Source organism: Capricornis sumatraensis, chromosome X (genome assembly GCF_032405125.1).
Source record: "Capricornis sumatraensis isolate serow.1 chromosome X, serow.2, whole genome shotgun sequence".
In the NCBI taxonomy this organism is placed as follows: domain Eukaryota; kingdom Metazoa; phylum Chordata; class Mammalia; order Artiodactyla; family Bovidae; genus Capricornis; species Capricornis sumatraensis.
In genome coordinates this window covers 149,079,372-149,184,623 of record NC_091092.1, presented here as the reverse complement: position 1 = coordinate 149,184,623, position 105,252 = coordinate 149,079,372, and the positions used below count along the sequence as shown (strand labels likewise).

The window sequence follows — 105,252 nt, the reverse complement described above, 5'->3', positions numbered from 1 at the left end:
CTCGCCCCTTGCCAAGCCCCCGTTCTGCAGCCCCAGACCTGTAGGGGTCTCTCCCCTCTGTCTACTTGATTTTCAACTGCAGACGGAGCTCAAGTCCTTGAGGCTGAGGAACCCGGGACCCTACACGGTGAAGGTCAAGGCCATGGACTCCCTGTTCTTCGGGAGAAGACCGCCGGGCCAGTGGAGCGCCCCGCAGCACCTCGGTGAGGGGGACGCCCCTCGCGCCTCTCCAGGGGTGGGCAGGGGGTGGGCGGGTGTGTGTGTGTTGGGGCAGGGATCACAGAGGCATGGATCCCTGGCGGGCAGCAGCCTGCTGGACATGCTGACCATCACTGCCCCTTCATGCGCCTGCTCCAGGGAGAGGGGACCATCCACCCGCCTTGACCCAGTCCCCCAGAGAGGGCTCCGGGGACCAAGGCAGAACTGCGGAGGGCGGGAGACAGCAGGTGGTCCCGGGAGAGCACCCCTGCCCCCCCCACATCCCACTCAGCCCCACACCCCAGCCCAGCCCATCATACGGGAGGTGTGGGCTGGTATCAGGGGTCTGTTTCCCACCCGAAGTCCCCCTGGGGGTGGGCTGGTATCAGGGTCTGTCTCCCACCCAAAGTCCCCCTGGGGGTGGGCTGGTATCAGGGTCTGTGTCTCCCACCCAAAGTCCCCCTGGGGACGGGTTTTCCTCCCCAGTTAGAAGGCTTTCCCCAGGTAAGAGCTGCTGGGTGTCCCTGAGCTCTGCTCCAAAGCCGCACCTCCTATCTGGCCCCAGGCCGCACAGCGTTCCTGACCTGACCCAGCAGCAAACCTGGGGCTCCAGGTCGAGGCCGTGGGCGTTGAGTGTCCTGGCGTGAGGGGGAGGGCTGAGGCTGTAACACATGACCACAGACAGGGGCTTAAGCAACAGACACACCCTCCTCGAGCCTTGGACATCTAACATCTGAGGTCAAGGGGTCCCAGGGCTGAGCTCCATCCAGAGGCTCCAGGGGAGGGTCCTTCCTGCCTCTTCCAGCTTCTGGGGCCTCCGGGCGTGCATCCCTGGGCTGGGGGCTCCCATCCTTGGTAGACTTTGCACCCAAGTTTTTCCATGGAGATACAAAAGGTGTGCGTGGAGACGGCCATTGCCGAAACTCTCAGAAGATAAACTTTTTAATGCATTAAAAAAAAATCCAAAGGGATGTGAAAAATCCCTGATGACCATATATCAAATTCAAAGGCCAAAGCAGGGGCACACCCAGGACACCACAGGCAAGGCGGTGGGGATGTTTCACATGGGAAGCACCAGCCCAAGGGATCCCAGTGGCACCTGCTGCGTCCTGTGTCCACGGGATTCTCCAGGCCACAATACTGGAGTGGGTTGCCATTCCTTTCTCCAGGGGAATCTTCCCGACCCAGGGACCCAACCCGGTCTCCCGCATGGCAGGCACATTTTGTGCGCCAGACTCCATCTGGTGGTCAGTGGCGGGGGCAGCGGTTGGGTAGTGGTATTCTGGCGACTCGGGAAGGATTCCCGCGTGGCCTGGGCAGCGGGCGCAGGTGGCTGATGTCCGCGAGGTGCATCGCGCTCCTGGGCGCACCCCTGAGTCCCCAGACCCGCAGGGAGGCCGCGTCCCGGGCCCCGCCCGACGTTTCCAGCCCGCCCCTTCTTCCGTAGACTGTGGCAGCAAGAACGCGTCCTTCCCGTTCTGGCTGGTGTACCTGCTGGCCCCGCTCGGGGCGCTGCTCCTGGTGGGGCTCGTGTTCCTCTGTCGCAGGTGAGCCCCGCGCACCCGCCCTCCCGGGTTTGCGCTCCGGAAATTTTTTTCTGGAGGGGGGCACGGGCAACCCACTCCAGTATCCGCTGTCTGGAGAGTCCCCACGGACAGAGGAGCCCCCCCTGAGCGGCTGACACTTTGTGGAGCGCGACCCGCAGGCCCGGCGGCGCGCGCTCCCGCCCGGACCCGTGCGCCCTGCGTCGTGGCCGCGGGACGCGCACCCCGGGGTCTCCGGCCGCCGCTCCCAGTGTCCCCAGCGGTCTTTTATCGACAGGACCCCGGTTTCCGCCGGCTCTTCTCTGCCTCCTGCAGAAGCCAAGGAGCCCTAAGTCCACAGTGCGCCATCCGGGGGGCGCGGGGGTGTCCCTGCCTCCCCGGGCCCCCAGTGCGCGTGGGGCGCGCTGTCTGCGGCCAGGCTCCGCGGCTGGTCCCCGCACGCCCCCCGCACTGCTCCTCACTCCTCGCCGCGACGCTCTGGGCCCCCACCCCGCCGCCCCCAGCAACCTCCGCACTGGCCTCAGGGAGCCTTCCTGAGCCCAGAGACAGGCAGCAGGCGGACGGCGCGCCCCCGCGGGGCCTTCCAAACGCCTGCGCCCTCGGCCTCATCCGTGCGCCCCTGGGGCTTGGTGCAGCTCCTGCCTCGTGAAGCTGCTGGTTTCACAGGGACAGACACACACGCACACACACACACACGGACAGAGACACACAGAGATACCCACACAGACACACACACATAGACACAGACACACACGGACAGGCATACAGAAACACACAGACATACCCAGAAACACGCAGACACATACAGACACAGAGACACACAGACACACAGAGACAGACACACACACACACATGACCCCATACATATACACATAGAGACACACACTTGGACACACACACAGACACACACAGACACACAGACACACAGACATAGAACCACACGGACAGACAGACACACAGACACACATATACAGACATACCCAGAAACACACACACACACACACGACCCCATACCTATACACATAGAGACACACACATATACACAGACACAAACGTAGACACACACGGACAGACATACCCAGAAACACATAGACACACACAGATACACACGACCTCCTACATAGAGACGGACACACACATACACGGACATACACACAGACACACATATACAGACATACCCAGAAACACACAGACACACATGACCCCATATATAGACACACATACACACACAGCCCAGCCAGGGTCTAGGATTGGGAGTGGATAGGCCGCAGCCCCAAAGAGAGGGGACCACCTGCTCCCCGTAGACGCCACTGGGAGTGAGGAGGTTGCCATGGTGATGGGATGGGGCGGCCTCCATCCTTACAGGATCTCGGGGGAGGTGCCCAGGGGGAGCTGGTTGAGCCGCCGGGGCTCTGCTAAGGCTCTGATTTCTGTCTCCGGATGGTGGGGGGCGGGGCTTGGGAACGAAGACCCCCCCCTCCCAACGGAGGGCGGAGTCCGAATGCTTGCAGGCTTCGCCGGGGCCCTTTGGGGGGCGCCGCGGCAGCGCCGTGCCGCGCGGGTTTCATACCCGCCGCGCGGCTCTTCTCCTCCGAGGTGGCCGGTGGTGCAGAAGCTCTTCCCGCGTGTCCCTCACGTGAAAGACCCGGTCGGCGACAGCTTTCAGAACGAGAGGATGGTAGGCGGTAGGCGCTGCGCGGGGCTGCCGCGGGGTGGGGGAGGTCTGGGGCCGTGCGCCCCGCCCAGGGATCGGGGGCGGAGGGGGGCGCGCTTCCCGCTGGCCGCCGGCGGTGGCCGAGCAACGTGATGGGCAGGGGAGCTCGCCCCAGAGGAGCGGGTCTGGGAGCCCCTCTCCCGAGGCGGGATGGGCAGGGGAGCTCGCCCCAGAGGAGCGGGTCTGGGAGCCCCCCTCCCGAGGCGGGGGTGCCCTGTCCGGGCCCCTGCGCTATCCGAGGCTTTCCGGGACGCACTTGCGGCCCCGCACCCTGCGCCTCCACTTACCCCCAGCCCCTGCGCCCTGCAGATGGCCTGGGACCCCGAGCAGGAGAGCCAGGAGGAGTGTCCGGTGGTCCAGGTGCAGGTGTTGGGGGAAGCATGAATCTGATGCAACCGGGGGCTTCGTGTTTCCGCCCGGGAGGAGGACGCCCAGCCGGGCCCGGTTGGGCGCGGTCGTTTGCTGCACAGTTGAGGATGGCAAGGCCTGGCGCACCTGACTGGAGGGTTGCCTCTGTTGTGCTTATTTCTCAAATAAAGGACTTTTCGACCTGTCACGGGCCCCCTGGAGGCGGGGGGACACCCCGCAGTGCCGCACAGCCTCCTGGACACTCCCAGATGTCCACTGTGTTGGCTGGCCGAGTTTGTCTTTCAACGGCTGCATTCCCATTTTGTGGTAGTCGTTCATGTCCCCTTTTAAGCCCTTTAAATAACTTGAGATGCGCGCACACACACACCCCTCCCCCTCCCCCGAGCTATAAGGCTGAATGTGTGAGACGGGGCAGGTAGGCTTGGGGTGCAGACCTGCCTCCAGAGACAGCGGGTGGTGGCCCCGGGCGGGGGAAAACACCAACCCGCTTGAAAGCTAAGAAGGTAGGGATTCCGCCTGCAAAGCGGGAGACCCAGGGTCGGGAAGGGTGCCCTGGAGGAGGGCATAGCAACCCACTCCAGTGTTCTTGCCTGGAGAACCCCATTGACAGAGGAGCCACGTGGTCCATGGGGTCGCACAGACATGACTGAAGTAACATATACACACACACAGACAACCCAGGGGAAAGGACTCAGCCCGCACGCACACACACACACAGAAAACCCAGGGGAAAGGACTCAGCCCGCGCGCACACACACACACACACACACACACACACACACACACACACACACACACACAGAGAAAACCCAGGGGAAAGGACTCAGCCCCCCCACACACATACACATACACACACACACACACACACAGAAAACCCAGGGGAATGGACTCAGCCTGCACACACACAGACACACACACACAGAAAACCCAGGGGAAAGGACTCAGCCCGCACACACACACACACACACACACACAGAAAACCCAGGGGAAAGGACTCAGCCCGTGCACACACACACACACACACACAGAAAACCCAGGGGAAAGGACTCAGCCCGTGCACACACACACACACACACACACACACACACACATCCCCCCCAGGGGAAAGGACTCAGCCCCCACACACACACACACACACACACACACACACAGAAAACCCAGGGGAAAGGACTCAGCCCGTGCATACACACACACACACACACACACACACAGAAAACCCAGGGGAAAGGACTCAGCCCGTGCACACACACACACACACACACACACACACAGAGAAAACCCAGGGGAAAGGACTCAGCCCGTGCACACACACACACACACAGAAAACCCAGGGGAAAGGACTCAGCCCGCACACACACACACACACACACACACACAGAAAACCCAGGGGAAAGGACTCAGCCCGCACACACACACACACACACACACACACACAGAAAACCCAGGGGAAAGGACTCAGACCTCTTTACTCTTGTTTACACGCTTCAATTTCTGGCTGCAAAGAACTCACCCCAAACCGCAGAGGCGGGGTTGCCACGCCTGAGGGAGGGAAGCCAGCCGAGCGAGCACCTGTGGTTATTCCACTGGAGGTGCTTAAGGCACCCGGTAACACGTGCCCCCAGTCTGCCCCTGCCATCAGCGGAGGTCTGGGCTGACAGGTTCCTGACTCAGGACACTTCTGCCTGGTGGGCGCCGGACTCAACCCCCCTGGGTGAGTGCGGGGCAGTCTCATCCTGGTCAGGCAGTGTGGGCTGGGCGACCTTGGGGACAGCTGGCTCCAACTTCCTGTTCCCTGAGCGACCTCACCCTGATCTGCAGATTATCCAAGCCCTGCCTTCTAAGCCAGCCTGGCGGTGGGGCGCTGTGACCCGCAGACCACCCCCACCCGACCTCTCCAGCCGCTGGGTCCTGACAGCTACAAGGGGAGCCGAGGGACGCGTGTGTGTGCACCTGCTGAGGGCTGAGGCTGGTGATGACCCCACAGACATGCTCCCCGACCCCTAAAGAGACCCCCAGGGGGCCTCAGATCCCATCCCACGCACCACCACACCCCCCACCCTGACATCGGCCGGGGAGGCCTGGTGGGTCCCCAGCAGTTTTGTCCCTGCAGTATTAGGGCTCAGGTTTCTGCAGAAATGCTGAGCTGCACAGGGCTGGGGGGAGGGGGTGTGTGTGTTCAGTCTGCCAGTCATGTCTGCCACCCCGTGGGCTGTGGCCCGCCAGGCTCTTCTGTCCATGGGATTCTCCAAGCAGGAAGACTGGAGTGGGTTGCTGTTTCCACAGCCAGAGGATCTTCACCACCCAGGGATGGAACCCAGTTCTGTGACACTGCAAGGGTGACAGCTGAGAGCCTAAAAGCTGGTGAAGAATCCGCCTGCAATGCAGGAGACCTGGGTAGAGGAGGTCCCTTGGAGAAGGGATTGGCAACCCACTCCAGTGTTCTCCCCTGGAGAATCTCACGCACAGAGGAGCTTGTTGGGCTTCAACCCATGTGGTCACACAACTTAGCAACTACACCACCAGGGAAGCCCCAGGGTGCCCACCTTAGAGGGGATCCCACAGTGAACCCTGGGCACGAGTGGATCACACAGCTGCCCGCACATTGGGGGTCCTGTGTGGTTAAATCCCAGCTACAGTTGAGAAGGCTGAGCGCCCAAGGATTGATGCTTCTGGACTGTGGTGCTGGAGAAGCCTCTTGAGAGTCCCTTGGACTGCAAGGAGATCCAACCAGTCCATCCTGAAGGAAATCAATCCTAAATATTCACTGGAAGGACTGATGCCCAAGCTGAAGCTCCAATCCTTTGGCCACCTGATGCGAAGAACTGACTCTTTGGAAAAGACCCTGATGCTGGGAAAGACTGAAGGCAGGAGAAGGGGACGACAGAGATGGCTGGATGGCATCACTGACTGGATGGACCTGAGCTTGAGCAAATTCCGGGAGTTGGTGATGGACAGGGAGGCCTGGTCTCCCACCTGGAAACCCTGTGGTCGGCTCGCGGACTGCCCCTCAAAGCCTCTCTGCTCAGAAAGGAGACCAGCGCCTCTGTGTCCTGATTTTATTGTTCCGCAGCGGAAATGCCCGACGGAGAAACATAATCGCGAGTATTCGGCTGTGCAAAAGAGAAGATAGTGCTTAAGTACAAATGGAGACATGATTTTCTTAAATAAATACTTAAACACGGGTCGGTCCTACAAGCACCTGGAGTCTAGGTCTGGTGTGCGGAGCTGCCTCGACTGTGGACCCATGGAGACCCCCCCGATTGCCCGCTCCCCCCACCCCAATCAACACGTGGACCCAGGGCCGATGGTCTGCCAGTGAGGAGGCCCCGGCGCGGGGCGGCCCGGCCCCGGCAGGGACGCTGGAATTTCTCGAAGTCGGTTGTCCGTCACAGTGCGGGATGATGCTAGGCGGTCGCGGCGGGCGGCCCGGCTTTTAGATGACCTTCTTGAGCTCGTCGTAGAGGACCAGCACAAAGGCGCCGCCCATGCCGCGCAGCACGTTGGACCAGGCGCCCTTGAAGAAGGCCTTGCCGCCCTCATCCTTGAGGATCTTCCGCCAGCAGTCCACGGTGCCCTTGTACATGATGTCGGCTGTGGGGAGACGGCGGGGTCACGGCGCGCTCGGACACGGCCCCCGGGGGACCCGGCAGAGCTGCTGAGGCCGGGGCCGCCGCGTGCGCGCCAGGAGCTGAGCGGAGAGGCGGCGGCCCTGGGATGCGCTCTCGGGAGGGGATCAAGCCCAGGACGCCAGCCCCCACGAGGCTCGGGGACGCCAGGGCAAAGACCGAGGGAGCTGCGGGCGCCCGCGGGGGGCGCCCTTATCAGATCACAGGGCGCCAGCGGGCCCTGTGCCCGCCCCGCCCCATCCGCCCCCACGAGGCCCGGCTGCTGCTCTGCGGGCGCAGACGCTGGCCCCCGCGCCGCCCCGCGCCCGCCAGCGCCGCCCCGAGCGCGTGCTCCGCGCAGCGCCCCCCGCCTTCGCCTCCCGCGGCCGGTACCTCCTTTGCGCCCCGACTGCATCATCATGCGGCGCCGCACGGTGTCGAAGGGGTAGGAGACCACGCCCGCCACGGCCGTCACGGTCTGCGCGATCATCCAGCTCACCACGATGTGCGTGTTCTTGGGGTCGGGGAGCATGCCTGCGGGGGCGGGGGGGCACGGGGTGAGGCCCCAGGGCCGCCCACACCTCCACGTGGAGTTCCCAGCTCCTCCGGGGCCACGAGCCGCGGCGGACTGGGGTCAGCACACGCCCTGCCAGCCGGCGGGACGGGCCCCGCTGGCAAGGAGGGGACGCTCTGACGCCTGCTGCACTGTAAACGGTGCCAGCCGGCCCGGCCCCGCCTCCGGGGCGTCTCACCTACAGGGACTGAGGGGTGCCGTCCCCCAGGTCGTGGTGGAGCCCCTAACCCCGGGACTAGAGGATGGAGTGCACGTATAGGAACGCTACCGTCTCTAACTGTACGTGTGTACGGGAAATCAAACATTCCACAGACAAAACCAAGATCACACAGAAAGACGCTAACTCACTACAACTGGGGGCCCTTAACAGGTCAGGGCAGACAGACACGCAGGGAGGGGCAGTGAGGAGGGAAGGCTCCGGAGGGACCGGCCCCGCCCCCACCTGGGTCTGACTCCAGCCTCCAGGACTGGGAGCAATAAAGCTGTGCTGCCCAAGCCGCCCTTTCTGTGCTATCTGCCCAGGCCAACCAGGAATCCCTCTTGTCAATGGTGATGAATTTACATGTATTCCCAACCCTCAGGAACCTAGAAGGTAGCTGTCTTTGGAAATGAGGGTGGTGGCTCAGATGCTAAAGGGTCTGCCTGCAATGCCGGAGACCCGGGTTCTTTTCCTGGGTCGGGAGGATGCCCTGGAGAAGGAAACGGCACTCCCCTCCAGCACTCTTGCCTGGAAAATCCCAGGGATGGAGGAGCCTGATAGGCTACAGTCCATGGGCTCACAGAGAGTCGGACGCGACTGAGTGACTTCACTTCACTTTCAAGAGAGAATGAAGGTGAAATGAGGTCACCGGGCGGCTTTGGGGTCAGACAGACACACCCAGAGGGAGGAGCGCACGAGGACTCAGGGAGTCCACTCGCCAGGAGAGAGCCCCGCCCACACCTGGGTCTCAGCCTCCAGCTGCCAGGGCTGGGAGCCCTCAGCTATCAGCAGCTGAGGTGCCTCCGCCCTCCCCCCAGGACTAGGCCCCTGACCCAGGGAAGAGAAGGCCCCGGCCTTCCCGGTGCCGCCCCCACCGTCGCCTCCGGCAGGGAGCTCACCCTTGGCGGTGTCGTAGATGCCGAAGTAGGCGGCGCGGTAGATGATGATGCCCTGTACCGACACGTTGAAGCCCTGGTACAGCCCGCGGATGCCGTCGGACTTGGTGATCTTCACCAGACAGTCTCCCAGGCCCCTGAACTCGCGCTCACTGCCCGACTTGCCCACGTCGGCCGCCAGGCGGGTTCGGGCGAAATCCAGCGGGTAGACGAAGCACAGGGAGGTGGCCCCGGCCGCCCCGCCCGAGGCCAGGTTGCCTGCGAAGTACCTCCAGAACTGCGTGTGCTTGTCCACGCCCCCCAGGAAGATCTGCTTGTACTTGTCCTTGAAAGCGAAGTTGAGGGCTTGCGTGGGGAAGTAGCGGATGACGTTGGCCAGGTTGCCCCGCCAGAAGGACAGCACGCCCTGCTCCTTGGGGATACGCACAATGCAGTCCACGATGCCCTTGTACTGCTTGTCGGCCGCGATCTGCTTGCTCGCGTGCTGCACCTGGGGGCGGCGGGGGGAGACACAGGGCTCTACCGGGGGCCTGGGCACACCGCCGTGACTTAGAGGAGATTCTGGTGAAGCTCAGACAGCTCTGAGTGACTGCTCCGAAGAGGTGAGGGAAAGGTCGGTATGGATGGGATTCTGGTCAACAGAAGTTCATACGAGCTAGGACATATTTTCGCAGAGCGTTTCTTACAGTCTCAAGGTGCATTTGCCACCGTGAAGGTTTTTAATGCTTTTTCACACACGACAGACAGGGAAGCTTGGCGTGCTGCACCCTGGGGCGGGAGTGAGGGGGAACAGGGCTTCACCCAGGGCCTAGGGCAGACCTCCATGGCCCCTTGGAGCACTCGTCACAGTAAAAGTTTTTAGTGCTTTTCTAAACCATGGACAGGGAAGCCTAGCGTGCTGCAGCCCATGGGGTCGGCAATGATCGGACACGTCTGAGCGACTGAACTGAAACATGAGGTGGGCAAGCAAGAAGCGGGGGTCACAATCAGCCACTGGAAACATCGGTCTGATGACCTGGCCTGTCACTTTTTCCCAGAACCCGCATGCCTCATTCCTGCTCTCCACCCTGAGGTCCTTTCACGGGGTTTGAAGGTCAGCAGCACCTGATTCAATACTCATAGAGACGGCTCAGACGGTCGAGAATCACCCTGCAATGCAGGAGACCCGGGTTTCACCCGAGTCAGGAAGATCCGCTGGAGGAGGGCATGGCAACCCATTCCAGTATCCTTGCCTGGAGAATCCCATGGACAGAGGAGCCTGGCAGGGCTACAGTCCATGGGGTCGCAAGAGTCGGACACGACTGACCTACTACCGCTTTCAGAGGTAAACAGCAGGTGCCCACAAGCGCCAATGTGCGGTTGACACCTGCAGAGGTCACCAACGACAGACCTGTCGTTAATAAGACATTTACACGGGGCCTTTAAGCTCTCCTAGCATCCTTCCTGGGGAATCCTATTTTCTTTAGGGGTTGCAATCCCATCGCAACGCTAATTCCACTGGCTCCCCATTTGTGACGTTCCAAACAGACCAACGCAGTTTATTCCACCTCAGACCCGAGCAAACAAGTGCGAACAGTGGGCAAGACCAGTACAACTGCGGGGACTAAAGATCTTCCCCCGTCCACGGCCCAAGGGGACGGGACCCCACCCACAGCCTCGCAGGGTCCGTCCACGCGGCTCTCCCCGCGCGCATGCGCACCACAACTCTGCAGCCCCCAGTGCGCACGCGCGGAGGGCGCCACCACCGGCGGCCCGACGCGCATGCGGCCCCCCGCGCCCCAATGCAGACATCGCCGCCGGGCGCCCCCGCGCATGCGCTCCCTCGCGGCGGTGCCCACGTGACGCGACCCCCCGGAAGCCAGCCGGGCCGGCCGCGCGCGGACAAAGCGGCGCGACCTCCCCGCTTCCGGTCCCGGGGTCGCGCGCGCCCCCGAGCTCCCCGGGGCCCGGCGCCGGCGGCCGCGCGCCAGCAGCCTGACACGCACCTGCAGCAGCAGCTTGACGCGCTCGATCGGGGCCACGGCCGTCTTGGAGATGGCGGCGGCGATGCCCCCGGCCAGGAAATCCTTGGCGAAGGAGATGGCCTGTTCCGTCATGGCGGCGGGCGGAGAGCGGAGCGGAGGCGCAGAGAAGCAGAGAGAGAGCCGGAAGGTGAGCGCCGCTGGCTCAGCGCTGCCGCTGCCGGGACCGAAAGGACAGGGCGGCCACCGCGCAGCCGCTAAGGGGCTCGCGCCCCGCCCCGCGGCCCCCGCGCGCCGCGCCCATTGGCTACGCCGCCGCCCGGGCACCGCCCCCTGGGTGCGCGCACCGCCCCCGCGCGGGCTGCCGGGAGCGGCGCCTCGTCCCGCCCCGTGGGTCCATACGGCCTCGCCCATTGGCTGCGCCGCCGCCCCGGCCCCGCCCACTGGGCGCGCGCCGCGCCTCCCGCGGGCTGCCGGGAGCTGCGCCTCGTCCCGCCCCGCGGGCCCCCGTGCGCCGCGCCTATTGGCTGCGCCACCACCCAGGCCCCGCCTCTGCGCCGAGCGTGCCCGGGGCGGGTCGCGCTGGGGTGCGTGGCGGCCACTCTGACCTTTTCAAGGTCATGCTTGGCCTGGCGGCGGCGACGAACGACACTGGCGTAGGGGACAGGCCGGGCTTTGCGAAGCCCCGCGCGCTCTCTTCTCCCAATCGTAGCACCGGACGCTCGGGTCCGCAGGCTCGTCCAGTCTGGCTGGTCCGATCACTGGGGCCCCGGCTCCGCGCCGCAGACCCCCGAGTCCCGCCCGCGACCCCCACCCCCCAGCCCAGCCGCCCGGAAAGGCCCTGATGACCCCTGGCGCCCTCCAGGCCCCTGCTCGCCCCGCGGGACGAGCGATGCAGTCTGTGGGTTCTGACCCAGCGTACGAGACGGCCCGGAACCCCGGCCGGCCCGGCTTCGGAGTAGGGTTTGCCTGTGCGCAGCCCGGGAGGCCAGGGTACGCCCAGGAGAGCGCCTCCGGAGGACTCAGCACCCGCAGCCCTGACCCTGATGACTCTGGGTGCATTTGGGGGTCCCGGGATGGAGGAGGTCCCGCTGCCTTTCCAGGACCGAGTGGGGCTCAGACTCGGAGTGTCCCTGTCAAGCCGGGCACTGCGACTTGGGTGGCGGGGGTGTCTCCTAGAAGAACAGGGGAACGTGTGTTGGTTTCACAGGCTCACTGACACGCTCACGTGTGTGTATACGTGTGTCTACTGACACGCTCACGTGTGTATACGTGTATTTACAGACATGCACACTTATGCAGCCGTTGCACAGACCCACGCACCGACAGGTGTGCACACACGTCACACGCCGCGGTATAGGCCCCCTGCCTCCAAGGGCGTGTCCGGAGACCTTGATGTTTGGAAGGCCTTACGCATGCAGTGTTCGCTCAGTCGTGTCTGATCATTTGTGACTGGAAGGAAAAAAAAAAAGTGCAACTTGAGGGTTGTGAGTTAAGTTTTATTGGGGGCAAAATGAGGACTGCAGCCCTGGGAGGCAGCATCTCAGAGAGCTCTGAGAGACTGCTCCAAAGCGGCAGTGGGGGAAAGTCAATGTATGAGGTTTTGGTGAAGGGGGAGTTCAGTGCCGTGAAGCAGTTTACAAAAGGTTTCTGTTAGTCTTGAGGATCTGATGTCACCCTGAAGGGATTTAGTGCTTCTGTAGGTATGAAGGACTGATGTTGAAGCTGAAAGTCCAACCCTTTGGCCATCTGATGCAAAGAGCTGACTTCATTTGAAAAGACCCTGATGCTGGGAAAGATTGAAGGCGGGAGGAGAAGGGGACGACAGAGGATGAGATGGATGGCATCACTGACTCAATGGGCATGAGTTTGAGTGAACTCCAGGACTTGGTGATGGAAGGGAGGCCGGGCATGCTGCAGCCATGGGGTCGCAAAGAGTCGGACACAACTGAGTAAGTGAACTGAGCTGAACTGGACTAGATATGAGGAGTTGCAAGGATTGAGATCATAAAGTCTGTTCCTAAAAACAGAGAGCTGTCCCACCATATTCCCCGGAGCACAGAGTGCCTCACTCCGCCCAGAACTCCCTCAGGGATTGTTGAAGGCCAACAGCGATAGCAGCATGGGGTTCAATCTCCGTGGAGGCAGATGGCAAATTGCCTTTGTTGTCCAGTCATCTGGACAACGCTTTGTTGTCCAGTGCTCTTTAAGTGCCGATTTGTAGTTGACACGACCCAGTAGACCGTAGCCCTCCAGGCTCCTCTGTCCGTGGGATCCTCCAGGCAAGATTACTGGAGTGGGTTGCCATTTCCCTCTCCAGGGGATCTTGCCCACCCAGGGAGTGAACCCAGATCTCCCTCATTGCAGGCAGGTTCTTTTCCCATCTGAGCCACCAAAGGAAGACCCTGTGAGCTCTTTATTGAAACAAGTATTAAGTGTATCGTCCTGTGAATTTTCACAAAGCGAAAGCCGAGGTGCGTCAGTAGCCAGGTCCAGAAAACAAATTCTTTGTAGCGACGCAGGTGCAAGAATTCTTTCTTAATTTGCCTGTCTCTGCCCTGTTGCTTTTTCCTCTTTCTGTCCCCCTTCCTCTTTTTGCTTTATGCCCCACAATGGCTCTGATGGTCAAGAACCTGCCTGCAGCCAGGTTTCCATGGCAGGGTCTGGAAGATCCCCTGGAGGAGGGCATGGCAACCCAAGTCCGGTATTGTTGCCCAGGAAACCCATGGACAGAGGAGCCTGGTGGGCTACAGTCCATGGGGTCGCAAAGAGTCGGACACGACTGAGTGACAGACACTTCGCTGTTTCTGTTGCTTCTTTCTTTCTCATCCCTGCCCCTCTGTCCTTTCTGCCGCCCCGCCCTCCTCATGAGGGGGTCTCCTCCAAGTGACGCTGGATGGAGGGATGGATGCTAGGGGCTGCTGACCCACGAGAGCCGAGGCACCCCCCCACCCCAGCTCCTGGTGTCCTGGCAGGAGGGCCTTCCTGAGTCCTCTTCCTGGGGAGAGGCAGGTAAGAGGTGAGGCCTGAGAATGGCTGGGCCCCAGGGGGGTGGGGACAGATCAGGTCGCTGACAGCAGATGACGATCGCAGCGGGGTTAAGTGCCTTGGTGTTCTGGCATCTTCTGAGGCTTCACTGAAGCTGGTCTGGGGCCTGGACGATGGAGCTGGCTGGTGGCCCAGCCCGGTTCCGGCCGGTCGCGACCACACGGCGCTGGAAGAGAGGGCGAGGCCGCCCCAGGTTCTGGGCGGGGATGCGTTGCTGGCTCCGGGGCACGCCCGGGTGAGGGAGGCGTCCCTCCTGTCATCTCCGGTTTCTATACATTGGGTACCCGCCCGTGTGGGCGGGGCGGGACCCTGCGATGCTTATCTCTGCCCGCTGGGCCAAGGAGGATTTTCCAGCTGGAGCTGGTCCTTCAGGCTGCGAGGCCCTGGCACTCTGAACTTTGCTTTAAGAGCCGGCGTTGGGCACCCCAGGACGGCTCTCTGCAGCCTTGGTGGTGGAGGCGGTTAACCTCTGCGCCACCCTGTCCCCTCCCCTGTGTGACGGACCCCCCCAACTCCCTGGGGTCCTGCATGCATCCCAGGGGTCCCCCCTCCCCCCGGCCCCGACTCCTCAGGCGCTTGCTCTCTGCGGGAAGGGCTAGATCAGTGTGACGTCTGTCCTCGTTGCTAACTAGGCCGCAGAACGTGTTTCTCCTTTAAAAGCACTTCACGTGGGCCTTAGGTGGGTGTCTGCTCCCTGTGTGTTCTGGGAGGACGGCTAGGGGGCATCGGTGGCCCAGGCCTTGCGCTCCCCTAACGGCTGACCCGGGAGGGCGGCAGGACCACAGACACCCCGGGTGTTGGGGGAAAGACTGCACCCGTGGGAACTGGGATGGGGGTGGTTAAGGGAGGTGGGATGGTCGGTGGGGATGGGGGAAGGAAGGGGTTCTGTTCCAGGACTCCGGGGGGCAGGGGCGCAGAGACCAAAGGCTGGTCCCTGTTCCTCAGCACCGGCCCCAGCTTTAATTCCGACGTGCACCGCGTTAGAGGCTGCGTATCCGAGAGATGGTTTTTGTCCTGTCATGTCCGACTCCCCGACCCCACAGACTGTAGCCAGACTGCTGGAGAGGGTTGCCATTTCCTCCTCCAGGGGGTCTTCCCGACCCCCGGGATCGAAGCCAGGTCTCCTGCACTGCAGGCAGATGCTTTACTGTCTGAGCCACAGGGAAGCTCCAGCACTCTTGGCTGAGAAATCCCACGGACAGAGGAGCCTGGTGGGCTGCAGTCCGTGTGGGTTGCAAAAAAAAAAAAGCCAGACAGGACTCTCAACGACTCAGCGACATCTGAAAGATGGCTGGGTTAACTAAAACAGGTGGTTAAAGACGATTGGCTGAGTAACGCAAGAGCTGAGGGGCGCATTTCGGGGGTGGGGGGGAATGGGGTGCACGAGCCAAGCTCTCTGTGAGTCCCCCCTCGGTGTCAGCCAGAGACAGCATTGCCGTCTGCTCAGTCGCTCAGGTGTGTCTGACTCTCTGCGACCCCATGGACTGCAGCCCACCAGGCTCCTCTGTCCATGGGCTTCTCCAGGCAAGAATCCTGGAGTGGGTCGCCATGCCCTCCTCCAGGGGGTCTTCCCAGCGCAGGGATGAAACCGACGTCTCCTCCATCGGCAAGTGGCCTTTTTGTTTGTTTCTTTTTTACCACTAGCGCCGCCAGGATCAGACCCTGCCTTTAAGGGGCCTGGTCTGGTGACTGATGGGTGGCCCGCTCGGTGACCGTGCCTGCTGGAGACCCCCAGGGATCCTACAAGGGAATGTTGGTGAGGTGGGCAGGCCGGACACACTGGTGGTCAAGTTACATCCTTTTGGCCTATGGTCGTGCCCACCCCCGCACCCCAGAGGTGTGAAGAGGGCAGATGTGAGCCCGTGATGCGTGCAGACAGTCCTGCTGGGCAGTGGGCAGGCCGCCATCTGCTGAGTGAGTAAATGAATGAATTGCGCCTGGAGGGTGGGGCCAGGCCCTGGCAAATTCTAGCCCAGAAATCCTTGTGCACGCTCAGTTGCTTTGGTCGTCTCCGACTCTCTGCGACCCCGTGGACAGCAGCCCCCCAGCCTCCCCTGTCCGTGGGATTCTCGAGGCAAGGATACTGCCGTGGGTCACCATTTCCTCCTCCAGGGGATCTTCCCCACCCGGGGCTCGAAGCTGCGGCTCTTAGGTCTCCGGCACTAGCAGGCGGGCTCTTTGCCCCTAGCGCGCCTGCTTGTTCGCGTTCGAAGCGATGAAGAGACGGGTTGCGTGTCCGTCAGTCGTATTCCACCTCTCGCGTTTTAATGTGTGTTGTTTTTTTTAACTGCAGAGTCCCAACAGGAAAAGGAGAGTGAGGCGGATAAGGCCCCCACGGGCCGGCGCGCCTGGCTTCCGCAGACGGTAGCTGCCGTCAGCCTCCAGCTGGGGGTCTCGCTCGGGCGTGTCCTTGGCTCGCGGGCCTGGTCGTGGGTGTGGGACCCCTGAGTCCCACCTGCATCAGGCGGACTGCAGCAAGGGCTCTTGGGGTGGGGTGGGGGGCTCGGGTACCCCCCTCCCCGCGGGCAGGTGTTCAGACCCCTCTGGTTAGAAGGGAAAGTTTCTTCTAGGGAACCTGTTGTCCCGAGGGACTGCGCCCTCGGGGCTGGCTTTGCACGTCACTTGTCACTGGGGGCCCGGCCCGGCTGCGACCAGGTGCCCTCGGGGGGGGACCGCGCCCCTGGCTTTCCTGGGGGTCCCCTCTTGTCGGTCGCCTCCAGCCCCGGGGCGCCCCAGGCCCCTCTCCGAGTCCCCGCGATGCCCCCCCACCGGGCACTGCCAGTCCGCGCAGCCTTCCGCTCCCGGGTTGGGGGTGCGCACGTCCTGGCTCCAGGGCGCCGCCTACAGACGCGCGCGGAGACTGCCTGCTTTCCACCGCCTTTAATCATCGTTGCCCCGCGAGACGCCTCTTCTCTGGGAATCACCCCGGCCCGGCTCGCGCTGTGACCCTCGCGGCGGGGCGACCCTCAGGGTGGGGCCCGGGTCCCCAGGACCACGTGCAGCAGGCCTCCCGCGCGCGCCGCCTGCACGTCCTGGAAGCCGAGCCGCTGCAGGAGGCGCCGGTACTGCCCGGGGCTCCGGGGGCGCCGTCCCACCCCCAGGGTCCGCAGCCCGGGGGGCCTCCGCGCCGCCCCGCTGGCCTCCACCTCCTCCGCGGGCGCCAGTTCGGCCAGCAGGAGGCCAGCGCCTGGGGAGACAGACACGGAGATAAGGGGAAGGGACCGGCAGGCGTCCCAGGACCCAGCCTGCGGTGCCCCCGGGGCTCCCCGCGGGAGGACTTCCCTGTGGGGAAGGTGGGAGGAATTCTGTCTGCAGGCCCAGAGCCGCCGCCTCTGCGATGCCCGGAGCTGCGCTGTGCTCAGTCCCCCAGTCGTGTCCGACTCTGCGGCCCCGTGGACTGTAGCCCGCCAGGCTCCTCTGTCCATGGGATTCTCCAGGCAGGAATACTGGAGTGGGTAGCCTTTCCCTTCTCCAGGGGATCTTCCCAACTCAGGGATCGAACCTACATCTCCCGCATTGCGGGCAGATTCTTTAGCCACCAGGGGGAGCCCATGAGACCCCCATTCGCATACTGCTGCTGGAAAGCTCAGAAATGAATGAGGACAACTGGGAATCAGCTATGTCCCGGGCAGACGGTAAACTGGGCCCCGGACCCCGAGCTGGATGGGTGGGGAGGCTGACTGTGAAACATTCATTCCGTTTCTTTCTTTCTTTTTTGGATGGGAAATTGTCTTTAAGTGTGAAGAAAGGCAAGTGCACGGAGAAAAGGCAAGTCCAGGATCTCACCTGGTTTGCAGCTGCCGGAGATCCGGCTCAAGAGCCCGTGGAGTCGGTCGTCCGGCCAGTCGTGCAGGAGGCTGCAGAGAATGTATAGGTCTGCGGGCGGGAGGCTGTCGCTCGAAAGGTCACCTGGTTTAAACACAGACGGGGTGGAGGCGTGGAGGCCACAGGGACCCCTGCGGCCAGCGTCCTACACACAGATATAACACACAGACACAGCGACACACAGACACACAGCGACACACACAATTATATACAGACACACAGCGACACAGACACACAACTACACACAGACACAACTACACACAGCTATAGACACAGCTACACACAGACACAGCGACACACAATTATATACAGACACACATAGTGACACACAGACACATACAGCTATATACACAATTATACACAGACACAGCGACACATGGATGTAACACACACACACAACTACACACAGAAACACAGCGACACACAGACACACAGACCGACACACAGACACACAGCTACACACAGACACAGGTATACACACAATTATACACAGAGACACAGTGACACACAGACACACAGCTATACACACAATTATATACAGACATACACCGACACACAGATGTAACACAGACACAGCAACACAGACACACAGACACACAGCTACATAAAGACACACAGCTACACACAGACACAGCGACACAGACACACCTACACACAGAGACACACAGACACACAACTACACACAGACACACAGACACACAGCTACACACAGACACAGGTATACACACAATTATACACAGAGACACACAGTGACACACAGACACACAGCGACACACACAATTATATACAGACACACAGCGACACAGACACACAACTACACACAGACACAACTACACACAGCTATAGACACAGCTACACACAGACACAGCGACACACAATTATATACAGACACACATAGTGACACACAGACACATACAGCTATATACACAATTATACACAGACACAGCGACACATGGATGTAACACACACACACAACTACACACAGAAACACAGCGACACACAGACACACAGCTATAGACACACAGCTACACACAGACCGACACACAGACACACAGCTACACACAGACACAGGTATACACACAATTATACACAGAGACACAGTGACACACAGACACAGCTATACACACAATTATATACAGACATACAGCGACACACAGATGTAACACACACACACAGTGACACACAGACAAACAGACACACAGACACACAGCGCCACACAGACACAGCTATACACACAATTATATAAAGACACACAGCGACACACAGATGCAACACAGACACAGCTACACACAGACACAGCTACACACAGTGACACACAGACACACAGCTATACACACAATTATATACAGACACACAGCGACACAGATGTAACAGACACAGCGACACACAGAGACACACAGCGACACACAGACACAACTACATAGACACACAGCTATAGACACAGCTACACACAGACACAGCTACACACAGTGACACACAGACACAGCTATACAGACACAGCTACACACAGGCACAATTATACACAGACACAGCTATACACAGACACATACAGCTGTACACACAATTATACAGACACACACAGTGACACAGACACACACAGCTATGCACACAATTATACATAGACACACACAGCTACACACAGCTGTACACACAATTATGCACAGACACACACAGTGACGCACAGACACACGCAGCTACACACACATACAGACGCACAGACACAGGCAGAAACGTAGATGTACACAGGCCACAGAGAGACAGATACGCACCCTGACGCACACTCACGCGGAAGCATGCATGTGTACACACACATGTGCACACACAACACCCCGGTGGCCCAGACAGTAAGGACTCCACCCCCAGTGCAGGAGACGCGGGTTCAATCCCTGGGTCGGGAAGGTCGCCTGGAGGAGGGCCTGGCAACCGCCTCCACCGTTCCTGCCTGGAGAATCCCCATGGACAGAGGAGCCTGGGGGGCTAGTCCACAGGGTCTCAGAGAGTGAACAGCTAACACTTTTTCACTTTACACACACAGACACAAAGACACACAGGAAAATGCACATCTAGACACACAGACCCACGGGCACATACATGTTTAGACACACACACAGAGCACACATGCATGCATGCATACACACACCGGCACACATGCACACACTCACAGGCACACACACTCAGATACAGAGACAGAGATGGAGACACACAGAGCACACATGCATGCATGCATACACACACCGGCACACATGCACACACTCACAGGCACGCACACTCAGATACACACTCAGATGCAGAGACAGAGATGGAGACACAAAGACACACTCACAAACCACACATGCACACAGTCACAGGCACACACACTCAGATACAGAGACAGATGGAGACACAAAGACACACACAGACCACACATGCATGTATAGATACAGAGACACACATGCACACACTCACAGGCATGCACACACTCAGATACACACTCAGATACAGAGACAGAGATGGAGACACACAGAGCACACATGCATGCATGCATACACACACAGACACACATGCACACACTCACAGGCACGCACACTCAGATACACACTCAGGTACAGAGAGAGAGATGGAGACACACAGACCACATACGTGTGCGCGCTCAGTCGTGTCCAGCTCTCTGACACCCCATGGACTGTGGCCCGCCAAACTCCTCTGTCGGCTGGATTTCCCAGGAAAGAATACCGGAGTGGGTGCCACTTCCTCCTCCAGGGGATCTTCCCGACCCAGGGACTGACCCACATCTCCGGCTTCGGCACACAGGCTGGCTCCTTACCACTGCGCCACCAGGGAAGCCCCACTCACCCCATACAGGAGACAGACAAGGCCACCCAAAGACGGACAGCAGGCAGGCAATGACGCCGCACTAACCTGGCACAAAGTGGACCCGCTCTGACGGCTGTGCGTCGGTCTGGAAGTCCCTGGCAAGCCTGATGACCTCTGGAAGGTCAAACATGGTCACCTGCAGACGCAGGTACTCCTGGACAAGCTTGTGGGCCAGGGCGCCCGTGCAGCCTATGGGAAGACACGTGGACTCTGGGCCATCCTGGCCTGTCTCCAGAGCTGCAGCTCTGGCAGGGCCAAATCAGCGCGCTCGGACGTGACCTGAGCCTGTGCCCTCAAAGGAGGTCAGCCAGTGGGCAGACCTCTGCTGTCTCAAGCTCAGGGCCTTGGGGAGTGGTGCTGGAGCAAGCGCTGGCCCGAGCCAGGTGAGCAGGGTGGACAGAGATCTACGGGGAACCCTTAGAGCAGAGTTCTAGGGAGTTATACTCTTTCCTTCTCTGTTCTGTTGCAGGAATGCAGATGTGATGGCTGGTGCCACAGCAGCCACTCTGGGCCAGTCTGGAGGAAAGCTCTGAAGAGGCTGGGAAAATGCAAGCTGGCAGCTCAGGAGCCCTCCTAGGACCCCAATCCCACCACGCCCCTTGGGAAGGCATCTGCTCCTCCTCCGTCCCATGTCCTGGGGGAAGCCCTGGCTGGGAGGGGTGGAGGATGTGTGTGTGTGTGTGTGGCATAATTAGACCTCGTGAGATGGCAGCAGACAGGTTCCACGGTCCCCTCCTCTGCTTGGCAGCCCCCAGGAAGGGTCTGATAAACTCTACGAGGGTCCAGAGCCATCCCTGGGACCTCCTAGCACTTGGGAGTATCACCCCAAGCCCCGCATCCACCCAGGATACATGTAGATGCTTGTGTGGTTTGTAGAGAGAAACCCATTTGCCAAGTCTTCTTAGTAGGTGGTGCATATTAGTTGCTCAGTCGCGTCCGATTCCGCAGCCCTGTGGACTTGTAGCCCCGCCAGGCTCCTCTGTCCCTGGGGATTCTCCAGGCAAGAACACTGGAGCGGGTTGCCATTCCCTTCTCCAGGAGATCTTCCCGACCTAGGGATTGAACTTGGGTCTCCTGCCTTGCAGGCGGATTCTTTCCCATCTGAACCACTGGGTTAGCCTATCTGCAGGTACGGCAGCTGCAGCTTCCGACAAGAGAAGGAACGCTCGCACCCGTTTGCCTGACTCCTGTCGGGCGAAGGGACGTACCTCCCAGGTGGCAGGCGGAGGTGAATGGGGACAGGTCAAAGGCCGTGGCCACGTGCTGGGCGGTCAGCTTGCTGAGGCCGTGAGAGGCCCTCATGAACTCCAGGGTCGCCTCTGTGCTCCGCTTGTGGGGGCCCTGAAACGGAACAGGATCTCAGGAGAGACCCACCGGGGGCCCAGGCGGTCCTGCACCCAGGATGACGTTCTGCGTGGCATCTCTTGAGGGCAGGGGGCATTGAGGGCTTCCCTGGTGGATCAGACGGTAAAGAGTCCGTGTGCCGTGCAGGAGGCCTGGGCTCCACCTCTGGGTTGGGAAGATCCCCTGGAGGAGGGCATGGCAACCCACTCCAGTATCCTTGCCTGGAGCATCCCATGCACAGAGGAGCCTGGCGGGCGACAGTCCATGGGGTCGCAAACAGTCAGACACGACCGAGGGACTAAACATGGGGGGCTTGGTAGGCAGGTGGGGAGGGGCCCGGGGGACGCAGCAAGGGAGGGAGGGGAGGACAAGAAGACGTCCATCGAGGAGCCAGGAACTGCGTCCTCACCGGACACTAAACCCAGCCTCGCCGGGATCTCAGACGTCCAGCTTCTACAGCCATAGGAAATAAATGTCTTCCGTTTCTAAGTGAAAAGAAGCTGAGAGTCGCTGAGTCTTGTCCAACTCTTTGTGACTCGTGGACTATACAGTCCATGGGATTCTCCAGGCCAGAGTACTGGACTGGGTTGCCATGCTCTCCTCCAGGGGATCGTCTTCAGCCAGGGATCGAACCCCGGTTTCCCACATTGCAGGCAGATTCTTTACCATCTGAGGCACCAGGGAAGCAAGTTGCTCAGTTGTGTCCGACTCTTTGCAACCCTGTGGACAGTCCATGGGATTCTCCAGGCCAGAATACTGGAGTGGGTTGCCATTTCCTCCTCCAGGGGATCTCCGCAACCCAGGGATCAAACTCAGGTCTCTCGCATTGCAGGCGGCTTCTTCACCAGCTGAGCCACCAGGGAAGCCCCACCCGCACCCCCGCCCAGACCCACTGAACACCCCCCCAAGGCTCTCTCTGGAGGGTCGGGAGCCAGGAGGCAGGGCAGGGAGGGATTTGCAGACTCCGAGCTCACAAGGCACACTCTGCACAATCTAACCTCACGAAGGAAACGGGGGGCATTGGCTTGCGGCAGCCCCTTCATGGAAACACCCTCTTCGGCAGCTGTGGGCGGCTGGGTGCCCCCCACGCCATCCCTAAGAGCCCGCATCCACAGCCTCCCACTGGGATAACGGGTTCTGATGGTCCCTGGGTCTGGGATGCTTTCGGCGCCCGTGGCCAGTCCCTCAGCGGCAGAGACGGCACATGAGAGGCAGCGTCAGGTTCTGGGGTACCTGCAGCAGCGGCTCTGGGGTCCACGCTGCCCCCTCCCGCACGGCCCGGCCCAGGTGCGTGAAGGCGTCCCAGACGGGCCCGTCGTGGTAGGCGGCCAGGCCGTGGAGAGACTGCTCGCCGTCCGACGCCAGGTGCAGGCTGGCCGTCTCCGTGTTGCTGTAACCTGAAAGGACAGGGCGTCGTGGGACCCCCATAAGGGCTGCCCTGAACATCAGAGGGACGGGGAGGGGAGCGGGGGCAGCCGCCGCTCGGGTTCCCGGCGGGGTTAGCGCAAGCATAGTCCGGCCGACAGCGTGACGCCCTCGCACGCGCCCGACTCTCTGCAACCCCATGGACTGCAGCCCGCCGGGCTCCTCTATCCATGGGACTCTCCAAGCCAGAATACTGGAGTGGGTTGCCACTTCCTCCTCCAGGGGATCTTCCCGACTCAGGGGCCGAACCCGCGTCTCTTGCACTGGCAGGCAGGTTCTTCTCCACGGAGCCCCCTGGGAAGCCCGTCTATGTATCAGCCTGTCTGTTTAGTATCTGTCCATCACCTCCATCTCTCTCGCGTCTGTTAACCATCTATCTGTCCGTGTATATACGTATCATCTCCCTGTCTGTTCAGCAGCTGTCATCTGTGTGTGAATAAATCTATGTACCTATCATCTGTCATCTCAGCTCATCTATTGTTTATCCATCAATCCCTCCATGTATCACCCATTTATCCATCATCTATCTCTCTACCCTGGAGAAGGAAACGGCGACCCGCTCCAGCACTCTTGCCTGGGAAATCCCATGGACGGAGGAGCCTGGTGGGCTACAGGCCATGGGGTCGCACAGAGTCGGACACGACTGAGCGACTTCACTTTCCCTTTTCACTTTATCGGTCTTCCTATCTGGCTATCATCTCTGTTATCAGTTTATATCTCTTAATCTATCAGTGTGTGTACTATCTGTTTATCCGCCTGTCTGTCCGTCAGCCTGTATTTGTCATCTGTCTGTCTTCCTGTCACCCACCCATCCCCTTATCCTATTTTCTGTTTATCTGTCTATCTGCCCTCTGTTTCTTCATCAGCTGTCTGTCTGGGGACCTTTCTGCCAACTGTCAATTCATCCATCTACTTACCATTTACATGCCTATCCATTCACCTATGAATCAGTCACGCTGCCTATCATTTATCCATCCACCCATCTATCTACTGGGCTCCCGGGGGCCTCAGCAGTAAACAATCTTGTGGCCACTGCAGGAGACACAGAAGACGCAAGTTTGATCCCTGGGTGGGGAAGATCCCCTGGAGGAGGGCATGGCAACCCACTCCAGTCTTGCCTGGAGAATCCCGGGGACAGAGGAGCCTGGCGGGCTACAGTCCGTGGGGTCTCAAAAAAGCTGGCCACGCCTGCAGCGCCTGAGCAAGCGGCATGCATCTGTTACGTGTTTGCCCACCCGTGAGTCCATCCATCCATCCGTCTAAGCATCATTCCACCGTCAGGCAGCCTCTAGGCATGCACCTCGCCTGTCTGCCTACCTGATCAGATGAGTAAGGATACGCAGGTATCCATGCTGCGCACACACACACACCCTATGCGTTGTTTCCTTGGAGAACCTTGGCTGATACAACCCCTCTGAGTCCATACGGAAGTCTCTCTCTTGAACATCACACACACACACACACACACACACACACACCCCTAGTTCCTCCTAAACATCACACACACACACACCTGTTTCCTCCTAGACATCACACATACACACACACACACACACATTTCCTCCTAAACATCTCTTTCTCTCACACACACGTTTCCTCCTAAACAACACACAGACACACACACCTATTTCCTAACATCAAACACACAGACCTGTTTCCTCCTAAACACCACACACACACACACCTGTTTCCTCCTAAACACCACAAACACACATACACCTGTCTCCTCCTAGACATCACACACACACACACCCCTAGTTCCTCCTAAACATCACACACACACATATACACCTGTTTCCTCCTAACATCACACACACACAACCTATTTCCTCCTAAACATCACACACACACACACACAGAGCTGTATCCTCCCAAACATCTCTCACACACCTGTTTCCTCCAAACATCACACACACACACACCTGTTTCCTTCTAAACATCACACACACACACACCTTTCCAACATCACACACACACACAGCTGTTTCCTCCTAAACAGCACACACACCTGTTTCCTTCTAAACATCACACACACACACACACCTTTCCTCCTAAACATCACGTACACACACACACACCTGCTCCCTCCTAACATCACACACACACACCCCCGTTTCCTCCTAAACATCATGCACACACACATCCCTCTTTCCTCTTTGCCCCACCCCCCTCCCCACCTCTGGGAACCGCCCCGCGCCCGGGACACAGGGCTGACAGGTCTGCCCATCTCTGCTCAGGAGCCACCGTCACTTGGCGGCCAGGTCCTGCCTGCGGAGCTGCCGCGACGACACCCGGGAAGCCCCCTCACCTCTGTCCGACTTGTCCAGCAACCCCAGGGCTGCACAGACGTCAAGCAGGCGCACGGTGCCTCCCACCGAGGCGTCAATTTCGCGGGCGACGTCCGCGGCCGACAGGGGTTCTCGGTCTTTCAGTACATCGAACACTTGGAGCTTGCAGGCCGTGAGCAGGACCTGACCGTGAAGGAGGGCCACAGTCAGGCTACGACGTGTCTGACCGATCGCTTGTGACCCCCATGGACGGCGGCGAGGCGGGGGGAGGGGGCCCGGGACTGTCAGAAACGCCCCGGCCATCAGGGAGGCTTCTTCTGCAGGGGAGAGTTGGCTTCAGGCTCCAGCTTGCACAAGGCTTGCTTCAGGGAAGAACAAGTCGGTGAGGGTTAAGCAGAAAAGCTCTCTCGGCAGAGAAAACCCAGCGTGCCACAGTCAAGGGGCGCATGGTAGCTCCCCACGGTGCCCACGTCAAGGCCACAAGCCCTGGGACCTTGAGGTGAGGCTGTGTGTGGACTTGGGCGCTCTCTGCAAGACACACACTGTCCATGCCGCTCACCACACACCTCACGGGACAGCCTGACCTCCCCGCGGCTCTTGCGCACACAAGGGGCCTTCCTCGGACACATGGGGCACAGGGTGGTGTGAGCCCTGTCAGCCTAAAACACTCACATGGACCCCGCCCCAGCCCTGCCAGCCGTGCTCAAACACGCTGACACTCACGTCCTGACCCCCAGAATGTGCGAACAAGGCCTTCTGTGGAAATAAAATGTTTTCATAGACGTGATGGAGTGAAGGGTCTGAGATGAGGTTCCTCCTGGATGGGGGTGGCACTAAACCCCGTGACAGGGTCCTTATAAGACCCACAGAGGAGAGACACGGACGCAGCGGAGAAGCCACGTGGAGACGGAGGCGGAGACGGGAGGGAGGCGGCCACCAGCCCAGGGACGCACGCCTGGAGCCCCCGGAAGCCGGAAGGGGCGGGGAGGACCCTCGCCTGGAACCTCTGCAGGAAGCTCAGCCCTGGGACCCCTTGACCTCAGACGTCTGGTCTCCAGGGCTGGGGTGGTGGGTGTGTGATGGATGCCTGTGGTTTGAAGCGCTCCCCATGCTGGGGGTCAGCTGACTGCGAATGCACACAGGTACCTTGGATGCTTTGAAGCCATCCATCAGCTCCAGGAGGCCCGCGGGGAGCCGGGGCTGGCTGTCCGTCACCCTGTTCAGGTCCGCCTCCTGGGTGCGGGGAGCCTGCAGCCGCGCCCCGCCAGCCTGCAGGCCCCCGCTGGCCCGAGCTGGGTCAGAGCTGCCTCCCTTGGCGTCGCTGAGGTCCTCGAACGTGTCGCCAGCCGGGATGGAGTCGTGCTGGACCCGCCGCGGGGCGCCGGGGGCCCGGGGTGCGTGGTACAGGCGCGCCAGCTCCTTGCAGAAGCGGTTCAGTGGGAAGCCCACCACGTTGAGGAAGTCGCCGCGGACGTACTCCACCAACATCCCACCCAGCGCCTGGATCCCATAGCCGCCGGCCTTGTCCCTGCACGGCGGGAAGCAGAGAAGAGATGGACACGGTGATGCTGAGCTTTGCTGGGTGCGCACACCCGGCCGGCCCTGGGCAGCCGTGTGCCGGGAGTGGCCGGCTCCAGGACCAGCCCCCAGGAGCATCCGTCGGTCCCGCCCCCAGGACGGGATGAAGGCTCCATGGCGGCTTCTGGGGGTGCGCGAGGGGGCACCTGCCCCCACACCAGGCCTGGGCCTCCTGAGGGGGTGAGCTTTGCCCACAAGAGACTGGGGCCCCCCAGTGGGGTTTTCCCGCATGTCTCTGACCGGAGCCTCAATAGGACGACTCCTCGCGGGGGTCCACAGCCCAGGTCTTCCCAGAAACCTCTGCTGAGACCTCCTTACAGGGGAAAAGGGGTCCATCTTTTTCTGTCCATCCTGACTGAGCCCCCAGCCCTTCTCAACTCTAACCACCACCCCCCCACAGACCAGGGTGCACAGAACGGCAGGAGCTGGGATTTGGGGTGGGGGGGGGTTTCCTTGAAGTGCCAAAGGGTTTCCCAGGTGGCACCAGTCGTAAAGAATCTGCCTGCAATGCAGGGGACACGGGTTCGATCCCCAGGTTGGGAAGATCCCCTGGAGAAGGGTCTGGCAACCCACTCCAGTGTTCCTGCCTGGAGAATCCCATGGACAGAGGAGCCTGGTGGGCTACAGTCCGTGGGGTCGCAGAGAGTCGGACACGGCTAAGTGACTATCACGGACACTGGGTGGGGAGACCAGCCCCACGGCAGCATCTGCCCTGACCCGCCCGACCCACAGCGGTGCCCTTTGCTGGGGGAGACGGCAGTGCTGTCGCGACGGGAGGGCGGGGTAAGACATCCTTCCATCCTTCCTAAGCACGCTGCCCGGCCCTGGGCCCCTGGGCCCGTGGCGGGCACAGGCCCCCAGCGCGGGCTCAGCCCTGGCCTGTCTCCTGCCCACAGCGGGCATTCAGCACCGCGGTTCCGGACAGAGACTGGGTTCAGCACCGCGGTTGCGGACACTCACATGGGCTCCCCGCTGTCGATGTATTCCCACAGCAGCTCCTCCGACAGCTCCGAGAACTTCACCGTGGTCTCCTCGTAGAACTCGGACACCTCAGTGTCCAGCTGACCATCTGCAAGGAAGTGTGCGCTGTGGTGAGGGGACGCAACCGCTGCCCCTGGGGGCCCGTGGGTCTAACCCTTTGAGCCCAGGAGGAGGCAAGCCTGATGCTGAAGCTGAAGCTCCAGTGCTTTGTCCACCTCATGAGATGAACTGACTCACTGGAAAAGACCCTGATGCTGGGAAAAGATTGAAGGCGGGAGGAGAAGGGGACGACAGAGGATGAGATGGGTGGATGGCATCACTGACTCAATGGACGTGGGTTTGAGTAAACTCCAGGAGTTGGTGATGGACAGGGAGGCCTGGCGTGCTGCAGTCCACGGGGTTGCAGAGAGTCAGACATGACTGAGCGAGTGGACAGCAACAAAGCCTGAGCTTTGCATGCGATTCACACACACACACAGAGGATCATTAATATGGGATAAAGGATTGTCCACTGTAGACAGGGAAACAGAGACAGAATAAAACAGAAACTGAAGTGAAAGTGTTGGTTGCTCAGTCGTGTCCGACTCTTTCCGACCCCGTGGACCGTAGCTCTCCAGGCTCCTCTGTCCGTGGGAGTCTCCAGGCAAGAATGCTGGAGTGGGGTGCCATTTCCTCCTCCAGGGGATCCTCCCCACCCAGTGACTGAACCTGGGTCTCCTGCACTGCAGGCATATCCTTTATCGTCTGAGCCGCCAGGGAAGCTGATAAAACATTTATGGACTGGAGTTATCATTATGACAGGGTAATTCTGGGATCTTCATGAGGCTTTCGGCTGTAGGGTTGGAAATGCCCCATGCACGTAGCATGCTGGGCACACAGAGGGGCCACTTGTGAGAAATCTCCACACCAGGCGTCCCGGGGTCAACGAGTGTGTGCTTGCAAGGTCGGTGTCTCAGTCGTGTCCGACCCTTTCTGATCCCAGGCTCCTCCGTCCCTGAGATTCTCCAGGCAAGAACACTGGAGTGGGCTGCCATTCCCTTCTCCAGGGGATCTTCCTGACCCAGGGATCGAACTCCCGTCTCTTGTGTCTCCTGCATTGCCAGGTGGGTTCTTTACCGCTGAGCCATCTGGGAAACCCCCAGCAGGCTCCATGGTGCTCCTTGAACTTCACGCCCACCTAGAACCTCAGAACAGGACTTTATATGGAAACAGGGTCTCTGCAGGCGTGACGAAGTGGAGGATCCGAGATAAGGTTCCCCCTGGATGAGGATGGCCCTAAACCCCATGACAGGGTCCTTCCTGGGGCTAAAATCCCTCTTAAGCAGCTTTAAAAGTTATTCCTCAGGCTTTTTGTGCTTTAAAAAAAAAATTAAAAAACTTTTTATCATGGTATGGCGTAATGCCTGCCAATGGGAGCCAAACTTCTCCACCGTTCAGACCAGAGAACTCAAAGGCAGGCTCTGGGTGGGTCGTGTTGGACGAGGTGGAATGTCCCCCGCACCCTACTTGGGGTCCACTGGGTGCTCACGGTGAACCCCCATACTTCCACGTGGGACCCCAACGTTCCCAGGCTAGGTGGGAGGGCGGGCCCACGTGGTAGCGAAGACAGGGACGCCCCAGGGCGCGCGGGTCCTCCCCCCAGGAGCCCCGGCTGCTCCGACGGTGGCCCCGACTCCCAGGGGAGCTGGGGGACGCGCGCCGCCCAGGTACCTTTGGTGCAGCAGTGGGCAATGGCCACGCCCGTGAACACGCTGTGCTCCTTCCCGCTGAGCCTGCAACACACGGCCGGGCCGGACGCGTGAGCATCCAGAGTGTCTCTGGGAAGCAGGGCGACCCCTGCCCCGCAGCACGAGGCCCCTGTCCACCCACCGGCCCCACCCTCCCCATCACCCCAGCTGCATGATCGCCAAGGAAACCGTCCCAGGGGGACCGTGAAGCTTCCCCGCGAGACTGTGGTCACTGCACTGAGGGGCTGGGGGGGTGGTCAGGCCATCTCACGGGACCACGTGGACCCTGATGGGAGCGGCCGGCAGGGCACAGAGGACCCAGATCCTGGCCACTCTGGGCCGCCCCTTTCCTGGGTCCCTGTGCAGTCCTGGGCCTGGACACTCAGCATGACCGAGCCAGGAGGAGACCCTGAGTGTGGGGGGGTGGTATGGGGAGTCAGAGCCGGGTGAAGAGTCGAGGTTGGTTCAAGGGCATGGCCTGGTCCTCTGACCTGAACAACGAGGGGCTGTCTACGGGAGACAGCGGATGTGATGCCCGTGGCAGACGCGGGGACGTGATGGGTAATGGGTGGGTGGAGAGACGGCTGATGAGCGGATGCTGATGGTGAGTGGGCAGATGGCAAGCGGCCCAGCCTCTGTCCCACGCGTCCCCGGAGGACCGCCGGGACCCACCCACCTCGAGAGCATGCGGTAGGCGTCCTGCTTGTCCACCGGCTTCTCCAGGATCAGCCCCTCGACCGCCTGGAGAGAAACGCCACGGAGACTTGCTTCTGATCCCCGAGCTGCTCTGCGCCAGCTGCACCGTCCACCGGTTTAGACTCATGTATTTTTTTTTCTTTAATTTAGGTGAGATTCGTATAATGTGGCACTCACCGTGTTAAATGAAACCACGTGGTACATTTCCACTGTTGGGTGAGGGTCGCTATCGAGCTCCCCCAGTCTTCCATCATCTGGAACACCCCATCCCCACAAGCTGGTCTCCCCACCTCGCTCCCCAGCCCCTGACAACTGCTGATCCGATTGCTTCCTCAGTGGATTTCCCTATTCTGGATATTTCATACAAATACAGTAATATGTACCCTTCTGCGTCCTGCTTCGGTCACTGAGTGCTGTGTGTGCTCGAGGTCCATCCACATTGTAGCCTGTGTTGGGGCTTCCCTCCTTTTCATGACTGCGTCATATTCCACTGTGTGGATGGAGCCCATGCTGCTCATCCATCCATCCACCTGTCATTCTATCCATCCAACCACCTACCCACCCGTGCATCATGCATCCATCCACCCATCATCCATCCACCCACCCATCTAGCCAACCATCCATCAGTCCATCCAACCATCTACCCAACCATCCATCCATGCATCTTCTATCCATCTATCCATCCACCCATTATCCACCCATCCAACCAACCATCTACACAACCATTTACCCACTCATCCATCCATCCATCCATCCATCCATCAACCATCCATCCATCCATCATCCATCCATCCATCCATCATCCATCCACTCATCCATTTATCCATCCAACCATCTACCCAACCATCCATCCATGCATCTTCTATCCATCTATCCATCCATCCATTATCCACCCATCCAACCAACCATCTATACAACCATTTACCCACTCATCCATCCATCCATCCATCCATCCATCAACCATCCATCCATCCATCAACCATCCATCCATCCATCATCCATCCATCCATCCATCATCCATCCACTCATCCATTTATCCATCCACTCATCCATTTATCCATCCAACCATCTACCCAACCATCCATCCATGCATCTTCCATCCATCTATCCATCCACCCATCCATCCATCTATCCATCCAACCATCCATCTATCCATGCATCTTCTATCCATCTATCCATCCATCCATTATCCACCCATCCAACCAACCATCTATACAACCATTTACCCACTCATCCACCATCCATCCATCCATCCATCAACCATCCATCCATCCATCCATCATCCATCCACTCATCCATTTATCCATCCAACCATCTACCCAACCATCCATCCATGCATCTTCTATCCATCTATCCATCCACCCATCCATCCATCTATCCATCCAACCTTCTACTCATCATTCATCCACCCATCCATCCATCATCAATCCATCATCTATTCATCATCCATCCAACCATCCATTTATCCATCCAACCATCTACCCAACTATCCATCCATCTACCCATCCATCCATTATCTAACCATCCATCCATCCAGCCATCAACTCAACCATCCATCCATCTATCCATCCACCCAACCACCCATCATTTATCCATCCAACCATCTGTCCATCTATCAATCCATCTATCCATTCATTCATCCATCCAACCATCTACCCATCCATCCATCCATGCATCTTCTATCCATCTATCCATCCATCATCCACCCATCCCTCTAACCATCTACCCAAGCATCCATCCATCATCCACCCACCCATCCATCAACTATCCATCCATTCATCCTTCCATCCACCCACCCATCCATCGTCCATCCACCCATCAACTCAACCATCCATCCATCTATCCATCCACACACCCACCCATCATCCATCCATCCAACCATCTACCCATCCATCTATCCATGCATCTTCCATCCATCTATCTATCCATCCATTATCCATCCATCCATTATCCACCCATTCCTCCAACCATCTATCCATCCATCATCCATCCACCCATCAACTCAACCATCCATCCATCTATCCATCCACCATCCATCCATACACCCACTCATCATTTATCCATCCAACCACCTGTCCATCTATCAGTCCATCTATCCATCCATCCATCCATCCAACCATCTATGCATTCATCCATCCACGCATCTTCTGTCCATCTATCCATCCATCCATTATCCACCCATCCCTCCATCTACCCATCCATCCATCCATCCATCCACCCACCCATCCATCAACCATTCATCCATTCATCCTTCCATCCACCCATCCATCATCCATCCAACCATCAACCCAACCATCCAACCATCTATCCATCCATCCATTAACCATCCATCCATTCCTCCTTCCATCCACCCATCCATCATCCATCCAACCATCTACCCAACCATCCATCCATGCATCTTCTATCCATCTATCCATCCATCCATTATCCACCCATCCAACCAACCATCTATACAACCATTTACCCATTCATCCACCATCCATCCATCCATCAACCATCCATCCATCCATCATCCACCCACTCATCCATTTATCCATCCACCCATCTACCCAACCATCCATCCATGCATCTTCTATCCATCTATCCATCCACCCATCCATCCATCTATCCATCCAACCTTCTACTCATCATTCATCCACCCATCCATCCATCATCAATCCATCATCTATTCATCATCCATCCAATCATCCATTTATCCATCCAACCATCTCCCCAACTATCCATCCATCTATCTATCCATCCATTATCTAACCATCCAGCCAGCCAGCCATCAACTCAACCATCCATCCATCTATCCATCCACCCAACCACCCATCATTTATCCATCCAACCATCTGTCCATCTATCAATCCATCTATCCATTCATTCATCCATCCATCCAACCATCTACCCATCCATCCATCCATGCATCTTCTATCCATCTATCCATCCATCATACACCCATCCCTCCAACCATCTACCCAAACATCCATCCATCATCCACCCACCCATCCATCAACCATCCATCCATTCATCCTTCCATCCACCCAACCATCCACCCATCCACCCAACCATCCACCCATCCATCGTCCATCCACCCATCAACTCAACCATCCATCCATCTATCCATCCACCATCCATCCACACACCCACTCATCATTTATCCACCCAACCATCTGTCCATCTATCAATCCATCTATCCATCCATCCAACCGTCTATGCATTCATCCATCCACGCATCTTCTGTCCATCTATCCATCCATCCATTATCCACCCATCCCTCCAACCATCTACCCAACCATCCATCCATCCATCCATCCACCCACCCATCCATCAACCATCCATCCATTCATCCTTCCATCCACCCAACCATCCACCCATCCATCATCCATCCGTCCATCCATCCATCAACCATCCATCCATTCATCCTTCCATCCACCCATCCATCATCCATTCCAACCACCAACCCAACCATCCATTCGTCCATCGTCCATCCATCCATCATCCACCGACACACTCCTCCAGGGACACTGCTGCTATGAACAGCTCAGCAACGAGGCCCAGCATCCCTGGGCGATGCGCCCCATCAGGCCAGCCGGGGTCTCAGACAGACAGCCATGCCCAGCGAGACAGAGCTGCTCTACGGGTCACTGTGATGACCCGTCCGAAGGCCTGACTCTCGGCGGCCAAAACTCCTATCTAGGGGAAATTACTTTTCCCCAGGTCCTGACCCCCCAGCCCCGAGAACAGGACATTATCCGATAACAGGATCTTTGCAGATGTAACAAAATCTACCAGTAGGTCGTACTGGAGCCAGGCGCATCATAATCCGTGATGGATGGTGTTCTCGTAACAGGAGAGACACAGAGCAGAGGCCGCGTGGAGACGGAGGCAGAGACGGGAGGGAGGCGGCCACCACCCCAGGGACGCCCAGGAATTTGGAAAAAAAAGCATCAGCAGCCGGGAGAGAGAGAAGCCTGGGGTGGATTCTCCCCCAGGTCTCACAGAAAGAACCCGCCTTCCCAAGGCCAGGATTTCAGCCGCCAGTGACAGCCGGAAAGCAGGCTCACCACGATGGTGTCGGCTCCGATGACCACGTCCGGGGCCCGCAGGTCCTTCTGCAAGAAACGCAGACTTGGCTTTAGGCAGGACGAGCCTGTACGTCTTACACATTTTCACGTCACGACGCGCGGCGCCCAGCATCACAGCTTTGTTAAGGATCCAGTCTTGCTTTAGAGAACGAGCCTGGAGTGTCCTCAAGTCACCAATCAAGGGAGACGGTGGAAGAGAAAGTTAGCCACTCAGTCGTGTCTGACTCTTTGCGACCCCGTGGACTGTAGCCCGCCAGGCTCCTCTGTCCATGGGACTCTCCAGGCGAGAATACTGGAGTGGGTTGCCATTTCCTCCTCCAGTATTCTATCCAGAATCCAGGGAATTCTGTATCATAAATGATGCTGTTATATTAGTCACAGTAGCACACGGCATGGTAACATCTCGGAATAGACTACGTACATGAATTCTTTATCCTGAATGGCACTCTGATATGAATTGCAACAGCACCTTATGTACTAGCAAAGTGACAGATAACATTGTATAAACGATACCATCGCGTGAATTACACGTGGCCACAACACAGGGACACTCAGTCGCAGAGAAGCTACACCTACTGCCTGCTGCGAAGGGCACTGATTTACAACAGGTGTGAGTGAAACCTGAGGACACCCCGCTAGCAGGAGACCCAGGAAAGGAGCCCTCGCCTGGTGCATCCGGTCGGCCACCTCCAGCGCCTTCTGCTTGGCCGTTTCCACGGCGTATGCGTGCGGGGCGGCAAACGAGCCCTTGTGCAGCTTCTCCTTGAACCTGGACGGGACCACCTCGAACCTGAGGCCCTGGAACAGGAGAGAAGAGGGGTTTGGGCGGGGGGAGCCCCAGGATGCTGACAGTGGGCAGGAACTGAAAGTCCCTGCCCAGCCCCCCTTCCCTGACTATGGACACTGACCAAGGGCCGACGCCCTGCTGCTGCGCGAGTGTGACCAGTGTGTGTGTGGAGCGGGGGCGGGCGGCGGCTCGGGGACCCTGGTGGGAAGACCTCTGTGCACGCAGAGGCCAGCAGGGCACTATTGATTGGGGTGCAGCCCCGAGGGGTCAGAGGGCTCCTGGAGAGTCCCAAAGGCCGGCATTTCGCCCTTACAGCGATCAGACTACTGAGACGGCAGCACGTGCAGGAAAGGCCACAAATACGGCGGCTGCGTGTGTGTGGGAACAACTAGGCTGCTCTGACTTGGTGCCCGACACAGGCGACCCGGCAGTGCCTGCGGAGGGCGGGTCACGGACACCGCTGCCTCCAGAGTGGGGGCTGGGGGTCTTGACCACACAGGGTCAAACTCCCCCTCCCGCACTCCCCACACGGGGACCTCTGTGAGCAGCCTCTGCCTCTTACTGCACCCCAGCCCCCTCCCCACCTCCATCGTGGACCTCCCGGACCCCCAGTTAACCCCTGGGTCACACTATGAGACACCCCTCCGCCTCCGGTTCTGTACCCTCGCTGGAGGGTACATATAGCGCTTCTCATTCTGTACCTGCCCCCGCCCAGCCCAGCTCACGGTCCCCCAGTCCAGCTCACGCCCCCCGCCCAGCCCAGCTCATGCCCCCCGCCCAGCCCAGCTCACGCCCCCCCAGCCCAGCTCACGCCCCCCACCCAGGCAAGAATTTCTGGCTCTGTCTGTTCCCCTAGCTGGTATCCCCGCTTCTCTGCCCCCCTGCCACATAGGGCTGCCCCATGCAGACCAAGCCCTGTCCAGCGTCTCTGTCCATCCCCCACCAGCTCAGGCACACAGACCTGGCCTTGGCCCAGCAACCCCACACCCCCTGGCCAGCAGATCGCCAGGTCACTGAGCCCTGGCTGGAAGACCCTGGCCCTCCCCCGATCACGGACACGATAGATCTGGACCCTGGTCACTAGGGTCCTACCCTGTGGCTACCGCAGGCCCCAGTCCTGCAGACCCCGGATACCCAGTCACTTAGGCCCCCAGCCCTGCAGATTCCTGACCCCCACGCCCTGCTCACCAGACCCTCAGTCACAAGGCCTCTGTCCTGAGACCCTGCATCTTTGACCCCGTCAGTCGGTCCCACTGCTGACCCCAGGCCTGCAAACACCCACCCTCTCTTACATCCGCACCCACCCCAAGTCAGGAGGATCCCCAATAACTAAGCAGTGGCCCTGCAGACCCACCAAGGCGCCTGTTATCTCCCGCGCCTCGCCCCGCCCACGAAGCCTAGGTCATCAGGACCCTCGGGCACTCGTCTCCGACCTCCGGACACTGGCCAAAGCCCTCCCCTAACTACTAAGACGCCCCCAGTTTCTAGGCCCCGGACCCGCAACTCCGGGGCCCATCCGGGAGGCCCGGGTCACGGCGCCGGGGGTCCCGAGGCCTCGGGTCACTAGGCCCGGGCCCGCAGGCCCTGCCCCCCCAGACCCCGGGCCCGGGCCACTCACAGCATTGCTGAGGATCTCCCGGCGGCGCGGGGAGGAGCTGGCCAACACCACGCGCTTGTGCTGCAGCGTCCCGATGACCGGGCGCAGCAGCATGGCGCCACGCGCCCGCGCCGGGAGACCAGTGCCGGGAGACCCGCGCTGCGCGGGCGCAGCTCCCCGGCCCAGGCCCCGCCCCACAACGCCCCGCCCCATTCTAGGCCGGTCCCCGGTCGCTGGAGCCACGCCCAGGCCTCATCACCAATGAAACCCCGCCTCGGCCCGCACAGGCCCCACCCCAGGCCCCTGCCCACCATGAAGATCCTCCCCCTCCGTCGGAGCCACGCCCAAGCCTTGCCACCAACGAAGCCCCGCCCCAGGCCCGCCCACAGCCGGACCTCACCACCAATGAAGACTTCGCCCAGGCCGCACCACCAACGAAACCCCGCCTCTGCCCGCCCACGGCCCGGCCTCACTATCAATGAAAGCTCGCTCCAGGCGGGCCACCAGCGAAGCCCCGCCCCGGCAGCTGGAGCCACGCCCAGGCCGCTCTGCCCAAGGCCACGCCCTCCCCCGAGGCAGGTGAGGCTCCGGCGGCGCTTCCGGGCAGCCAGGGAACGAAGCCCCGCCCCATCCTCGAAGCCCCGCCTCCAGCTCTCCCCGCCCCCAGCGGCTGGGGATTCCTGCCAGGCCTGGGAGGGAGACGAGGGTCCCCGGGGCTTGATGCAGGGGAGACGGGGGTCCCGGGGCTCGATGGGCGCGGAGACGGGGGTCCCCGGGGCTCGATGGGGGCGGAGACGGGGGTCCCCGGGGCTCGATGGGGGCGGAGACGGGGGTCCCCGGGGCTCGATGGGGGCGGAGACGGGAGTCTCTAGGGCTTGATGGGGGCGGAGATGGGGGTCCTCGGGGCTCGATGGGTGCAGAGACGGGGGTCCCGGGGGCTCGATGGGGGCGGAGACGGGGGGTTCCCGGGGCTCGATTGGGGCGGAGACGGGGGTCCCCGGGGCTTGATGGGGGCGGAGGTGGGGGTCTCTAGGACTTGATGGGGGCGGAAACGGCGGTCTCTAGGATCTGATGTGGGCGGAGACGGGGGTCCCCGGGGCTTCATGGGCCGGAGACGGGGGTCCTCGGGGCTCGATGGGGGCGGAGACAGGGGTTCCCGGGGCTCGATGGGGGCGGAGGTGGGAGTCTCTAGGACTTGATGGGGGCGGAGATGGGGGTCCTCGGGGCTCGATAGGTGCGGAGACGGGGGTCCCTGGGGCTTGTTGGGGGCGGAGACAGGGGTCCCCGGGGCTTGATGGGGGCGGAGATGGGGTCCCCTGAATGCAGTGCGGGTGTGTGGAGATGGGGGTGTCTCGGGGCGCGGTGATCTGTGCAGATGGAGCTCCCGGGAAAGCAGTGCGGGTGTGTGGAGTTGGGGGTTTTCGGGGCGCGGTGGTCTGTGCAGATGGTGATTCCCAGAGTGCAGTGGGGGTCTGCGGACATAAAGGTGCCCGGCCTGCGTTGGGGGTGCGGGCACTTCTCACCCTAAGCACTACTAACGGTCTGGGCCGGATCATGCGTTTTCGTGGGGCTGCCCTGGGCGGCTGCAGCGCGTTCAGTAGCGGCTCTGGTCTGTGTCCACTAGAAGGCAGTAGCTGCCCACTAATGGTGATAACCCGGACGTCCGCGCGCGTCCTGTCCACTGGGGGACTGAATCACCCCTCCTGTGTGCCCGGGCTAGACAGGGCTGGAGAGCTGGGTGATGGACGGATGGGTAGATATGATGGATGGGTGGGTAGATGATGGATGGATGAATGGATGGATAGATATGATGGATGCATGGATGGATGGATAGATATCATGGATGGATGGATAGATAAGATAGATGGATGGATAGATATGGATGGATGGATAGATAAGATGGATAGATAGATTAGATGATTGGATTGATAGATATGATGGATGGATGGATGGATACGATGGATGGATGGATAGATATGTATGGATAGATAAATAGATGATGGATAGATATGATGGATGGATAGATGATGGATGGATGGATAGATGGATAGATATGATGGATGGGTGGATATGATGTATGGATAGATAAATTGATGATAGATATGATGGATGGATGGATGGATATGATGGATGGATGGATGGATAGATACGATGGATGGATAAATAGATAGGTCATAGATAATGATGGATGGGTGGATGGATGGACTGGATGGATGAATGGATAGATAGATGATGGGTGGATGGATACTATCTTTATTTATTCATACTATAGAAACCAACAGATCTGACTGACGGATGGATGGATACATACGTAGATAATGAGAGATGACAGATCAAGTCGGCAAGAGTCATGCCTGGTCAGGGTCTCTGCCCTACCGCCATCTGGGGCTGGACGAGTCTCTGATGGGGGGCGTCCTGGGCACTGTGGGGTGTGGAGGCGCTCTGGTCTCCCCCCACCACACACCAGGGGCAGCCCCCGCCCCCAGTGCTGAGAAACAAAATGACCCCTAATTCGTACCACGTATATTTAAACGAATACCCATCTTTGTGTTTGTGTGACCGTATATAAGAACTCGGGTCTCTTGCCTTGCAGGCAGATTCTTTACCACTGCGTCCCCAGGGAAGCCCCCCCTATATGTATAGGTTATATCATGGAATGTGCTATAGATCGGGCTCCCCTGGTGGTTCAGACGGTAAACAATCCGCCAGCAATGTGGGAGACCGGGGTTCAATCCCTGGGCCGGGAAGATTCCCTGGAGGAGGACATGGCCACCCACTCCAGGATTCCTCCCTGGAGAATCCCGTGGTCGGAGGAGCCTGGAGGGCTATAGTCCACAGGGTCGCAAAGAGTCAGACACGGCTGAGTGACTTAGCACACACCCACCCCTGTGTGGAGTTAGGATAAACTCTTCTTGGCTAGGTTAAAACACACACCTTGCTTAGGAAAAAAAAAAAGATGGTTTATTTTGAAGAAGTTCTAGATTTAAAGAGCAGTTGTCAACATAGCATTGAGACCCTAAGCAGTCATTCCATCCGACACATTCCATCCCCCTCAGGGACTCCCACACAGTTTGTTCATTTACACGCATTCCTGCTCTTGAGGCTTTTTAACAGCACTGAGAAATATCAGTGAAATGACAGGATCACAGGTTTCCAAAGACACAGCAGACACTGGGAAAAAACCATAAACCAATGCCTTCGTCTGACGATTTCCAGCAAACCGCATGTCTTCAGTGTGGGCGCTTTAAAACAGGTTCAAGAAAAGAGATGTACTCTGACCACCTGATGCGAAGAGCTGACTCTTTGGGAAAGACCTTGATGCTGGGAAAGATTGAAGGCGGGAGAAGGGGATGACAGAGGAGGAGATGGTTGGATGGCATCACTGACTCTATGGACATGAGTTTGAGCACACTCCGGAAGATGGTGAAGGACAGGGAAGCCTGGTGTGCTGCAGTCCACGGGGTCGCAAAGAGTCGGACACGACTGAGCGACTGAACAAGAACTATATTATTAACGTGCTGAAACAAGGAAATCCACCCCTGGGATTTCCACTGAGCCGACAGGCACCCCTCGGAAAGGCCGGCGGTTCCCTGAAGATGCTGTTGGAATCTGGCAACTTCAGTGGAACTGGGGGTCCTTGGGATGCAGAAATCAGGGAGATGTCGGTGGCCCTGAGGAGCTGGACAGCGAACTGTTGGTGACGATGGTGACGAAATGTGACCTGAGCTGTCTGGGACCCAGAGCCTGGGTGGACATCACGCCCATTGCAGGCTGGTGGGTGGGAGTGGTGAGGGGCAGTGTTATCGCTTAGACCGGCTTCCTCCAAATTCAAACGGGGATGCTTGTTCTCAGCTCAGCAAGAAGACGGTTCCGTGACGGTGGTTTGAGGTTTTCACAGCTTTTTAGAGTCAGACGCTGGAAGCGCACTCGCAGGACGTGGCTGCCACTGTCTTGCTGGGTCAGGGTTTTTTGGCCTGCGGACTGTTGTCGTGGCGACCTGACTTTCTAGGGGCTTGGCTCTGGGAGCAGTCGGGAAGAGCGGGTGGACCACACGCCATCCTGGGGCGTTCCGAGTCCTTGAAGCCAGCCCTTCTCCTGCCACCCGTGGTGCCCGTCCTTTCTCAGGCGGGGGGCATGTCTGGCCGGCATTCCGAAAGCAGCAAACGGTGGGTCTCTGCCCTGTGCAAACACTGCGGACTGGCTTGGACACTGTCCTCTGTGTGGGCCTCCCATGGTGGGGATGGGGATGGATGGGACCCCCAGGCGAGTCCTTCTCCCCACCAAGAGCATGGACTGCCCTATGCAGGTCCCACCCTGGGAGCCAGCACCAGGCACTGCGGCCCCTAGAATCACCCAGCCAGTGGCCAGAGGCCCAGTCTCAGAATCGCAGACTGCGGGGGTCTCCTAGGGCGGCTGTGAGAGTCCTATAAATGAGGGGCTTAACGCCCCAGACAGGTATCCACCCTCCCCGAGTCCTGGGGACCACACGTCTGAGGTCAGGGTGTTCCGGGGCTGGGCTCCCTGCAGAGGCTCCAGGGGAGGGTCCTCCCCGCCTCTTCCAGCTTCCGGGGGCTCCAGGAGTCCGTCCCTGGGCTGGTGGCCGCCTCCCTCCCATCTCTGTGTCCATGTCTCTCCTCTTGGGTGTCTTTTAAGGACCCTGTTACGGGGTCTAGGACCACCCTCATCCTGTGGGTCACACTCTGATATTCCGGGCAGACGTGGATTTGTGGGGTTGGGACACTATGTACTGCGCCACACATGTGTGTGGTTCTCATTCCCAAGCAATGATGTCCGGGGACCAACTGCTCCGGTAACATCGGCTCACAATCCCACCAGCATCTCTGAGGTCGGATGGGGGCGGATGTCACGAGCTTTGCAGCCACCCTGCCCTGGGGGTTCTCCCCAAGCCCCTCCCCGCTGGCCCCTGCCAGGTCTCACCTTAGGGGCTTTAGAGCTGTTTTCTTCCCAGCCCCGCCCCCCCCCCCCAACGAGGGAACCCTGAACTTATCCTATGCTTCTCCCTCTGATGCGCAGAGGGTATTTCAGGCAGACCCTGAGGACCTGCTGTCTCAGCATCCCGGGCGCTGCAGGAACTGGGGTCCATCATCTTTTCAAAACCTCACAGCTGCGGGGGGCCTGCTGCGGGCTTGTGTGCTCGCTGGTCTGGCCGGGTCCTCAAAGGATCGCAGGGGTCAGGCCAGGAACCCCGGCAGGCCCCAGGAGGACGTGCCGTGGCTGGGGGCGCTCGGCGGGGAGGCGGCAGGCAGAGCGTGGTCAGGCTGAATCCCAGCGCGCCCGGAGTGACCGAAAACAGGCCGCAAAGACCCCTGCTGTCCCTCAGCGCGCCCCCTGCACTCGCGATGAGGGGTGCCTGTCTCAGAACACGCTCTCCTGCCGTCTCACGCTGGGCCTCTCGGGCGCCTCGTGCTCGTCCACGGAGCGCGCGGACAGCGTCCGCCCGGAGAAGAGGCTCTCGCGGCGGCTGTCGGGGCTGTCGGCGGCGGGCAGCGGGCCGTAGCCCAGGTAGTCGCGGAGGCGCAGCTGGAACTCGCTGGACGCGAAGTAGTAGACGAAGGGGTCCAGGCAGTTGTTGAGGCAGCTCAGGCAGAGCGTGAGCTTGTAGATGTGGTAGTAGCTGCGGCCCAGGAAGAGGCGGCTGACCATGTGCACCAGCAGCACGAAGTTGCTGGGCGCGAAGCAGGCGACGAAGGCCAGCAGCACCACGGCGGCCAGGGAGACGGCGCGGCGGCGCTGCGCGCGGCCGTGGGGGTCGGCGGAGCGCAGCAGCGTCAGGATGGTGGCGGTGTAGCAGGCCACGGTGATCACGAAGGGCACCAGGAAGAGCACGACGAACAGCGTGAAGAGGAAGGCGGCCCACATGGCCACGCTGGGCAGCATGTTGGACTTGAGCACGTCGAAGCAGGTGACGATGCCCAGCGCGTCCACGGCGTAGGTGAGGTCGGTGCGCGCCAGCGGGGACAGCGCCGCCAGCAGCAGCAGCCACGTGGCGGCGCAGGCGGCCAGCGCGTAGCGGCGGCGGCGCCACCGCGCGGACGCCAGCGGGTACACGACGCCCAGGAAGCGGTCCACGCTGATGCAGGTCATGGTGAGGATGGACGAGTACATGTTGGCGTAGAAGGCCACGGTGACGGCGTTGCACAGCAGCACGCCGAACACCCAGTGGTTGCCGTTGCAGTGGTAGTGTATCTGGAAGGGGAGCACGCAGGCCAGCGCGAGGTCCGTGACGCTCAGGTTGATCATGAAGACCACCGACGGCGTCTTGGGCCCGATGTGCCGGCACAGCACCCACAGCGAGAACAGGTTGCCCGGGATGCTCACCAGCGCCACCAGCGAGTACACCACGGGCAGCACCACTGCGATGGCCGGGTCGCGCAGCATCAGGATGGTGGCGTTGTCCGGGCGCGTCATGTTCACGTCCATGCTGCGGCCGTTGGGGGGTGGCCGGGCCGGGAGAGGGTGTGGCCTCGGGATACGGGGTGCCGATCTGCAAGACAGGAGGGAAAGCGGGGGTTCCGGGGAGGTGAGGGGCGCGGGAGGAAGGGGTGTCCTGGGAGAGGGGCCGACACACGGGAGCGTCACAGGTGCACACACACGTTCGCGGAAGCGTTTACGTCGTATGATATATGCACGTGTGATATAGACACACACATTACATACAATATATATGTCACACACACCATATTGCACGTATATATGTATATATAGGTCATATATACACACACACCATATTGCATGTATATAACTATATATATGATACACACACACCGTATTGCATGCATGTATGTATGTATGTATGTATGTATATGTGATACACACACCATATTGCATGTATATAACTATATATATGATACACACACACCGTATTGCATGTATGTATGTATGCATGCATATATATGTGATGCACACACACCATATTGCATGTATATATCTATATATATGATACACACACACCGTATTGCATGTATGTATGTATGTATATATATGTGATACACACACCATATTGCATGTATATATCTATATATATGATACACACACACCGTATTGCATGTATGTATGTATGTATGTATGTATATGTGATACACACACCATATTGCATGTATATAACTATATATATGATACACACACACCGTATTGCATGTATGTATGTATGTATGCATATATATGTGATGCACACACACCATATTGCATGTATATATCTATATATATGATACACACACACCGTATTGCATGTCCTGGGAGAGGGGCCGGCACACGGGAGCATCACGGGTGCACACACACATTCACGGGAGCATTTACGTGGTGTGTTATATGCACATGTGATATAGACACACACATTACATATATATATGTGACACATGCCATATTGCAGGTATATGTGTATATATATGTCACATATACACACACCATATTGCATGCATGCATGTATGTGTATATATATGTGATACACACACACACCATATTGCATGTATATATGTATGTATATATATGAGACACACACACCATATTGCATGTATGTATGTATGTATGTGTATATATATATGTGGTACACACACACCGTATTGCATGTATATATCTATATACATGATACACACACCATATTGGATGTATGTATGTATGTATGTATGTATATGTGATACACACACACTCTGTATTGCATGTATATATCTATATATGTGATATATATACACACACACCATATTGCATGTCCTGGGAGAGGGGCCGGCACACGGAAGCATCACGGGTGCACACACACGTTCACGGGAGCATTTACGTGGTGTGTTATATGCACATGTGATATAGACACACACATTACATATGTGACACACATATTACATATGTGATACACACACCATATTGCATGCATGTATGTATATATATGTGTGATACACACACACCGTATTGCATGTATATATCTATATATGTGATATATATACACACACCACATTGCATGTATATATGTATATATATGTCATATATACACACACCATATTGCATGTCCTGGGAGAGGGGCCGACACATGGGAGCATCATGGGTGCACACACACGATCGTGGGAGTGTTTACGTCATATGGTATATGCACGTGTGATATAGACACACACATTACAGATATATATGTGACACACCCCCCATATTGTATGTGTATATATGTGATCTATACACACACACCATGTTGCATGTATATATGTATATATATGTGACCCACCACCATATTGCATGAATATATATATATGTGATACACACACACACTGTATTGCATGTACATATCTACATATGTGATATATATTCACACACACCATATTGCATGTATGTATCCCTGGGGTTTCTTTGGAAGGAATGATGCTAAAGCTGAAACTCCAGTACTTTGGCCACCTCATGCAAAGAGTTGACTCATTGGAAAAGACTCTGATGCTGGGAGGGATTGGGAGCAGGAGGAGAAGGGGACGACAGAGGATGAGATGGCTGGATGGCATCACGGACTTGATGGACGCGAGTCTGAGTGAACTCCGGGAGATGGTGATGGACAGGGAGGCCTGGTGTGCTGCGATTCATGGGGTCACAAAGAGTCGGACACGACTGAGCGACTGAACTGAACCGAACTGATGTATATATATGTGATACACACATACACCATATTGCATGTAAATATATCTATATATGTGATATATATACACAGACACCATATTGCATGTCTTGGGAGAGGGGCCGACACACGGGAGCGTCATGGGTGCACACACACGTTTGCCAGAGCGTTTACATCGTATGGTATATGCACGTGTGATATAGACACACACATTACACACATATATATATGTGACACACACACCATATTGTATGTGTATATGTGATATACACACACATACACCATATTGCATGAATATATATGTGACACACCACCACGTTGCATGTATATATGTGTATATATATATGTGATACACACACACACCATATTGGATGTATATATCTATATATGTGATATATACACACACACCATATTGTATCTGTATATATGTGATCAGTTCAGTTCAGTTCAGTTCACTCGCTCAGTCGTGTCCAACTCTTTGTGACCCCATGAATCGCAGCACGCCAGGCCTCCCTGTCCATCACCAACTCCTGGAGTTCACTCAGACTCACGTCCATCGAGTCCGTGATGCCATCCAGCCGTCTCATCCTCGGTCGTCCCCTTCTCCTGCCCCCAATCCCTCCCAACATCAGAGTCTTTTCCAATGAGTCAACTCTTCGCATGAGGTGGCCAAAGTACTGGAGTTTCAGCTTCAACATCATTCCTTCCAAAGAAACCCCAGGGCTGATCTCCTTCACAATGGCCTGGCTGGATCTCCTTGCAGTCCAAGGGACTCTCAAGAGTCTTCTCCAACACCACAGTTCAAAAGCATCAATTTTTCAGCGCTCAGCCTTCTTCACAGTCCTACTCTCATCCATACATGACCACAGGAAAAACCATAGCCTTGACTAGACGGATCTTTGTTGGTAAAGTAATGTCTCTGGTTTTCAATATGCTATCTAGGCTAGTAAAGTAATCCTCAAAATTCTCCAAGCCAGGCTTCAGCAATATGTGAACCGTGAACTTCCAGATGTTCACGGTGGTTTTAGAAAAGGCAGAGGAACCAGAGATCAAATTGCCAACATCCACTGGATAATTGAAAAAGCAAGAGAGTTCCAGAAAAACATCTATTTCTGCTTTATTGACTATGCCAAAGCCTTTGACTGTGTGGATCACAATAAACTGTGGAACATTCTGAGAGAGATGGGAATACCAGACCACCTGACCTGCCTCTTGAGAAACCTATATGCAGGTCAGGAAGCAACAGTTAGAACTGGACATGGAACAAGAGACTGGTTCCAAATAGGAAAAGGAGTACATCAAGGCTGTATATTGTCACCCTGCTTATTCAACTTATATGCAGAGTACATCATGCAAAATGCCAGGCTGGATGAAGCACAAGCTGGAATCAAGACTGCCGAGAGAAATATCAATATATGTGATATATATACACACACCCCATATTGTATGTATATATGTATATATGACATATATACACAGACAGCAATCATGTTGCACGTATATATGTGATATATATACACACACACCATATTGTTTGTATATGTATATATATGTGATACACACACACACCATATTGTATGTAAATATGTGTATATATATATGTGACACACCATATTGCACATATGTATCTATATATGTGTGACATACACACACATTACATATATGTGTGACACACGCATCATATATGTATATCTATGTATGGGATGTGTACACATACACCATATTGGATGTATATATGTAATATGTATACGCACCCCACATAGCGTGTACATGTGTATATACACACTTGACACACACCATATTAAAGGCATATATGTGATATATTATCCACACACCACGTTGCATGTATGTGTACATACATATAATATATATATATGGTACACATGCCATATTGTCCGTATATATGTATATATATGTGATGTAGACACACACACTGTATTGTATGTAAATATGTATATACATATGTGTGAGACACACCATATTGTGTATATATATATTATATGATATACACACACACCATATTGCATGTCTATATGTGACAGACACACACACCACGTTGCATGTATATATGTATATATGTGATACATGTACACACACACCATATTCTATATGTATATGAATGTATATGTGCCGCGCACACACACACACCGTATTGCATGTCCTGGGAGAGGGGCCGGCACACGGGAGCGTTACGGGTGCACACACACGTTCGCCCGAGCGTTTATGTCATATAGTATATGAACATGTGTGACATAGACTCACACATTGCACACACATATATGTGACACACAGACCACATTGCATGCATATATCTATATATATGATATATATACACACACTGTATTTCATGCATATATCTATATATGTGATACATATACACACACCATGTCGCATGGATAGATGTATATGTATGTGATCAGTATACAGACACCATATGTATGTGTATGTGTATAGATATGTGATGTATATACACACATTATTGCATGTATGTATGTGTATATATATTTATGTGACACACACACCATATTGCATGTATATATGTGGTCTATATCCCCACACACTATGTTGCATATATACATGTATATGTCTGTGACACACACAGCATATTGTCTGTATATACGTGTATATATGTGTGTGTGACACACACACAATATTGTATGTAAATATGTATATATGTGTGTGTGACACACACACCATATTGCGGGTATGCTGCTGCTGCTGCTGCTGCTAAGTCACTTCAGTCGTGTCCGACTCTGTGCGACCCCATAGACGGCAGCCCACCAGGCTCCTCCGTCCCTGGGATTCTCCAGGCAAGAACACTGGAGTGGGTTGCCGTTTCCTTCTCCAACGCATGAAACTGAAAAGTGAAAGTGAAGTCACTCAGTCGTGTCCAGCTCCTAGCAACCCCATGGACTGCAGCCCACCAGGCTCCTCCATCCATGGGATTTTCCAGGCAAGAGTACTGGAGTGGGGTGCCATTGCCTTCTCCATGTTGCGGGTATACATGTATATGTCTGTGACATACACCATATTCTGTGTATATATGTGATCTATATACCCACACACCATATTGCATGCATATATGTATATATGTGTGTGTAACAGATACACACACTGTATTGCATGTATACATGTATAGATATGTGACACACACCATATTGCATGTATATATGTATATTTCTGTGAGATATACACACACACTATATTGCATGTATGTGAAAAAAGTGAAAGTCGCTCAGGCCTGTCTCTTTGTGACCCCATGGACTATACAGTCCATGGAATTCTCTAGGCCAGAATACTGGAATAGGTAGCCTTTCCCTTCTCCAGGGGATCTTCCCAACCCAGGGATCGAACCCGGGTCTCCCACACTGCAGGCGGAGTCTTTGCCTGCAGAATATTCTTTACCTGAGCCAGCAGGGAAGCCCATTGCGTGTGTGTGTGTGTGTGTGTGTGTGTGTGTGACCTATACACACACACCACACTGCATGGATGCATTCTTAGTCACTGCACTGGTGTCTGACTCTTTGTGACCCCCTGGACCATAGCCCACCAGGCTCCTCTGTCCATGGAGTTCTCCAGGCAAGAATACTGGAGAGAGTCGCCATGCCCTCCTCCAGCGGGTCTTTGCGACCCAGGGATTGAACTCAGGTCTCCTAAGTTGACACATGGGTTCTCTACCACGGGTGCCACCTGGGAAGCCCATTGTATGTATATATGTGCGTGTATATGTGTGTGTGTGTGTGTCTATACATTAACACACAAATATAAATCTGGTATATACATGCATGTGTTTCTATATATATAAACACACGTGTATTCAATTGCGGGCTTCTCTGGTGGCTTAGATGCCAAAGAATCTGCCTGCAGTGCAGGAGGGCCCAGTTCGATCCCTGGGTCGGGAAGATCCCCTGGAGGAGGGGGGCATGGCAACCCACTTCAGTGTTCTTGCCTGGAGAATCCTGTGGACAGAGGAGCCTGGTAGGCTACAGTCCATAGCGTCGCAAAGCATCAGACAGGACTGAATTACTTAGCATTCGCCCTGCAGCCTGACTGGGAGTGCCAGCCCGCTGGAGACGGTGAGTTCTGAGCTGACTCCTCCTGCTGCCGGAATCTGAAACTTGCACCCCTGAACTTCTGTTTTTTCCTGCTGACCTTCCTCCCCCGCTCAAAACAGAGAAGTCCCCGGAGCACCTTGCTCGTGACTGGCTGGCCCCTCAGACTCACACAGAGAAAGGGGCCCAGGGCCCAGGGGAGAAGCAATTCCTGGGGCTGCCTGCCCCCCCGCCTTATGGACACAGTGGGTCCCAACTGTCACTTTCTTTGTAATTTCTTATGTAAATGCAACCCAAAGGCAGCTCGCAGTTCATTTCTGTTGGTTTTTTCAAAGTCTGGGGGATGGTTTTGTTACCTGTTTGCTCGGCCGATTCAGCCGCGTCCGACTCTGCAACCCCATGGGCTGTACCCTCCCAGCCTTCTCTGTTGATAGGGTTTTTGCAGGCAAGCCTAGTGGAGTGGGTTGCCATGCCCTCCTCCGGGGGATCTTCCCGACCCAGGGATCAAACCTGGGTCTCCCGCCTTGCAGGTGGATTCTTCAGTGTCTCAGCCACCTGACGAAGTTGCTATTTTTCCCGTGGCTGAAGCTATCACTTCTGTTTTTCACCGTGTCTGTGTGTGTGTGCCTGATATCGGGGCTCCAGAAATCAGGGCGTGGGGCTCAGCTGGGCAACCGTTATAGCTTAGGCCCGGAAGACGCCCCCTGGCTCACATGCGCCTTGCAGCTGGACACCTGCTGGTGCGGCCCCGGGAGGGCGTCCATCCCCGGGGTGTCTGTTGGCAGGAATCATGGTCCCTGGGTCGCCGGGGAGGCCAGGACGTGGCCCTTCAACGCTTATGGCATTGCAGCTCCCCTCTCAGGCCCTGGCGCCCCGGGCATCTGTCTTTCCCTCCGCAGCAGATGTAACATCTGCAGTGGGGGTGTGCGGAACGAGGTTCCTCAAACCCATTTAAAAATGGCCCGGGTTTCGCTTTGAGTAGGAAACTTTCCGCACCACTAGCTCACGGCCAGGTGTGAGCTTACAGTTATGGGGGGGCGGGTGTGCAACCCCACACCTCACAGCCCCCACCTCCATCCATCTTTGGGGTTCAGGAGCAAAAGGGACCCGAACGTCTCAGGATCGCACGTGGAGGCCACGTAGGGGGGTGGTGGAGGGGAGAGAGGTCTCTGATCCGCAGGGGAAAGGGGAACTCTGGGAGGCTGGGGCTGGGGGTGACTAGGAGGCTACTGCATGTCCACAGTCGGGGGTGGGGGGAATTTGAGAAGATGGGGCGTGTACAGAGCTGGAGACAGAAAGCCCAGCCTCCCCCGTCGGGTGGCACTGGGGGGCACGGAGCCTGCTGGGGGCTCCCCTGGGGGCTCAGATGGTCAAGAGTCTCCCTGCAATGCAGGAGACCTGGGTTCGACCCCTGGGTGGGGAAGATCCCCTGGAGGAGGGCGTGGCAACCTGCTCCAGTATTCTTGCCGGGAGCATCCCACGGAGAGAGGAGCCTGGCGGGACTACAGTCCACGGGGTCGCAGAGAGTCGGACTACGACTCAGCGGCTAGCACACTTTTTCATTTCTGCCTGGTGATGACTCCCCCTCTTCCTTCCCCCGGATCTGTTGTAACCTCCCGGTGGGAGCTTCAAAAGAGACTTCATTTGCATAACACAGTGGCTGGCCCCTCGCAGAGAAGCCACGTGGGCGCCCGGGAGGCCTCCGTCTGCACCCCGAGCCTGCCGCCTCCCCCCGCCACCAGCCCCCCTGGGCCCCCCCCCCCCCAAGCTTTCACCTGTGCCCGTCTCGTGGACCGGGCAGGCAGCCCCCTCCCCTGCAACACGGCGACGCATGGCTGATTCATAAAGAAATCACTTCTAACAGATGCGGCCGGCTCCCAAAGCCACGGGCGGGGCGGAGGCCCGGGGGTGGGGATGGAAGTGGCTTGAAATGAGCCAGAAACAGTTGCCGTCGACCACAAGACGGTCCCCGGGGCGCTGTGCGGGCAGAGGCGACTCTTTGCCAGAGGCACGGGGCAGCCTGCAGGCTTGGGGGCCGCAGGGTGCAGAGTGGGGCAGAGGTTCTGCAGGAAGCTACATGCAGGCGTCACACACAAGCTCGCACAGAGCTGCAGCCCCGGCGCCCTTGGCTCCCGGGAACTCCCCATCCCCGTCGACCTCTCTTCTTAACGGCTCTACAGAGCCACCAGGAAAACATCATCAAGGTCACCTCTGCAAAGTGGATATAGCGGTGTGGGCGTTAGCCCCTCAGTCGTGTCTGACTCTCTGTGACGCCCTGGACGGTAGCCCCCCAGGCTCCTCCGTCCATGGGATTCTCCAGGCAAGAATACCGGAGTGGGCAGCCATGCCCTCCTCCAGGGGACCTTCCCGACCCAGGGATCAAACCTGCCTCTCCTGCATTGCAGGCGGATTCTTGACCATCTGACCCACCGGAGACACTGCAGTGGTTTTTCATATATTAGCAAGGAGACGCAACCAGCCCCATCACGCAATCCCAGAACATCATCGTCTTGAAAAGAAGCCCTGCACGCCACGGCCATCACCCCCGCATCCCTTCCCTGGCGCGCTCGGATACATGTTTAAAAAACCGAGCTCAGATTCACCTATCGTGCCATGCTGAAAGTGGAGGGTTCTGTGGCGCAGAGCAGGGCTCACGAGCCTTCACGACCACCATCTCTGTCTGGCTCCAGACATGTCCATCCCCCTCAAAAGGAGATGCTCTACCCTTAAGACCTCCCACGTCTTCCCAGCCCCTGGTGTGCCTTTTCAGTCTGTGGATTTGCCTGTTCAGGACGCTTCCTATAAATGGAATCACACACTGTGCGTCCTTCTGTGTCTGCTTCCCTCACTGCGCAGTGTGAGTTCAGGGTCCAGCCACGCTGTAGCCTGTGGCAGAGCGTCACTCCTTTCCCATAGCTGCGTCATATTCCACTGTGTGAATAGACCACATGCTGCTTATCCCCCCATCGTCCATCCACCCACCCACTCACTTATCCATCCACCCATCGTCCATCCACCCACCCACTCACTTATCTATCCATCCATCCACCCATCATCCATCCAACCACCCATCCACTCACTTATCCATCCATCCATCATCCACCCATCCATCCATCCATCCACCCACTTATCATCCATCCACCCATCCATCCATCCACCCCTCCATCTATCCATACATCATCCATCCATCCATCCACCCACCCATCCATCCATCATCCACCCATCCATCCATCCACCTATCCACTCACTTATCCATTCATACACCCATCTATCCATCCACTCATCCATCCATCCATCCATCCACCCACCCACCCATCCATCCATCCATCCATCCATCATCCACCCATCATCCACCCACCCATCTATCCATCCACTCACTTATCCATCCATCCATCATCCATCCACCCACCCATCCATCCATCATCCACCCATCCATCCATCCATCCACCCACTCATCTATCCATCCATCCATCCACCCATCCACCCATCCATCTATCCATCCATCTATCCACTCACTTATCCATTCATTCACCCATCCATCCATCCACCCCTCCCTCCATCCACACATCAACCATCCATCCATCCATCCATCCACTCACTTATCCATCCATCCATCATCCATCCACCCACCCATCCATCATCCACCCACCCACCCATCTACCCATCCATCATCCATCCATCCATCCACTCACTTATCATCCATCCACCCATCCACCTATCCATCCATCATCCATCCATCCATCATCCACCCATCCATCCACCCATCCATCTATCCATACATCATCCATCGATCCATCCATCCACTTACTTATCCATCCATCCACCCATCCATCTATCCATCCATCCATCCACCCATCCATCTATCCATGCATCATCCATCCATCCATCATCCACCCATCCATCCACCCACCCATCCATCCATCCATCCATCCACCCGTCTATCCATCCACTCACTTATCCATCCATCCATCATCCATCCACCCACCCATCCATCCATCATCCACCCATCCATCCATCCATCCACCCACTCATCTATCCATCCATCCATCCACCCATCCACCCATCCATCTATCCATCCATCTATCCACTCACTTATCCATTCATTCACCCATCCATCCATCCACCCCTCCCTCCATCCACACATCAACCATCCATCCATCCATCCATCCACTCACTTATCCATCCATCCATCATCCATCCACCCACCCATCCATCATCCACCCACCCACCCATCTACCCATCCATCATCCATCCATCCATCCACTCACTTATCATCCATCCACCCATCCACCTATCCATCCATCATCCATCCATCCATCATCCACCCATCCATCCACCCATCCATCTATCCATACATCATCCATCGATCCATCCATCCACTTACTTATCCATCCATCCACCCATCCATCTATCCATCCATCCATCCACCCATCCATCTATCCATGCATCATCCATCCATCCATCATCCACCCATCCATCCACCCATCCATCCACCCATCCATCTATCCATACATCATCCATCGATCCATCCATCCACTTACTTATCCATCCATCCACCCATCCATCTATCCATCTATCCACTCATTTATCCATCTAGCCAGCCAGCCAGCCACTCATCCATCCATGCATACCTAGCTACTAACACTTAAACCAAGCCTGGGACTCCACTCCCCACCATCAGAAGGTCAGAGACGCTCAGGACAGTGGTCCTTCTGTGTCTTCTGAGGTGGGTCTTACTCAGGTGGGGTGAGTGAAAAGCAGCCCCGAGTCAAAGGGATGGCTGCTCTTTAAGGACCTCTCCTGTGTCTTTTCAACAACTACAGCCCAAACGTCCCCAAAGCTGTGGGGTTCTCCTGGGGCTGAGCTCACAGCAGGGACTGGAGCGTCTGGACCAAAGGAAAACCATGACTCAGCCCTGTGCAGCGTGGGCTGGCCTCTTTCCTGGGTTTCTTGAGGGTCTTATGCCACCCAAGTAGTGGTGCTTTGTGGGGGCAGCTCTGGAAACCTCAGCCCCAAAGCATTCAAGGGGCACGGCTTCAGAGAGCTGGTGACGTCACAGAGTCCAAATGGGTGCTGCCGCGTGGTCCACAGAATATTCACTCCTGGGATGTTGTTATTTAGTGGCTCAGTCGTGTCCAACTCTTTGTGACCCCATGGACTCTAGCCCGCCAGGCTCCTCTGTCCATGGGATTCTCCAGGCAAGAACACTGGAGTGGTTTGCCATGCCCTCCTCCAGGGGATCTTCCTAACCCAGCCTGGGTTTGAATCCTGGGTCGAGAATCTTGGGATGATTTAACCACACGGAGCTCACAGCCGCCTGGTGCAGGAAGGGTTGGGAAGAGGCAGGCTGTGGGGTCTTGCCCACCCAGACCCTCGATTTCCTCATCTGTCATAGCACAGATAGAGACTCACCCTCTGAGGGTGGTCGTGGTGCCGAGGGGCTCAGCGACGGCAAAGCACTCTGTCAGCTGGCGTGTGTCCATAAATACTAGCTAGACCAGTAACTGGGGGGTGTCCTGGACTGTCCTAACAGACGACCACTAACTGGGGGACTAGTGACAATACACATCTATCCTTCCCCAGGCCTGGAGGGTCTGGTCTGAGGTCAGGGGGTCCCAGGGCTGGTCTCCCTGCGGAGGCTCCAGGGGACGGTCCTCCCCGCCTCTTCCAGCTTCCGGGGCCTCCGGGCATCCATCCCTGGGCTGGTGGCCGCCTCCCTCCCGTCTCCGCCTCCATCTCCACGTGGCTTCTCCTCTGCGTCCGTGTCTCTCCTCTTCGCTGTCTTGTAAGGACCCTGTCCCTGGGTTTAGGGCCAGCCCCATCCAGGAGGACCTCATCTCAGACCCTTCACTGTGTCACCTCTGCAGAGACCCTGCTTCCTAATAATGCCCGGCCTGAGTTTCTGAGTGGGCATGAATCTTAGCAGGGCAGCCTTCAACCCACTACAACACCCATTGAGCTATAGCCCTATAAATAACTCAGCAAACAACAGGTGGATTTCTTCTGAAATTCGATCATGATAGTTAATACACTCATCTTTCCAGAATATTTTGGGGGGCATTGTTTTTTTTTTCAATTAATTAATTTATTTTAATTGGAGGCTAATTGTTTTATAATATCCAGAATCTTTATGTAGGTGCCCATCATTTATTGGCAGGATTTTTAAAAATATCTTAGAGTCACTGACTGAGGAACTTTGTGGAAGGTTACTTGCCATTGAAATAGGGCCATCCTCATCCAGGAGGGGGCCTCCCTGGTGGCTCAGCTGGTAAAGAATCCGCCTGCATTGCGGGAGACCTGGGTTCAGTTCCTGGGTGGGGAAGATCTCCTGGAGAAGGGAATGGCAACCCACTCCAGTTATTCTTGGGTTTCCCTGGTGGCTCAGATGGTAAAGAATTTGCCTGCAGTGGGAGAGACCTGGGTTCTATCCCTGGGTTGGTAAGATCCCCTGGAGGAGGGCATGGCAACCCACTCCACTGTTCTTGCCTGGAGAATCCCATGGCAGGGGGGCACTGGGGCAGAAGGAGGGAGACCGCCAGGCAGAAATGGACGCAGGGGTGGACAAGATGCTTCAGTAAGCCAAGGAACGCCAAGGAGGGGCCAGGAAACACCAGAGGCTGAGACCAAGTGACAAGTGAAAGTGTTGGGCGCTTCATTTGTGTCCGACCCTTTGCGACCCCATGGACCGTAGCCCCGCCAGGCTCCTCTGTCCGTGGGATTCTCCAGGCCAGAACACTGGAGTGGGCTGCTCTTCCCTTCTCCAGGGGGATCTTCCAGACCCGGGGATCGACCCTGTGTCTCCTGCGTTGGCAGGCGGGTTCGTTACCATCTGAGCCACTAGGGAAACGCAGAGGCTGGGATGGAGGCGTGGAAAAGATTCCCAGCCACAGCCTCCGGAAGGAACCCGCGCTCCTGCACACACCTTGACTTCAAGTCTGCAGACACTGAATCTGCGTCGTTCAAGCTCTGCTCCCAGTTGGGTGGGCGGGGAGGTGGTTTCCTTCCAGCAGCCCCAGGAAATAGACGCACACGCGAAAGGAGGCAGCGTTTAGCCAATAGAGTACAGAAAGTGAGAGCGGTCGTCCTGCGAAATGAGAGGGGGAGGAATCCTTTAAGGACCCACTCTGGCACTCTTGCCTGGAAAATCCCATGGGCAGAGGAGCCTGGTGGGCTCCAGTCCATGGGGTCTCTAAGAGTCAGGCACAACTGAGCGACTTCACTTTCCCTTTTCACTTTCATGCACTGGAGAAGGAAATGGCAACCCACTCCAGTGTTCTTGCCTGGAGAATCCCAGGGACAGAGGAGCTTGGTGGGCTGCCGTCTATGGGGTCGCACAGAGTCGGACACAACTGAAGAGACTTAGCAGCAGCAGTAGCAAGGCGCGAAAGGATGAGATTGCAGGAAAGACAGAGATGAGAGGATGTGGGCAACAGCCTCGCGGGTCATTTAGCAAACGCTGACCCAAGTTAAACATGGGAAAATGGCCCTCAGCATGATGTGAACACACACTGAGGGACTTCCCTGGTGGTTCAGGGGTTAAGAAGCCACCTGGCGAACCCGCCTACACTGTTGGCTGTACATGGGTGCAGCCGCTGTGCAGAAGAGAACGGAGGTTCCTTAGAACACTAAACAGAGGCCTATTGTGTGATCGGGCCATCTCACCCCTGAGCAGGCATCCAGAGAAAAACATGCTCAGAAATGATCCACGCACCCCAGCGTTCACTGCAGCGCCGTTTGCAACAGCCAGGACATGGAAGCAACCGGGATGTGCGCCAACAGAGGAAGGGAGAGAGACGATGTGGTGTGTTTACACAATGGAGTATGACTCAGCCAGAAAAAGGAATGAAATAAAGGCATTCGTACCAAGAGGGGTGGACCCAGAGATTCTCCTACTGAGTGAAGTAAGTCAGAGAAGGGGAAACATCTTTGACATCACTAATACGCGGAATCTAAAAAGACGTGATACCCATGAGTTCACTTACAAAATAGAAAGACGCTCAAAGAGTTGGAAAATGAACTTATGCCTTCCAGGGGGGAAAGATGGGGGAAGGGAGAGTCAGAGAGTCTGGGATGGACATGGACACACGGCTGTATTTAACATGGAGAACCAGCAAGGACCTGCTGGACAGCACAGGGAACTCTGCTCAGTACTCTGTAATAGCCTTATGGTTCCCAGGGGGAAGGATGTGGGAAGGGATAGTTGGGGAGTTTGGGATGGACATGGACACACGGCTGTATTTAACATGGAGAACCAGCAAGGACCTGCTGGACAGCACAGGGAACTCTGCTCAATCCTCTGTAATAACCTTATGGTTCAAATGGCAACCCACGCCAGTATTCTTGCCTGGAGAATCCCATGGACAGAGGAGCTTGGTGGGCTACAGTCCATGGGGTCGCAAAGAGTCGGACACGACCGAGCGACTTCACTTCACTCCCAGGGGGAAGGATGGGGGAAGGGACAGTCAGGGAGTCTGGGATGGATGTGGACACACTGCTGCATTTAACATGGAGAACCAGCAAGGACCTGCTGTCCAGCGCAAGAGACTCTGCTCAATATCATGTGGCAGCCTGGATGAGAAGGGATCTTTGGGGAGAACGCGTACATTAATATGTAAGCCTGAGTCCTTTTGCTGTCCACCTGAAACCATCACAACATTGTTAATTGTCTATACACCAATAATAAAAAACCTTACAGTTTGGAAAAATAAATAAATAAAGGAATCCGCCTTACAACGCAGGAGACGTGGGTTCGACTGCTGGTTGAGAAACAAAGGTCACATGTGCCTCCAGGCAGCTCAGCCACGAGCCGTAATTACTGAGCCCAAGTGTCACAGCTAAGGCCCGACACAGCCAAACAAATAAATATTAAAAAGAAAGAGTGTTGGACCTTATTTTCCCTCCAGGGCCACGGCCCACCCCATGGCTGACCACTGGGAGAGGTCTGCCCTGTAGCATCCTTGGAGCAGTTTTCTCAGAGCTACCGAGATGCTGTCCACCCCCGAGGCTCAGATCCTCAACACGTCCACCAAATAAAATAACTGCCTTATTAATTTCTGCTCGTGACTATATATTTTAGTCAACAACACTCACCCACACAGGCAGACATTTTACCTTGCATGCTTTACACGTCGCCTGTCATGACCTTCTCGCTTTGAGCATTTACGAACGTCTCCATCACATATATACAGTTTCTCTCTGCCATTCTCCACACTGGAATACGCAGTGGGTGTGTGTCATCTTGCTCCCCAGGTTGCGGGCACTTGGATGCGTTGCCTGAACGCCACACTCTGTAGACACACACCTATGCAAGCGTTTCTCTACATGGCCGCAATAACGTCTTCCAAAGCCCAGATTGTGGTTCAAACGGTGCAGAACCTGCCTGCAATGCAGGACACCCGGGTCTGATGCCTGGGTCGGGAAGATCCCATGGTGGAGGGCACGGCAACCCACTCCAGTCTTCTTGCCTGGAGAATCTCACGGACAGAGGAGCCTGGCGGGGCTACAGTCCACGGGGTGTCAAAGACTCACGTACTACGGAGCGGCTAACACACACACAGGCTCGCCGATCCAAAGGCTTCACTCATTTTAAGTTGAATGCATCACGTTAGTTAGAGAGGAGAATAGGTGTGAAGCCAACCCTCGAGACTGCCACCTTAGAAAACTGGAATGGGGCGATCCGTTTAAATCCCAAGGGAGCAGAAGCGAAGATGTTAACACAAGAGACAGCAGAAAGCGGTGAAACCGAAAACAGAAAATCAGGAGAGGAAAGAAGAAGAAATCAGGAGCTGGGTCTTGGACGCGATCGAGAAAATCAAGAGACTTCTACTCAGGCAAAGAAAAACCAAAAAGAGACAGAGAGAGGAAATACACGGACACCACCTGGGGAAGGGGTGGTAGGATGAGTTGGGAGATGGAACGGACACAGATATACCCCTGATATTCTGCATAAAGTAGATAACAAGCGAGAAGCTACTGTCGAACACCGGGAACGCTACTCACTGCCTTGCGGTGAGCTAAACGCAAAGGAAAACCCACAAAGGCGGGGACGTAGGAATGCGTGCGGCTGATTCGCTTGGCTGTACAGTGGAAACTAACGCAACGTTGTGAAGAAGCTGTCCTCTAATAAAAATAATAGAAGAGACGGAAGGCGCACATCACAAAAATCCGAAACCAGAGACAGGCTGTCACTGCAGACCCCTTGCTTAGTTGCTCAGTCGTGTCCGCCTCTTTGCGACCCCGCGGACTGTGGCCCGCCAGGCTCCTCTGTCCGTGGGATTCTCCAGGCAAGAAAAGGGGAGTGGGGACGGACGTGCAGGAGGGGAGGAAGGTATGTATTCCTGTGGCTGATTCATCTTGCTATATGGCAGAAAGCAAGACAATATTGTAAAACAGTTATCCTTCAATTAAAACTAAATTAATTAGAATTTAAAAAAAAAGAATACTGGAGTGGGTTGCCCTTTCCAAAGACATTGAAAGAACAACGAAGCAATGCTACGAACAGTTCTATGCCCACCGATTTTATTACCTAGATGGACATGATCTGCAGAGACACACCCAAGGCTAAACAGGCCATTAGAATCACTCTGCGTGTATTAAAGAATAGAATCAATAATGAATAACTCGTCCCCCCGCCCCCAAAAAAAGCACCATGTCCAGATGGACTTACTGGTGATTTCTACCAGACACCTGGAGGACGGAATGATAGCAATTCTCTACATTTTTTTCTCCCCCAGAAAAGAGAAACCGAGCCACCAGCAGCCCATATCCTTCCCACACGCGGCGCCAATCTGAAGTTGCAGAAAAGAGATCAAGGCTGGGGTGGGGGGAGGGGGCACTCAATTGTCACACTGTCAACAACCCCAGACCGCCAGCAGCCTGCGTCATCTTTTCCATCTGAGGGGTGAGAGGTGCCACGCCACCCTGGGTTCAAGTCACACCTCACATGGGGGCCGCAGAGGTCAACCGTCTCTGCTGCTATTGTCTGGGGTTCACTGTCTTTCTCGAGTTCTCAACTGGCGCCTCCTCCGTGGAATGGCTTTGCCAAACCGAGCCAGACCCGCCCCTGGGCCACTCAACTCTGTCTTATCAGCATGATGCTAGCGGCCGTTTCTGCACAATCGAGTGGGTCATATTCGTGCGGATATATTTCTGGGCTCGGTACTGTGCTTCCATTGATCCGTGCGTCTCTCTTTCACCCAAATCACACTGCTTTTTTTTTTTTTTTCTTAATTATTTTGAATTGCAGTCTCCTTGCTTCATATTGCGGTACTGGACTTCCCTGGTGGCTCAGCTGGTAAAGAATCCGCCTGCAATGCCGAAAACCTGGGTTCAATCCCTGGGTCGGGAAAATCCCCTGGAGAAGGGACAGGCTACCCACTCCAGTATTCTCGGGCTTCCCTGGTGGCTCAGCTGGTAAAGAATCTGCCTGCAATGCAGGAGACTGAGATTCAGCCCCTGGGTCCAGAAGATCCCCTGGAGAAGGGAATGGCAACCCACTCCAGTCTTCTTGCCTGGAGAATCCTGTGGACAGGGGAGCCTGGCGAGCTACAGTCCACGGGGTCGCAAAGAGTCGGACACGACTGAGTGGCTAAGCACAGCACGTCGTTGCTTTAGAATGTTAGGTTAGTTTCAGCAAAGTGAATCAGCCATACGTATATATATATCCTCTCTGTTTTTGCATTTCCTTCCCATTTAGGTCAACACAGAGTGTGATTCTTTTTGTTACTTACTTGGGTATCTAACAGTATAAAGAAAACCATCAAAACTCTTCACAAACTACAGCAAGTTAAATATAAGGCTTTTTCAGTCACAAAATACCATGTGCACTTTAGTTTTTAGGCTCCTGATTCTTCTTTTCTTTTTTTTTCAAACTTTAACCTTCTTATTTTAGATAGATTGGGGTATGGCCGATGCACAAGGCACCACGTAGTCCTGGGTGGCGTCCCCTGTGCTATCCAACAGGGCCTCATTAGGCATCTATTTTATGCATAATTTCAATACTGTGTATTTGTCAATCCCAGTCTCCCCTTGTTGTTGTTAAAAATTCTTTTTTATTAAATTTTTTTTTTCTGAAAGATAGTTGATTTACACTGTTGAGCTCATTTCTATTGTGAAGTGAATCAGTTTTACATATATATATGTAAGATTTTTAAGATTTTAAGATTTTTTTAAAGATTTTAAAGATTCTTTTCCCATATAAGTTATTAAGATTCTTTTTAAGATTCTTTTCCCATACAGGTTATGAATATTATTTTTAAGATTCTTTTCCCGTATAGATTATTAAGATTCTTTTCCCATATAGGTTATTAAGATTCTTTTTAAGATTCTTTTCCCATGTAGGTTATTAAGATTCTTTTCCCATATAGGTTATTAAGATTCTTTTTAAGATTCTTTTCCCATATAGGTTATTAAGACTATTTTTAAAATTCTTTTCCCATATAGGTTATTAAGATTCTTTTTAAGATTCTTTCCCATACAGGTTATTAAGATTCTTTTTAAGATTCTTTTCCCATATAGGTTATTAAGATTCTTTTAAAGATTCTTTTCCCATATAGGTTATTAAGATTCTTTTCCCATATAGGTTATTAAGATTCTTTTCCCATATAGGTTATTAAGATTCTTTTTAAAATTCTTTTCCCATATAGGTTATTAAGATTCTTTCTAAGATTCTTTCCCATACAGGTTATTAAGATTCTTTTAAAGATTCTTTTCCCATATAGGTTATTAAGATTCTTTTAAAGATTCTTTTCCCATGTAGGTTATTAAGATTCTTTTCCCATATAGATTATTAAGATCCTTTTCCCATATAGGTTATTAAGATTCTTTTAAAGATTCTTTTCCCATGTAGGTTATTAAGATTCTTTTAAAGATTCTTTTCCCATATAGGTTATTAAGATTCTTTTAAAGATTCTTTTCCCATGTAGGTTATTAAGATTCTTTTCCCATATAGATTATTAAGATCCTTTTCCCATATAGGTTATTAAGATTCTTTTAAAGATTCTTTTCCCATGTAGGTTATTAAGATTCTTTTTAAGATTCTTTACTGTATAGGTTATTAAGATTCTTTTAAAGATTCTTGTCTCATGTAGGTTATTAAGATTCTTTCCCATATAGGTTATTAAGATTCTTTTTAAGATTCTTTTCCCATACAGGTTATGAATATTATTTTTAAGATTCTTTTCCCATATAGATTATTAAGATTCTTTTCCCATATAGGTTATTAAGATTCTTTTTAAGATTCTTTTCCCATGTAGGTTATTAAGATTCTTTTCCCATATAGGTTATTAAGATTCTTTTTAAGGTTCTTTTCCCATATAGGTTATTAAGATTATTTTTAAAATTCTTTTCCCATATAGGTTATTAAGATTCTTTTTAAGATTCTTTCCCATACAGGTTATTAAGATTCTTTTTAAGATTCTTTTCCCATATAGGTTATTAAGATTCTTTTCCCATATAGGTTATTAAGATTCTTTTCCCATATAGGTTATTAAGATTCTTTTTAAAATTCTTTTCCCATATAGGTTATTAAGATTCTTTCTAAGATTCTTTCCCCATATAGGTTATTAAGATTCTTGCTAAGATTCTTTCCCATACAGGTTATTAAGATTCTTTTAAAGATTCTTTTGCCATATAGGTTATTAAGATTCTTTTCCCATATAGGTTATTAAGATTCTTTCCCCATATAGGTTATTAAGATTCTTTTCCCATATAGGTTATTAAGATTCTTTTAAAGATTCTTTTCCCATATAGGTTATTAAGATTCTTTTTAAGATTCTTTCCCATACAGGTTATTAAGATTCTTTTTAAAATTCTTTTCCCATATAGGTTATTAAGATTCTTTTCCCATATAGGTTATTAAGATTCTTTTCCCATATAGGTTATTAAGATTCTTTTCCCATATAGGTTATTAAGATTCTTTTTAAAATTCTTTTCCCATATAGGTTATTAAGATTCTTTTTAAAATTCTTTTCCCATATAGGTTATTAAGATTCTTTCTAAGATTCTTTCCCATGTAGGTTATTAAAATTCTTTTCCCATATAGGTTATTAAGATTCTTTCTAAGATTCTTTCCCATATAGGTTATTAAGATTCTTTTCCCATATAGGTTATTAAGATTCTTTTCCCATATAGGTTATTAAGATTCTTTTAAAGATTCTTTTCCCATATAGGTTATTAAGATTCTTTTCCCATATAGGTTATTAAGATTCTTTTCCCATATAGGTTACTAAGATTCTTTTCCCATATAGGTTATTAAGATTCTTTTAAAGATTCTTTTCCCATATAGGTTATTAAGATTCTTTTAAAGATTCTTTTCCCATGTAGGTTATTAAGATTCTTTTTTAAGATTCTTTACCGCATAGGTTATTAAGATTCTTTTCAAGATTCTTGTCCCATACACGGTATCACAGAACACTGGGTAGAGCTCCCTGTGAGTACGGGCGCTCTTTGTTGACTGTCTGTCTCTGTATAATCGTGTACTTGTCCGTCCCAATCCCCCAAGCGATGCCTCCCCATCCTCGCAGGTTTTAGTATTGTTCCTGTTGTGAATGGTTTCTGTTCGTGTTAACGAAAGAATTTCAGTCGCTAGAAAGGAAAGACGATCTGTGCTGCAGCGCATCTTTATAATCAATATATGTATTTGTCTTGATTACAAATAGGATCATAAGCTCAGAAATTTGCAACAGTTTTTTAACCATTTTTATAAGAGTATATAGTTGATGTACAGTGTCGTACTGGCCCTCAGGTGCACAGCAAAGTGAATCAGCTATACATGGACATGTATCTCCCCTCTTCCTCAGATTCTTCTTTTCCACTTAGGCCGTTACAGAGTACTGGGTAGAGTTCTCTGTGTTATACAGTAGATTAACGGTAGGTATCTCCTTTACATACAGCCGTGCGTATTTGCAAACCACACTGTCCCGTTCGGGTCTCGGAGTGGCCGCCCGGGGAACTCTGCTCTGCTCTCTGTGTATTCTGCTGACGACCCTGAATCGCGCCCCCTTTTCTGGCCTGTGATGAGCAACTTTTGCTGTTGGTGGTGGCGTCTGATAGATGCATTTGCATTTTGCAGCTTTAAAGTTGTGTTTCACGTGGAGCATTTTTTAAAAATGGTTTGCTTTATGGAATTTGCTCCAGTACTGCCTCTGGTTTATGTCTTGGCTTTTTGGGCCGAAAGGCATGTGGGAATTTAGCTCCCCGACCAGGGATTGAACCTACTCCCCCTGCCCTGGAAGGCAAAGTCTTAACCACTCAACCACCAGGGTAGTCTCGATATTCGGTATCTTTCAGTTCAGTTCAGTTCAGTCCAGTCGCTCAGTCATGTCTGACTCTTTGCAGCCCCATGGACTGCAGCACGCCAGGCCTCCCAGGCCATCACCAACTCCCATAGCTTGCTCAAACTCAAGTCCATCGAGTCGGTGATGCCATCCAACCATCTCATCATCTTTTTCTCTTTATCATTATCTTTAGGTTACAAGATCTTGCCACTGTGTCATGTATATTTCATACCTAGCTCAGGAGGACCTTCCCTAACCAGTAACCAAAGTTTTTCCTCCTTTTTTTTTTTTTTTTAAGGAGAAAAATTCTTTCTACTTTAAAATTTTTTCTTATTTGGAGAAGAAATGAAACAACTGCTCCATGAGGAAGGTGGGATGTCAGTTCCCCAAGCAGGGATGGAACCCGCTCGCCCTGCCGTGGCAGCGCACAGCCTCACGCACTGGGCCTCCGGGGGAGTTCGACGCTCTGCTACTTTTGTGTTGCCAGGCTGTGTTGTTAGTGTGGCATTACCCCCAGGGACGGTCACCACGCCTGCCCTTGGCAGAGGCTCCGTGTCTGCTGAGCAAGCGCATGATGGGATCCGAGAGAACAGGCCGCAAGGAAAATGTCACACTCTCGGGAAGCAGGGGCGTCTGAGACGTCCCCGAGTCCGCTCACCCCTCTGAGCTCTGCTGTCTTCCCAGCTGGGGCCATTAGCCTTGCCTGAAGGTGCCTATCTGGGGGCACTGGACATATCCCTGCAATTCTAACACCTTTTGTGAGACGTGGATACTGAGCCAGTGATTCAAGACGGTACATGCAGGTGCTAAGTCCCTTCAGTGGTGTCCGACTCTTTGCAACGCCGTGGACTGCAGCCCGCCGGGCTCCCCCGTCCCTGGGATTCTCCAGGCAAGAACACTGGAGTGGGTTGCCATTTCCTTCTCCAATGCATGACAGTGAAAAGTGAAAGGGAAGTCGCTCCGTCGTGTCTGACCCCATGGACTGCAGCCCACCAGGCTCCTCCATCCATGGGGTTTTCCAGGCAAGAGTACTGGAGTGGGAGGGAAGCCCTTAGCCAGAGGCAAAAAGCCCAGAAGAACCAACACACAACTTAAGGAGAAGGAGAAAATGGGCTCATTGACACCACCTGACTTCCAGACTTACTAGAGTCATAAGCTGTAGTAATTACCGTAGTGTAGTGATAAGCTGTAGTAATTACTGTAGTGTGCTGATAAGCTGTAGTAATTACCGTAGTGTACTAATAAGCTGTAGTAATTACCGTAGTGTAGTGATAAGCTGTAGTAATTACCGTAGTGTACTAATAAGCTGTAGTAATTACCGTAGTGTAATGATAAGCTACAGTCATCAACACGGCGGGGCAGAAGGGAAGCGAGGTAGGGAAATTCAGAGGGAGGCGAATAAGAGGCACCGACTGTCATCTATAAAACAAGCTACAAGGATGTTATGTATAAAATAGAGTAACGAATGAGAAAGCCTGAAGAGGGGATGGCAGCCCACCCCAGTGCTCCTGCCTGGAGAATCCCACGGACAGGGGAGCCCGGAGGGCTACAGTCCACGGGGTCGCAGAGAGTCAGACACGACCGAGCAGCTAGCGCTTTCAAAGCTGATTCACAGCAGAACAGCTAACAGCATATTCTAAAGCCACTACGCTCCAGTGAGGAATTGGTCCCGAATGTTCACTGGAAGGACTGAGGCTGAAGCTGAAACACCAATCCTGTGGCCACCTGAAGTGAAGAACTGACTCATTGGGAAAGACCCTGATGCTGGGGAAGATTGAAGGCGGGAGGAGAAGGGGACGGCAGAGGATTAGCTGGTTGGATGGCGTCACCCACTCGATGGACATGAGTCTGAGCAAACTCTGGGAGCTGGTGATGGACAGGCAGGCCTGGCGTGCTGCAGTCCATGGGGTCGCAAAGAGTCGGACAGGACTGAGCGACTAAACCGAAGAAATAATTTTACAAATGTTGGGGAAGATCCAAAAAAAAAAAAAATCTACAAACACATATTGTCCAATACAGTTAATACAGCTAATATTTTATGATAGCCGTCAAGGGAGTATTGTCTTTAAAAACTGTGAATCACTGGATTGTACACCTGAAACTTAAACACTATTTCACGCCAATCATAGTGAAGTTAGAGAAAAAAAAAAAGAATCATGACCTTTTAGGAATATTTTAGGTAAAGTTGTTTTTTTTAAAGACAGGGTGGCCTTGGTGATACAATAGAGAGATGGATCAATGCCTCAGAACAGAGCGTACAGGGTAGACACTCTTCATGTGGTTAACTGATCTTTGACAAAAAAGCATTATAATGGAGCAAAAAAAAAAGAAAAAAGAAAAAGGCAAAAACGAGCCAAGATCTTTGACAAAAAGGAGCAAAGGCAGTCCCTTCAAAAAACGATATTGGAGCAACTCACATCCAGATGCAGAAAAGAAAGAGAATCTAGGCACAGACCTTTCTCCCTTCACAGTAATGAACTCAAAACGGATCACAGTCCAGATGTAAAACGCGAAACAGTAAGACTTCTACACACTAATGCAGAAGAAAAACCCAGATAACCCCGTGTGTGGTGATACCTTTTTTCCTTGGCTTGGCCAAAACCGTCACTGGGGTTTCTCTGTAACATCCTAGACACAACCCCAGAAGCACAATCCATGAAGGAAATCACAGATAAGCTGGACTTTGTCAACATTAAAAATATCTGCTCTCCCAACAAGTCTGTCCACAAAATAAGACAAGCTATAGACTGCGGGAAAATATTTGCAAAAGACATATGTGGGGCGGACGGGGGGGGGGTGGAGACCAGAACTGAAAAAGGGGTGGCCAAACATCCAAGAGCTTCACTGAAGAAGTTGTCCAGACGGCAAAGAGGCCCAGGAAAAGAAGGAACAGGTCGTAAGCCCGTCAGGTAATTGTAAAGCAACACCCCGCTGAGGACGAGCTGCCACCTGACCGGTATCAGAATGACTGAGATCTGAAAACACCGACGTCCACCGCCAGCCGGCGAGGACACGGGAGCTCTATTCCACACCGGGCGTTGTTATGAGGGCCCTTGCGCATTCCATGACCCTCCGGTCACTGTGAGGCCAGAACCACAGTCTAAGTGGGGCCTGATGACCTCAGGAGTCCACGTTCTCCAGGGTGCCTCCCCTGTCTTTGTCACCCCGGGGCGTTACCTCTGCTGTGTCGTCCCTGAGGGGACTCTTCTGCAGACGGAGCGCTGGAGATGGCGTGGCGGGTGGCGCCTGGACCGGGCGCCCGTCCCTCTGCGTTCTGAGTGGAGCGCTCGGATCGCAGGAGGGCTGAGCAGAGGCACGGGCAGCGCTCTTATCTCTGTCCCCCGTTTACGAGCCCCACAGTTGCACAATCGGCACGCAGAGAATCACAGATCATTTGCATGCCCACACGTGTGTGATTTTCATCTGTCTTCTCCGCCACCCAGCCTAGTGTTCTCAGCCTCCCGTGTGTTTCTCTCTGCTCTCCAGACTTCCCCAAACGAGCCAGAGTCCACTTTCTACCCAAAGGGGGAGGAAAAAAAAAGAACACCTCTGCTATTCTTTTTGCATAACAATGCTTTGTTCTTTAATTTTTTTTTTCCATTGTCAAACGTGTCTGAATCACACCTGCCAATTTAGCCTCTGTCTCTAAGGCAGGAAGCCACTCAAAGTGGATGCATTAATTAAGCATTAGTTAACAGTGAAGCGCCACTGGGTAAAGAAAAGAAAAGAGCTGGCCTGGCGTAGGGGGTTGGGCGGCGGACCTGCCGGGAAATAGGAGTTTGCAGGTCGCATGTGTTGTGAGAGTCACAAGGGCTTGCTTCGCGGGTGAACCAGAACGCCAGCTGTGTGAAGAAGTGGGAGAGATTTGCTTAGCAGATCAGTAGACAGAGAAAGTCACAGAGACGAAGAGATACAGGCAGAGATATAGAGAGACTTCTGCACACCCTTGATTCTCCAGTGTATGCGTGCTACGTCGCTTGCCTAGCGACTCTGCAACCCTAAGGGCACCTCTGTCTACGGGACTTCCCCCGGCAGGAATACTGGAGTGGGTTGCCATGCCCTCCTCCAGGGGATCTTCCCGACCCAGCGATCGAACCTGTGTCTTCTGCCTTGCAGGCAGATTCTTTACCGCCTGAGCCACCAGGGAAGACCAAGCACCATGGAAAAGCTCGCTGGCATGCCACTGAACACAGACCCAGCTGTGTGTCTTGGCGATTTCTCAGGAGGTGCTTCCCGTTCTCCCAGAAAAGGATATTTTAAGCGAAGGCGCCATAGTGAGCCCTCTTGGCTACTAGTCTATATTAGACATGAAACTCCACAGAGACGTCTCCTACCTGGACCATCCCCAACCCCCACAAGCTCAGCTGGAGAAGGTCAGAGACTAGAGTCTCCCACGCTGGACAGACCACACACCAAAACCTATAAGGATAACTCGGTGAATCTGGGACCCTCGGAGAAAGGATCTCCAAAAAGCCCATCCCCCGGAGAGGGTCCCAGATGACCCGGGGGGAGGGGAGCCCAGAAGGACATTTCAGGGCTTGCCAACTTAATTCTGGTTTTCATTTGGAACGTAGGAAAGACATGGCGCTTTGCTGAGAGTTAGCTGATGGAGTGACAATCAGCCTGTGTCTGGTTTACGAACGAAGTGAATATAGGTGTTTTGAGATGCACGGTCAGACACTGACCACCCGCCCCCCCAGTCAGTAAGAGTTGGGTCTGGAAATGAGTAAATGAAAACCAGGCAGAGCTTGGAAGCTGTTTAATGAGGAAGAGGAGAGATGTCAGTGGACTTTCAAAGGAACTCTCATTCACCACCAACCTCAGAGGGATCTGCAGGGCCAGAGGGCTGCAATACAGAGGTCAGAAAACGGCTAATTCTCCTGGGAAACAAAGGTACGATAAACCTAGACAGAGACATCTCTTTGCCGACAAAGGTCCGTCTCCTCAAAGCTATGGTTTTTCATGTACGGATGTGAGAGTTGGACTGTAAAGAAGGCTGAGTACCAAAGAATGGATGCTTTTGAACTGTGGTGTTGGAGAAGACTCTTGAGAGTCCCTTGGATTGCAAGGAGATCCAACCAGTCCATCCTAAAGGGGATCAGTCCTGAATATTCACTGGAAGGACTGATGCTGAAGCTGAAACTCCAATCCTTTGGATGCCTGATTTGAAGAACTGACTCATTGGAAAAGACCCTGATGCTGGGAAAGACTGAAGGCAGGAGAAGGGGACGACAGAGGACGCAATGGTGGGATGGCATCACCGCCTCGATGGACATGAGTCTGAGCAAGCTCCAGGAGTTGGTGATGGACAGGGAGGCCTGGCGTGCTGCAGCCCGTGGAGTCGCAAAGAGTCAGACATGACTGAGCGAGTGAGTGATGGTTCCCCACTGGGTGGGAGGAGGGGCTGCCCACACGCCTGGGCCTCTCTGCGGGGCCAGAAAGTGAGCAGAGATGAACCAATGAAGAGGTGTGGAAGGCTGAGCTCTGGTCTACGGTAGAAAGTGCCAACTGGGGATTGTGGCTTCCCGGCGCCCACGGAGAGAGTGGAAACTTGCCAATATGGGTCAGTCTCCTGAGGCTGCCGGAACCCAACACCCCAAACTGGGGGGTTAAAACCACACACATCCATCCTCCCCGAGTCCTGGGGACCAGACTTCTGAGCTCAAGGGGACCCAGGGCTGAGCTCCGTCCAGAGGCCCCAGGGGAGGGTCCTTCCTGCCTCTTCCAGCTCCGTCCAAAACAGGCAGACACACAGAGGTTTAAAAAAAAAAAAAAAAAACAGAAAGAAAGCAGACTTTTGGTTCGCAGGGTCTGCAAGGTGTAGGGACCTTACTCATGGGGGTGGGTGTCTCCTTTTGGGGGCGCTGAGAACGTTCTAGAACCAGAGACGACGGATTGAACAGCGCTGTGTATATCCTAAATGCCCCTGTATTGGTTTGGGACTTCCCTGGTGGCGCAGATGGTTACGAATCCGCCTGCCAACGCAGGAGACCGGGGCACGATCCCTGGGTTGGGAAGATCCCCTGGAGGAGGAAATGGCAACCCACTCCAGTATCCTTGCCAGGAGAATCCCATGGACCGAGGAGCCTGGCGGGGCTGCAGTCCACGGGGTCGCAAGAATCGGACACGGCTGAGAGACTAACACAGACGCGCGTATTGTTCACTTTGAAGGGTTAACTGCACATGGTGCGAATGCTGGCTTGGTTCTGAAAACAAGCCTCGTGAACGCCAGGGGAAAGCCTAGGGCTGGGTCTGGGGTGCTTTGCTGTATCTCATTGGCCTGACGCCCCGAGGACTCCCTGGCTCCCCATTCACCCCTCGTTTGGAGACCGTCCCTCCCTTGATTCCAACATCCGCACCCCTTCGGTCGGCTGGGTGTCTCGAGCTGACTGCTAGCCTGTGTGTCTGGGTCTGCGGTCCCCGAGGGTCCTTGAATGCCCGCCAGGACTTGAAGAGAGGAAGAGGTGACCTGGACGCCTCACTGTTTGCGCGAAGCATGTTCCCAGACGCCTCCGTGGCCTGGGAGAGCTGGCCGGGGGCTATGGTTCTCATTCCCTTCTTTGCGAAGGTCCCACATGACTCCTTCCTGCCTGGCCCTTCGTCCCGGGGGGAAGAGTGTGGAAGGGTCGGGCCACGGTTCCGGAGCCCTCGGGCCACGTCGTCGGGTGTTTGGAGGGCATCGCCCGGTGGGCGTGCCTGCTAAGTCGCTTCAGTCGTGTCCGACTCCTTGCCTCCCTGTGGCCTGTAGCCGGCCACGCACCTCTGTCCACGGGGCTCTGCAGCCAGCCACGCACCTCTGTCCACGGGGCTCTCTGGGGACCCTGAGGTGCAGACGGGTGAAGGGCCTGGTGTGGGACATGGTCAGCTCTGCGCTGAGTTCAGAGCCGGACACGGGGGTGCTCCTGGTCATGACGGGAGGCAGGGAGGGAGCCGGTGAGAGGTCGAGGGGAGCGGGATGCTCTCTGTGATCTCACAGGAAGAGGGCGGGGACCGACAGACGCAGGGGCGCTGGGGATGGCGACCGGCCGGGGCTGGGGCTCTGGACAAGCTGCCCAGCCAGCACCTCGTGTCTCCCGCTGCGTGGGACCCGCGTCCAGGCCCCTCGCGTCCCCTGCACTGACCTGCGTCCAGGCCCCTCGTGTCCCCTGTACTGACCCGCGTCCAGGCCCCTCGTGTTCCCTGCACTGACCTGCGTCCAGGCCCCTCGTGTCTCCCGCTGCATGGGACCCGCGTCCAGGCCCCTCGTGTCCCCTGCACTGACCCGCGTCCAGGCCCCTCGTGTCCCCTGCACTGACCCGCGTCCAGGCCCCTCGTGTCCCCTGCACTGACCCGCGTCCAGGCCCCTCGTGTCCCCTGCACTGACCCGCGTCCAGGCCCCTCGTGTCCCCTGCACTGACCCGCGTCCAGGCCCCTCGTGTCCCCTGCACTGACCCGCGTCCAGGCCCCTCGTGTCCCCTGCACTGACCCGCGCCCAGGCCCCTCGTGTCCCCTGCACTGACCTGCGTCCAGGCCCCTCGCGTCCCCTGCACTGACCTGCGTCCAGGCCCCTCGTGTCCCCTGTACTGACCCGCGTCCAGGCCCCTCGTGTTCCCTGCACTGACCTGCGTCCAGGCCCCTCGTGTCTCCCGCTGCATGGGACCCGCGTCCAGGCCCCTCGTGTCCCCTGCACTGACCCGCGTCCAGGCCCCTCGTGTCCCCTGCACTGACCCGCGTCCAGGCCCCTCGTGTCCCCTGCACTGACCCGCGTCCAGGCCCCTCGTGTCCCCTGCACTGACCCGCGTCCAGGCCCCTCGTGTCCCCTGCACTGACCCGCGTCCAGGCCCCTCGTGTCCCCTGCACTGACCCGCGTCCAGGCCCCTCGTGTCCCCTGCACTGACCCGCGTCCAGGCCCCTCGTGTCCCCTGCACTGACCCGCGTCCAGGCCCCTCGTGTCCCCTGCACTGACCCGCGTCCAGGCCCCTCGTGTCCCCTGCACTGACCTGCGTCCAGGCCCCTCGTGTCCCCTGCACTGACCTGGTGTCCAGGCCCCTCGTGTCCCCTGCACTGACCCGCGTCCAGGCCCCTCGTGTCCCCTGCACTGACCCGCGTCCAGGCCCCTCGTGTCCCCTGCACTGACCCGCGTCCAGGCCCCTCGTGTCCCCTGCACTGACCTGCGTCCAGGCCCCTCGTGTTCCCTGCACTGACCTGGTGTCCAGGCCCCTCGTGTCCCCTGCACTGACCTGCGTCCAGGCCCCTCGTGTCCCCTGCACTGACCTGGCGTCCAGTCCCCTTGTGCCCCCCATTATTACCTGGCGTCCAGGCCCCTCGTGTCCCCTGCAGTGACCTGTTGTCCAGGCCCCTTATGTCCCCCTGCTCAGGGAAGACAGGAACGGACAGGGCATAAATGATGACTTCAGCCCCTGAATCAAGCCACTCCTGAAGCTGCCCAGACATTTCTGATGACCCAGCTTGTCGGTTTCAGCATCGACCTGTGCTTCTCATGAGCCAAATTTCTATGCTTTCCCACCAAAACCATTATGACTCACCCACCAGGAGCCAGCGTGCACCAACCCCCTCCGGTGGGAAGCCAGAAGTCCACAGAGCCGTCATCTCCTCCTTTGACCAAGGCTTGGACAGCACGGTAGCCACATGCACTCAGCCGTGGGCGCCCACCTGCTCCCCTCCCCGCCTCTGGATCTTAGGCAGATTCCTCAACTCAGAGCCACTGTTTCCATCTCAACAGGCATGGGAACAAGAGCACCTTAGGGTGTGGAAGGATGGGGGACGTTTCCATGTATGCCTCAGGCATCCCTAGAGACCCCATCTCATGACCCATTCACATCCTTCTTCCCCTCTCTGCAAACCCCACGAGTAACCCTTACATCTCTGGGGTGCCCGGGTTACTCTCACACAGTCCTGAGAAGAGCTGATGTGATGTGAGCCCTCTCGGCACAATTATTCATAATTGCGAGCTAAGTTGCTTCTGTCGTGACTGAGTCTTTGCGACCCCATGGCCTGTAGCCCAGAGGCAAGAATACTGGAGTGGGTTGCCATGCCCTCCTGGCATCTTCCTGACCCACGGATTGCACTCGCGTCTCTTGTATCTCTGGCGTTGGCAGCCAGGTTCTTTACCAGCAGTGTCCCCTGGGAACCCCATTAATGAACGTCATCTTTAAAATGGACACTTTGCCTCCCCACGCCTCCTGGGGCCTCTGTGGGGGACACTGTCCCCTTTGTGGTCTCTCCGCCCCGTCCCGGGTCCCGTGACTCACGTGGATGCAAGGAGGGAGGCCGTCCTAGGTGAGCAGACTCGAGCCGGGCACTGGGGAGACCCTCCCGGCCCCCTTCAGAGGGGGAAAGCCCAGATCACAGACACCAGGTCACAGAAATGGGGCGGAAGGACAGCTTCCCCGCGTCTCCCGGGGACCCTACTGCCCATCCGCCCACCAGCACTTCAACCGACACAGTCCACAACCCTCCAGGGACACAGTCGGCCGCCTTTTAACGGTAATCTGTCAGCTGAACGCTTTAATTAAATGCGCAAACGTTACGAAACTCTCGGAGCCTGCCCGCAATGGAAAAGCTTCCTCTTTTTCACGGTGGGGTCCCTGTAGCGGCGGGGGGGGGGGGGGGGAGCAGTTGGTGGCAGTGGACGAGGTCACCAGAGGGGATTTTACGCATTTTCATAGTACCTCTTTTAAAAACAAGGGTAAAACGAAGTAAGTCTCACCGAAACAGATTCGGGAATCACTTCCTAAGACTTGCTAGTGGATGATGAGAAAGTGTAGCAACTGGAAATGAGGTTTGGTTGGAATACATTTAATATCCGTTTGTTTTGGAAAAGCTGCTAGTTAGGAACTATTTAAGAAATCATATGAAGAAAGCTGAGCGCCAAAGAATGGATGCTTTTGAACTGTAGTGTTGGAGAAGACCCTTGAGAGTCCCTTGGGCTGCAAGGAGATCCAACCAGTCCATTCGGAAGGAGGTCAGCCCTGGGATTTCTTTGGAAGGAATGATGCTGAAGCTGAAGCTCCAGTACTTTGGCCACCTCATGCGAAGAGGTGACTCATTGGAAAAGACTCTGATGCTGGGAGGGACTGGGGGCAGGAGGAGAAGGGGACGACCGAGGATGAGATGGCTGGATGGCATCACGGACTCGATGGGCGTGAGTCTGAGTGAACTCCGGGAGTTGGTGATGGACAGGGAGGCCTGGCGTGCTGCAGTTCATGGGGTCGCAAAGAGTCGGATGCAACTGAGCGACTGCAGGACAGCAACATAGACCCGGACCTGGGGTGCCTAGATCACATGGCAGCTCTGTTTTTAATTGTTTGCGGAACAGACTTACACAGTGAGGTCCAGCTGTACTGTGGAATATTATACAACCGTGAAAAGGGAAGGATATTGTGAGACAGGCCACCACAGAGATGAACCTTCAGGACGTGATGCCCAGGGAGAGGAACTCACAAAAAACACGGAGCCTGTGTGAAGACACTCACAGGCGGTCCGACCTGCCTAAGCCGTTGTGCCCAGTGACAACAGTATTGTATTACACACTGAAAAATCCGTTCTTAAAAACCGCACTTAAAAGCAAAAACAAAATAAACTGAGATAAAGTAACCTGAAAAATATTTTCAATAAAGTAAAATACGGGTTTGCTGTTGTTGTTTAGCAGCTGAAGTGAAAGAAAGCAAAAGTGTCAGTCGCTCAGTCGTGTCTGACTCTTTGTGACCCCCATGGACGGTAGCCCGCCAGGCTCCTCTCTGCATGGGATTTCCAGGCAAGAATACTGGAGTGGGTAGCCATTCCCTTCTCCAGGGGATCTTCCTGACCCAGGGATCGAACCTGGGTCTCCTGCATTGCAGGCAGAGTCTTTACCACTGAGCCAGCAGGGAAGCCCCTCACGTCCACGTCTTTGTGACCCCGTGGACTGCAGCCCAGCAGGCTCCTCTGTCCATGGGATTCTCTGGGCAAGAATACTGGAGTGGGTTGCCATTTCCTCCTCCAGGGGATCTTCCCCACCCAGGGATCGAACCCGGGTCTCCTGCATTGTAAGTGGGTTCTTCCCCAGCTGAGCCACCAGGAACACGAAGATGGGAAATCAATCAGGAGTTTGGGATTAGCAGACAGATTCCACCACATATAAAACAGATAAACACTGAGTTCCTGCCCAAGGAGTTACATTCAGTATCTTGTAATAATGTATGATGTAAAAGCATCTGAAGCAAAATCAAATCACATAAGATTAAAAAAAATCATCAAGCTAAAATAAAAAAGAGCTTCTCAGATTGGGAAGGAGGGAAAAAGGGGAATTTCTACACTGATTCTGGAGTGAGCTTTCGGTGTCCTGTGCAGAGAGTGGAGAAGCCACATGGCTACCTGAGCAATGTCGTTGGGGCTGCCCTGGGCTAGGAGATGACCATGGGTAGCCCAGGTCGCCTGGAGTCACCATGGGGTCCTTCTAAGTGGCGCAGAGGCAAGAGTGTTAGTTGCTCAGTCGTGTCCGACTCTTTGTGACCCTGTGGTCTGGAGCACGCCAGGCTTCCCTGTCCATCACCAACTTCCGGAGTTTACCCAGTGGAGTCGGTGATGCCATCCAACCATCTCATCCTCTGTCGTCCCCTTCTCTTCCTGCCATGACCAGACATCAAATCCACCTCCCGTGCATGGGGGAAAGTCCAAGAAACCCCAAGGCAGGGACTTTTCTAACCTTGACCTTCTCCAGTGACCACAAAACAGCGTGCCAGGGTGTGAGACCATCCCGGGAGTGTCTGGGGCTGGGCCCGGCTCTGTCTGTGTCGAGAGATGATTCCTGACAAGCACGAAGTGTCAGCCCCGGGAGCCGTCGGCAGCGTGACTGTCTGGGACCTGCAGGGTTTCACGTGTCTCTGAGTTTCTGTCTGGCTTTCGCTTCTGGACTCGGGTAAACAGAGCGCTTTCCAGGCATGTGGTGGGTGGAAAGAGACCCCCAGGTGCACGTTGAAAACAGAGTGAATTTCTTTATGCTCCTGCGGAGACATCCCCCTCCCCTCCCCAGCCCGCCCTGTCCCTGTGCCCCTGTGTCCCTCTGCCGCTGGGAAGATGAGTTTGACAGATGCCCGTGGTTTTAAGCGCCCTTCCCTCCTCCCTGATCCAGTTCATGGTCCTTTGCTGCAGCCCGCAGGGAATGCGAGCCGTGATAACTTTCTCTGTGCACGAGAAAAGACTTTCAAGGGTGACGGCTAACACGTTAGGTTTCAAAGGAGGCGTGTGCTTTCCCGACACGCTGTGAACCACATGCCATTTTAAGATACAACTGCTGGCTGACCTTCGTGAGGGTTTCCAGGGCGTGCTAACTCTTTCCGGGGAAATAACACTCCTTCATTCATTGAAACAGCCCGTGGAGAAACTATGTACAAGGACTGGGGAGGGATGTCCCTGGTGTCCAGTGGTTAAGACATCACCTTCCGAGGTGATACAGGTTCCATCCCCCGGTCTGGGAGCTCAGATCCCACGTGACTATCAGCCACAAAACCCAAAACATTAAAACAAAAGCAAGACGGGAACAAATTCAATAAAGCCTGTAAAAATGTTCCACATCCAAAAAAAAAAAAAATCTTTCAAAAAACGATGGGAAAACATGTCGCAATATTCCTGTCCTTTTTCCTTTAAATCTTTTTTTTTAAGTTCACTCTACCGCTTTCTCTTTGTGACCTTGTCTTTCATTTTTATCATCTTTGCAGAGTCTAAATTTAATGCCGTCCAAATCTGCGTTGGGACTTCTTTTATCACCTCGTCCAACTCAAGACAACCAAAATAGGTGTTAGCACTGACACGTCGAGATGGTTTTCACTTCCTGTAGCAGCGCAGGGCCGACGTGCTAAAACGTTTCTTCCGAGTGAGTGATCCTCGGGTGAAAACTGATCAGAGCAGCATAAATACATTGTGCAGCTTCGTACACAAGCTTGTTGCTGTTCAGTAACTCAGTCGTGTCCAACTCTTTGCAACCCCGTGGACTGCAGCACGCCAGGCTCCCCTGTCTTTCACCATCTTCCAGAGTTTGCTCAAACTCATGTCCATCGAGTCGGTGATGCCATCCAACCATCTCATCCTCTGTCATCCCCTTCTCCTCCCGCCTTCAACCTGTCCCAGCATCAGGGTCTTTTCCCATGAGTCAGCTCTTCGCATCAGGTGGCCAAAACATTGGAACTTGAGCTTCAACATCAGTCCTTCCAGTGAATACTCAGGGTTGGTTTCCTTTGTTTAAAGCAATGTACTGGATGTTATTTATCCCCTGGAGGAGGTGAATCCCAGTCCAGATCTTCCAATGCATTTAATGAAAAGGAAGATTTGCACAGCTAAAGGTTTATAAAACCCTGTGCCTGGCTTCCCAGGTGACTCAGTGGTAAAGAACCCACCTGCCAATGCAGGAGACACAAGAGACCCGGGTTCCATCCCTGGGTCGGGAAGATCCCCTGGAGGAGGAAGCGGCAACCCCCTCTAATAGTCTTGCCTGGAGAATCCCATGGACAGAGGAGCCTGGCCGGCTGCAGTCTACAGGGTCACGAAAGAGTCAGACACAACTGAGTCACACACACACACACACACACACACACGTGCAGCTAGTATGTCAGTTAAGCTTTATTAATTTCTTTATTTTTTTTGAAGTATAGTTGATTTATAATGTTGTGTTAATTTCTGTTGTGCAACAAAGTGACTCATTTTGACTGTGTGGATCACAATAAACTGTGGAAAATTCTGAAAGAGATGGGAATACCAGACCACCTGACCTGCCTCCTGATAAATCTGTATGCAGGTCAGGAAGCAACAGTTAGAACTGGACATGGAACAACAGATTGGTTCCAAATAGGAAAAGGACTACGTCAAGGCTGTATATTGTCATCCTGCTTATTTAACTTCTATGCAGAGTACATCATGAGAAACTCTGGGCTGGAAGAAGCACAAGCTGGAATCCAGATTGCTGGGAGAAATATCAATAACCTCAGATATGCAGATGACACCACCCTTATGGCAGAAAGTGAAGAGGAACTAAAGAGCCTCTTGATGAAAGTGAAAGAGGAGAGTGAAAAAGTTGGCTTAAAGCTCAGCATTCAGAAAACGAAGATCATGGCATCTGGTCCCAGCACTTCATGGGAAATAGATGGGGAAACAGTGGAAAGTGTCAGACTTTATTTCTGGGGCTCCAAAATCACTGCAGATGGTGACTGCAGCCATGAAATTAAAAGACGCTTACTCCTTGGAAGAAAAGTTATGACCAACGTAGATAGCATATTGAAAAGCAGAGACCTTACTTTGCCAACAAGGTCCGTCTAGTCAAGGCTATGGTTTTTCCAGTGGTCATGTATGGATGTGAGAATTGGACTATAAAGAAAGCTGAACACCAAAGAATTGATGCTTATGAACTACAGTGTTGGAGAAGACTCTTGAGAGTTCCTTGGACTGCAAGGAGACCCAACCAGTCTATCCTAAAGGAGATCAGTCCTGGGTGTTCTTTGGAAGGAATGATGCTAAAGCTGAAGCTCCAGTACTTTGGCCACCTCATGCGAAGAGTTGACTCATTGGAAAAGACCCTGATGCTGGGAGGGATTGGGGGCAGGAGGAGAAGGGGACGACCGAGGATGAGATGGCTGGATGGCATCGCTGACTCGATGGACGTGAGTCTGAGTGAACTCTGGGAGTTGGTGGTGGACAGGGAGGCCTGGCGTACTGCGATTCATGGGGTCGCAAAGAGTCAGACATGACTGAGCAGCTGAACTGAACTGGTACATTCTCGTTCGTGTTCTTTTCCACTGCGGTTTATGACAGGGTGTTGAATATAGTCCCCATGCTATACAGTAGGACGTTGTTGATTATCCATCGTGTGTATATAAAGTTTGTATCTGCTCAGCTCAAACAAGAATACTGGAGTGGCTTGCCATTTCCTGCTTCACTGTTCATTCCTATGGGATTGTAACCGTGTGTTGAAATGCTAAAAACATTAAAATGAGGAAGCGTGACTTTGCGGGCGTTTTTCACAAGGAAACCTGAGTCGTAAGGGGCTTCCCTGGCGGCTCAGCTCGTAGATATGTATGCTACATCTCTTCGGTCCCCACAAAAACACTCAAGTACACCACCCCTCTTGTGCTAAGTGAAATGATTCAGAGAAAGACAAATATATTATTTTTGTGTGTATGTAGAACCTAAAAAAAATACAGAATATGAGCAATACATACAATTGCTGGTGTGCAGGACCTGAAAAAAAATAAGACGAATGAGTTTACAGAACAGTCAAGACATGGAAGCAACGTAAATGTCCATGGACACAAGACTAGTTGAAAGAGACTGCTGCACGCCCAGCATGGAATATTACTCAGCCATGAAAAGGAATGAAAGAATGCCATCTGCAGCAAGGTGGGTGGACCTAGAGACTGTCACGGGCTTCCGTGACGGGTCAGTCGGCAAAGAATCCGCCTGCCCGTGCAGGAGATGGGGGTTCGAGCCCTGGTTCGGGAAGACCCCCCCGGAGGAGGAAATGGCAACCCAGTCCAGCATTCTTGCCTGGAGAATGCCATGGGCAGAGGAGGCTGGCGGGGCTGCAGTCCACGGGGTCGCGAAGAGTCAGACACGACTGGACACGCAAGCTCAGCTTCCTTTCCTCCCTGTGTCATTCGTGAGAAATCGCCTCTGTTTCTCTCACGCTTCCTTCTCTCACCCTCGGGTTATTTGGAATCGTCCAGCCCTTGAAGGGTCGTTGGCTCTCTTTTAGTTGCCGGTTTGCAGCCCGGTTCCATGAGGGTCGGGCTGCGTGTCCCGAATGTGTTTCATCCTTTGAAATGCGTGAGGTTTGCTGCAGGCCCAGGAGTCCTATGCTCCGTTCGGGAACTGCGTGGATGTTATCATTATGTCTGCGGTGTCCGGAGGGAGGTAAGGAAATCTGGGATGAATGACACTCCGTGCACTGGTTTTCATGGTCTCTGACCCTTGTAGCGCATGCGCGCGTTCTCAGCTGCTCGGTCATGTCCAGTTCTTTTGCGACCCCGTGGACTGTAGCCCGCCTGGCTCCTCTGTCCATGGGGTTCTCCAGGCAAGCACACTGGAGTGGGTTGTCATTTCCTCCTCCAGGGGGATCTTCCCAACCTGGGGCTTGAACCCCCATCTCCTGTATGAGCAGGCGGGTTCTTTATCACTCAGCCGCCTGGAGGGTCCCTGGATTAGGGACCACACCCCAGAGGACTCTGCTGCAAAAAGGATCTTAAAACACTGTCCTCTGTAAGGACCTTATTTCCGAAAAAAATAAAAAATGGGGGGGTCACATTCTGAGGTCTTGGGGGTGACGACGTTCCCCAGCTGAACTTCTGAGGTGCACGTTTCAGCCCCTAAGAGTCCCACATCTAAGTCAGCGGTATTTTGGCGTTCCCAGGTCGGCAGGGTGCGTAACGGAATAGGCATCTGGTGATTTTGTTGTTTCCCTCTGAGTGAATCAACACGAGGCGTTTCTCTGTGCTCTGACCATTCAGCTGCTCTGTGGGCTACGAGCCACCCAACACTTGTGCTCTGCACACTTCGAGTCTGAGGCCCCATCTCCAACAACCAAGAGGCAGGGCCCCTGGGTGGAGAAGGGCTGGGTTTCCTGGGTGACGAGAGGAGACCAGGGGCTGACGCTTGAGAAGCTGATAAGATCGTAGGAAGCAGATGTTTATCTTTCCGTGAAGGGCGTGATAAACATCACGTAACACCTTGGGGAGGTGATGGCCAAGGACCCTGGGTTTCCCACCGTGGTGGGGAATCAAAGAAAATGGACCCTGTCTGTCCGCATACATGCGCTGAATCTCTGGAGACATAACAAAAGATATCTCTACTTTGGCTCTGATCACAACAGTTAGAATCTTCTCGCTTAGATTAGGGGAAAAAAAAAAAAAGGTTCAGACAAGAACGCATCTGCCTGCAATGCAGACCTGAATTCGATCCCTGGGTTGGAAAGATCCCCTGGAGGAGGAAACAGCAACCCACTCCAGTATTCTTGCCTGGAGAAATCCCCATGGACAGAGGAGCCTGGCGGGGCTACAGTCCATGGGGGTCACAAAGAGTCGGACACGACTGAGCGAGTTAGCACGCATGTCTAAAGTTTGTAACAGAAATATATGCTGATAGATACTAACGAAAGCATCTTTGTTTTTCCTTCTTAAACCCTGCTCCGTGTAGTGGTACCAAACCATCAAGCTGCAGAGTTTGCATTCAAGACAATGTTCTGATCACTTAGGCCTCAATAAAAAAAAAAAAAAGTCCACCCAAAGACTCGTACAAGAGAAGAAAACACATTCTCTCATGCTCTGAGCCCCTGGAGGATGAGCCTTGGAGGTTTGTCATCCAGGAGGAGAAACAGGCTCACGCTCTTGGCGAGGCAAGAGGCCTGTTGGATGGAGGGGTGGGGGCGGGGGGTTCCTGCCCACCCCAGACCCCCAGGGACCCTTGAGAGATTCCCTGCTCTATGGTTGCCATGGTGACTAGAAGCTCCACACAATATCACTGCATCCCAGTGACTAAACAGCCTCATACTGGAGTCCTGGGTGCTTCCCTGCTCTGGACACACATGGTTCCCTGGGACAGTGGATACGCCTTGGAGTGTTCATACCCACAGGAGGGCATACAGGGAGGGTTGGGGGAGTGGCCGAGACCCCGGGGGTCCCAGTGTGAGGACTAAGGGGCTGGTCACAGAAACCAAGGGGTGTGATCACGTCCAGGGGCCCGATGTAGGGCACAGCAGAGACTTGAGGGAGCTGGTCGGGTCCTTGGGAGCCAGGCCAGGCCATGAGAGGCAGAGTCAGCCTTAAGTTAGGCCTGTAGTCCAGGCAAACTGCTACCAAACCAATACAGTCAATTTTGTCTAAAATATCAGTGTGTGTGTGTGTGTGTGTGCGTGTGTGTGTGTGTGTGTGCACACACTCAGGCATGTCCGACTCTTTGTCACCCCATGGACTGTAGCCCGCCAGGCTCCCCTGTCCATGGGATTCTCCAGGCAAGAATACTGGAGTGGGTTGCCATTCCCTTCTCCAGGGGAGCGTCTTGACCCAGGGATCAAACTCGCATCACAATATCCATGCCTGCATGCTAAGCTGCTTCAGTCGTATCCAGCCTTACGTGACCCCATGGACTGTAGCCCACCAGGCTCCTCTGTCCGTGGGGTTCTCCAGGCAAGAACACTGGAGTGGGTCGCCCTTTCCTTCTCCACACAATATCCGTACAGGTGGTCAGTTACCGGTCTCGATGTTGCTGCGCAGCTGTTCTGTTTAAAAAGCCGTGATTCACATTTAAAGCATTGAACTCTGAGCAAAACACATGACCTGTCATAACATGGTTGGGCCTCGTCTAATCAGTTGAAAGCTTTAGGAGAAAAGAAACAGATCCTCCGAGGAAGATGGAATTCTGTCTCCAGACAGACTTAAGATGCAACCTACAGTATCATCGCTTCCCTGCGCCTCCAGACTACTGGTCTACCCAGCAGAACTGGGAGTTATCAAGGACTGTGAAGCCTGGCATGCTGCAGTCCACGGGGTCGCAAAGAGTTGGACACGACTGAGCGACTGAACAACAACATATCTTCCATACTCAGAAGGCTTTTCCTTAACCTCTGTCTCTCATCTCTATGTATCTAGTTAATTTATAGACAAGTATATACACCTATCTATCCTATATTTATCCTCTATCTTGCGTATCTATTCATCCCCATCCAACCATTCATGATCCATCTATCTATCTAAATAAATAAGGATCTCTCTACCTAATCATCCATCCTTTTAATACTTGTCTTAGCTTTGGAGCTGGCCTGGTAAAGAATCCGCCTGCCAATGCAGGAGACACAGGTTCTATCCCTGGGTCAGGAAGGTCCCCTGGAGGAGGGCATGGCAGCCCACCCACTCCGGTACTCTCACCTGGAGAATCCCATGGACAGAGGAGCCTCGAGGGCTACAGTCCGTGGGGCTGCACAGAGTCGAAGATGACTGAGTGACTGAGTGTACCACAGCACGTTAGTGTTCTCCAGAGAATCAGAGCCAATAGCATTTATATTTTAAGGAAACAACTCCTGTGATCACGGAGACCGAGACATCCCCGATATTCTGTCTCTGCTCTAGAGACCCAGTGGGGCAACGTTGGGAGCTCACCAATCCTCAAGACCAAAAAAACCATCACCCCGCCCATAACCAACATGTCCTTAATTTACCCCGTGTCCCGTGACGGAGTCACAGAGCTGGTGTAACGTTGAATACCAAGGACTGCTGATATACCCATTGTATGGATTTCTAGACTGAGGCTCGGGAGAGCTAAGGACACCCTCTCGGGTGCCAGTTAGACCCGTTTTGCTGGTGGACACCTCTCGCCTGTGTAGTTTTATATTTATAGAAGCTGTTGGTTTTTTTTTTTTTTTTTTTTTTTAAGGGCAGCATCATTGTGATGAGAAAGTGGTGTTTTTCTGGTTTGATGGAAGAGGAAATTGAGGTTTAGTCATTAGGTCACGGGGTGGCCACGGTCAGACACACAGCTGGGGGTGTATCTCCAACTGCGGGAAGAAGCAGACTCCCAGTGGCCTCGCCAGACAGACACACACCCCTTCTCACGGTGAGGCCGGACCGTGATGGCCCGCTCCGTGATGCTGCGGGCGGCCCCGTGGTCTTCCCCTCTGGCCTTCACAGCTTCCCAGGGGATCGGGGCCTGTCTACAGATCCAGCCTCATGACAGAGCCCCAGCCAGACACGTGGCGGCGGCTATGGGTCAAGAGTCAAGGGCTGCTCTTGGTCACGCTGCACTGGACGCCGTCCAGCTAACGCTGATTTTCTGGCCGCTGTTCCGAGTATCAGCATCCCTCAAAACCATGGGCAGTCCATCCACCAGCTGCGGCTATTTAAACCGGGCCCTGCGGCGGTCAAGGGCTTTCGGCTGTGGGTGACCAGGCCGCCCTCGCCCACTGGGGACACTCAGCGGTGCGTGTAGCTGTTTCTGCTTGTCATCACCTCCGGAAGGGTCTCCTGGCACAAGGTGGGTGGAGACGAGGGACGCAGCAGGGTGCCGAACTCCCCACATCGGACAGTCGTCCAGCCCCAGGTGTCATTTGTGGTGAGTCTGAGACACCCTGACCTAGCTCGAGAGACTTCATCGACTTGCGTATGTATCCATCATCATCCATCATCTACCTGTCACTCATCCATCTAGGAATCATCTAAGTATCTATAGACCTAACATCTATCTCCCATCCATCCATCTACCTGCTAACATGTATTGTTTAACCATCATTCATCCATCTAGGAATCATCTAAGTATCTATAGACCTATCATGTATCTCCCATCCATCCATCCATCCAACTACCTGCTAACATGTATCATTTAACCATCATCCATCCATCTAGACATGCAGATGACACCACCCTTATGGCAGAAAGTGAAGAGGAACTCAAAAGCCTCTTGATGAAAGTGAAAGAGGAGAGTGAAAAAGTTGGCTTAAAGCTCAACATTCAGAAAACAAAGATCATGGCACCCAGTCCCATCACTTCATGGGAAATAGATGGGGAAACAGTGAAAACAGTGTCAGACTTTATCTTTTGGGGCTCCAAAATCCCTGCAGATGGTGATTGCAGCCATGAAATTAAAAGACGCTTACTCCTTCGAAGAAAAGTTATGACCAACCTACTGCTGCTGCTGCCCTTAAGTCGCTTCAGTCATGTCCGACCCTGTGCGACCCCATAGATGGCAGCCCACCAGGCTTCCCTGTCCCTGGGATTCTCCAGGCAAGAACACTGGAGTGGGTTGCCATTTCCTTCTCCAATGCATGAAAGTGAAAAGCAAAAATGAAGCCGCTCAGTCGTGTCCGACTAGTAGCGACCCCATGGACTGCAGCCTTCCAGGCTCCTCCATCCATGGGATTTTCCAGGCAAGAGGACTGGAGTGGGGTGCCGTCGCCTACTCCGATGACCAACCTAGATAGCATATTAAAAAGCAGAGACATTACTTTGCTGACTAAGGTCCATCTAGTCAAGGCTATGGTTTTTCCTGTGGTCATGTATGGATGTGAGAGTTGGACTGTGAAGAAGGCTGAACGCCGAAGAACTGATGCATTTGAACTGTGGTGTTGGAGAAGACTCTTGAGAGTCCCTTGGACTGCAAGGAGATCCAACCAGTCCATTCTAAAGGAGATTGCCCTGGGATTTCTTTGGAAGGACTGATGCTGAAGCTGAAACTCCAGTACTTTGGCCACCTCATGTGAAGAGCTGACTCATTGGAAAAGACTCTGATGCTGGGACGGATTGGGGGCAGGAGGAAAAGGGGCCGACCGAGGATGAGATGGCTAGATGGCATCATGGACTTGATGGGCGTGAGTCTGAGTGAACTCCAGGAGTTGGTGATGGACAGGGAGGCCTGGTGTGCTGCAATTGATGGGGTCTCAAAGAGTTGGACACGACTGAGTGACTGAACTGAACATCCATCTAGGAAATCATCTAAGTATCTATAGACCTATCACCTATCTCCCATCCATCCGTCCATCCATCTATCTGCTCTCATGTATCATTTAACCATCATTCATCCACCTAGGAATCATCTAAGTATCTACAGACCTATCACCTATCTCCCATCCATCCATCCATCCGTCTACCTGCTCTCATGTATCATTTAACCAGCATCCATCCATCTATCTGTTTTCCTATCCATCCATATCTACCTATCATCATCTGGCTCTCATCCATCCATCCACTATCGAGTATCATTTAACCAGCATCCATCCATCTATGTATCATCTAGGTATCTATACCCACCTATCATCTATCTTCTATCTGTAATCTCTCCATGCACCTACCCATCTGTCTTTTCATCCATTTGTCTGTCTGTCCATCCATTATGTATGTATCTACCCATCCGCCCACCATCTCTCTTCACCCATCCTCCATCCATCTATCCGTCTTAGTGCTCATCCGTGTCTGTCTATCTTCTCCGCTCTTCAGTAAGCTTCCTGAGCCCTACACTTCACTCCCGTCTCTATCAGCCTCTCGGGTCCCCGGTATCCTGTCTGGTTCCCTCATCCTCTCTCTTGCGTGGTCCATTTTAATCAACAGCGTGGAGGAGGAAATGGCAACCCACTCCAGGATTCTTGCCTGGAGAATCCCGTGGATGGAGGAGCCTGGCCGGCTACAGTCCATGGGGTGGCAAAAGAGTCGGGCACGGCGGAGTGACTAAACAAGGGCAAAAAAATGTGGACAAAGAGCGATGTTTTCAGAGATCAGCCCGGTTGCAAGGCGCCTCGTGACCGGACCATCACAGCCTGAACCAGGGGGAGTCCCCTGGTGGTTCTGTGGCTGAGACTCCATGCTCCCAATGCAGGGGGGCCTGGGCGCAGTCCTTGCCTGGGGAACTAGAGCCCACGTGCTTCGAGGAAAGCTCCCACATGCCACAATTAAGACCTCGTGCAGCAAATAAATAAAGGAATATTAATTAAAAAAAAAAAAAGCCACAGACAGGAGGGAGGCTGCACAAAGCCAGCAGCCCCGTCCCGCTCCGCCGCCCAGAGCTGGCCGTCCATCATTTGCATGGCTGCTTAGAAATGGCGACGGCAGTGCTTATTTAGAAGGGAGCTGAGCTTGGAAAGGAAATCGGCCACCCGTGGCGGGGACAGGCAGCTTGTGGTGGGGGGACCTCAGCAACACCCGCGCCGTTGGCTTCCTGTGAGCGTGACTCAGAGCCTGCAGGAGCCAGCCGGGCTCAGCAAATGCTCGGGCAGACAGTGTTTATAGCCCGGGATGAGGAAGTCAGGGTGGGGGTGTGGCGGCGGCTGGCAGCTGCCTCTTTCCTCTCTCTTTTTAAAACGGAGATACAGCTCACCATTGGAAAGGACAGCAGCCACTGGCATCTGGGGCAGTCACCGCGTGGCCCCAGCACCGCTCCCGCCGCGTCCTAGAACACTTCAGCCACCTCCACGCGGGCTCGGATTTTAGCATCATGGACAGCCGTGAGACAGAAGGTTCAGATTCTCCGGGCACCGGACAGTCCTTATCATCACCACCAGCACCAGCACCGACGTTCTCACCACCACCATCGTCACCATCATCACCATCATAATCACCACCACCATCATTACCATCAATCACCGTCATTATCACCACCACCACCATCACCACCAGCATCAGCAACATTATCTGTCGGGAGCCGCCTTAGGCATTGCTGACAAAACAGAGGCACCGCCCTAAACCCCCTCCCTTTGTTCCGTAGGCTCGAACCCGGAATGAAGGAGTTAGGCTTTGTGATTCTGACTTGTTTTTTCCTTTCCTCGGCTGAGTTGACTGAAGAGAATATTAAGGTGCTTATTGTTTTTGAGAGGAGCATGAGAAGGCAAAAAGCCTTCTGCAGCTGTGCTCAAAGAATAATTTATAAAGTTAATCACTGACATTTGTTCAAGGACTTTTACAAAAGAGTGTTCCAGGATGAGCACAGAGGCCACAGCTTGAGGCGATGGGAGAGATTCCTATCTGAAGCCCATTTGTGAGAAAAGTGTTCATGGCAAAGGAGTTTGCTGAGTTTAGGGCTTAGGAATAATTAAAATAGTTAGAAGCTAAAGATTTAAGGATTGCTGTAATGTTACAATATTCTACTATAGCTTACAGAAATTAGGGACTTTAGAGATATTATTAGCTAGAAGCCCTTTCTAAGAAATAGTGAGCTTAGGATACTAGGGGCAAACAGGACTTAGAAAGATAAGAATTAAACTGAGGAATGTGGTGTGCAGCCCAGATATTAGCATGAGTTACAGTGTGTTCACAAGGACACATGAGAAAAAGTAGATAAGACAACTGCTGAGGAAGGAACTCCTTTTGAGGGGCAACAGTGATTTTTGGAGAAAAATAAATCTGGGTCTCTGGGAACTAAAAATATAAAACCTCTGATCTAATGCTTTTGTAAAAGTACAAAAGAGAATCATAAGCTTGAAAGAAACAGGCAGTCCAAAGGAAAACTGAGAGGCTGCCTCAGTTTCTCTCTCACCGACACCGCTCACCCCTTCAGGCTGAATCCCTGGCTGCTGGAGCTGGACTCTGGCAATTATCACCACCACCGTCGTCACCATCATCACCATCATTATCACCACACCAACACCACCATCAATCACCATCATAATCACCTCTACCATCACCATCACTATCATCACCATTATTATCACCTCTGCCAACACCACCGTCATCACCATCATCACCACCACCACCACCACCACCATCACCACCATCACCATCATTATCACTAACACCCACATTAACATCACCATCACCACCATCAATCAGCATCATCATCAACACCGCCATCACCATCATTATCACCTCCACCATCACCGTCATTATCACTTCCACCATCACCACCAGCATCACCATCATCACCATCATCACCATCATTATCACCTCCACCATCACCATCATTACCACCACCATCACCACCATCACCATCACCACCATCAGCATCACCACTACCATCACCACCATCACCATCATTATCACTAACACCCACATTAACATCACCATCACCACCATCATCACCATCATTATCACCTCCACCATTACTGTGATTATCATCTCCATCATTGTCACCTCTACCATGACCATCACCACTACCACCCCCATCACCATCATTATCAACACCACCATCACCAACATCATCACCACCTCCACCAACACCACCATCAACACCATCACCGTCATTATCATCACCACCATTATCACTTCCACCAACACCGCCATCACCATCATTATCACCTCCACCAACACCAACACCACCATCATCACCATCACCACTACCATCATCACCATCACCATCACCATCATTGTCAACACCACCGTTGTCACCATCGTGACCACCATCACCATCATTATCACCACCACCACCACCATCAGCATCACCATCACCATCATTATCATCTCTATCATTATCACCTCTACCATGACCATCATCACTACGACCTCCATCACCATCATTATCAGCACCAACATCACCATCATTATCACTTCCACCATCACCGCCACCATCACCATCATCACCACCATCACCACCATCATTATCACCTCCACCATCACTGTGATTATCATCTCCATCATTGTCACCTCCACCATCATCACCACCATCACCACCATCAGCATCACCACTACCATCACCATCATCACCATTACCATCATTATCACCTCCACCAACACAACCATCACCGTCATTATCACCTCTACCATGACCATCACCACTACTACCCCCATCACCATCATTATCACGACCATCACCACCATCATTATCACCTCCACCATCACCACCATCACCGTCATTATCACCTCTACCATGACCATCACCACTACCACCCCCATCACCATCATTATCAGCACCACCATCACCACCATCATCACCATCTCCACGACCACCACCATCGTCATGGCCATGATAATAAGGCACTGTAGACCATCAGCTGGCTGGATGACTTTGAGAAGGTCACAGAGTCACTTGCTGCCTCTGTCTCCCCATGTGTAAAGGGATGTCAACAACATTCTCAGAGGGACATCATGACGGTTCCAGCAATCCACCTCAACACCTACAATGACAGCCCTACAGGGAATCCTGCAAGATTCGGGATGAACCCTCGAGCATGAAATCATTCGGGGAGTCGCTTGCCACAATGGCACCCCACTCCAGTACTCTTGCCTGGAAAGTCCCATGGGCGGAGGAGCCTGGTGGGCTGCAGTCCACGGGGTCGCGAAGAGTCGGACACGACTGATCGACTTCACTTTCCCTTTTCACTTTCATGCATTGGAGAAGGAAATGGCACCCCACTCCAGTAATCTCGCCATGAAAATCCCATGGATGGAGGAGCCTGGTAGGCTGCAGTCCATGGGGTTGCTAAGAGTTGGATACGACTGAGCGACTTCACTTTCCCTTTTCACTTTCATGCATTGGAGAAGGAAATGGCAACCCACTGCAGTGTTCTTGCCTGGAGAATCCCAGGGATGGGGGAGCCTGGTGGGCTGCTGTCTATGGGGTCGCACAGAGTCGGACACAACTGAAGCGACTTAGCAGCAGCAGCAGTGTTGAACAGACAGGTGGATCTTACTCAGTCTTCAAAGCGGCCCCTTTAGGCGATACTGTTCTTATGGAACTTGTTCTTGTGCTTTGCAGCACGGGTCCGTGAGTAAGTGAGGGGCTCAGAGCGGGGGCATTTGGGCAGGGCCCCAGGTCTCGACTTCTCCAGTGCACCTTCTCTCTCCCTCTGACTAGGATGAAGACTGCAAGACTTCAAGGAGAGTTTATTTGAGATGTCCTCAACCCTGGTGCCTGCGAATGCAGCCTTATGTGGAAAGAGAGTCTATCCAGACGTGATTAAGATATTAGTTACAATGAGCCCATTAGGGTGGGTCCTAAGCCAGTGTGACCGGTGTCCTTGTGAGAACAGAAGATGCACGGATTGACACAGGAACACACAGACGGAAGATGGCTGTGCAAAGGCGGAAGCACAGGCCGGAGGCAGGCGGCCACAAGCCCAGGGACACCTGGAGCCCCGAGAAACTGGAAGAGGCAGGAAGGACCCTCCCTTGGAGCCATCAGAGGGAGCACCGCTCTGTAGAAACTTTGATTGCGGAGTTCCATCCTCTAAAATGTTAGAGGAAAAAATTATGGTGTTTTAATCCACTCAGTATGTGGTCATTTGTTATGACTGTCCCAGGAAGCTAATTCAAAGGGACTGACTGGGAACCAGCCTCCTCTTTTGTTTTGCCTGTCCATTAATTCATTCATCTATCCATCCCAATTCACCCACTCATCCATCCATCCATCCATCCATCTACCCACCCATCCATTCATCCATCCATCCATTATCCACCCATGCATCTATCATCCATCCATCCAGCATCCACCCATCCATCATCCCTCCACCTATCCATCCATCATCCATCCATCCATTATCCACCCATCATCTATCCATCATCCACCCATCCATCATCCCTATACCTATCCATCCATCATACATTCATCCATCATCCATCCATCTATCAACCATCCATGTATCATCCATCCATCCATTCATCCATCCACTCACTCATCCAACCATCCATCCATCCATCCATCATCCACCCATGCATCTATCATCCATCCATCCAGCATCCACCCATCATCCATCCATCATCCACCCATCCATCATCCCTCCACCTATCCATCCATCATCCATCCATCCATCCATCATCCATCCATCCATCATCCCTCCACCTATCCATCCATCATCCATCCATCCATCCATCATCCACCCATCCATCATCCCTCCACCTATCCATCCATCATCCATCCATCCATCCATCATCCACCCATCCATCATCCCTCCACCTATCCATCCATCATCCATCCATCCATCCATCATCCATCCATCCATCATCCATCCATCTATCAACCATCCATCTATCACCCATCCATCCATTCATCCATCCACTCACTCACCCACCCATCCATCCATGCATCCATTCATTTACCCATCTGCTCACCCATCCAACTATCCATCCGTCCATTTATCTACCCACATATCTGTCCTTCCATCTGCCCATCCATCCATCCATCCATCCACCCATCTATCCATCATCCAACAAACGTTAGCTGAGCCCATGCTGACTTATTCAGGCTTCTCATTTACAAGGCCACAGCCCAAACATGCATCCTGCCCATTCATTCCCAGTGGCTGTGACTGAGGAGTTGTCTCTGCTTTTACTCCACCCACCTGCTAGCCTCCTGGTCCACTCTTGCCCTGACTGCTCAGGTGCCTGTGACAGAAACACTTGGAGACCCATGCATCCAGCCACAGGGTAACTCGGAGGAGCCCGCAACCCTGGCCGATGGGCCTGGTCCACGGCAGTGACGGGTGGGAGGCTGGGATCCGCATCTCCTAATCCGCCCACTCCCTCCGTTCCTTTTATAGCGCAGGATATTACAAAAGACACTTTCTACGCTTCCCGTTTTTTCAGTAACAATGCCACTTGTTGGAGCCCATGCTCGGTTCATTCTTGAGTGGGTAATCCCATGGTGTGGGGAAGATACAAAGGGCTCACGCTGGGGCTCTTTGTTTGGACAGTTCAGTTCAGTTCAGTTCAGTCACTCAGTGGTGTGACTTTGCGACCCTGTGGACTGCAGCACGCCAGGCCTCTGTGTCCATCACCAACTCCCAGACTTTGCTCACAGTCATGTCCATTGAGTCTGTGATGCCACCCAGCCATCTCATCCCCTGTCACTCTGTTCTCCTCCCACCGTCCATCTTTCCCAGCATCGGGGTCTTTTCCAATGAGCCAGTTCTTCACACCAGGTGGCCACAGGACTGGAGTTTCAGCTTCAGCATCCGTCCTTCCGGTGAATATTCAGGAGTGATCTCCTTTGGGAAGGACTGTTTGCATGCACAGTGGGGTCGGAATCTTGGTCCCTTTGGAACGGAGCAGGACGCTACGGTCATTGCCCACCGCTCCCCGTGCCCTCTGCCTGCTTTTTGTCTGTGGAAAACGTTACTCAAAGAATAAGTTTAATCGGAGAAGTAGGAGATGCAGAAAGAAAGGGAAACAGTCAAAGGACACGAAATAAAACAATGTAGTCATTAAGCTGGAGAAAGCTGAGCGCCGGAGAATTGACACTTTGGAACTGTGGTGCTGGAGAAGACTCTTGAGAGTCCCTTGGCCTGCAAGGAGATCCAACCAGTCCATCTTAAAGGAGATCGGTCCTGAGTGTTCATTGGAAGGACTGATGCTGAAGCTGAAACTCCAATATTTGGGCCACCTGATGCGAAGAGCTGATACATTGGAAAAGACCCTGATGCTGGGAAAGATTGAAGGTGGGAGGAGAAGGGGACGACAGAGGATGAGATGGTTGGATGGCATCGCCGACTCGATGGACATGAGTTTAAGTAAGCTCCGGGGCTTGGTGAAGGACAGGGAGGCCTGGCGTGCTACAGTCCATGGGGTCACAAAGAGTCAGACACGACTGAGCGACTGAACTGAACTGAGTCATTAAACATTGTCAAGGACCTTCACTTCTTTCTCAAGGACTCTATATTCTGAGCCATATCCTGTGAGCTGTCTTACAGATACTAGAACATTAGGTGGAGAAGATAACTACACGATGACCGGCTTGTACCGAGGACATGAGCCGCCACCATTCCGACCGTTGGCCACAAAGAAAGGGAATCAAACGCATCCCTGGAACTGAAGATGAACTGAACCTAAAACAGCCAACATGGTGCTGGTGAGACCGCTGATGACCGATGTGAAGATGACTGTTAGGGATGACTGAGCTGTTTCAGCATGCAGCCCCCTCTGCTTCTGTCTAGAAAAGCCCTCACCCCTTGCTTGTTGGAGTGGGGAGTGGGGGTGGGGTGGGTAGTCGGCCTCTGCACAGATGTCCACCACTCTCCGCCACCCCCACCCCTGCCCCGAGCCAGTTGCCAGCATCTGAAATAAAGCAGACTTTCCTTTCCACCAACCTGGCCTGTCTATTGGCTTTTGAACAGCCAGCAGCCAGATGCTGCACCGTCTTTCAGTAACACACTGCCCCGCCCAAAGGGTGCTCGTTTATCCCGTACCTGTGATCTCAGCATATCACAGGGTCTTCTCTCATTTTCATTATTGTATCACAGGAACGGGAGCACGTGGCTAAGCTTGAGACATGGCAGAGAGTGGCCCAGCAGGCCCTGAAGCGGTGGGTTGCCGCCCTGAGAGCCGGGGTGGGGGGCGGGGGGTGGGATGTGAGATGGCCTTGCTTCTGCTCGAGCCCCGTGGCTGCGCTCCATCACTGTCTTGCCTTTCCGTGGTGGTCATGAGCTGGGGGGTGACTCTGCCCCCCGAGGAGGCTGTGCTGATGTCTGGGGACAGTGTGCAAGTGACGATCTCTGGGGATGCTAGAGGCCTCCGGTCGGTGAAGACCAGAGATGCTGTTTAATAGCCTACAGTGCAGAGGACGGGCCAAGAATTATCCTGTCTAAAAGGCCACTATCAATAGTATGAGTAGAGAAACCCTGTCTAACCATGAGCGCCTTCTATCTTTCTCTCTCTGTACCTACCTAGCTTTCATCTATTTCTCTCTCTACGTACATCTCCATTCCTACATACCCATCATCTATACCTATCCATCCATCCATCCATCCATCTAACTATCTGCCCATCCATCCAGCCAGCCATCTATCCATCCTTCCATCCACCCATCTATCGATCCATCCATCCATCTATCCACCCATCCAGCCAGCCAGCCATCTACTATCCATCCATCCACCCATCCACCCATCCATCCATCCATCCATCCACCCTTCTATCCATCCATCCACCATCTATCCATCCATCCATCTATCTATCCATCCATCCACCCATCTATCCATCTATCCATCTATCCATCCATCCATCCACCCATCCATCTATCCAAACATACATACATCCACCCATCCATCCATCCATCCATCCACCCTTCTATCCATCCATCCACCATCTATCCATCCATCCATCTATCTATCCATCCATCCACCCATCTATCCATCTATCCATCTATCCATCCATCCATCCACCCATCCATCTATCCAAACATACATACATCCACCCATCCATCCATCCATCCATCCACCCTTCTATCCATCCATCCACCATCTATCCATCCATCCATCTATCCACCCATCCACCATCTATCCATCCATCCATCTATCTATCCATCCATCCACCCATCTATCCATCCATCCATCTATCTATCCATCCATCCACCCATCTATCCATCCATCCATCCATCCTTCTATCCATCCATCCATCCATCCATCTATCCAAACATACATACATCCACCCATCTATCCATCCATCCATCCATCCATCCATCCACCCTTCTATCCATCCATCCATCCATCCATCTATCCAAACATACATACATCCACCCATCTATCCATCCATCCATCCATCCATCCATCCACCCTTCTATCCATCCATTCATCCATCTATCCATCCATCCTTCTATCCATCCATGCGTCCATCCATCTATCCATCTACCTATCCATCCATCTATCCATCTATCCATACACATATCCATCCATCCATCTATCCATCCCTCCCCCATCCATCCATCCATCTATCCATCTATCCATCCATCTGTCTCTCTATCCCTCCATCTATCTGTCTCCATACTTACCTATCATCTGTACCTCTCTCTGCCTTCTATCCATCCATCTACCTATCCAACCATCCATCCATCTATCCAACCATCCATCCATCCATCTATCTATCCAACCATCCACCCGTCCATCCATCCATCCATCCACTCATCCATTCATCCATCTATCCATCCATCCTTCTATTCATCCATCCATCTATCCATCCTTCATCCATTCATCTACCCATCTATCCATCCATCCATCCTTCCTTCTATCCATCCATGCGTCCATCCATCTATCTGTACATCTATCCATCCATCCATCCATCTATCCATCCATCCATCCATCCACCCGTCTCTCTATCCCTCCATCTATCTGTCTCCATACTTACCTATCATCTATACCTCTCTCTGACTTCTATCCATCCATCTATCCATCCCTCCACCCATCCATCCATCCATCCATCCATCCACCCGTCTCTCTATCCCTCCATCTATCTGTCTCCATACTTACCTATCATCTGTACCTCTGTCTTCTATGCATCCGTCTATCCTCCTTCAGTCACCCAAACTATCATCTATTTATCCATCTGTCACCCATCATTGATCTACCTTTTTCTGCATGTGTGTGCTATCTAAGTTTACCTATCTGTGCATGCATGAATGGTAAGTCACTTCGATCCTGTCCGACTCTTGGTGACCCCATGGACTGTATGTAACCCCCCCAGGCTGCTCTGTCCTAGGAATTCTCCAGGCAAGAATACCGGAGTGGGCTGCCATTCCCGCCTCCAGGGGATCTTCCCGACCCAGGGATCGCATCTGACTCTCACGCATTGGTAGGCAGATCCATCTACTATTTTCCTTATTATCTATTCTCTCTGTCAGCCATTTATGCACCTATCTCTGTCATTTATTATCTCTCTATCTGTCTACAAACCAAACAATTCTCCTGCTTGTCTGTCTGTCCGACTCGCAGTTGTCGATCTGTGCACCATCCATCAATCATCTACCTAATTTATTTGCAATGCTTGTCTCTCTGCCTGGCATCTACTCATCTTCCAGACCCAGGGATCAAACCCACGTCTCCTGTGTCTCCTGCAATGGCAGGCAGAACCTTTACTGTGGAGCCACCAGCAAAGCCCCGAGTTCCCTGCCTGGCGCAAAAGCAAACCCGGTCACCAGTTGCCTGTGAAAGCATGGCTTTCCCTAAGAGAAGGCAGACCCTGCATCCATGTGTCCATCTGTCCAGCCAGGAGGGGGTGGTGGACATGGCTGTAAGATTTTCCCTGGGGGCTCCCGGCGCTGACCCCGGGGGGAGGGGGGGTTCTGGGGGGTGCCACCCTGCAGCCCATGTGTGTGCTTATGTGCTGGGTCAAGGCTCCCTAAGATGGGGTGTTGGCCCTCGGGAGGGTCTCCTGGGGGGGCAGAAGGGGGGCCTGGACAATTTCCCATAGTCAGGGACCAGGATAAGTTACCAGAGGGGTGTGGGGTTCCCGGTGTCTCGCCCACGCCTGACTCCTCCCAGACAGGACAGGGCCCTTGGGCAGGAGGCCAAGCTGGTGGACACACCCATGGAGGGAGGGACAGACAGGCTGGGCCAGCAAGGAGGGGCACCCTGGGGACACCCCCCACCCCCCGCACCCATCCCCGTCACTACCCCATGACTCCCGGCCTTCCCGCCTTCATCCCTGAGATGAGAACACAGGCCTCAGTAGGTTTGCGAGGGTGTCCCAGGTGACCTCTAAGGGGTGGTATTGTCCCCCTTCCCCCCGCTGCGTCCTGCGGCTGAGCGGGGATGTTTCAGAAACCAAGGCCGATGTCTGGAGGGTCGGTCCAGCCTCCAGACTCCTGCCACAGCCCGGTTCTCCCTCCTAGAGGCGGCCAGGGGTCTCCAGGATGCGAGGACCACATACAGGGCGTGCAGCCCCTCCAGCCGCGAAGCCTGGCCATGAAAACGCAAGGCTCCCCCCGCCCCCCGAAAGCGAAACTGCGATTCTTGCAGCTCCTGGAGGCGTTTTAAAAGGAACGTCCGTGCTCACGTTCGGTCCTGGTGCCCATTCCAATCCAACCACTCGGCGCCTCTTCTAAAGGGGCGGATGGAGCACGCGGGCCCCGCCCGGCCCCGGTTCCTCTGCGATCCTGCCCCGGGAGCGGGGTGGGGGGGGGACCTCTACTGAACCCCACGCAGAAGACACAAGACAACCTAACAGAGAGCAGAGAAGAATGAAAAAAAAAAACCAAACCCTCCTTGGTTTGGAAGCAGAGCCATTAGGCTGCGTTAATTCCTCCTTGCCAGGCGTGACCCTAAGCGCACAAATTCTGGGTTTGCACCGCCAAGAATTCCCAGGGCAGAGACCAGTGTGCACGTGGGGCTTCACTGCTCCCCAAACTGGGGGTGGTTTATAAAATGCAGCTTTCCAAGGAAAGAACCAGCCTGCCAAGGCAGGAGACACGAGCCTGCGGGGTTTGATCCCCAGGTGGGAAACATTTGCCTGGAGAAGGAAACAACAACCCACTCCAGTATTCCTGCCTAGGAGATTCCGTGGACAGAGGAGCCAGGTGGGTTACAGTCTTGATTCGCAGTTTCTGGGTGAATCGGGGCCAGTAAGGCGATCTCAGAGCTCACGGGGGCCCCCAAGTGGCTGGAACCTTCCTCGACCAAGGAGGCCCGCCCCCCACCCACCCACCCCCCCCCCCACGACCCCGCCTCCGGCCCTGTCTCCGTCCCCTAGTCGTGCCTGGCCACCTTCGGCGCTCATCTGTGCGCAGGTGAGGCTTCCTGAAGTTTGTGCCAGGAGGCTGTGTTCAAAGCAGCTCCCGCCAAGTGGTCGCGCCTGCAACGCAGGAGCCGCCGCAGACCGGGTTCGATCTCTAGGTCGGGAAGATCCCCTGGAGACAGGCATGGCAATCCACTCCTATTCTTGCCTGGAGAATCTCCATGGACAGGAGGGGCCTGGCGGGCTGCCGTCCGTGGGGTCGCAGAGAGTCGGACACCAGTGACTGAGCGCGCATCAAGGCCCTGTCTGTCTGAAGCTTTTCCTGTCTTGTCCGCGCGCCCCACCCCTGAGAGAGGAGGACGCACGCAGCCCTCCTTCCCAGGCTCTCATCCCCGTAAGGCCCTTCCCCGGCGGCGCCCCGGGTTCCAGACAACGCGCGTAAAATCAGAAAGTGGACGCACCTGGGAAGGCCGATGCGCGTCAGCGGTGCCAACGCAGCCCGGGGCTGGATCCGAACGCGCAGCAGCCGTGCTTCAGACCGAGCCTGGAGTCAGGAAGCCACCGTCCCGCCGCCCCCGGAGGAGCCCGGGGTGGGTGTCAGGGCGCGGCGCGGACGCCAGCATCGCCGCCGTGTCGGGCGCGCACATTGCGCGCGGGCTTGCACCCTCGCCGGATTCAGAGCCTCGAAAGGTACCCGCTCCCCGGCTCCAGGCGGCCTCCGTGGAGACCCAGGGTCGGTGCAGAGGAAACCCTTTTGAAATTTCCTGTATAACCGTCTGACGGTCTGCAGTCTCCTGGCGTCCAAGCCCGCCGGGGCCCCTCCTATCAGCGTGCGCCCTGCCCCCGGGGCGGGTTGCAGGGGCGGGGAGTGGGGTGCGGCCCACGGCCGGGACCTCGTGGTGGCTCGTGCCGGCCCCCGAGGTGACTGCTTCGGGGAGACGCCGCCTCTCCGAGAAGGTCTGCACCTTGCAGACGCACACCAGACCCTGCAGACCAGGAGGGGAGGTCGCCGGCCCTACGGTGCCGCCGGCAGTGACCTGCAGTGAATCCCAGACAGAGCAATGCCTGACGATTTTTATTAAAAAAAAAAAGGGTAAAACTGTGCCAAGCGAAGAGACTTCCTCTTGCAGGCGAAACCTGAGTGCCTGGCTACCTCTTTTGGTTCTGCAGCCAGAACGTGACCTGCCCGGGTGACCCACGCCCCCCGGGGACGCCCAGGAAGCCCGTTCCCTCTTCCAGCTGGACCTAGCCAGATTCATGCCCCACCCTCATCCCGACCCCTTTCCCCACCCCGGCCTCTGACCCCCGGCCCCTCGGTGGATGGGGCACTCCAGAGCAGAGAGGGAGCTGGGCCAGTTGGTGCGGGCCACGTGGAGAGGTGAGGAAGGGGACTTCACAGCAGGTGCGCTGTGATCAGAAGGAGGCAGCTGCTGGGAAAAGACCCTCCCAGGGCCAAAGTCCGGCTCTGGGGCCCAGGGTCATGCGGAAGAGGGGATGAGGGTGCTGATTCTGGGCGGCCGTCTTCTGGGAAGTCACAGGGGTGCTGAATGAGCGAATGTGGAACCGCAGTTTGGGAAAACCCGGGGTCATCCGTCTACTTATGGGGTATGGAGGATATATGTACCTCTGTGTGCTTCCCTGGTGTGTGCTCAGACGGTAAAGAATCCACCTGCAATGTGGGAGACGTGGGTTTGATCCCTGTTGGGAAGATCCCCTGGAGGAGGGCATGGCAACCCACTTCAGTATTCTGGCCTGGAGAATCCCATGGACCGAGGAGCCTGGTGGGTTACACTCTGCTGGGTCGCAGAGAGTCGGACATGGCTGAGCAACTAACTTCTTTCTATCTATGTATCTCAGTCGTGTCCAACTCTTAGTGACTCCACGGACTGTAGCCCACCAGGCTCCCTTGTCCACGGGATTCTCCAGGCCAGAATACTGGAGTGGGTTGCCATGCCCTTCTCCAGGGGATGTTCCGGACCCAGGGACTGAACCTCAGTCCTCTGCACTGCAGGCAGATTCTTTACCACCTGAACCACCAGGGAAGCATGACGATTATTATTTTGTCTTGCTTGATTGCTTTTCTTTGTTTCTCTGTTTTCTCGGTTCTCTGATTGAATGTATTCTTCGGAACTCAGGGAGGCCTGGGGGCAAAGCTTTGCTACAAACTAGAAAGCAGGCTGGGGGCATTGCAGGGCAGGTCTGTTCTGGGAAGGCCTCGTAGGCACCTGCCCAGTTACAGTGGGGAGGAACACATCCATTCTCCATGTGGTATGAGATTATTTAGTTGCTAAAAAGCACTTTAGGATGACGAGATGGCAATCTGGCAGCCAACCAAGCTCCACTCTCATGCAAACTGTGAACTTTGTCCACTTGGTGTCTTTCCAGCAGGTGGGGGGTCTGCTCTCCATCCTGGCTCTCAGGGGTCCTGGCTCTAGCAAATGTGAAAGTAGAAGGTAAGAGAAGCGTGATCTGCCACTGAGCAGGGTCAGGCCACGCCCCTGGGTAGATGCTGATGACATCTGGGGTGAGCCTGTAAGGGGAAATCCAGTTGCCCTCATTTCCTCTTCCTCCCCATGGAGACCAGACCCATGGGCGGATGGATGGATGCATGAATGATGGATAGATGGATGGTGGATGGATGGATGATGGATGAATGGTGATGGATGGATGGATGACGGATGGATGGATGCATGCATGGACGGATGATGGATGGATGATGGATAATGGATGGAAGATGGATGATGGATGGATGGATGATGGATGATGGATGGATGGATGATGGATGATGGATGGATGATGGGTGGATGATGGATAATGGATGGAAGATGGATGATGGATGGATGGATGATGGATGGATGACAGATGGATGGATGATGAATGGATGGATGCATGCATGCATGGACGGATGATGGATGGAAGATGGATGATGGATGGAAGATAGATAATAGGTGGAAGATGGATGATGGATGTATGGATGGATGATGGATGAAGAATGGATGATGGATGGATGATGGATGGATGATGGATGGATGGATGAACTGATGAGAGGATGCGTGCATGAATGATGGATAGATGGATGATGGATGAATGGTGGATGGATGGTTGCATGCATGGACAGATGATGGATGGAAGATGGATGATGGATGGATGACGGAAGGATGATGATGGATGTATGTATGGATGATGGATGGATGGGTGATGGATGAAGAATGGATGATGGGTGGATGGATGAATTGATGAGAGGATGGATGGATGAACAGATAGATGTCTGGACGGATGGATGGATGGATTGATGGGTAAGTGGACAGATGGGCCAGGTCACGGGCCTGAGCCTGCACTTTGGATTCCATCACACCTTTCAGAGCAAAGTGGACCTCAAGAGGTGATGAAGCCAGCCCCTAGTTTTGCAGGAACCACAACTGGCCTCTCGGAAAGGCGGGTCCCTGTACCATTGTCTCTGGGCTTCTGTGCAGCCCTGGGTGGACCACTTGGTACGGAGAATCAGGTGAACACACGAGAAGAGGAAGGGACACACCCTTCAGCTCACCTATCAGCGCTCTCCATCAGGTCTGGTGGTTTCTCTTGAGAGGCTGGCACTGACAAAACCTCAAGAAGAAAAACAAGGTCATGGGTACAGGAGGCCCAGGGGGAAGGTTTCAGTTCCCCATAGTCCTGGCACGAGGCCAGGCTGTGAGGTCTCATTGTATGAGTGCTAACAGAATCAAGGGGATCAGAAAGGGCTCTTGGTCCCACTAAGTGGGACCCAGGAGGAGATGAGTCTGCGTTGTTCAACTGGCATGAGTTACAACAGCCCAAAGCTGGAAACAACCCGTGTCCATGCATGGATGGGTGGTTGATAAGCAGATGATGGGTGGGTGGATGGGTGGGTGATGGATGGTTGGATGGATGGGTGGTTGGATGGAAGGATGGATGGGTGGATGAAGGATGGATGATGGATGGATGGGTGGGTGGGTGGATGGATGATAGGTGGGTGGGTGGACGGATGGATGATGGGCAGGTGGGTGGGTGGACGGATGGATGGATGGATGGTTATGTGGGTGGATGGATAAGTAGGTGAATTAAAGAATAGATGGATGGATGGATGATGGATAAACGGCATGGGTCCATCCACTCAGTGGAATATTACGCAGCCGTGAAAAGGAGTGCAGCTCTGACACAGGCTGCAACGTGGATGGACCCTGAAGACACGCTGCTCAGTGAGACAAGCAGACACAGAAGGACGCACAGTGTGTGATTCCATCTGTAGGAAACGTCCAGAACAGGCAGATGCACAGACGGAGGAAGTGGGTTTGTGGTGCCAGGGGCTGGGGGAAGGGGGACAACTTATTGGGGTAGTGTGTCTTTGTGGGGGGATGGAGGTGTTCCAGACCTCGATAAAGTCAACAAATGCACAACACTGTGGATTTTGAAATGATTCATTGAATGCTATGTGGATTTCACCGAAATTAAAAAAAAAAAAAAAACAAGAATCAGACAGACTCTGTCCTTGAGAGCATCAACTGCCCCAGGGCTTTCGAGTCCCCTGCTGGGTCCCTTGTGGCTCACCAACAAGAGCGCAGAGCCCAGGGAGCAGATGGGATATTTGACGTGGAAACAGGGTCCCTGGGTGACCTGGATGGTCCTGGCAAGCAGAACGTGGCTGGCTGCACACAAAACTGACGAGACCCTGGAGATGGTTGTCCGCAAGCAGAAACAAAAGGTGAAACTGACGAAGGATGCAGAATCAGTAGCTTGCACTTGACTCACCCCAGTTTCAGATTCTAAAGCCCCTCGGCGTGAGTTCCTCATGACGGTTTGTCTCATGGCAATGCTGATCCTGTAACTGAAAGCAAGTCCTGGGCTCCTTGAGACGCTCAAGGACCCACCTCAACAAGGCTGGATCATACAGACGTGTGCAGGCTCCTGGCCACGGACACAGCCCCCCGAGAACAAACCCTCCCCTGCCAGCTCTGTCTCTGCCCTCTGGGTCTCCTGGCCCAGGGTCTCCAGAACCCCGATTTCTCTGCACCCCCAAAAGACTCGAAATCTTGCATGTCTTAAATAATACCGCTGTGGGGGTCGCTGAGGGTGTGTGTCTGTGCTAACTCACTTCAGTCGTGTCTGACTCTTTGCGACCCCATGGACTGCAGCCCACCAGGCTCCTCTGTCCATGGGATTCTCCAGGCAGGAACACTGGACTGGGTTGTCATGCCCTCCTCCAGGGGATCTTTCAGACCCAGGGATCAAACCCACATCTCTTTTCTTTCCTGCATTGGCAGGCAGGTTCTTTACCACTAGCGCCACCTGGGAAGCCCAACCAGCTGCTACAAATGACATAAGCTGGACATATTAAAATAATTGGAATCTATCATCCCCGAGTCCTGGAAACCACACGTCTGAGGCCAAGGGGTCCCAGGGCTGAGCTCTATCCAGAGGCTCCAGGGGAGGCACCTTCCCGCCTCTTCCAGCTTCTGGGGCCTCCAGGCGTCCATCCCTGGGCTGGTGGCCGCCTCCCTCCCGTCTCCGCCTGTGTCTCCACGTGGCTTCTCCTCTGAGCCCGTGTCTCTCCTCTTCGCTGTCTTACAAGGACCCTGTCCTTGGGTTTAGGGCCATTGTTCTCCAGGAGGAACCTCACCTGGATTATTGCATGAATTAACCTCTGCAGAGAGTGTTTCCACTTCAGTCACAAGGTTGGCATAAGTCTTCAGGCCCCAGGGCTCAGCCGCAGAGAGAAGGGAGCCCCAAGGCTACCCCCAGACTCTCCCCGCGAGCGTGGCTTGCTTTGTGGTGGGGAGTGGGTTAATTCTGAGACAACCTGGGGGTTGTGGGCCCACCCGCAGACGACACCCACCTCTGTGTGGTTTCGGGGTTTTCCTCTGGGGCAGGTCTTGGCCCCCCTCTCTCATCAAGGCGAAGACAGAACAGCTCAGAGTGAGGGACCCCATCCCCTCTTCCTTGTCAAGATTTCCTGGCTTTCGACAGCTCAGAACTGAGACTGGCGGGGTGGGGAGGCGAGGAGACGAAGTAGGAGGGACATCTGTCTGGCCACCGTCTCCTGGGACGGCGCGCCTCAGGCAGGGGATGTGTTCATTTCTTCCCTCATGCCATCCACAGGTGGACGGGGTTCTGAGCAAAGTGCTTGATCAGCCAGGCAGAGGGGGAGGGTTCCCTGAGGTGGGCCATTGTGTGTGATTATAATAGCAGACGCGACAGAGAGCGAGTCAAGAAACAGTTTCAATGT

The 105,252-nt window shown here is 54.4% G+C and overlaps 3 protein-coding genes across 3 annotated transcripts; all 3 read right to left on the bottom strand.

The window, feature by feature from the left end:
- Window positions 1-6,866: 6,866 nt before the first annotated feature.
- Window positions 6,867-11,268, bottom strand: SLC25A6 (solute carrier family 25 member 6). Its single transcript, XM_068962207.1, has 4 exons — window positions 11,085-11,268; window positions 9,103-9,589; window positions 7,824-7,964; window positions 6,867-7,416 (listed from the first exon to the last, which is right to left on the bottom strand). Exons 1-4 carry the CDS (start codon window positions 11,193-11,195, stop codon window positions 7,259-7,261), a joined length of 897 nt encoding a protein of 298 aa, XP_068818308.1. The 5' UTR covers window positions 11,196-11,268; the 3' UTR covers window positions 6,867-7,258.
- A 5,769-nt stretch (window positions 11,269-17,037) lies between these two features.
- ASMTL (acetylserotonin O-methyltransferase like) lies at window positions 17,038-37,393 on the bottom strand. Its single transcript, XM_068962565.1, has 13 exons — window positions 37,301-37,393; window positions 35,562-35,693; window positions 34,875-34,922; window positions 30,806-30,870; window positions 30,113-30,174; window positions 28,382-28,490; window positions 26,990-27,371; window positions 25,864-26,026; window positions 23,364-23,527; window positions 21,995-22,127; window positions 20,832-20,975; window positions 17,895-18,017; window positions 17,038-17,295 (listed from the first exon to the last, which is right to left on the bottom strand). Exons 1-13 carry the CDS (start codon window positions 37,391-37,393, stop codon window positions 17,075-17,077), a joined length of 1,839 nt encoding a protein of 612 aa, XP_068818666.1. The 3' UTR covers window positions 17,038-17,074.
- A 5,262-nt stretch (window positions 37,394-42,655) lies between these two features.
- On the bottom strand, window positions 42,656-43,720 carry P2RY8 (P2Y receptor family member 8). Its single transcript, XM_068963346.1, has one exon. It carries the CDS (start codon window positions 43,718-43,720, stop codon window positions 42,656-42,658), a length of 1,065 nt encoding a protein of 354 aa, XP_068819447.1.
- Between the last annotated feature and the right edge of the window lie 61,532 nt (window positions 43,721-105,252).

Coding starts and splice junctions, on each gene's coding strand:
- SLC25A6 (XM_068962207.1), bottom strand. CDS start 11,195: ATGACGGAACAGGCCATCTCCTTCGCCAAGGATTTCCTGGCCGGGGGC. Junction 9,590..11,084: donor GCGTCAAGCTGCTGCTGCAG/GTGCGTGTCAGG, acceptor CGCCGCCCCCAG/GTGCAGCACGCGAGCAAGCA. Junction 7,417..7,823: donor GCAGTCGGGGCGCAAAGGAG/GTACCGGCCGCG, acceptor GTCTCCCCACAG/CCGACATCATGTACAAGGGC.
- P2RY8 (XM_068963346.1), bottom strand. CDS start 43,720: ATGGACGTGAACATGACGCGCCCGGACAACGCCACCATCCTGATGCTG.
- ASMTL (XM_068962565.1), bottom strand. CDS start 37,393: ATGCTGCTGCGCCCGGTCATCGGGACGCTGCAGCACAAGCGCGTGGTG. Junction 26,027..26,989: donor ATGGCTTCAAAGCATCCAAG/GTACCTGTGTGC, acceptor CTTCACGGTCAG/GTCCTGCTCACGGCCTGCAA. Junction 23,528..25,863: donor GCTGGACAAGTCGGACAGAG/GTGAGGGGGCTT, acceptor CTGTCCTTTCAG/GTTACAGCAACACGGAGACG.